This window comes from Budorcas taxicolor, chromosome 24 (assembly GCF_023091745.1).
Source record: "Budorcas taxicolor isolate Tak-1 chromosome 24, Takin1.1, whole genome shotgun sequence".
Taxonomy (NCBI): Eukaryota; Metazoa; Chordata; class Mammalia; order Artiodactyla; family Bovidae; genus Budorcas; species Budorcas taxicolor.
Window position 1 is genome coordinate 15,190,218 of NC_068933.1, and position 144,179 is coordinate 15,334,396.

General features: G+C 38.7%; 1 protein-coding gene and 1 long non-coding RNA gene across 2 annotated transcripts; one reads left to right on the forward strand and one right to left on the reverse strand.

Annotated features, from left to right (window-relative positions):
- Positions 1–14,177: 14,177 nt before the first annotated feature.
- On the reverse strand, positions 14,178–108,594 carry SORBS2 (sorbin and SH3 domain containing 2). The gene is made up of 23 exons (XM_052661278.1): positions 108,520–108,594; positions 105,370–105,396; positions 105,012–105,067; positions 92,413–92,551; positions 88,580–88,752; positions 82,852–82,918; positions 81,903–81,947; positions 79,186–79,375; positions 76,943–77,057; positions 69,364–69,522; positions 68,591–68,674; positions 66,537–66,593; positions 62,120–62,169; positions 58,951–59,138; positions 55,015–56,595; positions 52,724–52,812; positions 51,304–51,350; positions 39,610–39,724; positions 38,693–38,821; positions 36,856–37,059; positions 21,007–21,056; positions 16,850–16,956; positions 14,178–14,496 (listed from the first exon to the last, which is right to left on the reverse strand). The coding sequence occupies exons 1-23, from the start codon at positions 108,578–108,580 to the stop codon at positions 14,435–14,437; spliced, it is 3,795 nt and encodes a 1,264-aa protein (XP_052517238.1). The 5' UTR covers positions 108,581–108,594; the 3' UTR covers positions 14,178–14,434.
- Positions 14,606–16,718, forward strand: LOC128068187 (uncharacterized). The gene is made up of 3 exons (XR_008201468.1): positions 14,606–14,928; positions 15,526–15,572; positions 15,672–16,718. It is a non-coding gene; the product is annotated as an uncharacterized LOC128068187 (long non-coding RNA).
- Positions 108,595–144,179: the final 35,585 nt, after the last annotated feature.

Sequence of the window (144,179 nt, forward strand, 5' to 3'; positions counted from 1 at the left end):
AACATCCAGCATCCTCCAAGACTCAGTCCATCCTTTCCTGGCATCTCTCTGTTTTAATCTAGGTATGTAGTAATATTTAGGCTGACTCTTTTTGTTAAATAGCTTTATTATGGAGATGAAGTTTTAAAATATTTAATTTTTTGCTTTCTTCGGTCAAAAACCTTTGCTTCTTCTGATCTCAGTATTCATTTAAATATAATTTCTATAGGAGAAATACCAAGAGAAAGACCAAGGTAATATTCATTATTAATATGATTGAAAAACAGAATGATATAAACTACTGTCTTGCAAGCAGTTTCTTGAGAAAGGCTTCCTACATTCCCATCAGATTAATAACTGAGCATAGAGGCATCAGATTAATAACTGAGCATAGAGGCTTCAGTTCAGAGAGATTTTTAATAGTGCAGAGAAGAGGGCTCAGTTGCTTCAGTCATGTCCGACTCTTTGTGACCCCGTGGACTATAGCCTGCCAGGTTCTTCTGTCCATGGGGATTCTCCAGGCAAGAATACTGGAGTGGGTAGCCCTTTCCTTCTTCTGCAGAGAAGAGACCCCCGCATATTTAGCTGGAGTGGGTAGGGGAGAAGGGGCTGGGTATAAAGGAAGAGAAAGAAAAGCCAGGCCATAGACTGTCCTGGGAAATGAAATGAAAGAAAGATGAAGAAGGAGAGAAAGGATGAAGAAAGTGGGAGGTCTCTTGATTCCCTTCCCCCCGCCCTCCTCCGCCACTGGAGGCCTATGTTTTCAGGTGAATTAACTTAGCAATCTGGGCCTTGGGCACATCACAAGTAAGCTGGGCAAAGCAGTGTGGTCAGGCAGACAGGGGGCCCTGGGTTTGAGTTTTGCCATGCTACCATAATTCTTTATCTGATGGGGATGCAGAGTTGAGAAGGGAGAGGTCTACAGTGGTGCACACGATGGTTAGGTGAGGTGACCTCCGAGGCAGAGGCTGAAGGAAGGGCATGGCAATTGGTCAGTTAGCCTGCAGAAGCTAACACAAGCCTGAGTCAGCCAGGAGGTGGCCATTTGGAGCAAACCAAGGCAGATCAGATCGCTAGCCACACCATTCTCAGATTTCAGCCCTGGAGGCCAGGGGACACCCAGGGGACAAGGGATGCAGCCCTGGAGACCAGGAGAGGTAGAGGACATCCTTTCCCAGACCCTGGATCTTGCCCACCATCGTGAGGATGTTAAACGCTCCTTCTTCCCATTCACCTGGGAACTGTCTTGGGAAGGAAGCCTAGGAGGGGAGGCTAGCCTGAAGGTCCAAGCATTTTCATCCTGGTCGATGATTCTTTGGGGGAAAGGTTTTCCCTAAAGACTTCTGGACAGCTCAGAAATGAAAGGAACTCAATGATTCTGTTGATTTTCTTCATTTTATCAAGGAGGATATTGACCTTCCTGCCATTCCAGTAACTTTCAGTGTCACAGATCACATGAGGACAGAATTCAGGCTCCATAGTGCCCTTCTAGACGTCTAGTCTGGTTGTATGTCCATCACCCCGAGTCCCACTAGGGTTTCTGCAGATGGACTAGACCTCTGTGTTGGAACTGTCTGAATAACTCATGGTTGGTAGCACTTTATGCACATTCCCTGCTCTGTTATTTTTTTGTTTCTAGCTTTTAGCTCTGTTTTTATGTCATTTCCTTCTTAAGAACACTTAGCTTATATGAAAAATTATAATACCTGTTTTATATAAAATATGCTTTAAAATATTGATTTAAAATATTTTTTAGTGCTATATTCTGACTGTCCTCTTCAAACATCTAGGCTCTGAAATTTAGTCGTGTAGCCAAGAGGCGTATCTACAAGTAAATCCAAATATTCGCTGCTAATTAGAATCAGCCAAAATGGTAACTTCAAAAGGAAAAGAAGGCCAAGGAACTAGCCTTTATTTAGGGTCAACTGTGTGTTCAATTCTACTTGCATATTTTTATCTCATTTACTTCTCAGATAAGCTTTATGTGATTTTTAAAAATTGTATCCATTTACAAGCTAACTGAAGTTGTCACCAGTTCAGGGCAACTTCCTTAGAAACCTAAGCGAGTCTGAATTTGAACGATGTGCTTTTCATACTGCTTTACTGATTTGTGTTGGCAAAGTGAAAGTGAAAGTGAAGTCAAGTCGCTCAGTCGTGTCCGACTCTTTGTGACCCCATGGACTGTAGCCCACCAGGCTCCTCAGTCCATGGAATTTTCCAGGCAAGATTACTGGAGTGGGTTGCCATTTCCTTCTCCAGCACATCTTCCCAAACCAGGGATTGCACCCTGGTCTCCTGCACGGCAGGCAGACGCTTTACCATCTGAGCCACCAGGGAGATCCTGTGTTGGCAAAGCAAGGCATTCATTCTCTTATGATTTTTCTTTTGATTAATCTTGAATTCCAGAATGATCCTCAAAAAATATGTCATTATCAGCACCTGCAGAGTCAAAAAGTTGCCATGTTTGAATTTGAAGTTTACACCGTGTTCCTTGTTGCTTCTTTAAATCTTTTCTTGCTGGGCAGAAGAGCTCCTGAGGCAGGAAGATTATTCATGAGCCCAGTTAGAAAGCAGGTCATCTCATCTATGCATCATCAGTGTTGAGAAGTATGCTGTGGTTTTCAATACAGCTGTCTAGTGATTTATCTTTAATAGCGAAAGAAATACCAAGCCCATTAATCCAGGGGCAGATGTATGCTAAGCTTGTTGTCATATCATCTGACAGCTGACCAAAGGCTGTCTGTTGGGGGTGGTGGTGATGGTGGTGGTGGTGGTGGGAAGTCTAGATAGCAGTAGCTCAGAGTTCATAAGCATTTTGAGATTCCTCCATTAGAAGAAAGAAGGACGGGAAAGGGAGAGAAGACGATATTTTAGGGGCTTCATTGTAAATACTTTGGACAAATAGTACCAGTGTTTTTCTTAGGAAGTAGGTCAAAGATCAGCTTGCTAGTTCCAACTCATTTCTGTCCACCAGTAACTATCTTTCTTAGCTGATGAGTTGGGGGAAAATGCCAGTAATTCTAGGCAGAAGCCTATGCTATCAGCGAGTCTGATAAGCTATCTAACAACTGCCTGGTTTGTACAGGAGCAGACTTCCAAGGAGGGATTTTCTTACTAGCAAAGTAAGCCTACAGATGGTCAACAGACACATGAAAAGATGTTCAACATCACTCAACATCAGGGAAATGGAAATCAAAACCACAATGAGGTATCACATCACACCTGTCAGAATGGTTATCATCAAAAAGCCAGGAAATAACAAGCATTGATCAGGGTGTAGAGAAAAGGGAACTTTTGTGCACTGTTGGTGGGAATGTAAACCAGTGCAACCACTGTGGGAAATAGTATGGAAGTTCCTCAAAATTATTAAAAAATAAAATTACCATATGATCCAGCAATTCCATTTCTAGGTATTTACCTGAAGAAAATAACAGTAATTTGGAAAGATATCCACACCCCCATGTTCATTGCAGCATTATTTACAATAACCAAGACATGGAAGCAACCTAGGTGTTCACCGACAGACAAATGCATAAAGAAGATATGGTGTATATATGCAATGGAAGACTACTCAGCCATAGCAAGAATGAAATTTGTGCTATTTGTGACGACATGGATGGACCCAGAGGATATTATGCCAAGCGAAATTAGACAGGGGAAGAAGAATACCACAAGATCTCATTTACAATGTAGAATTTAAAAAACAAAACAAATGAACAAATGAAAACCAGGCTTATAGACACAGATGAAGTGTTGCTGATGGGGAGAAGGAGAGGGGACTGGGCGAAATAGGTAAAGGAGATTAATAGGTGCAAATTTTCAGTTACGTAAGTCACAAGGATGTAGTATATAGCAGACAGTAATACTGTAATACAGACAATAATGCCGTAATAATTTTGCAGGTGACAAGTAGTTCCTAAGCTTGTTGTGGTCATCTTGTAATAGGTTACTAGGTTGTACACCTGAAATGAACATAATACTGCCCATCAACTATGCTTCAGAAAAATTTTAAAAAGTAATCAAGCCTCATGTCCCAGGTCTGGTCTATGGTGACACACAGAGGTTCTGAATAGCTCTGCAACTAAGTATGTATTTGTTTTGTTTTGAGTTAAATGTCTTCTATTGGTATCGGTAATGAGTCCCAAAATGAGCCCAGTGGAATGATCAACAGCAGTCGTGTCTGGCCGTGTCAGAGCTCTGGGTCTCAGGCCCCAGGGGAGCTTAGTTGAGATACTGGCAGCTTGCAGTCAGGAATCTTCAAGCCAGGATGCCTTGAATGTGTGGTCTTGATATCCTATTCCTTGTATCAAAGCTCATCTGCAGAAAAAAATCCAGGGGCACAGGCTCAGACACAGACTAGTGATTTTGAGCAATGACGGTAGAAAGAGTGCTATGGGTTGACGTTCACTAGAGACCCAATAAAGCCAGTATTTATACCAATCTAATTTTGAGACCAGTTTTAGTTGACGTGGTTAAATAGTGAGTGAGTCTTTAGAAAAGGTATGTTGATTCCTTGCCATTTTGTCTAAGGGAATTTCTCTAGGATAAATATTATCTGTAAACTCTTGAGCTTATACCTCATCATGGCTTTATCAGTACTTACACCCTCAGGAGAAACATTGGTATTTCATATCCAGTCAACAACTTATGGAGCCAATAGCACCCCCGCTTGTGACAACCAAAAATGTCTTCAGACATTGCCTGATGTCCCCTGGGAGAGGGACAGAATTGCTCTCAGTGAGAAGCACTGTGCTAGTACATTATGAAAATGTTTTAGATCTAACTTTTCTGGAATATATCTACTTTCCAAATAAATTATTTTCCATTTTCTCAGTTTTGATTCAAAACTTGTGCACTCAGCTAACTCCCAGGACAGTTTGGATGTCATATCCAACTCCTCTGGAGTTCGTACATTTCTCATTTTAATCTCTCTCTTCCTTTAGCCACCCCCTTAGCTATAAAAATGCTTAATCCATGTGGTGGCTTATGGCAGGGTGATAAATATTATTTCCTCTCTCTCTTGATCTTTTCTTTCTTTCATCTAGCAGATTTTCTGGCCTAGGGGTAATTCTGTAGTTCTTGCCTCTTTGCTTTGTGTTCATTACCTTTTCATGAATCCTGGGGTTGACTTTGACTTTTTCTCACCGGTTTTGTAAACCTTGGTAATGTTGAATTGAAGCACTATTTATTTACTATTTCAGAGTCCTGTTCAATGTTAAATGTCAAGTAATATGTTCAGTATGATTCCATTTTTTTTCATACATACACACGTATGCACACACACACACACACAACAGGCTAATACACATGTGCAGAAAAACATTATGGAGGGATATATTCCAAATGATCATCTTTACCCTGAATGAGATCCTTCGTGATTCAGTGTTTTTCCTTTCTGCTCATTTATGTTTTCTAATTTTTCCTACAATACGTGTTTTGCTTGTAAATTACAAAAGACGAAAATGTTTGCAAAGTCATTCTCCAGCTTTCTGTCTGATCAGTGCAAGAGTTGACACTTGCCCATGGGTGTTGTTAATGGTAACCAGAGTTTTGTTTTCAGTGGCGCTTATTTTTGGAAGACACTAGGACAACTGAGTCACCCGTCGTATTTTAGGGAAAAGGATGAAACAAGAAACCCCAAAGGAACAGGTGAAGATTCGCTAGGCAGATTTCTGCCTTGTACTGAAAGTTTTTTGGGTCAAGATATATGTACGTGCATGAGCTCAGATGGAACTTTCCTGAGCCATGGCAGGGCTGAATTTAGCCGTGAGCTAAGGCTCTCAGTCACTCAGAGTGTCATCCAGCAGAGAATGGCTAGTGTATCCTGGGGCTTTGTTTATTGAAAAGAGGTCCAATAAGCACACCATGTTCTTAGAGCATGCTGGCCTTGCTCTTCTCCAAATGGCTCCACAATACTAAGCATCTCTCTGAGCACCATCAGCTGCTGACGTGACTCACCGTCAACAGCCTCCAGGACCTTCATGAATCACAGCTCATGGGCAGGCTCTTGCTCAGCCGAGACATGCCAGAAATCAAATTTATAACCTCGCTGGTTACTGTGTACTTTTAGAAACCCAAATTAGCTTTCCTCAGGGAAACACTATGGTGGTTGGCAAAAGCAGACACCTCTTTCTGTCATCTTGGGCACAGCTTGATGCTGCTATGAGTGGCTGGCCGTTGCTGACGGCAGAGTTTGCGAGAGGGAAGTGATAGGGAGGGAGCTGGGAGGATGTAGCTGTTTGACTCTGACTCTGACTTTGACTCAGACTTTGATCTGATCAAAGGTGTTTAGCACCAGGCTCAGCTGGCTTAGAAGAAGGAATACAAGCTTGGTGGATAGACCCCAGAGTCTGAATTCAGCTTCCATTGCATATTTTGTATTAACTTCTCATATTCCTCAGCGTCCTCATCTATAAAATGGGCATAGAGATTTCCTCTTAGATCTGTTGTAAGGATGAAAACACAGAATGCTTGTAAATGACAGTCTGGTATATAGCAGATATTCAGCTTTCCTTTCTCTCTAGTTGGTTTCCAGGTTTGTGACTGACAATTCAAATAGATGAGGGGTTCACAGGTTTTTTTTTTTTTTTCTATAAAGGGACAGAGAGCAAGTTTTGTGGGCCAGGAGGCAAGATTAAGGATATTATTTACATGGACGGAGGTTCGTGATGTTGTACAGGAGACAGGAATCAAGACCATCCTCAAGAAAAAAATGCAAAAAACAAAATGGCTGTCTGAGGAGGCCTTACAAATAGCTGTGAAAAGAAGAGAAGCGAAAAGCAAAGGAGAAAAGGAAAGATATACCCATTTGAATGCAGAGTTCCAAAGAATAGCAAGGAGAGATAAGAAAGCCTTCCTCAGTGATCAATGCAAAGAAGTAGAGGAAAACAATAGAATGGGAAAGACTAGCGATCTCTTCAAGAAAATTAGAGATACCAAGGGAACATTTCATGCAAAGATGGGCTCAATAAAGGACAGAAATGGTATGGACCTAACAGAAGCAGAAGATATTAAGAAGAGGTGGCAAGAATACACAGAAGAACTGTACAAAAAAGATCTTCAAGACCCAGATAATCACGATGGTGTGATCACTCACACTCACCTAGAGCCAGACATCCTGGAATGTGAAGTCAAGTGGGCCTTAGGAAGCATCACTATGAACAAAGCTAGTGGAGGTGATGGAATTCCAGTTGAGCTGTTTCAAATCCTAAAAGATGATGCTGTGAAAGTGCTGCATTCAATGTGTCAGCACATTTGGAAAACGCAGCAGTGGCCACAGGACTGGAAAAGGTCAGTTTTCATTCCAATCCCAAAGAAAGGCAATGCCAAAGAATGCTCAAACTACTGCACAACTGCACTCATCTCGTATGCTAGTAAAGTAATGCTCAAAATTCTCCAAGCCAGGCTTCAGCAATACGTGAACCGTGAACTCCCTGATGTTCAAGCTGGTTTTAGAAAAGGCAGAGGAACCAGAGATCAAACTGCCAACATCCACTGGATCATCGAAAAAGCAAGAGAGTTCCAGAAAAACATCTATTTATGCTTTATTGACTATGCCAAAGCCTTTGACTGTGTGGATCACAAGAAACTGTGGAAAATTCTGAAAGAGATGGGAATACCAGACCACCTAACCTGCCTCTTGAGAAATCTGTATGCGGGTCAGGAAGCAACAGTTAGAACTGGACATGGAACAACGGACTGGTTCTAAATAGGAAAAGGAGTACGTCAAGGCTGTATATTGTCACCCTGCTTATTTAACTTATATGCAGAGTACATCATGAGAAATGCTGGGCTGGATGAAGCACAAGCTGGAATCAAGATTGCCGGGAGAAATAACAATAACCTCAGATATGCAGATGACACCACCCTTATGCAGAAAATGAAGAACTAAAGAGCCTCTTGATGAAAGTGAAAGAGGAGAGTGAAAAAGTTGGCTTAAAGCTCAACATTCAGAAAACTAAGATCATGGAATCTGGTCCCGTCACTTCATGGCAAATAGATGGGGAAACAGTGGCAGGACTTTATTTTAGGGGCTCCAAAATCACTGCAGATGGTGACTACAGCCATGAAATTAAAAGACACTTACTCCTTGCAAGGAAAATTATGACGAAACTCAGTTCAGTTCAGTTCAGTTCAGTCGCTCAGTCGTGTCCAACTATTTGCGACCCCATGAATCGCAGCACGCCAGGCCTCCCTGTCCATCACCATCTCCCGGAGTTCACTCAGACTCACATCCATCGAGTCCATGATGCCATCTCATCCTTGGTCGTCCCCTTCTCCTCCTGCCCCCAATCCCTCCCAGCATCAGAGTCTTTTCCAATGAGTCAACTCTTCACATGAGGTGGCCAAAGTACTGGAGCTTCAGCTTTAGCATCATTCCTTCCAAAGAAATCCCAGGGTTGATCTCCTTCAGAATGGACTGGTTAGATCTCCTTGCAGTCCAGGTGACTCTCAAGAGTCTTCTCCAACACCACAGTTCAAACGCATCAATTCTTTGGCGCTCAGCCTTCTTCACAGTCCAACTCTCACATCCATACATGACCACAGGAAAAACCATAGCCTTGACTAGACGGACCTTAGTCGGCAAAGTAGTGTCTCTGCTTTTGAATATGCTGTCTAGGTTGGTCATAACTTTTCTTCCAAGGAGTAAGCGTCTTTTAATTTCATGGCTGCAGTCACCATCTGCAGTGATTTTGGAGCCCCCCAAAATAAAGTCTGACACTGTTTCCACTGTTTCCCCATCTATTTCCCATGAAGTGATGGGACTGGATGCCATGATCTTCGTTTTCTGAATGCTGAGCTTTAAGCCAACTTTTTCACTCTCCTCTTTCACTTCCATCAAGAGGCTTTTCAGCTCCTCTTCACTTTGTGCCGTAAGGGTTGTGTCATCTGCATATCTGAGGGTATTGATATTTCTCCCAGCAATCTTGATTCCAGCTTGTGTTTCTTCCAGTCCAGCGTTTCTCATGATATACTCTGCATATAAGTTAAATAAGCAGGGTGACAATATACAGCCTTGACGTACTCCTTTTCCTATTTGGAACCAGTCCGTTGTTCCATGTCCAGTTCTAACTGTTGCTTCCTGACCCGCATACAGATTTCTCAAGAGGCAGGTTAGGTGGTCTGGTATTCCCATCTCTTTCAGAATTTTCCACAGTTTCTTGTGATCCACACAGTCAAAGGCTTTGGCATAGTCAATAAAGCATAAATAGATGTTTTTCTGGAACTCTCTTGCTTTTTCGATGATCCAGTGGATGTTGGCAGTTTGATCTCTGGTTCCTCTGCCTTTTCTAAAACCAGCTTGAACATCAGGGAATTCACGGTTCACGTATTGCTGAAGCCTGGCTTGGAGAATTTTGAGCATTACTTTACTAGCATACGAGATGAGTGCAGTTGTGCAGTAGTTTGAGCATTCTTTTGCATTGCCTTTCTTTGGGATTGGAATGAAAACTGACCTTTTCCAGTCCTGTGGCCACTGCTGAGTTTTCCAAATGTGCTGACATATTGAGTGCAGCACTTTCACAGCATCATCTTTTAGGATTTGAAACAGCTCAACTGGAATTCCATCACCTCCACTAGCTTTGTTCATAGTGATGCTTTCTAAGGCCCACTTGACTTTGCATTCCAAGATGACCTAGATAGCATATTAGAAAGCAGAGACATTACTTTGCCAACAAAGGTCCGTCTAGTCAAGGCTATGGTTTTTCCAGTAGTCACCTATGGATGTGAGAGTTGGACTATAAAGAAAGCTGAGCCCTGAAGAATTGATGCTTTTGAACTGTGGTGTTGGAGAAGACTCTTGAGAGTCTCTTGGACTGCAAGGAGATCCAGCCAGTCCATCCTAAAGGAGATCAGTCCTGGGTGTTCACTGAAAGGACTGATGTTGAAGCTGAAACTCCAATACTTTGGCCACGTTATGCAAAGAGCTGACTCGTTGGAAAAGACCCTGATGCTGGGAAAGATTGAGGGCAGGAGAAGGGGCAACAGAGGATGAGATGGTTGGATGGCATCACTAACTCAATGGACATGAGTTTGAGTGGACTCTGGGAGTTGGTGATAGACAGGGAGGCCTGGCGTGCTGCGGTTCATGGGATTGCAAAGCATTGGACACCACTGAGCAACTGAACTGAACTTACATTACAGAGAGAAAACTAATTTCTACCAATTTTGAATTTATGAAATCCAAATATAATAACAGGATAACGTTTCTCTAATATAGACCTACCAGTGAGAAGAAAGGGATTCTTTTTCTGGGGAGAAATGTTTGAGTTAATTGGGGCTCAAAGTCAGTGCTCCTTATCATCAGATCGATTGCCCATGTTCATCTGTACAAACCATTCTTAACTTGCCGACCAAATAAACACAGGCAGCGGCTGCATTTGGTCCACAGGCCATAGTTTACAGTTTCTTGTTGTATTCTCTCTACAGCTAACACCAGTCTCTGCTTGTGCTCTAACCCAATCATCCATGATGAGTAAATCATTTGAAATCATAATTGCTACATAAACAACAATTGGAGGGCTACAATCTGGAAAGGAAGGTGAAATAATTCAATCTGTAAATAGGCTTTTGGAAGCTGACAAAGTGCTTATTCTATCTGATCCATTTGTGGCTGAAATCAGGAAAACAGTAGCAAGAAATGATCAGGCAACACAAACTGACCACCTACACACAGAGATCAAGCCATGGATCATCATGGCAACAGACAGTTACTCTATCAGGTTCTCTCTGCTTCTTATCAAATAAGAAGTAGACACGCATATGTGTATTCATTCCCACCCCCTCCGTGCAAAGGAGGGATTAAAATTTGGCACAGAAAATGTCAGAGGGTCCCTTCCCGCTGCCCCTCCCCTGACCCGGCTGGCTGGTTGGTGCACGGGTGTGAGTCTGCAGCCCACTGAGGCCGACGAGTAGAGACAGTGCTCTACCGGGCTTGTTGTGTTGGTTTCACAACAAAATGGACCCTATTCTACCTAGCAAGGCAACCGTTAATGGCGTAAATGAGGAATTTCATTGATGATCGTGCATTGACATAAAATCAAGCAAAATAGGTCACTAAGCATCAATTTTGGAGCAAAAAAAATAATTCAGCATTCAACCCAGAGTTCTGGCATCCACAGTGAGGAAGCACGGCAGGAGGGCTGAACGCTGGTTATGGCTAGAGTGTATCATACAGCAGTGCTGGGATGGCTGAGTCAGAAGTCTGGGCAAAATGCAAAGCTGTTTAGGAATTCTTTGTACTATTTTCATTCTTTTTTTTTTTTTTTTACCTGTGCCATGTGGCATACAGGATCCCCGACCAGGGATCAAACCCATGCCTCCTGCACTGAGAGCACGGATATCTATCACTGGTTAAGAAGCACTGGACCAGCAGGGAAGTCCCTGTTTAGGCATTCTTGAGCTTGGGCTTTGACAGAGTTGCTGCTGCGTCTCAACAGATTCTGCAGAGGAGCACAGATGATAAAATTCTCCAGTGAGACAAGGAAGTCCAGATCTTGATGCACGTGGTTTATAAAATCCCAGATTTACATATTTAGAGTGCCAATCATTTGGCAGATTCTCTTGCAGAAAGTTCACCAACAGCATCCTGCATTTGATCAGATTCACCTGGTTAAATGACCCATAACTGTTCTCACAAAACCAGGGACTGGAAGAATAATACAGGGCGTATTCTTCATACAATGGGAACATACCTTTGTGGAAAGCTAATACATGGTGGAAAGTACCCAGTGGAATAGAGGGGATCAGGGTGGATGTTTGGGTGAAGATACATGATAACTAAATTGCCAACAGAGGAACGATGGTGTTTCTGAGTATGTGAGTGATAGATATGGAAGAGGGCTGAAGCACATAGAGTCAGAAAGGACTCCAGTTTATTAGAAAGGATCCAAGTGGGAGAGCTAGCTGCTTACTATCTGTTGAGATAAAGGAATGACACCCAATGGCAACACATAATTTGAGATTCATTGAGTGCTTGTGAGTATTAACAGTTTGCCATGCCAATGGTGATAAAGCTTTTTGGGGCAGGGATGTTGAACTGAAGATTGTTGAATTTGTAAAGAGCTTACAATTTCTTATAATTAACTTCTCACTAGAAAAATAGCTATTTTTGAGGCAGAAATATTTTCAAATGTGTTGTTTTAGCTGAAGAACAATCTTTAGCCAAAGCGTATTTAGCAAAGGAGCTTTGGTGATGGTTTTAAAAAATATTTCTTATCTGAGCTGATCCAAATGCATCTTTTCTCCATTTGTGTGTCAAGAGAACATAGAGCAAATGCATGTTATCTGAGTTTATCTAACAGGTTGGAATAAAATACACAATTCACGTAAGGATAAATGTCAAGAAGAAAAGCTGAAGTATATGTCCAAGCAAAATTTATTAGATGTCTATTCAAGAAAAACACAATGACCTTTGCTTGTAAGAATTTGAAGTCAATTACCTAAAAGCTTGGTATGAATATTTTTCCTTTTAAAATCAGATACAGAGAGTAGAAACATTAATTTTTCTTAGGTATGACAGGCAACAGATATTGAAGTCTTCTCTCATAAATGGCATCAAAGGTAATTATTCATTTATCAGCAAAGCCGCATGCAGTTGACCTAATTTCAAACCCAAAGCCTTTAAAATATAAAGCTGGCTGTGAACTTGACAATAATCAAGGTAGGCTACTCAAAGATGTTTCTTTACCTTCTTCCTAGTGAAATTCCTCTATAATCAGTATTTATATACATTTTAGTTTGGCTGCTAAAATCTTACATTCATAAACTTTTGCATTAGTGCTATCTTACAGAATCGCACTGTCGAGTCATAATAATGATTTGTGGGAGATATAAAGGATGCTCTGTTGAAGGTGTTTTAGTTTAGTTTAAATGAAGGATAAAGACCAAATTAGGAAATTCCCCTGTCTTCTCAACAACTAAATAGTCTGTACAAAAAAAAGAGCAAATGTATGTACAAAATTCTAGAGTCTACGTACATTGTGAAAAGATCAATCACTGTCCACAGAAGAAATGCTGTAAAAAGTTTTATCTATAAGGTGCTAAAGATCCAAATATGAATAGTTCTTATGCAAAGTCATAAGAAATACAAAGCTAGTTCTCGGGGTATGCGTAATTCAGGCACTGTTAACCACATTAAATCTTTCAGGTCCCAATATCATCTCGTAGGTTTCTACTTCAGGGCAGAAAATATAACCTGAATGATTTAACATTGTCTCTAAAAAGTGCCTAATGTATTCCGAGGAAATAGTTTACACACACCAGGAAAATCAGGCTCAACATATTCCTGTCCTCAAATGTAGCCAGGATTCTGAGTTCCAGAGAAGAAAAATAACTGTCATAGTAAAAATAATTGTATTGATCATAATCCTTACTAAAACCAGCCTTAATACTTGTGATGGTTCCAAAGTACTCTATTTCTATAAAATAATGTGTGAGATTCTTCTACATTTCCATAAAACGTACAACATAGCATATGGATTGTCTGTTCTCATACAATCTCAGATGTGTACGTGTACACACAGTGAAATCTTACCTATGAATATTGCTTACACATACTTTCAAGTGTCTATGTTAGAATAATTCATTGCCCCTGTCACTAACACTGCTTTTATTTAACTTTTATCAGATAAATAAAACACTAAGAGCTCATTGTTCATTATGCTGATTATTACATTTTAATATAAAATAGCAATGCAACTTTACAACACAATAGTTATTTTTTTTTGTAGTCTAGCTAAACCTCTTATATTCTCATGAGTATTACCAAAGGCTCTTATTCACTTATTGTTTGCACTTCTAAAAAGTACCAAAAAAAAAAAAAAAAAAAACCTGCAGGAAAAGACTCCTACTGGAAACTCACATTCAATTCAACAAAATCACACTCATTCGAATTAACTTTCCTACTCTTACTTTAGATTTTGTAATCACTGTGCATATTACAACAGATAAGTGCAGGCAAACAATAGTTGAAGTACAGTTGTCATATCGTGTAAACCAGGACACTAGGCAAACTCGTGAAAGGAAAATATACTGCCAAGCTAAGAAGGTGAAAATGTGAACCACAGCAAGTATCAAGAAACAATCTGGTTGCCTGAAGGGAGAACAGCTTTCAAAGTGGACCGGGGAGCCTCCTTGAGACACTTATTTTTTTGCCTCAACTGCTCAACCCTTATTAAGCATAGGGTTTTCTTTCTGATGCCACAGATCCACTTTTCCAAGTTTAGAGCAGAAAGCTCTAAAGCAGGAATATGCACGTTCACATGGAGGCTAATCCGCCCATCTCCCCAAGGCGTGGCAGTTCAGTTGCTGGTGGTTTGGTGGCAGGTGGAGACGGTGACGGTGGGTGACTTCTGTTGGAAATGGAAGGCATTACAGCAGGAGGCCTGCGGGATCTCTCAGGCAAGGTTATGCAGATGCGCTGCTGAAATGCGGCATAAATAACCAGGAGAGTGATTCACAGCCTCTTGACATAGTTTCCGGGAAAAGTACCAAAGAATTTGGTTCTTCTAGAGGTTCCTGAAAATAGAAATGATAAATGAAACTGGGGGGAGGTAACAACCGTGAGATATCAGTTCATCAGTTCAAGTGGGCTTGAAACTCACTAACAGAGCAAGCCCTCAGAGTTTGGAAAAGAACTGAGACCCACTGAAGGGATGGGATGACAGAGTCAGCAGTCTAATCTCTACTGCCCGATGCCTTCATCACTTCTTAAGCTTAAAGGCTGTGCTCCCATCAGTTCAGCTGAGTTCAGTTCAGTTGCTCAGTCGTGTCCGACTCTCTGCGATCCCATGGACTGCAGCATGCTGGGCTTCCCTGTCCATCACCATCTCCTGGAGAGCTTGCTCAAACTCATGTCCATCAAGTCGGTGATGCCATCCAACTGCTCCCATCACACCAGGCTAAAGAGAAAAGCTCAGGTCTGAGGGAAGAGACAATCTCGCCGAGGAGGTGGGTTTTTAAGAATAAGGATACTTGAGTATCATGGGGCTCCATCACTTAGGCTGCTAGACAGGAGTGAGGAGCGGAAGAGGAGATGCATGTGGGTACAATCTTCTCAAAAAAGACGGGGCTGGCCGTGGGATAGGATGGACTGGAAAAGGCCCACACCAAGGCTTGATTCTCTGAGCAGGAGGTCTGTCACGGCTCCTTAGCACAGTGTAACACGAAAGCTTTATCAGGAATGCCATCACCACCCAGGTCTGTTATCTCATAGACGATCATGCTGAATGCCACAGCATTCATTTACAAATAGCCCTGCCAGGGTCCTTCATAAAATGTAGAAAATTTGAACAACTTACCAAATCACTAAAGAAAAAAAGGCAGACCACCGTTAGCAGGTGAGGGTTCTATCATTGGGGAAGTTTCTAATATGAGGAGTAAAACCAAATGCATAAAGGACCATCATGATGATCGCCTTTGGATTCAAATATTGTAATTCCTTTGAAGCTTTTTGGAAAAGCAAGTGTACCAAATTCTTCCTTAGGTTTTCCAGCTCATGTAGAATGAACACAGTCTCTGTACTTCCCTTTCTCATTTACCCTCTAGAGCTTACTGTCTTGGTTTGATGACTAATCTTCTTTATCCCTATGCAGGTAAGTCATTTTACTCTTCTTCTCAGTGGGGAATTAATATAAACAGAGGCAGAGGCTTGTGGCTGCTAATGTGGCCTTTGTTCCTTTATTTCCCCACAGCTGGCCTGTCTACAGAAAGCCTTCGTACCTCCATCAGCTGTCTCCATCTTCCTACATCTGTTTCCTTTTTATCCCTTTCCTCTGTGACTCTTGTCTACAAAAATTTTCTCAGAAAACCTCTAGTTTTCTTTCAAGATGGTAAGAATGGGGCTGTTTTGTATGTGGTAAGAATGGAACCTCTCTCTACTTGGACCACATATTGAAGCTAAAGTGGGTCAGTGGATTCTTAAGAAAAGCTATGACAAACCTAGATAGTGTATTCAAAAGGAGAGACCTCACTTTGCCAACAAAGGTTCCTCTAGTCAAAGTTAAGGTTTTTCCAGTAGATGTGAGAGTTGGACCATAAAGAAGGCTGAGTGCCTAAGAACTGATGCTTTTGAACTGTGATGCTAGAGAAGTCTCCTGAGAATCCCTTGGACAACAAGAAGATCAAACCAGTCAATCCTAAAGGAAATCAACCCTGAGTCTTCATCGGAAAGACTGATGCTGAAGCTGAAGCTCTAATACTTTGGCCACTTGATGTGAAGAGCCGGCTCGCTGGAAAAGACCCTGATGCTGGGAAAGATTGAGGGCAGGAGGAGAAGGGGGCAACAGAGGATGAGATGGTTGGATGGCATCACTGACTCAATAACATGAGTTTGAGCCAGCTCTGGGAGATACTGAAGGACAGGGAAGCCTGGCGTGCTGTAGTCCACGGGGTCACAAAGAGTGGGACACAACTGAGTGACTGAACAACAACAAAGGGCACCTCCAGCAGACCTAGTCAAGCACGAGTTGTTCATTTCATCTGTTTTCTCTGATGTTTTTCATCTGATGAGATCCTCACTGCTGATGACCAGCATTCTGTGCTGAACAGAATATTCATGTTTCTCATTTAGGGGACAGCTCATTATTATTCTAAGATCTCAGTCTTTACTGGTTGGTGCTATTTAGAGAAATTTTCTTCTTTCAGTTGACTTGGAAATAAAACCAGCAGGAAACCACATATATCTGAAGCAGTAATACTAAACTCTATTCAAAATGCAGTTGCCCTAGGATTACATAATGCATACGGATGTGTGAAAGATAAAGGCATTATGAAATCAAAGAAAGCTTGACTATCACATCCAGCCATGCATGGGAGCAAACATAAGCAAATTATAAAATGGCCAGATGCCTGAAAGGAAATGTACACATACCCACAAACCATCCATCATCACATTTTTCCATCACATCAATGACATCACTTTCTCTGAGCTCCAGCTCATCTTCATTCCTAGGAGTATAGTTATACAGAGCCTGAAACCTTAAACAAGACAAATGCATGTGTTAAAAAAAATTTTTGCGCTTCTATGAAACTACTGAAAGAATATAATATTTATTTTACTTTGAACCGATCCTTAACATATTAATTAGGTAGTATAAGTCTTTGGTTAGGTTGTAAAGTAACTAGAGGTAGTTAAGCTTTCATAAGAATTAGACCACTAGAACAGCATTTCAGAACTCACAATGAGGAAAATTTATGGAAGATTCTAATATTCATGAGTTGTATTAAAACATTTTAACATTTATAAATTCGACCTGCACTTCAATTGTATAGTCATAGATAGCTATCATTTGGACATTAAATGATAATACAGAATATAAGAGAAGTGGTATGTATACTTTTCAGCTATGCAATGTGAAGTCGCTCAGTCGTGTCCGACTCTTTGCGACCCCATGGACTGTAGCCTACCAGGCTCCTCTGTCCATGGGATTTTCCAGGCAATAGTACTGGAGTGCATTGCCATTTCCTTCTCCAAGGAATCTTCCCAACCCAGGGATCGAACCCGAGTCTCCCACATCGTAGACAGACGCTTTACTGTCTGCAATCTCAGCCAAAAGGCCGAGAAAAACAAGAAGGAATCATGGTTTTAACTAGCCATATTCAGAAGCAAGGAACTGCAACTTGCAAGTGGAATTTTCAAATGATTCTAAACTGAGATGTACAAAATATCTCAGATAAAGCTTTTATATTGCTGTGTGGAAATTACTATAAAAGAGAAGTTTATATTTTTTTTTACTGGGAGGAAGTCTTTAAAATAGTTTAATTTTGTAGTTTGCATCCGTGTAAGTGGTGATCTCAAGCAGTAGAGTTAGGACATTAATTCGTTTTTAAAAGGTCCTGGAAAAATTGTGCTTAATGTAAAAACTCTCTCTTGAAATAATTGTATGTAAAAGTATTACTGATAGAATGCTGCCACTTTTCTTTCTTTCTTTGAATTCTTTGAGAGCATATATTTTGGTGGCATCAGTCAGTAATAAACTCAGAGAATTTGGGGTAATAAAATAGCAGGCATATTAATATGGATTGGCATTTTGGAAGGACACTGATTCTAGAAGTTTAGAGGGTCAGGAAGCATTTGATATGCAGTTAACATGAAAATGTCATATTACTACTAAAATATTACCAGTATTGTGAGGGGGATTTTTTTTTTTAAGTTAATGAATTTGTTTCTGCTGTTCTTCTTAACAGTTAATGTAATTTTGCCAAAGGAGGAAATAAGAACCACATTTCAGGGCACTTTGGATTTTTTCAAGCCAACTTTAAAAGGTTGGTAATATTGGATATTGCTCAGGAATAAGAATGATTTGTTTTGATTACGTCATTCAGTCAAGAGAATCCTGCTCTGGTAGAACAAAACTGTTCCCTCACCTGAACTCAAATGTCATGTGACAGATCAGAGACAGGCTGCACTGGCTTCTCTACACTTTTAGATTGTGGGAGGAGGGAGTCTGGATAGAGCTGGACTGGAGGAAGGTGTACTGGGGAAAGACCTGATAAGATGTGGTGTCTAACAGCCTCAGCTAGAAAACACCATCTTCTCTGGCCTGAGAGCAAAGCCTGGAATTTCAGTGTTAGGGATTTCTTCCCCTGTTAACACTGTTTTCTCTGGGTCAACCTTTTTAGCCACTTGGGGTTTTGAGGTCTTCTACGGAGAAAGGATTCTGGTTGTGGGGAAGGGCTAAGAAAGATAGCCTAAATCCTAGAGCAGTGGCAAAATAGACAGGGAGGTCTTGAGTACCAACATTCCTTAATTTGGATATTTGCATGGGGCCAGCCCCGGTTGGAGGAGTCAGATTATTTTCTTGTTTGATTTGAAGATGGTCAGGTGGAGGAATGGTATCTTTTGTCCATCCCTGGGGGAAGTTAGTTTCACCACCGTTCCTTTTCTGGTCTCACATTTGAGGGAGATAGGCATTCCTGGGCTGCTAAGTCTATGGATATACACTGCATCTCTCACTTTGGGAAATACTGGATCTCTTCAGGCTTCAGCCTTGACCCAGGCCCATCTCCAACCACTCCCAGAAATAGGCCTATTTAAGGCCATAAATCCCAGCTGCTTGAAGAATCTCAAGGTCCCAAGAGCGAAAAAAAAAAAAAAAAAAAAGAATTGGCATGAACTCCTACTTCTCTTTAACATGATGAAAACCAGTGTGCTTGTCAAAGTTTACTTACCATTCTGGTTTAATTAGACCACCAAAAAAAAAAAAAGAAATTGGAAGTTTCATGGAAACATAAACAAATCTTTCAGAAATCCTCCTGCCTCTGTTGGCTTTCTTTCTTTTTTTTTTTTTCTCTGTTGGCTTTCAAAATCAGTGTTGCACGACAGGAAATGCAGTCAAATTACAATTAAAAAAAAACGCTGTTTTGAAGGATGTATTGGTGAGATGAATGATGGTGGTGGGGTCAGGATGCCTCAGAAAGAAATTTGTCTTTAAAACAGGAAATGCTCGGCCAATCATGAAACTCTGTCTATAACTTGCAGCTTTTTCTGTAACATATTTTACCATACTTCTGAATTGGAGTGACATGATAACATTTTGTTCCTATTTTCAATCAAAACCTATTTCTTGAATGAAAGAGATTAAGTGATACCCTGCAGTCCATGGAGTCACAAACAGTCGGACATGACTGAGCGACTGAACAACAACAAGCTATACTTGGCATTGTAATCAAATAGAAACTTAATAAAGAATTTTTCTAATGTTCAAAGCAAGGCATTGAAAATGTGCATTCTCCCGCCTGTGAGCTCATAAACACATGTGAGTATTAACTCCATATGACATGAAACAGAGTAACATCACCTATATCCTAATCCATAAATTGATTAAAAGCTGCTAATATAATACATTGATGATGCAGTGCAGTAAACTTAATCAGTCTTGGATTTATTCTCTATGATTCATCTCATAGTCAGTTGTGTAAAAAAGAACCCAAGTCAACCTTTAGACTTAAGGGTTGTACTTAAACTTTTTTTCCCCAACTAAATGAAAATTTAAATGATTTGTTCCTCCAAACCTTTTCTTTTCATTAACAAAAATTTCTCTAGTTGTACCCAGTGAGAGCTAGTTTGGTGTTAGAGATGGTTTCTGAGGCCTGTGCTTTTAGCTAAGCACCAGGTATGTGAGCAGTGAGGAGGGACTAATGGCTGGGAGATCGCCAGGCCCTGTTGGATTGCTCTGCTCCAGCCTGGCGTGCTGAAGTCCACGGGGTCGCAAAGAGTCGGACTGAGCGACTGAACTGAACTGAACTGAGGGGAGTGGAACTTGGCCAGCCAGCAGGGGGCGCACTATGTATCCTCAGCTCAGCCCGACAAGGTTTAGCCCTGTAACTGCGCCTTCCCCGGGGCTCGCTCCTGACTGAGAGAGGCAACAGCCAACAGGAAGTGGATAACCTCAGAATGTCTCCCTTGGGCAAAATGGAACAGAAAGACAACCTTAAAGACAGTATGTGACACGTTCAGGGTTGGTTTGACTTAGTATCAGGAGGTGGGGATTTGAAAGGTGTGAAAGGCATTTATTTTCCTGGTCCTTTGTGTAAACATCACATAACTGAATAACAATGCATGTTTTAAGACTGACATTTCCAACATTCTGGAACTTCGGAATTATGTCACTAACTTATCACTGTAGGTCTACTTTGACAATCTCTTGCTTTTCAAATATGTATAAAAACAATGTTAGAACATTTTCAGTGTCTTTAAGGCTGCAGTTACTAAAATCTACATGCTGAGTAGAACAGGGAGAGAGACAGATTCATAAATCTTAGGAATCACTACAGCGTTGGAAGGTTTTCCTAGTGCATAAATCAATCTTTGCAAAATCATGGATTTTTTTCAAAAGTAGCTTCTGTTCTCTGTTGTGAAAGATGGAAGTTATTGCAATTACTCTTAATCTGGGAAGTCTTATCTCGTGTTAGTTACTCTGGTCTCTTTCATGTGCAAAGTTGTATCATCCTCGTTCATGGTACATCAATGGTCCATTTTGCGGGTAAAGGTTAGTCTCAAGTTTATAAGATAAGAAGAATACTTACGGTTCCCCCCCACCTTGAATGTTTTCATGAGTAAACACAGGACGCTGTGGCTGAAATGAAATGATTTTCAATGTAATCAATGCTTAAACTGGTACTAATTAAAAGATAATTTGGATAATGGCATGGCACTTTTCTTGACATTTAATACTTCCTGTTGTAAAAAACCAAGAGGAAGAAAAGAAAAACCAAATAAAGGGTTTCTACAGGATTCATAATTAAAATATTTTGAAGGGTGCTTTAAATTAAGTTGAAATAACCAAAGTTCAAATGTTTGAAACGTATCTGCAATCTCGTCTGCTCAAGCTTTAAGGAAGACTCAGTCCCATTGATTTTTCAAAGGCCAGGAACAATGGCAAGAACATAAGACACCAAATAACTAGACTGGGGAGTTTGGACATCTTCATTCAACCTTATTCTTCTGCATTTTCTCAAACAAGCAAAAAATAAACCACATGTAGTCTTAACAGCAAAGTATCCACATTCATTCTAATATACTTTTCCTTCACAGACAACATTTTCACATACGGTACAGAGGAACATGTCAAGAGGCAGACATGCCATGCTACATTTGAATTAACACTCTCTGTTCTCAATGTGGAGGAAACACATGCATTTTTAAAAACAGAAAACAGAGAGTTTTAAATTGCATGTAACAAACAATATCCAGGTAACACGTAACATTTTACCTGAGAAGAGAAATATTGGTAGAAATTCCCAGTGCACTGAACTCTCAAAAGAGTTTCCTTTCTTTTTAAACTAAGCATCAAGACCAGTATCTGTAATAGATACTTATAATATTGGAAATGACAAGCCTTTGAATCCCATATATCCACATAAATACTTCAATGAGTGAAAGTTAACATGTTTCTTGAATATGTAAACTCAATGTCATTTATACCAACTGTCTAAATGTTACCTTTTAGAGGGGGAAAAAAGCATCACAGTTCATTCACAACACACTTCAAAACCATTCTCTAATAAATGATGGCTATGTGGTAAAAATGAGATAAATCAGAATCTGAATGACAAATTGCATGGCAATTATAAAAGTGATTCCTTATTGATGATTAGATTTTAGATCCCTGACATGAGACTTCAGGGTCAGTTCCTGGATCCTGGAGTTATAAATGGATAACTGAGAGACTGGGAATTCCCCCCTGCAAACTGTCCATCGAAACCCCACTGGTTCAAGGATGGAGGGTGACTCTGGGGTTTCTTTCAGTCTACAAGTCTATAACCTGCTCCCTTCCTGCATTCTTCATCCATTCCCTTCCCACCCAAGCTGTCTGTCTTACATAGAAGACTAGGTGCTTGTTACTATACTACTAACTCAATGGATGTGAGTCTGAGTGAACTCCAGGGGTTGGTGATGGACAGGGAGGCCTGGTGTGCTGCGATTCATGGGGTCGCGAAGAGTCAGACACGACTGAGCGACTGAACTGAACTACACTACTAAAACGTCAAGCTTTCAGTTAACTGGAACCTAATATTTACCAGCAATATTCTTAGAAATTTCACTCAACAGTCTATGCATGGAATATGTAAGTGTAAGATTAAAGAGTGGATAAAAATTGTTGGACACATGTATGGCTTAAGAGTATAATACTTAGCCTGTACATAAATATAAAATAACTAACAATGTATTTATTATTAAAATTATAAAATATACTATTTAAAGATTGATTAAGACTAAATCAAATAAACGAAGAGGTAAAGTTAAGTCATTCTTAAGCCTACATTTCTTCAAGTTTTTGTTCAATCATATATATATGATATATTACATATATATCTTATATAATTTTGTGCAGAAATAAGATTTGTATTTATCAGTTGCTATTTATGTTTTATAATAATTTCCACTCTCCTTTTCTCAGTCTTCTTTTTCATTTTAAATCACTGCAGAATAATGTTCCCATATGTATATATATATATATCTTTTTTGATTGTCTTAGTCATCTCTCTCTCTTTTTTGCTTTTGAAATTAAGATTGATCTTGCCTTTTTCACTATCATAAATATCAAAGCTATAAACATTTTTATACAAGAGTATTTTCTTCTTTTGAGCTATTCCTTAGAACACATTTCCAGGAGTAAGATTTCAGGCCAAAGATGATGCATTCAAGCCACATGATATTGCAAATGCTGGTGTTAGTTTCTCAAAAATACTACATTTAAAAATGCAACTTAAGAACATCTAAAATGCCATGTTTCAAATCTCATACCAAGATAGCTACTAATTCTCTCACACACAAAAAGTCACAGCGCCATTTACAGTGCATAACAAAGTTATAAGAAGATAGTATATGTTCTTGCTTTAAGAGAAAATGTTTTGTAAAATATATTTCATTGTGCTCTAAAAATGGCATGCCTATTTTCACACTTTTAAATCATTCTGATATTTTTGAGTTGAGTAAAAGTTTCACTTCTACATCATGGCATCAGTGCTTGGTTAAACTGGTTGGTCTAATTTCATTGCTGCCTCTGTTAAAATGTGAATACAACTTGAAAATCAGATTGTTAACATTAAAAACATTTACTTATTACAACCCATATAGCACTTTTCCAGTGTTGTCATTATAGTTCTACTAGTTTAATTTCTTTAATTCAACTCATCTCCTAAATCATTTAAATGAACCATCTCTTTGCTAATTATGAAAGTCAGGCTTTTGCCAGAATCATGTGGCTACCTTAATTCCAGGGGCCTCTGTGTCTTAATAATTCACATTCCTGGGTTTGTCAGCCAGTAACATCCTTGTTTTTTAACCAATCTTTCCCAATACTTCCTTCATATCCTTTAAAGGACCCACCCCCACTTTTTTTTTTTTCCTGAATCACTAGTTTTCTATACTGTTCACATACTCAGGCCAGGATTTATCACAGCTTTTATTAGCAGAGAAGTTCTGTATCTATTATAATAGAGAGTTTTAGAACTTTTCTGAGGTTACCTTTGATAGGACTCATCTCTATGTGAATGTGGATACCTGGGAACCAGTTTGGATACCTAGGAACCAGTTACACCAACTGAAATAATTTATTTTAAAAGTATTTGGTCAACAGAGGAGAGAGCAGTATAGGTACTTGTGAGGGCACGCTTGTGTCTTTCTGGCGTTGGCAGTGACTAACTGTGTGACCTTGGATACGCACCTCAGTTTCTTTATTGCTGAAATCCAGGAGTCAGACACAATGATGGTTTAGGTCATGTCCCCCTTAGGGAATCCATAAAGGAATCCCATTTCCACAGATGTCTTTCCCTGTTACCCGTTCAGTTGTCAGAGAGCTGTGACAACGGACATTGGTTAATTTCCAAGTGTCTCCATCACATAAAAGCAATTAATTTTAAAACAATAATTATACTTCATTTTTCAGGTCAGTAAACTAAAGCCCAAAGAAAATTTCTTAATACCACAAGCAGGTAAGAAGAAGGAACTGAATTATAATTTTGACTATAGTCATCTTTAATCCAATATAGAGAGTCAAAATTATAATTCAGTTCCTTCTTCTTACCTGTTTGTGGTATTAAGAAATTTTCTTTGGGCTTTAGTTTACTGACCTGAAAAATGAAGTTTAATTATTGTTTTAAAATTAATTGCTATTATATGATGGAGACACTTGGAAATTAACCAACGTCCGTTGTCACAGCTCTCTGACAACTGAACGGGTAACAAGGGAAAGACATCTGTGGAAATGGGATTCCTTTATGATGGAATAGATAGTGTGGGCTTATTAAAGTCACATCTTAATTTCTTCCTTTAGGCAAGTGTTTATGTTCTGTGTGGATACTCAACTGAACTGTTGTGGGAGGCTGTCTTTTGCTTTCCCCCTCCTAATGTTGAAACTGGGCACAAAGCTTGAGGCAAAGACCTGTGTCTGCACTCTATTGCCACCTAATGGTGAGTAACGGCAGCAACATGTTAAAAAGTGTTAATGCCTTTGGACAGCTCTCGCCAAGTTCCTTCAGCCTGGAGTCATTTTGAAAGGCTATTTTAAAGACCACAGAGCGATGTGGAATAGATATTCATTTCTGTTTCTGACCTGTCTCAGATTTTAAATTCTGAGAAAGGATCGGGCTTTAGCCACCAGTATTTTTGGTCTGTGTTCATTTGTATTTTCACTATCTGCTCAGGCATTTCTATTACTCATAACTTCTTAGCGGTTTTGTGATAAATATAGAACCAGATACATTAGTGACATTCAAGGCTTCCCTGGTGGCTCAATAGGTAAAGAGTCCGTCTGCAAAGCAGGAGACCTGGGTTCGATCCCTGGGTCAGAAGATCCCCTGGAGAAGGAAATTGCAACCCACTCCAGTATTCTTGCCTGGAGAATTCCATGGACAGAGGAGCCTGGTGGGCTACAGTGCATGGGGTCACAAAGAGTTGGCCGTGACTAAATGACTTTCACTTCACAATGAGTCTTAAGAGCACAATAAAAATTAGAAAATTCAATGAAACGATATTTTTGTAGAATCCTAAATATTAGCTTTTTCCTTGACAATGTAGCAATCTTTTTTTCCCCTCCTAGTGTAGCCATTTTTTAGTGATGTCAAAAGCAGATACAAGAGAGACAGGTTTTAAACACATGCTAATTTCGAAGCCAGAACCAACCACAAACCACTGCGCATAAGAAAGCTGGTCTGAAATATCCTAGAATCTCTGGTATCAGTAAAATATATACTTTTCTAGTTCAGATAATAAATCTGTCCTAAAATTAGATAATTCTTACATAAATATTGACCTTTACTTTAAATACTAATGTGGAAAAATCTTGGAAAGAGCTATAAGCAGTTCTAGAGTTCATCCCCCCCCTCCCCCCACCCCCCGCCGGAAAATGTTAGGTGTGGTACTTTCCAAGCAGAATTAAAAAAAAAAAGAAATTCTCTTAATAACAGTACCATGTTTATAGATATATTTTTCTTTCTTACATTATACAATTGTTTTAATATTTAAATTATTTTTAAATTGCAAAAATACAACTTTTCATAAATCTAAAGAATATAGAATATTTGTGTTTCATACAAACATGTATAATAGAACATATAAGCACATAATGTAAAAATCTGGCAAAGAAAAAACTTAAGGTGACCCAAAGCATACCATCTCACTGACCCAAGGAGGTTTATGGATGGGCCATATTAATTTTGGAAAATGCTTTCTTTTTGTTTTGGCTCTGGAAAGCCCTTCCATGAGACTTTTTTTCCTAGTCAACATTCCTCATTCGCTATGGCAACAAAAGAAGCAAAATCAGGTCTTATTATGCAAAGCAAAAAGCACAAAAATGGCCTAAACACGGAGAAGTATCTACACTTCTAAAAAACAGAAAAGGAAATCTTTGCCATCAAGCCCTTAAAAGCCCGCAGAACCACAACTTCATCATGTGATGAAACATGTGAGATTGGACCAGCATCCATTAAAATAGAAATGGGAGAGGAGTGACTTATGCAGAGATGAAAATTCTCAAACTCCTCCACTGTCATTCTCAGAACTGATGGCACCAGTTAGAATCAATTTATTTTCAAGGGCTGTTGATGCTACAGAACTAAGTAGTCAAAGGGAATGTAATCTGACCTTTAAGTTCATTAAAAGCTCTCAAGAGACTGGGAGACCCTGGAACCCAGAGAAGTAGCATTGGCTTAAAAGGGTCATGGAGCGAATGCAGCACATGCCAGCAAAGCAAGAAGATATTTTACAACAAGGGTCATGGATTAAAGGAAATCCAAATAAACTGAACCACCCAGAAGCAGACATGCCCCGAAGGGTGTAAGTTCAGTATGTGATTGGCAGCAGCTTTATTCTTTGCACTAAAAATAGCGGTGGGAGAGCGGTGATTCACACGAGATGGGGGGATTGAAGACAACATGTGCCACGCCCTTTTGTGTACCGAGGAGAATTGGGACATGTCTTTTTGGCTTTTGGCAGGCTTGCACACATGCATAAAGGAGAAGCACACTGCTCACAGACGCAGGATAGGATTTCCGTGTTGATCTGACTTCATAGCTTTTCATCATCAGTAGATCATCTCCTTTCAAGGGTACGTCCAGTCCTACTTCCCTGGCAAAGTATGGCAATGACCACTAAGGAAGAGCCAGCCTGCCGAGGGCGGAGGGGTGGCCAGGAGCCTGGCTCAAGGCGGGGCGTTCTGACCCTACCCTGTGGGAACCGCCGAGCCCTCTGACAGGGGAGCCGGAGGTCCTCCTGGACATCACTGGGCTACGCGGAGGCTTACCCAGGACAAATACCTCGCTTTTAAAATCAGCCTGGAAAAGCCATAAGAAGTTGATTAGTTCTCGTATTCATTATCCAGCCTTCAGAGGAGCTTTCTGGTTTCTTTTTTGTTCCCCCCATGCACACACAGCATGCCAAACTCCCGAATAATAGAGCCAGAAGGTTAACGGTCCGCAGACAGCTCGCCTGGTGGCCCAGAGTTTTCACTACACAAGCATCAGTTGCTGCCTTAATAAGGAACTCACGGGCAGAGCAGAGAGACATTTATGGAGGGAAATTGGTATAGGGAAGATGTCTGAATGCAATATTGCATGGCATGCAATATGCACCTGCAAGAAGTTTATGTCTGTTGAAATGGTTAACGATTGGTTTCTAGAGACTCTCAGATCTGACCTGTTTTCTTTGTGTTTGTTTGAATAGATTCAAGGTAAGATCCAGGGACATTTCACTTAATATCCATCAGATTTCATAGATGGTGTCAATCATTTGTCAAAGGCAAACTTTCTAGTAAGACACATACGAACAAAATATGGCTTTTCTGGAGGAAATGGTGAAATATAATTCAGAATGCTGTTCTAACTCCCAACACATTGTGACTGTTTTGATGTTCCTTCAAAGTAACATTTTTTAATACAACAGTGAAAAAGCTAACCTTTCCTGTGTGCCTGTCTGATTTTCTGTCCATTCATGGACTGAACCCAGCAGTGTATTGTCTAGTATTTGATTTGGCTTATGGGAACCTTGGGCTTCCCTGTTGGCTCAGATGGTAAAGAATCTGCCCACAATGCAGGAGACCAGGGTTTGATCCCTGAGTCGGAAAGATCCCCTGGAGATCTTCCCTGGAGAAGGGAATGGCAACCCACTCAAGTATTCTTTCCTGGAGAATTCCATAGACAGAGGAGCCTGAAGGGCTGCAGTCCACGGGGTCACAAAGAGTTAGACATGACTGAGTGATTACCACTGTACTGTACTATGGGAACTTTAGCAGGACTAAAGGACTTTTAAATAAAAGCATGTGGTTTTCTCAAATCTCATAATAGTTAGTAATGATTGACCTCCTATCTTCAGTCTCTGGGGATGAAATGCATCAGGCACTTTTCTTTTAAGTCTTGGGGCAGAGAAAGCTTCACATTATCCAATATCCATTCTCTTCTTTGTCATCCCAGTAATGGAATCCTGAATGTCGGGTAGGCACACGGCCATTCTGAATAAAGTTTATTTTCCAGCCTTCCTTGTATCTAGATGTGCTCATGTGATAAGTTTTGACAGATGGGATATGTGCAATTACTAGCAAATGTCCTTCAAGAAAGAAAGCATAAACTCCCCTCCTCTTTTCTTCTTCCTGCTAGCTGGTTTGAGGAAGGGACTGTTGGAGCTGCTGCAGCCACTTTGGACCACCAGCTGGAAGGTTTTCATTGAGCATGGTGATTTGCCAAAATAAAATGGAGTCTCCTGATAAATATAGAGCAACATACCAATCCTGGATGCCCTACATTTATGCATAAGAAATATATACTTCTACCTAATTATTTTGAGTTTTTTGGCACTGCAGCTGCCCCAATCTTGACTAATATGAGGTTTCTATAAACATCAAGAGTCATAGAAAAAAAAAGTAGCACTGGAGTGATGTGGATAAATAGCTGGAAAGATCATTTGAACATATTAGGAAGAATCAGGATTTAATTTCACGTTGGAAACTGTGTTCAAGGGGATCACCTTCTGCTGGGATGGCTTTAAGGTGAGGAGACTTCCTTATGGTACCATAATAACTGAGTTTCTTGGGGGAAAAAAAAAAACGAAGAGTTTTTCTATCTCTTTACAAAGCACCTCCACTGCTGTTTGAATCCATGGGCTACACGGATTTTTACAAAAGAGTTTTACATAGAATTGGAAGTTCAACTTACATCCAAGCTGAGGATTATAATAATTCCTTTTTGCAAAACATTATTTTCAAAAAGATGCTCAAAGACTAGAAAAAATATTGGATTCTGATTTATGTATCAAATTATTATTTTATATGTACATTTCAGTCTTCTATAATCTATAAAGTAGTGGCAACTTTTACAAATGATTTTGCATTGCATGTGACAGACTTATATTATCTCAGAAAATACTTTAGAAGAATAAAACTGCATTAAATTAATATGGGTTAGGTAAAATAGTGGTTGACAAGTATTGATAAAAATGTTATAATGGTTTCATACATACTATACTATGCCTACTAAAACATTATTGCCATTTTATTTTCTCTTTGTTTTTAGTGCTAGGTTACTTTTCTTCTTTGTAACGAGCATAATTTTTAACATTCTTGAAACAAGAGAACTAGGAAGCCTTCTTAAAGGATTCACGTCAATTTTTACTGTGTCAGATGTGGATTAAACCATAATGCTGCTGCTGCTGCTGCTAAGTAGCTTCAGTCGTGTCTGACTCTGTGCGACCCTATAGACGGCAGCCCACCAGGCTCCCCCATCCCTGGGATTCTCCAGGCAAGAATAGTGGAGTGGGTTGCCATTTCCTTCTCTGTAATAATGGCCTAAGATTTGTAGTTGATTCAATTTGTATCTACACTTACAAGCATAAATTCAGTTGACTTGTATTCTTTCTATGAATAAAAAAATTGACTTATAAGAGTCTCAAAAAACTCAATAGGGGATTAAAATTAACATTTGCTCTCAAATATGAGATCAAAGGAGAAAAGTAACTTAATTTTTTCTGGAATTAATTATCTAAGTATTCTTTGAAAACATAGTTACTGTGAATATCTCCATGGTCTCATGAACTGAGACATAGAGAATGTATGAGATGAGCTTGGTTCTTGCAGGAGAATATACCTGTTTAAATTCTGGTTTTGTCCTTGACACTACAATGGTGAGTGTTCCATCTCTCTAAATTAGAGAACTCTGATTCTCAAGTTACTTGCCCACTTATTGGCTAACCAATTGGCTGAAGAACAGGTAGGGAAAGGCAAGGAATAAATATTTTGGCTCTAAAAGAAAACCACACACACACACATAGAGAAGGCAAATTCTTAGTCTTAGACCTTATCTAAAGAATTATTATTATTTTAAAAATTTCCTAATTATTTCCTGCCAGCTAAGATAAAACCTCAAAGGGCAAAGAACAATTAGTCTTTAAAATATATTACATTCCCCACCCCCCCCGCCCCACCTTCCAAAGATTCCTTTTCTAAGTAAGATAAAATTCACATAGATGGACTATTTTGGCAGATAGATTTGGTGATTGGGGTTTGGAAGATTGCATAAATGGCATTTCTTAGGTGTTGGTGCTTTCTATTAATAGTTCAAAAACATGACCCTACCAGAGCCTTCGTTTTGCTTCATTTTTTTCCTTATCTGAAGAGGCTCTCATTCCAAGTGGAGAAGATTGCATGCGAGGATGAGTCATTATCTGAAGTCCTTTTGTGTAAAGGAAAAGGTTTTGAGGATCGTTCTGAACACAGAAGTAAAACTTTTCTGTGATGGATTGATTTCATGCTGTGGTTCTCATTAAATGTCTTTCCAAGGTCAGTTATTAATTGTGTTAAAAATCTTTTATCACGGTATCCTAAGAGGGAGTTAAACACCAGCAGAGCCACCCGCCGGCCTGCAAGTCTCCGAGATGGGTGCTTTGTTAACTGCTACAAAAGAAACCTCCTTCCCACATCCTCATTAGTTTCCTGCAATTTTGTGGAAGAACAAGGCTCAAGACAGTCAGTGTCGAAGATCATCCAACCCTCAGGCTCTGCTGAACCTGCTGATTAGTTGGGAAACTTGGGAGGCAACGAGCCCACTAAGATGTGACAGAAGATGACAGGCATATAGCTGATGCCTTTAAACGGGGATGGTTCTCCTGCTGATCCTCAACTTAAAAAAAGAAAAACCCTAACAATCACATTTTATTACTATACAACGTTTAGCTTGTTTTTCTCCTCACTCTTAAGTACAGCTGCTGTGCAAATATATCTTTCAAATTTTCAGACAGAGGCCATGCTAATGATGTTAAAAGTTAGCAACCAAAATTGAATGACTTTTTAGATCTTGTAAGACAACATGACTCTAAAGACATACATTTAATTAATGAAGTTCATTGAAAGACATGCAATAAACCACACTCAAGATGCAGTTACCTTTAATTGTGGTGAACTTATCTCCTGTTGGTAAGAGTATTTAGGGAGGAGCGGAGATGAGTAGGGCTGGGTAGGCTGAGAGAATGTGGGGACCAGGTCAGAGACAGTGGCGAAGGAGGAATGAAAGGGAGGGGAGGAAAGCAGACAGCTGGGAAAAGACGTAGACGTCTGATGTCCCGAAGAGAATGAAGATGGCTTAAATATTGAGGAGAGACAAGATGCAATTATGCTTGTGTCCAGAATGAGGCGGTTACATGCTTTTCAGAGAATACTGCCCCCCAACACACCTAAATATTTTTAAAGTTACTACATACCCTGGGTGTGTGACATTTATGACAACTTCTTGCTTTGAAAGCACTAACTTCTGAATTTGATTCAAAATTCCCAGTGGGTTTGATCAGTTTTCTGATATGAGGGGCTGGAGATCAGCATTCCCATAGCCTACAATTTTATAAGGTATTTGTGAGGTGGGGCCTTCTAACCATGAAGGGAGAAAAGTGTAAAACCCTGCAATGACTGTCTGTAACTTGCTTGTGAAGTAGATTGCAATTTATGAAGAGTAGGTTTGTTACAAAGCTAGTCAAGTTAGGACCTCTGTGCCTGTGTGTACTTGTTGGGAACTGGCTGTGAAACCCAGCACCCGCTTCCTGAACACCATACCAGTGGTGCTGCTTGCAGCCTGCAGTAGCAGTTCCTAGGAACCAAGCCACATATCTAATCCCATCTTAAAACTGATTAAATTGAAGGGAAAATAAGTTATTTAAGTAAGTGACTTAGAAATATTTTTGATATACTGCAATGAATGATCTCTATTGCTAAAAAGTGTGTTTATTTTATACAAATGCAGGCATGGCTGGGTTCTTTGTCCAGTTGACATTTCCTCACCTGGCTGGGGAACTGCCAAGACTCAGGGTTTTGTGGCTGTCCAGTGACCTAATGGACACTTAACATCGTTTAATCCCAAGAATACCCCATATAGACCAAATACCTCTACATTTGTTATTGGTAAGGTCTTAATAGGAAATTACGAGGTTTTAAAAGTGATTTTCATGATGGAAAAATGTTTCAAATAAATGAAATGCACAAGAAAAAAATTGTCATTTTAAAAGATTTCTAAGTTGAGGAGCTATGGGAGAAAGTGACTTGCTTAGCAGCAGAATATGATTCATTGATTTAGTTTCATAATTTTAATATTTGCCAGTAGTCACATTTGCTTTTCTAATTCACAGATTAAATATATGGTATATCAAGTTTTTTGTTTTTGTCTTTTTTAGAAGAGAGAAGCTTACAAGAAGCTTAAATATTTAGAGCACTTCTCTCTTTATTGATTAAAATCATTGCCCAAGGCTCTTTGTTGGTAAGGTGAATATGCAGGACCCAATTCTTAAGTAGTTACCAACTTAAAAAATTACGTCTTCAGAGAGAATTGAAAGGGAACTGGCATGTATATTTATATTTTTCTTTTCTTTCTCTTTTTTTCCTTCCTTCTTTTTCAGACTGCTGTTATATCAAAGAAATGGTATTTAATTTTTACACTCTGGAGGTGAACTAATCTCTCTCTCTGTGTATCAATTTCCTCATCTGTATAGTGGGGATGAAAATAATATTACCCTCCCTATTGAGTTTTGAAAAGTAAAGATGTATTGTTCTTAGAAAACTATTTGAAACTCAATAAGACCTCAAATATTAACTATTAATATTAATATTAAAATTAGACTTTATAAAAACGTTTAAATATGTATTTATAGTAATGAATAACAGAATAACAATACATATGTATATCATCTTATTAAAATTTGATGTGTTTTTCATCCGTCCTTCCACCTTGCCCTTATACTACATGGTGCTGTGTTTATTGTGTGAAAACCATCTAAGACAATGTCAGAATTGATGTTTATTAATATGATTAACTGTCCTAGCTAATTGAAGTAAGACTGGTTCGTTCTTCAGGAATTAGGCAACATGAAAATACCTCATCTCTGGTTTTCGCTGCATTGCTGTCTTCTTTAGGGGCCCTAGGGCCTGTGAGGGTGGCTATCGGATATCTTGGGCAGTCATCTTTTCTCTCCTCATCCTCCTCTTCAATGTGCAGGTGTGACATCACCTCTGTGCCATCACGGCCACAGCACAAGGCATCTGGATCTTGAGATTCCAGCCCTCTTCGGTTGCCTGCCCTGACCCCCTCATAGACTTCCTCATCTTCCTCTCCAATGACAGGGAGGGTTTGGGGCAAGGGACCCAGGCCAGGGTGTGCGGAGGTCACAAACTTATCACCTAGGACCACCAGTACCTTCTCTGGGCCTGCGGAGCCCTCTCTCATTTTGGTCACATCTGCAGACTTGTTCGGAGGTGTCTTTCTAGAATCCGGGAGCATCGTGGCCTCCTGAGGCCGCACTGCAGCTGAGGTCGTAGCCGAATGGAGCAAAGGCAGCTGAGAGGAGTGGGCTTTGGCAGGTGTGGGTGCTCGCGGCCATGGGGGGAGAGTGGAGGGGTCCTCCTTAATCTCAAGGCTGATCTCCTCTGGGGTATCTGGTTTGGCTGGGTCAGCTGGTAAAGCTAAAGCACCAAGCTTCTCTAATTCATCCAAGAACTTGTCCAGAAAATGAGGCGGCGTTGGGGCTGAAGGATTTACCAGTGCACCGTTGGCTGGCAGGGACAGCCACCCCAGGGTGGTTCCCTGGAGAGTGTCGCTATCTGGGTCATGTGAAGCTTTGTGCAAGAGAGGGGGGCGTGGTTCACTGGAAGCCAGCTTAGAGATGAGCAGGGATTATGACGTTAAAGAAAACGTGAAAGTGAAAATGATGCATCAAGACACAGAGACAGAAATGCAGAAAGACATGGTGGTGAATATAAAAAATACGTTATGCTATGGTATAGATTGGCCGATAGCTTTTGAATTTAAATACATAAAATCCTTAGCATATTAATTAAAGATTGATCTGAGCTATGCTAGCATTTGGAAAGGGCCCATTAAATGTCAAATGACAAGGTAAAACTGTCATAGAGATGATAAAACCAGGAAAATTATTTGGAGATTTAATAGACTACTTCTTTGAAAATAGGTTTCTAGATATTGATTTAATATAAACAACTCTGGAATAATGTTAATATAGGATGAAAACCAACAATTAAGCCTTTTTTATTCCCAGAATTTGTTTAGTGTTCTTCCTGTGCCAAATCTTTTGAACTTACATCATTTTCTCACTTACGGTTGCGAGGTGATTATAAGATATAGCATAAAATATTTTTACATCATTATACGCTAACACATTTCTAAACGAATAAGTTCTGAGAAAGATTTTTTTAAGAAGAGAAACTTATGATCAAAATGACACTGAACTTACATAACTACTACTTCAGAGTTTAAAAAAATTCAAAGTAAATGTTTACACAGAAAGGGAGCATAAGATGTGAACAGGAGTAAATTTCTGGTAGGACTTCCATTCTCTTTTTCGAAAGCTTGACATTTTATGTAAACTAGTGGAGGTCTAATTTATGAAACTTAATCTCCTGAAGTACAAAAAAATACTTCTGTATATCTTAATATTACCACTGCATTTTGGATGTACTGAACAAAACATAATTTTTATTCATTAAAAGTTGTTCTTGACATGTGCTTAGGAACATTCTAATACATTTATATATTGCTTTTGGAGTAGGAAGAATGTTATATGCTACACACGTGAAGTATTTGAGAGGCTGGCGAAAGACATTTTACTTTGGCTCTTTCCAAGTAGATGATTGGGGTTTGGAAAGAAAAAAATCTTTAGGAGAGATTGCCCTTTCTGGCTGACTGTTTTGAATGACACGTCACTGGTGCACTCAGCACTCTTGGTCCTTGGGCCTTAGTATGGATCAGCGCCCAGTGCATTCTGCACTTAATTTTAACTTCTATCCTATAAAAGGAATGGGGTTTAATGAATTCATCTAGATTTTTTTAAAAAAAGGAAATGTGATGTCACGTCACTGTGGGGTGGGATAAATGAGACAAAGCGTCACAAAACATTTATGAGCATCCTTATAGAAGATTCAAGACTAAAGGCTACATAGCACCTTTTAGTGCCAGGAATATGGCATGGCTGAGGAAGAAAGGTCTTTAAATTCCATTATTGTCATGACTACCAACTACACCATTACTACCACCATTACCACCTGTTACTACTACCACTCCAATGCCATTACCACCACAGGCACTAATATACTTGTTAATGGGTTCAAAGTGCTTAGCCTTACCATGGGCTTGCTTCAAGTTAAATCGAGTACCCTGAGATACCTATATCACAAAAAATATACCTGTAGTACAAGTATCATATAATTATCTTATCTTCTAAAAGTATTAAATTGGATTCTACTCTACTAAAAGCAGAAATATCAGAAATAATACCAACTTACATTTGAACCTCTCCTAAATAAAGATAGTATGTCTAAAGAAATGTGATTGGAGTGATTCATAAATCACAATGAATTCCCTTCTCTATTTACCAAGATCAGTTAGAAAATAGGATATTTAACATTTAGTTTATTTTGGGTGTCATGGTTTAGAAGTACATTAGTTTTTTGTTTTTTTTTTTCTGAAAATGATTCGGTTCAAAACTATTAAGGATTTTCCTTCATTTAGCCAGTGACATCATAGTATAGACTCCAGTTGGTGAACTGTTAAATATTTTTTGAAATTTATGGACATAAGCTTTTTAATGTGTTTTTCCCCAGCAGTGAGAATAAAAGACTAATTAGTTATTAGTGAAATTTGTACATATCTCTACTTATAAAATGTAGAATATGATATCCTAAGAAAAACCTAGGAAATTGAAAATACATTTAAATCATATTCACAACAAAGATCAAAACGTGGTGATCTAAACTACTACATTGCCAATATTTATTAAGACTTCATGGAAAAATTTCTTCTGATCCTTTCTTATAACCTTTTATTTGAAAGGACGGTCACTTTGAAATCTACCCAGGAGTTCTTTTAAGATGACTGAATGCTAGATAAGACAGATACTTAATACAGAGATGAAGATTTTTTTCTTTAGTAGGAACTACCAAAGGAAGGATATTGCTATCTAAATGCTGAGCTCTGCTAGCGGAGTATACATACTAAAGAAGATTGTGGAAAATTTTGTTACTAGTCAAAATTAGCAAGTATTAAACTGTTTTCACTCTCCAATGCTAAAGGATTGAGAGTAATTGCTCATAAACCCAGTCTTCAAAGAAAAGTAGAATAAATAAAATGCACAGCCTTAGCCCTCTAAAAGAAAATTCTTCTCTTAAGATAGTAGATTCTTTATGTCATTTCCCTTTGTGTAGCTTAAACCATTATGCTAGCACCCATAAGGAAAACTAAATTACACTGACTTGACCTGGCACTCACACTTAGAAATGCAACATGTAAATCTTTCATTTTGCCATAGATACGATGTTGTAGTCTAATCCCCTAATATGTACCAATTATCTTACTCTGAGTTCCCAAGTATTATACTAATATGCTAGAATGTCTTCTTACCTTATTTGAACTTAAGCTGTGGATCCTATCACTGGAATAGCTGTGGGGTATTGGAAGTTCGGGATAGTCCTCAGCACCTTTGGTTGTATTCTTCTTGACAACTTCTACGTAGGAAACAGGGAAGATGCCTTGTCTGTTGGTTCCTGGAATTTTACCTTCATACCAGTTTTGATCAACTCTTTTAAGAAGAATAATTCTATCTCCCTGTAATGAATAATAGGAAAATGCGTTAGAAATAGACATGCAATAACATAAAAAGTTATAATTGTCAGTGTTTTTTAATAACAGTTTTCTGCCTGGGAAAGTCTTATACTTTGAGTGTTTTGTTTTTGTTAGGAGAATGCAACTAAAGCCTCCAGAGCTCACTCCTAAATTATAGGTCATCAACATATATACAGTGTAATCATCCATTTATTAGAATCTTTCCTAAGGATACTTGGGCTTTACACATGTTCAGATTGGCCCTGTGGGAAATGTCATGTGTGAGTTATTTCAGAAAGTGCAGTAGTTTAACCTGCAGTGTGTCGGTGACAAGACCATCCTCTGATCACTGACAGACTCAAGGGGATGAGCTGCAGTGGGCAGAACTTCAGAATGTGCACCAGAGATTGCGGTGATGGTGTGTCTGAAAAGGGTTACAGAAAGCAACCTCTGGAAGGGATGAAGTTGGACAGTGCACCATTTTTCTTCTTTATCTAATGCGCTGCATAGTAACGAAAGAGTAAAAGCTAACAGGATGGGGCATAGCTAGCATCCTAAATAATGCATGGCTGTGGCCAGGACTCACGTCCACTTGGTCTGCATCAAGACGGTGTAATACCAGCATCCATTCTGACTGGTGGGTGGCCAAGCCATAGTGGTCAGTAATGTTTTTCATAAAACCCCTGGCTTTGGCATTGCTAGGACCTTCTACAGGAGAAGGCAATGGCGACCCACTCCAGTACTCTTGCCTGGAAAACCCCACGGACGGAGGAGCCTGGTGGGCTGCAGTCCATGGGGTCGCGAAGAGTCGGACACGACTGAACAACTTCACTTTCACTTTTCACTTTCATGCATTGGAGAAGGAAATGGCAACCTGCTCCAGTGTTCTTGCCTGGAGAATCCCAGGGACGGGGCAGCCTGGTGGGCTGCCATCTATGGGGTCGCACAGAGTCGGACATGACTGAAGCGACTTAGCAGTAGCAGCAGCAGGACTTTCTACAGTCACTATTTCTGTGACTTGAAGGATCAAGCCAATGCTACAAAACTCAGTTTGATATAACCTTTGAATAACAAGGCAGCAGAAGAACAGTATTTTGAAGTGTGCTGCTGCTGCTGCTGCTGGTGCTAAGTCGCTTCAGTCGTGTCCGACTCTGTGCGGCCCCATGGACGGCAGCCCACTATGCTCCCCCGTCCCTGGGATTCTCCAGGCAAGAACACTGGAGTGGGTTGCCATTTCCTTCTCCAGTGCATGAAAGTGAAAAGTGAAAGTGAAGTCGCTCAGTTGTGTCCAACTCTTCGCGACCCCATAGACTGTAGCCTACCAGGCTCCTCCGTCCATGGTGCTATTTTCTTTTGATGTTTTTACTTGTACAGCTCTTGATATTTAGCCCAAGGCATCCCTGGGAGACAATTTGGAGCTCTCCCAGAGGAAAAGTCTCTCTGCAAAGCTTTGCATCTCACAACGACCTCATCAGGAAGCGCACAGGAGAGGTAGGTAGCAGTGACTCAGGGCAGCCTTACAGGGTCCTTTGCAGAAAATGAGGAAGATGCAAAAATTGTCGAAGGAAGAAGATGACCTGTCTTAGTTTTGAAACTATGCAGCCTTTCAAATGCACCAAGGAAGAAAGCCGGTTACCTTTCTCAGCGATAGCTCCACATTGGTGTCAGCACTGAAATTATATTTGGCGATAGCTTCTCCGATTTCACCAGGCTGGGCTGGGGGAGGTGGTCTTGCAGGCTGTGCTTTTTCAGGAGGTGTGAGTTTCTACAAAGGAGAACAGTTCTCTTTATTCTTTGTTTTCTTTTCAAAATTTTATTGGTGTATAGTTGCTTTACAATGTTGTGTTAGTTTCTGCCGTACAGCAAAATGAATCAGCTGTATGTATACGTATATCCCCTCTCTTTTGGACTTCCTTACCAATCAGGGCACCAAAGAGCTCAAAGTAGCGTTCCCTCTGCTGTACAGTAAGGTCTCATTAGTTATCTATTTTATACATAGTATCAATAGTATATGTGTGTCTATCCCAATTTCCCAATTCCTCCCACGCCATTCCCCACCCCTCGCTGGTGGGAGTGTAAATTGATACAGCCACTATGGAAAACAGTATGGAGGTTCCTTCAAAAATGAAAAATAGAGCCAGCATATGACCCAGCAATCCCAGTCCTGGTGATATACCCAGAGAAAACCATAATTCAAAAGGATACGTGCACCCTAATATTCATAGCAATACTATTTACAATAGCCAGGACATGGAAACAACTTAAATGTCCATCAGCAGAGGAATGGATAAAGAACATGTGGTGCATGTATAATGGAATATTACTCAGCCACAAAAATGAATGAAACTGGTCATTTGTGGAGACGTGGATGGTCCTAGAGATGGTCATATAGAGTGAGGTAAGAAAGAGAAAAACAGATATTGTATATTAACTCATAACTGTGGAGTCTAGAACAACGGTACAGATGAACTTATTTGCAAAGCAGTTATCTATTCTTGACCCATGGTGACTCTAGAAACAATAATCACGTAGTGGGGAAGGGGAAGGGCTTACCTCTACATATGAGATTGGGAAAATGCCCACTCTCCCGTGATGCTCTCCCTCATACCAGTTTTGGTCAATTTTCCTGAGGATGTAGACAGTATCTCCTTTCTTAAATGACAGCTCCCTGGAAGAGATACATTTAAATGTTTTTGTTTTTTTTTTTTCTGTGATGTACAGCAGTTATTCTTCAGATCAGCATTCTCACTGGATCTGCATTTGGCTGGTTAATGTACTTCGAGTATTAAAAAAAAAAATCTGTTGAGCCCAGTTAGCTAAGGATGCTCCTTGAAAGATTTTTAGAATTCATTTGAAACATTATCACTTTAGAAATGATTGAAAAAGAGCAAATATAAACATCATGACTGATTTAAATCACAGGCAGATTAATATGAATTTCAAAGGTGGGGACAGACGATTGCCATCTTGTCTTTGGTTTATGGGAGAAGAGTTGTGACACTTGCCATAATGCTGGGTTCATTCTGCACTGATTTTTATTTGTCCTGAAGTTAGTTAGCTAGTTAGTTACTTCTCTCTCTCTCTCTTTGTCTCCTCCTGTAAGCTCAAGCTTACAATGAGGAGTCCAATATCATTTCGCCTTAGCACACAAGTGCCGACATGAGAGAAAATTTTATTTGTGGTTCCTTGAAGCTGGTTGACAGGCATTTAAGTAGAGTATCTTGATAATGATTTTATCTTGTGAAGCAGAAAAGATTTTATACTTTGATTTTTCAATGAGGCACAATGAGAAACATTTTTAAAAAGTGGAATATAATTGATGTGGAACATTATGTTCGTTTTGGATGTACAACATAATATTTGTATATATTTCAAAATGACCATCACAATAAGTTAACAGTCACCCGTATAGTTATCAGTTTTTTTCTCATGATGAGAACTTTTAAGATTTATTAGAAACTTTCAAATATGCAGTAAAGTGTTATGAACTATGGTCACAAAGATAAACTTGTTTCAAGTGCAAAGACAAGCACAGATTGCTTGTACCCTCCTTTATATTTTTTGTTTTCTAAATATAAAAATAATTTCAAGAAACTAAGTATGCTTTTCCATTTTGGCTGTTTCTAACGAGACAGTAGGTAGACTGGGGTGTTTAATTTTAAGTTATAAAGACATTACTCATCATGAATAATTCATGCCTAAAGTCTCACCCTCACTGCTTTAGTTTTCATGGCTTCATCTCCCAGGTGATTGTGTCTCTGTGTTATTTTGCCTCCACAATTATCTCTCGTTGAAGGGTACTTATTTCAGATCTTTTGTCAAGAGCCCCACAGTCCCACACATCTGCCTTCCCACTCCCAAATCTTCTGTGTTGTTTTGTTCAGGATCTTGAGTTGGAGCATTTATGTGTGCAGAGTATATAATGCAGAGAGGTTTATAGTAAATGTAGAATATTTCACATTGATTAAAAGAATTAACTGAAAAAAGTTGCATAGTAAAAAGAATTATCACATATTTAGAAGTGCTAAAACCTTCACAATGCAAGTGTGTTAAACTTTCAGTAACCCTAAAAGCAAAGAAGATTCACAGAGCCTTACATTCAAGCACAGTACTTCTTCCCTCATTATGCATGTGGCTAATATAGAAAACAAAAACCTAAGTATTTTCATGTTTATAATCCAACAGTTTTATTTATACTAAGTACATTTTGTATCTGGAAATGAGATCAGAAAGCTTAGCTTTAAAAAAAGAGTAATTAAGAGACAGCTAATCATTTTTTTTTTAATATGAAAAGATATCTTTTCTATGTGTGAAGACTTGTACTTAAATTTTTCAAGTCATCTGGGAAAAAAGGACACTGGTCTCACTTTTCAGTTTTCAAAATTACGTTCACCTCATCTCAGAGCTAGAATTTCTAGAAGTCTCATTTTTTAATTTTTTTCTTGAAGGATAATTGCTTTACAGAATTTCGTTGTTTTCTGTCAAACCTCAACATGAATCATCCATAGTTATACATATTCCCTTCCCTTTTGAACCTCCCTCCCATCTCCCCCCGCCATATCCCACCCCTCTAGGTTGACACAGAGCCCCTGTTCGAGTTTCCTGAGCCATACAGCAAATTCCCATTGGCTACTATTTTACATACGGTAATGTAAGTTTCCATGTTACTCCTTCCATACATCTCACCCTCTCCTCCCCTCTCCCCATGTCCATAAGTCTATTCTCTATGTCTGTTTCTCCACTGCTGCACTGTAAATAAGTTTTTCAGTACCATTTTTCTAGATTCCATATATATGTGTTGCTGCTGCTGCTGCTGCTGCTAAGTCACTTCAGTCGTGTCTGACTCTGTGCGACTTCATAGACGGCAGCCCACCAGGCTCCCCCGTCCCTGGGATTCTCCAGGCAAGAACACTGGAGTGGGTTGCCATTTCCTTCTCCAGTGCATGAAAGTGAAAAGGGAAAGTGAAGTCGCTCAGTCGTGTCTGACTCTTAGCGACCCCATGGACTGCAGCCTACCAGTCTATGTGTGTTAGAATACAATATTTATCTTTCTTTTTCTGACTCACTTCACTCTGTATAATAGGTTCTAGGTTCATCTACCTCATCAGAACTGACTCAAATGTGTTCCTTTTTATGGCTGAGTAATATTCCATTGTGTATATGTACCATCACTTCTTTATCCATTCATCTGTTGATGGACATCTAGGTTGCTTCCATGTTCTAGCTATTGTAAATCGTACTGCAATGAACAACGGGATACATGTGTTTTTTTCAATTTTGTTTTCCTCAGGGTATATGCCTAGGAGTAGAATTTCTGGGTCATATGGTGGCTTTATTCCTAGTTTTTAAAGGAATCTCCATACAGTCTTCTATAGTGGCTGTATCAGTTTACATTCCCAGCAACAGTGCAAGAGCATTCTCTTTCCTCCACACCCTCTCCAGCATCTATTGTTTGTATACTTTTTGATGATGGCCGTTCTGACCAGTGTGAGGTGATATCTCATTGTAGCTTTGATTTGCATTTCTCTAATAATGAGCAACGTTGAGCATCTTTTCATGTGTTTGCTAGCCATCTGTATGTCTTCTTTGGAGAAATGTCTGTTTAGGTCTTTTTTCCACTTTTTGATTGGGTTGTTTGTTTTTCTGCCATTGAGTTGTATTAGCTGCTTGTATATTTACAAAATTAATGCTTTGTCAGTTGTTTCATTTGCTATTATTTTCTCCCATTCTGAGGGTTGTCTTTTCACCTTGCTTATCGTTTCCTTTGTGGTGCAACAGCTTTTAAGTTTAATCAGGTCTCACTTGTTTGTTTTTATTTCCGTTACTCTAAGAGGTGGATCATAGAGGATCTTGCTTTGATTTATGTCATCAAATGTTCTGCCTATGTTTTCCTCTAAGAGCTTTATAGTTTCTGGTCTTACATTTAGGTCTTTGATCTATTTTGAGTTTATCTTTGTGTATGGTGTTAGGAAGTGTTCTAATTTCATTCGTTTACATGTAGCTGTCCTGTTTTTCCAGCACTGTTTATTGAAGACGCTGTCTTTGCCCCTTTGTATATTCTTGCCTCCTTTGTGAAAAATAAGGTACCCATAGGCACATGGGTTTATTTCTGGGCTTTCTATCTTGTTCCATTGGTCTACATTTCTGTTTTTTTTTTTTTTGCCAGTAGCATACTGTCTTAATGACTGTAGCTTTGTAGTATAATATGAAGTCAAGAGGGTTGATTCCTTCAGCTCCATTCTTCTTTCTCAAGACTGCTTTGGCTATTTGGGGTCTTTTGTGTTTCCATATGAATTGTGAAATTTTTTTGTTCTAGTTCTGTGAAAAATGCCATTGGTAATTTGATAGGGATAGCATTGAATCTATAGATTGCATTTGGTAGTATAGTCATTTTCACAATATTGATTCTTCCTACCCAGGAACATGGAATACCTCTTCACCTGTTTATGTTGTCTTTGATTTCTTTCATTAGCATCTTATAATTTTCTGTGTACAGTTCTTTTGTCTCCTTAGGTAAGTTTATTCCTAGATGCTTAATTATTTTTGTTGCAGTAGTGAATGGGATTGATCTCTTAATTTCTTTTTGATTTTTCATTGTTAGTATATAGAAATACAAGTGATTTCTGTGTATTGATTTTATATCTTGCAACTTTGCTAAATTCACTAATAGTAATTTTCTGATACTATCTTTAGGGTTTTCTATGTACAATATCATGTCATCTGCAAACAGTGAGAGCTTTACTTCTTTTCTAATCTGGACTCCTTTTTATTTCTTTTTCTTCTCTGATTGCTGTAGCTAGGACCTCCAGAACTATGTTGAATAATAGTGGTGAAAGTGGACACCCTTGTCTTGTTCCTGATCTTAGGAGGAGTGCTTTCAGTTTTTTGCCATTGAGAATAATGTTTGCTGTAGGCCTATGGTCTTTACTATGTTGAGGTAGGTTCCTTCTATGCCCATTTTTTGAACAGTTTTAATCATAAATGGGTGCTAAATTTCATCAAAGTCTTTTCTGCATCTATTGAGATGATCATATGATTTTTATTTTTCAGTTTAATATAGTATATCATATTGATTTGTTTGTGTATATTGAAGAATCTTTTCATTCCTGGAATAAACCCAACTAGATCATGGAGTATGAGCTTTTTGATATGTTGCTGAATTCTGTTCGCTAAAATTTTGCTGAGGATTTTCGCATCTGTGTTCATCAGTGATATTGGCCTGTAGTTTTCTTTTTCTGTGTTGTCTTTGTCTGGTTTTGTTATCAGGGTGATGGTGGCCTCATGGAATGAATTTGGAAGTGTTCCTTCCTCTACAATTTTTTGAAAGAGTTTTAGAAGGATAAGCATTAGCTCTTCTCTAAAGGTTTGATAGACTTCTCCTGTGAAGCCATCTGGTCCTGGGCTTTTGTTTTTTGGGAGATTTTTGATCACAGCCTCAATTTCAGAGCTTGTAATTGGGTTGTTCATAATTCTATTTCTTCTTGGTTCAGTCTTGGAACATTGAACTTTTATAACAATCTGTACATTCCTTCCAGGTTATCCATTTTATTGCCATATACTTGTTCATAATAGTCTCTTAAAGTCCTTTGTATTTCTGCATTGTCTGTTGTAACCTCTCCTTTTTCATTTCTAATTCTGTTGATTTGATTCTTCTCTCTTTTTTTCTTGATGAGTCTGGCTAAAGTTTTGTCAATTTTGTTTATCTTCTCAAAGAACCAGCTTTTAGTTTTATTAATCTTTACTATTGTTTCTTTCATTTATTTTTTATTTATTTCTGCTCAGATCTTTATGATTTCTTTCCTTTTGCTAATTTTGGGGATTTTTTATTCTCCTTTTCCAGTTGTTTTAGGTGTAAAGTGAGGTTGTTTTTCTTGTGTCTTGAGGTAGGATCATATTGCTATAAACTTCCCTCTTATAACGCTTTTGGGACATCCCATAGGTTTTGAGTTGTGTTTCCATTGTCATTTGTTTCTAGAAATTTTTTGATTTTCCTTTTGATTTCTTCAGTAACCTATTGGTTATGTAGAAACGTGTTGTTTAATCTCCATGTGTTTGTGTTTCTTACAGGTTTTTTCTTGTAATTGATATCTAGTCTCATAGCATTGTGGTTAGAGAAGATTCTTGATATGATTTCAATTTTCTTAAATTTACTGAGGTTTGATTTGTGACCCAAGATGTGGTCTATCCTGGAGAATATTCCATGTGCACTTGAGAAGAAGGTATATTCTTCTGCATTTGGATGGAATGTCCTGAAGATATCAATGAGATCCATCTCATCTAATGTATCATTTAAGACTTGTGTTTCTTTATTACTTTTCTGTTTTGATGATCTGTCCATTGGTGTGAGTGGGGCGTTAAAGTCTCCTACTATTATTGTGTTACTGTCAACTTCTCCTTTTATGTCTGTTAGTGTTTGTCTTATGTATTAAGGTGCTCCTATGTAGGTTGCATAGATATTTACAATTGTTATGTCTTCCTCTTGGATTGATCCCTTGATCATTATGTAGTGTCCTTCCTTATCTCTTGTAATATTCTTTAAGGTCTATTTTGTCTGATATGAGGATTGCTACTCCAGCTTTCTTTTGCTTCCCATTTGTATGGAATATACTTTCCCATCCTCTCATTTTCAGTCTATACGTGTCTTTAAGTCTGAAGTGGGTTTCTCATAGACAGCATATATATGGATCTCGTTTTTGTATCCATTCAACCAGTTTGTGTCTTTTGGTTGGAGCATTTAATCCATTTACATTTAAAGTAATTATTGATATATATGTTCCTACTGTCATTTTCTTAATTGTTTGGGGTTGATTTTTGTAGATATTTTTTCATCTGTTGTATTTCTTGACTATGTAAGTCTCTTTAACATTTGTTGTAAAGCTGGTTTGGTGGTACTGAATTCTCTTAACTTTTGCTGGTCGGAAAAGCTTTTTATTTCTCCATCAATTTTGAATGAGATCCTTGCCAGGTACAATATTCTTGGTTGTAGATTTTTCCCTTTCAGTACTTTAAATATATCCTGCCATTCCCTTCTGGCCTGCAGAGTTTCTGCTGAAAGATCAGCTGTTAAGTGTATGGCGTTTCCCTTGTATGTTACTTGTTGCTTCTCCTTTGCTGCTTTTAATATTCTTTCTTTGTGTTTACTCTTTGTTAATTTGATTAGTATGTGTCTTGGTGTGTTTCTCCTTGGGTTTATCCTGTATGAGAATCTTTGTGCCTCTTGGAGTTGATTGACTATTGCCTTTTCCATGTTGGGGAAATTTTCAACTATAATCCCTTCAAAAATTTTCTCATACCCTTTCTTTTTCTCTTCTTCTTCTGGGACCCATATAATTCGAATGTTGGTGCATTTGATATTATCCCGAGGTCTCTGAGACTATCCTCAGTTCTTTTTATTCTTTTTACTTTATTCTGCTCTTCAGAAGTTACTTCTACCATTTTATCTTCCAGCTCACTGATTTGTTCTTTTGCTTCAGATATTCTGCTATTGATTCCTTTTACAGTATTTTTTAATTTCAGTAATTGTGTTGTTTGTCTCTGTATGTTTATTCTTTAATTCTTCTAGGTCTTTGTTAATTGATTCTTGCATTTCCTACATTTTGTTCTCAAGGTTTTTGATCATCTTTACTGTCATTATTCTGAATTCATTTTCAGGTAGTTTGCCTATTTCCTCTTCATTTATTTAGACTTGTGTTTCTAGTTTGTTCCTTCATTTGTGTAGTATTTCTCTGCCTTTTCATTATTTTTTTAAACTTACTGCATTTGAGGTCTCCTTTTCCCAGGCTTCACGGTTGAATTCTTTCTTCCTTTTGGTTTCTACCCTCCTAAGTTTTGTCCAGTGGTTTGTGTAAGTATCTCACTCTTCCTATAGGGTGAGATTTGTGCTGAGTTTTTGTTTGTTTTTCCTCTGATGGGCAACACTGAGTGAGGTAGTAATCTTGTCTGCTGATGATTGGGTTTGTATTTTTGTTTGTTGTTTAGATGAGGTGTCCTGCACAGAGTGCTACTGGTGTTTGGGTGATGCCGGGTCTTGTATCCAAGTGGTTTCCTTTGCGTGAGTTCTCACTATTTGATATTCCCTATGGTTAGTTCTCTGGTAGTCTAGGGTCTTGGAATCAGTGCTCCTGCTCCAAAGGCTCAGGGCTTGTTCTCATGGCATAGGAGGCTCATCTTCCTAGAAGTCTCATTTTGATAAGTTTATTCCACCCCCAACCCCCACCACCTTTGAATAGTGGCCATTGACAACCTTTGGGAATAGCATTTTATCTCTTTTTTCTAGTTAACAATCTAGACATTATGTATTCAGTAAAAAAAAAAAAAAAAAGCATTTAAAACAGATAATTATTTCAAACAAATATCTGTCTCTTGTTTGTTGTTAGGCACAAGAAGTACTCACATTTCTTGCAGGACATTTTATCCTGCCCAGAATGTCTGTAAGACATTTGGTTTCTGCCAAAAGGTCCTTGATACGTGCTCCTGTCCAAAACCATTTGGCATGGACAAACACACTCATGGATAGTTTGGATAGGACTAGATTTCAAGGACCTCTGGGCCAGATGTCTGCTAATCCTCACATCTAGCTCATGGTTGAAATGACTTCACAATGTGGCCAGTCCTCCTGAAACTTTCAGAGCTGTCTGGATGTGTGAGCCTTTTTTTTCAAGCTGTATGAGTCATCCACGACCATAATTTTGGTGTCAGGTATGTAACTACATTGGGGGTGATGCATAACCACTCTTTTACATTTCCTGAGTATAGAAAGAGAGGAAGGTGATTAAGCTGCAATCAGGTAAATTTATTGATACTATGAGGGAAACAATTTTTTTTTCTTACTAAAGAATGGGAAAGTCTAAGGATCTCTTCAAGAAAATTAGAGATACCAAGGGAACATTTCATGCAGAGATGGGCTCAATAAAGGACAGAAATGGTATGGACCTAACAGAAGCAGAAGATATGGTGAAGATATGCCACCTTAAGAAGAGGTGGCAAGAATATACAGAAGAACTATACAAAAAAGATCTTTACAACCCAGAGAATCACGATGGTGAGATCCAGACATTCTGGAATGTGAAGTCAAGTGGGCCTTAGGAAGCATCACTACAAACAAAGTTAGTGGAGGTGATGGAATTCTAGTTGAGCTATTTCAAATCCTAAAAGATGATGCTGTGAAAGTGCTACACTTAACATGCCAGCAAATTTAGAACACTCAGCAGTGGCCACAGGACTGAAAAAGGTCAGTTTTCATTTCCATTCAAAAGAAAGGCAATGCCAAGGAATGCTCAAACTACTGCACAGTTGCACTTATCTCACACACTAGTAAAGCAATGCTCAAAATTCTCCAAGCCAGGCTTCAACAGTATGTGAATCATGAACTTCCAGATGTTCAAGCTGGATTTAGAAAAGGCAGAGGAACCAGAGATCAACTTGCCAACATCCATTGGATCATTGAAAAAGCAATCGAATTCCAGAAAAATATCTACTTCTGCTTTATTGACTATGCCAAAGCCTTTGATTGTGTGGACCACAACAAACTGTGGAAAATTTTTAAAGAGATGGGAATACCAGACCACTTGACCTGCTTCGTATGCAGGTCAAGAAGCAACAGTTAGAACTGGATATGGAACAACAGACTGGTTCCAAATAGGAAAAGGAGTATGTCAGTGCTGTATATTGTCACCCTGCTTATTTAACTTCTATGCAGAGTACATCATGAGAAACGCTGGACTGGAAGAAACACAAGCTGGAATCAAGATTGCCAGGAGAAATATCAATAACCTCAGATATGCAGATGACACCACCCTTATGGCAGAAAGCGAAGGAGAACTAAAGAGCCTCTTGATGAAAGTGACAGAGGAGAGTGAAAAAAGTTGACTTAAAACTCAACATTCAGAAAACTAAGATCATGGCATCTGGTCCCATCACGTCATGGGACCAGATGGGGACATAGATGGGGAACAGTGGAAACAGTGAAAGGCTTTATTTTCTTGGGCTCCAAAATCACGGCAGATGATGACTGCAGCCATGAAATTAAAAGAGGCTTACTCCTTGGAAGGAAAGTTATGACCAACCTAGACAGCATATTAAAAAGCAGAAACATTACTTTGCCAACAAAGGTACATCTAGTCAAGGCTATGATTTTTCCAGTAGTCATGTATGGATGTGAGAGTTGGACTATAAAGAAAGCTGAGTGCTGAAGAATTGATGCTTTTGAGCTGTGGTGTTGGAGAAGACTCTTGAGAGTCCTTTGGACTGCAAGGAGATACAACCAGTCCATTCTAAAGGAAATCAGTCCTGAATATTCACTGGAAGGACTGATGTTGAAGCTGAAACTCCAACACTTTGGCCACCTGATGTGAAGAACTGACTCATTTGAAAAGACCCTGATGCTGGGAAAGATTGAAGGCAGGAGGAGAAGGGGACAACAGAGGATGAGATGGTTGGTTGGCATCACCAACTCAATAGATGTGAGTTTCAGTAACCTCCGAGTTGGTGATGGACAGGGAGGCCTGGAGTGCTGCAGTGCATGGGATTGCAAAGAGTCAGACACGACTGAAAGACTGAACTGAACTGAAAGTTATGGGATGGCTTCCATGGGCGATTACTCACTCCACTTCTCTAAAGGCGTATAATACAATTAGATTTCGTTGGTTGAGGAAGACCTTGTGAAAGTGGGGGTAGTGCAGGTGCCCTTGAGAACAACTGTGTCATATACACTCCCGTGGGCAGTGTGTGGGAGAGTGGGTTTCTCCGAACCTTTGCCACGCTCACACATTCATGAGGACATGGCCATGGAGGAGGGTGAGGGGCTTGGCACCTGGAGCAGGTGAAATCCACTGACACAATCGACACCACAAACGCCTTTCCTCTGCATTGCACCTCATCTATCTTTCGATGCTTGTTTCTAGTGAAGATTTCTCAAAAAGCTTCTGAGCCCTTAGCATATGTTATACATCCTGTCATTCCTCAGGGCTTCACACATCTAAGGACACATTTGGTTGTCATAAATAAGCAATGAAACTTACACGTTTTAAATCATTATTTTATAAAACTGACATGCCTTGTATGAGTGATCACACTACATCCGAAGAATAGCAGTGGAAACAGGGCAGATGTTACTTCTCTCATCAAAAAAAAGGTTGTAAGCTTTCTTTTGGAATTTTTTTTAACCCCAGATTTAAGTCATGTTCAACATTTTCACCTCTAAATAGCATTTTCTTATTCATTCCCAAATTTTGAGTGGTTTTATTGTTTATATGTCTTCTGCCAGAGATGGATTCTTTAACTATTAATTCATATAATATGCATTTCTATGAACAAATGCTTTGGCTATTATATATATTCCATCTAAATGACATAGTGTAATTTAATGCCAGTATCTTGAATTCTATTGGAGACCAAAGTTTCTTAAGTTAGGCATGTGACATGGACCCTAACAGAGCTGGAAATCTTGCTCCTATTTAAACCTCCTCATGTGCTTACTATTAGCTTTCCCTAACCATGTGCAGATCTGATGAACAAGTTCCTAAAAAAAAAAAAAAAGTGAAAAATTCCAACACAATTTGTGTTGTGAAAATACCAACATTAAAGACCACAGAATAGGGAATTCCCTGGGAGTCCAGTGGTTAAGACTCCATCTCCATGCTTCCACTGTGGAGGGTGAAAGTTTGGATCCTTGGTTGAGGAACTAAGATCCCACATGACCCTCACTGTGGCCAAATAAATAGGTAAAATGTTAACCTCTTGAAAAAAAAAAAATGGCACAGGATAAAAATGTACTCAGAGTCTTTAAGCTCTGAGTATTGAGAAATGGAGATTTTTACTATTGGAGTCTTTGTACACAGTTATAGTCTTTAACCACAAACTATCCTTGATATAGTTGGATAAATAAATGTTATCAAATTCTCTAAGTGTTAATTACTCCCCAACACTTTATTTTTACTTCATTCTTGACATGAAAATTCTAGAAACAAAGATCCTAATTTCATTTTGTTTTTCGTATCCTTTTGAACTCATTGTGCTCGAACATATTTAGTGTAATTTAAAACTCAATGTTTCTCAATGAAACTCAATATGAAAATAAAATTACGCCCACATCCCAATTAATTCAAAAGGAACCATTTAATTAGAGTTGATTGCTGAATTGGGAACTAGGTCTTATTTGTAAAACATCACAGTGCAATATTTGTCTTTTAAAGTATTATTTATGTATGTAAAGTCAACTTAAATCATATGATGAATGCTTATACTTACTTGGATGTCTGAGCCTTAAAATCGTAAACAGCTTTTGCAGGCAGTTTCTGAAAAGGAAGGAAATGGTTGATGCTAACTTAAAATTTTGGATTTCCTATTAAAAAATCAGTTTCAAATGAATTAAAGAGAAATGAAACTTGAAGGATTGATTAAACATATACAATGTAAATCATATATGCAATTTATAAGCAAATCAATTGGTTCTTTTTAGATAGTTAAACTATAACAGATGACCTATTCACCATAATTATTGAATATCACATTTCATCTTAGGGACTAAGGTAAATGTATGCCATGAAAGGGGAATAAAATGCCTGCAGAGGATTTGGTCCTATGTATAATTTTGGCTTTTCCTGGGATAACTGTGGAAGATCAATTGTTCTGTGTCCTAAGTATTGACACAGCTTCTGAGCCATAATTAAAGGACTGGAAAAAGTCACGAAGGAAGTCATTACTCCTTTTACCAAACACTTGTTAACATAGTAGCAAAGAAATATAGCCTAGTTATCATGGAGAGGCTAGTTAGTGGCCAAAAGCATGGACTTGGTCATTTTGTATTCCCTGGGGAGTTCAGGAACGCTTCAGCACCCAGTAAACCAGCTGCTCGTCTTTGAGTCCTGACCAGATTCGACACGAGCCCACACTCGAGCTCTGGGGCCCACAGATCTGCCTGGCGCACCTGTAGCTACATACCTGAGCTCTTCCTTTCTGGTGCCAACCATCCTCTCACCGCTCTTTCCCTGAGACTCTGGTGGACTTTGGGCATCCTGGATCATTCCTGGCTTTGGATCCTGGATCCACAGGCACTGGACTGTGTTAGACACTGGTAGAGAACTTTCTGGAGTGGCTGACAGTCCAGGACTAGCCTTCTGTTTTTATCAAACCTTCACGGCTCCAAGATAGTACAAGCCAGACCATCAGTCCTGGCTCAGGACCACGGACAAGAGCCAGCAGGCTGGGGGTTCCCAGAAACAGCGGGGTTTTTTTCAGGGATCCTCCCCAATAAAAGCAGGGCAGCAAAAATTATTTCCATGGAATTTGTACTGATTTGCAGCACAGCTGATAGGACCGTCCCCTTCATCGCTGGGCCAGAAATCTCGATAGGGAAAGCTTTCTTCCTCCAAGGGGTGGCCCAGCTCAAGACTGTTTCAGACAAAGCTATTAATCTATAGGTCAGGTCAAGACTCAGAGAGTCACTCTCAAAACTGGACTACAACTGGGGGAGACGTGCTGCTCAGGTTAGAATGCCGTGGCTTCAAATCTTTTGCTTGGGCTCCAGGGAAAACTAATTTCTAGTTTCTCCATCAACACTTTAATGTTTTTAATCAGGGCTCTTAACTGGTTTTACACTAACTTCAGCTGGCAAATGCTTTCTCAAGTATATTGTTGAAAAAGACTCAAGTGCCACTAAGCAGACTACCTCTTTTTCTGGAGTTCCTCTTCTTTCCCTGGGTGCGGTCCTTCCAAGATCAGTCAGTGTGGCCGAGTAACTCCTAGGGGACTCATGGTCTGTTGGAAAGGACAGGGCCAGAGTGAGTATCCACATAATCAAAAGCAGACTTGATTAGCCATTTTCCCTGGTGGCAACTATATTCCCCTTCAAATGTGGAAAGACACCACAATGGAAAACACAGGCCTAAAACTCATAGGTAATTACAAAGATGTGATATAAGACACAAAAGAGAGCACTTTTAGAGGAAAAGAATCCAAGATTTCAGAAGTATTATAAATATAAAGGTTTAATTGTTACACTGCTGATATAATTATGCTGCAGCACCAACTATAGGTAATTCAAAGTTACAGGGATTTTTCATCTCAAAGATGTAATACTTGCTGTTCTTTTTGCCACCAGTTTATAATTACTATGATAGAGCCTATAGAAGATGAAGATGGGAGCAACCGTTTATAAAAACTGAAGCGTGTTATGGAACAATTTAAGGATGTAGTAATGAAAAACAAAAAAATATGATGGCAGAACTACATCGTGACCATTTTCTTCTCTCTCTCTGTGTTTAATGACTTACTGAGTCTGAAGATGACATCTTAAGGCTTAAGGCTTAATAGGCCATCATCTATTTGCTTCCTTTGTGTTCCAACTATCTGATTAGAAAGTGAATATTTATCCCAAGAAACAAAAGGATAAAAGTTTTCTAAACAGAAAGTGTCGTGCTGGTGGCCAATGGCTTATGAACTGTTGCATTGTTTTTGTTTGCCTTAAAACAAAATATACACAGTTAATTGCATTATAAAATAAAGATGCAAGTATCTATCTTATGCTTTTATATGTGGACATGTAAATGATATTGAATAACTGGGAAAGGTAGATAATTTATGAAAACATTCCATTGTGACAAGTCTCAATCAGTGAAAATTTCAAGCTGTTGACTTTGATTTTAAAAATGTAAATTTACTGTTTTTGAAGCATGTCATATGGTATAAATGAAAACAAACAAATACTAATAAGATAAGAAAATTTGTGCAATAGTTACTAACAGTTGGGTTATACATTCTGTGCTCAAATTCTGAATTGCATGAATTTGAATCTTGTTTCTGCTACCTACTCATTGTGTGACTTTGGTCAGATTTCTTGTCCTCTTTGTGTATTAATTTCCTCATCTGTAAAACAGTGCTTACAATAATATCTATCATCTAGGTTTATGCCGTGTTACATAGAAAATGTGTGTAAAGCACTTTGGAATGTCTAGTGCATAAAAAATTCTGTGAACAATCCAAGTTTCAGCCTGGAAAATTCATTCCAGCTTTTTAAAGTTTACACAGTAAACAAATGCACTTTAAGCATTAATGAAAAGGATTGGATAAAAATATCAAACATCCTGTGTTTTCCAGTAATGTATACCTGAAAAGATGTCCTCTGTATTTGTCCTTGTGTTCCACTTTAAGAAATCTATGAAAATGAAGTTGAGAGTCACTTTTATCCTAAATAATCTAATTCAAATGTCAGTACAGGATTGTTTTAGCAGAAATAGAAAATAAGTTAAATAATGGAGAGGAAGAGAAAATGAATAAATGACTGATGGAAATATGACTTTTACATATACAGCTTAAAGATATATTCACAAAAATTTTATCAGTTGTATCTTTTAAAAGAAGAAAGTTATTAAACAAGTCCTATTTAATCTGTTTATTGCCCATCAATTACTACATTACATATTTTGGTTTTGCTTCCTAAGTGTGCTAATTTTTTATCTTCTATATAGAATGTAAGCAAATTTATTTATTGGGCGAATGACTAGAAAGTTAATAGAATCAAGGAAAAGATGTTAAACTAGTGATTTTGATTCATTTTACACAACAAAAAAGAGTTAATGCAAAGTTGTCAGTTTCTTAAGGATACTGATATTCAATTATGATTTGTCTTGAAATTCTTATAAACTGGTAAAATAAGTTTAATTTGTCATTTCTATGTAACAGTTATCTCAACCCCAACAACAAGCTGCAAAACTGTTTATCCCTTTTGATTCTGAATGAGTAAATTTTTGTGATCACTTTAAGCCACACATCAAGTCCACATATCCCAGGAACAAATGAGAACTATTTGGTAAGATGTTTGTACAACAAGCATTTGCTTCACAACACATAATGAATTCAGGTGGTCACCGCTCAAGAATGATGAGATGTAGGGATGAAGCATGAAAGAACTGGAGGGTGTGTATGTGAACCACAAGGAAAAGGAAAGAAAAGTTGGTCCACCTTGGAGGTGCAGTGCACTGGTGTGATCTTGGTGGTGGTAGTTGTTGTTGGTGTCGTCTTGGAAGGAGGCACTGTGAGGCATTCTCCCACAATCGTTCTGGTACGACGGACAATGAATAGCACCTTCTTGAGGCAGTGGGTGAAAAGGCTGGTGCATGGGGCTCCTTTTTAGGGCTTTGAGCGATGAATTCCTTTCAGGAATATCTGGCAGCAGTTCACTGATAAGACGGTGCAATATACTGTTATCTGGCAAACTTCCCCTTCTCTTTTCAGCCTTAATTTGGTCACAAATGTCTTTAAGGGCAGAGTCCAGAGCCTCAAACACAGACGTCTTACATTTTGCCTTTTCCATCTGTTTTTTGGGAGTTGAATTTTTTTTCCTCCGGAAAGGCACAGGACTGACTAGAAATGCCAATTTAGAAAGGCCAGGGTCCATTTCTTGTCTTCTGGGCTCATCAATGTTTTCATGTTTGGCTCTTTCGTGTTTTAACATCGTGGTAAATCGAGTGTAGGAGGCAGGGCATCTGCCTTTGCAGGAGCTGATGAGGTGCCGGTGATGGTGGTGGTGATGGTGGTGATGATGGTGGCTGGATCCATAGAAACTCTCAGAAGATGTGAAAGAGAAGTGATCAAAATCACTCTCGCTGCAAAAGGACGATCCTTCAACGTGAATGTAATCACTGTGGTCAGACACAACTCCGTCCTGGTCACTATCAGAAAACTCCACGTGGGTTCTCGGTTGATCGTCACTGGTGACTTCAATGTGGATGGGCACCAGGGCTTTAGACTTGTAGCTTCGCGGTACCTGAGAAGGGTGTCTACCTTGATTCTCTTCCTCCAGCAAAGACTCAATGGAAAACCGCCTTTGGGGACATAAACCATTCTGTTGCGGCTCTAGGGTTACCGGAGATAACATTTCATCTCCCAAATTTGGCATGGACTTCGACTTCTGAATCAGCTTTTCAAATTCAGAAATGCGGGTGGGGACCATGTCCCTGGGCACCTCCTCCGTGGAGGACTGGCTCCATCCGTGGAGCAGCCCTTTGTGTTGCTGTTCCTTCTCATACTGCATTATTCTCGACTTGACGGAGCAGATGACCTCGGAGTTCATCAGATCCTTGCGGTTGATGCGGTGCATTTTCTTGTACATCTTTAGGAAGCCCGGGGCGTCGTGGGCCGACCTGTGTCGGAGCCTTGACCTGCCGTTACTGCGGCCCTCCTGGATGTAGGGGGAAGCCCACGTCACGGGGCAGCTCTCCTTGGGGTCCTCCTCGCATAACAGAGAACCCATACTTTCCGACTTGGTTTTCGGGTCAGGCAAGCTGTCGCAGTCATCATTTAAAAGGTCGTCGCAACTACGGGATTTGATTTTGGGGGAGACGGTTTCTTCAGTGCTGCTCCAGACCTCTGCATTTTGCCGGGCCATCTGCCAGCCGTTTTTGAAAGTAATGGCCCTCTGCGAGTCTTGTGGGACATCCAGATGCTGTCTGTATGTATTACAGTAATCTAACTCGTGGGAGCGGTGGCCATTGAGCCCTGAGAAACTGCAAAGGGATGGACACGTTTGGCTATCGTCCCCACCTTTTAGTCCAAGGCAGCGTGGTGGAAGAGAGACGTTGGAGAAGTTAAAAGGCTCGTAAAGAGGACAGCATGTCAGTTAGCATCAGACAGCACAGCAAAGAGAAAGCAGTTAGTGGGGTTCAATCCAGACACCGAACGTCATAGATGTAGCTTTAACTTACAGAAAAAAGTCTAATTCTAAAGCAATAAGCATAGCTTTGCAGACAATAGTTAACCAAACCGTGTATGAAAAGTAACTGGTATTGCTAAATATATTTATTTCCATTGCGTACTTCATCCATCTTTCTGTGAATATGGTATGTCAAAAATCTAATAGTACCTTGTAAGCCAATAGCATGACCTGGTAGTGATTTAAAGGTTTTGTAATTAATACCAAAAATGTTATAGATTTAATCATCTTAATAGGATCAGAATTTGAGTCTTATTTGATTTATAATAATACGGACATAAAGAGTAACTTATACGTTTACATTTAATTAATACACCAGTAATGATATCAAATAATTTTTCATGGGCATTATATAGAAAAAGCTATAAGACAGAATATTTTCCAGAATTGCAAAATTAAGTTCAGTTGCTGTGAACTACTGCTGTTAATATTTTTCTAAGAAATAAACCAACTAGCACCTTTTTAAACAAACAAATTTACCTCTTTGATTTCTCTACCTTCAACCTCTTATTAGCAGGTTCCCAAAAGGATAACTGGATGTATTATGAAACTTTGATCAGAGATAAATGCATTTGCTTTTTTCCAGGAAAGGTCTTTTTAAAAAATCATTTGCAGTATAATAATGTAGAGCTAACCCTGATGGAAATAGTACTTATGGAAATAGTCTTTTCTTTTGTGTTGCTGATCTAATTAATAAATGACAGACCACATTACATCTGATGTTCTTAAAAATAAGCCTAGTGGAAGAAAATACCTCTGTTGACAGCTCCTGCCTTCCCCAAATTATTCAAAAGTACATAAACACATTAAGTAGCTATGTAGTATTTGGGAAAGGAAGTTAACAGCCCCCCTAGGATAAAAGCAAAGATCTAAAGTAATCAGAAAGAATCCTTTTAACTTTTTGGAGGGATCCAAGCATAGTGAGTCAATGGCATTTCATGACCTATTGGTCTCTTTAGGATATTTGTTTGTATAAATCAGTAGAATCTGGTAAGCTTCTGATAATTGAGGAATGGTGTATTGAAAGGGACTTCTGATAATTGAGGAATGGTGTATTGAAAGGGACTTCTGATAATTGAGGAATGGTGTATTGAAAGGGACTTCCTCCCTCTGAATGCTGGAATCTGAATCTTCCAGCAAGTACAGCTTTACTAGGTCATGGACAAGAGCTAGCACCTCCTGCCTCTCCAGAGCCCAATCATCAGAACCAAAAATCCTTTCTCACAAACCAGCTAACTCTTAGCTTTACTTTTATGTGGCAGCACTTTCAGTGCCTGCCTTTGGTATGTGTAGCTGAATCTCTGCTACTTTATGGAAACTTCATTTACAGCTCACTTTCTTCCACACTTCAAATTGCTTCTGTCTTCTGTTTCAACCCTAGAGGGTTGGAAAAGACCTTGGGTCCCCAAATCGTAGGTACCTATGGATGCTGGTTCAGTCCTGGGTTTCTGTTTTGGGACTATTCTTGTTACAGCTGCAGCAATATGTAACTAAACAGAGATTTGAAGTAGTGACTGCTCCCTTTCAACACAACTCACTAAACTTCCAGAGAGGAGACAGGCCATATAGAAAAATGGCTTGTTGATAAACAAACTTCACAATAATGGACTGTTGTGAATTGAACACTATGTTACATACGGAACATGGATATTCTACTGTATGTATGAATACTGACTAAAATATAAACCAAGTGATTAAAGAACCAACTTTCATAGGTTAGAAAAACTTTTGTCTAGAATTAAATAATTTAAAAAAAAAACCAACCCGATTTATGTTTTAGGCAACAATGCTGTCTGTTGCTTACTACTAATTTCTATTCTATAACTCTGATTAATTTTACTAGTTGTAGTAACATTAGAAAATTTTGACAGTATACAAATGTTTGTAAATATAATCTTTTAATAGCCTGACCATACATTTTTTGATACTTTAAATTTGTTCCAAATAACACACGTGATATATTTGGAGACAAGAAAGCATTAACAGATGAGAGTCAGAGTCCTTTAAGCCATTCAGAAGGTTCATCGTCCTGATTTAGTCTACGTATAAAGAAAGCTATGGTTTTGAAACTATATTTTATTAAAATACTAACCCTAACCATCTCTGGGTGGTCATCATTGGACCAGGTCTCCCAAGGTTAAAACTTGAACTAGTAAATTATTTACACGCCATTTATCGCTGCTTACCTTTTGCTCTTGACGGAGAAGAAGGAGAAGAACTAATGAAGGACTTTGTCAGGGTGGTGCTTGATCCCGGGAGGTCTGCTCGGCCTGGGCTAGTGCTCCTTGCACTTGGGTCCCCCAGGCCCCTGGGCTGCCCTACCGCAGGCTCGCTCCTCCGCCTTTTCCTAAAGTCGCTGGCCATGCTTGCAGAACTGCAAGAAGGAATCGGCTTCAGTTTGGCTGGTGTTGCAGGGATTCAAATGTGAACCAGAAAGACTAGTGGAAGGTGCTGGAGGTGGCCACAGAATGACTCTCACCCTTCATCCCCCAAATTGCATTTTTAGGAATTCATTCCTTAATATAAAAAACTATTTCTTTACAGTCACCTCTTTGAAAATTAACAGGCTCATCTGCAAAGAGTGACAGATTCATTTCTTCCTTTACCATTTGGATATCTTTTCTTTTTTTTGTTTTGTTTTGTTTTGTTTGATTGCTGTGGTTAGGACTTCCTAGACTTTATTTTTCAGAGCAGTTTTATGTTTATAGAAAAATTGATTGGAAAGTACAGAGAGTTCCCATGTACTCCCTTTCTCTTGCACACGGTTTCGCCTGTTATTATCATCTTTTGTTTCTTGCAGTTGATGAATCATATCAGTATCTTATTATTAAATGTAATTAAAGCCCATAGTTTACATTAGGGTCCATGTTTTCTGTTGAACAGCCTATGGGTTTGACAAACGTATGACGACATACACACATACATACATCCCTCACTTTTGTATCATATAAAGTAGTGTCATTACCATAAAAATCCCCTGGGCTCAACCCCTTCATCCCTGCCTCCCTATGACACCTGGTGGCCACTGATCTTTTTATTGTTTCTAGTTTTCCCTTTCCCAGAATGTCATGTAGCTGGAATCAAAAGTATATAATGTTTTCAGATTAGCTTGTTTCATTTAGCAGTGTGCTCTTAAGGTACCTCCATGTCCTTTCATTGCTGGATAGCTCATTTCTTCATATCATTGAATAATATTCCATTATATGGATGTACCATTGTTTATCCATTCTCCTATTGAAGGACACCTTGGTCGCTTCCACATTTTGGCAATTATGAATAAAGCTACTGTAAAATCCATGTACAGGTTTTTGTATGAACATAAGTTTATAATCACCATTTAAAGTAAAAATTATCCTATTAGAGTAGTTTTTTGTTACTGACAATTCAGTGCTATGATTTGTACCATACATCTTTTCTCTATATAGAGGAGTTGCACCAATATGAATACATCCAGAGGAGGGATGCCAAAATGGAAGAGATGATTGGAAAGGAAGAAATCTGATGAGACCAATTTCTCTTACTTCAAGCTTTCCATAAGGCTTTTCCTAATCATCTTAGCTTTAAAAATCTTACACTGCAATTCCAACATTTAATTAATGAATAACCAATAATCTGGTCATCAAATAAACTATTTAGAGTCCTTTCACTTAGTTGGGTTAAAAGATGTGGATAGTCTGTAAGGGCAGGGGAATTTTTTTATCATGGTTCTGAGTATAGCATCATTTAAAACAAACATTAATGAATGAATATATACATCATGTAGCATGCTGTCTGTCAAATCATTAGATGAAATTCCACCACCACCAGCAGCAACAGTACAACAGGTTCTATGACCAAAGTATGCGATTTACTTTATTGACATTATTGTCTTACACAGCATGCAGGCACAGTAACCTATGAAGTATTTCAGTGTTTTACAAATAAATGGAACCTACAGACTATGCACGCATAGAGGTGGAGCCAGACCTCAGAATTTGTCTGCATTCTTCCAAAGAGGATGCCCATCTTCTGTTATTATTCTGTCAGGGTCCGTGTGTCTTTATCGAAGTTAGAACTCTAAAATTCAAATATTCCAGGTGCATACATAGTCGCACAAGATGTAAAAGGAGGGGTTTGGTGGGCTCTTTCCTTAGTGACCTTAATGCTGTTAAATGGCACTCATGAAACCAATGGACAAAGGATCCAGTTTACCAAGTTTTTCATTTATGTTGATAGAAATTTGCAGAAGGGCAAATTATTGTTAACTATTTGTTGCTGATGATATGATAGGGCTGGGAGTCTGCATTTTTCAGTATTGTCACTGAACTGTGTCTGAAGTTCTGCAGCACTTTAAGGTAAGTGAGATATTGAAGGCCTACAAACAGAACTTGCCTTGGTGGTCTCTTAGGGCAGTTAGGACCTACAGGTAATTTGGGTTCAGTTATACTTTGTCCCTTGCTGACTGTGTAAACCTGGCATGTTATGAAGCCTAAGTTTCCATTTGCTAGAGATAAAACGTAGATAACAGTACTTAATTCATAATTAAGGCTTGAGTATATTTTATGTACTTAGAATGCCTGGTATATGGTAAGTCCTCATTTATCAGTTGTAACAGTATTTCTAGGCCTCCCCTGGTGGCTCAGTGGCAAAGAACACGCCTGACAATGTAGTAGACACAGGAGATGCGCGTTCGATCTTTGGGTTGGAAAGATCCCCTGGAGAAGGAAATGGCAACCTGCTCCAGTGCTCTTGCCTGGGAAATCCCATGGACAAGGGAGCCTGGTAGGCTACAGTCCATGGAGTCACACGCAACGACTCCATGGTATTTTGAAATGTGTGGTCAGAGTATAATGAACAAATATATGCAGAACATAATTTATAAAATCGTTTATAATTTACTACAGTTTTAAAAAATGTATCATCATCATATCATCTAACAGTATTAAAAATTAGACGTTTATAATCCTTATCTAAGGAGAAGACAACTTGAGTATGGAGGAGACAGGAAAGGCAAGAGTTTCTCGGCCTGTAAAGTGACCTAGAATTATTTCACTTAAATTTTATACATTCTTGAATATTTCCTCATATAAAATGATGCAGAAACAAAACAATTTCATGAATTATGGTGCTTAAAATAAAGATGAAGGATAAAAAAATTATTATTACTATTTCACTGAAAAAGAAACCACTGGCATAAAATATTCTGGTTGCATAATGTAAGAAGATTTAAAAAATTTTTCATTTGGAAAATAATTGCTGTACAATGTTATGTTGGTTTCTGCTGTACAACAATGTGAATCAGCTTCAAGTATACACATATGTCCTCCCTTTTGAGCCTCCCTCCCACCCCCTCACCACCTGTAAAGAGATTCTTACCTAGTGGGTCTTTCCAGGCTTCTGTCTATAGAGGATTGATACAATGAGGCCTGTTAAGACAGAAGGATAGTTAACGTGAAAATTTTTACCTTGGCAAAATTCTATGTGTCCCTGGACATTAAATTAGGTATCCTAAAAAGAATATTGTCAAAATTGACATTAAAAATACCATTTATTATGGGCATAAAAATGTTTTCCCAAAAAGAAGTCATGCAGCCTAATTTCTACTTTCCTCTTATCTACTTTTTCATCTAATATATAATTTGAGGGGAGTTGGTTCCAGGAGCTCCCCAGGGATACCAAAAATCTGAAGATCTCAAGTCCCTTATGTACAATGGTGTACTATTTGCATATAACTTACCCACATATTTTGTATACTTTAAATCATCTCTAGATTACTTATAATACCTAATGCAATGTAAATGCTATAGAAATAGCTGCTAGCATGACAAATTCAAGTTTTGCTTTTTGGAACTTTCTGGAATTTGTGTGTGTTTGTGTGGGAAATATTTTTGTCCCTAAGTTGGTTGAATCCATGAATGTGGAACCTGCAGATATGGAGAGCCAAGTGTACAACACTACTTTTCTCTGTGTAACTAAAAATATTCATAAACGTTGCCTAGGGTGAGAAAAAGAAAAATTACCCCTTCATGTAGAAACAGCCTATAAATAGAAACTTCTCACATAAAGAAATGGTTGATGTTTAAAGAAGTATTTGTAGCCATCATTCAATCCTTATAAAGCATAAACCTTTATAAATTTTTGTCATAGTGCCATGTGTAATTTTTATGTAGACATAAAATTTAAGCAGAACTTCTTTCATCTGTCAACATAAACATGACTTTTTAAATAAAAAAACCACAGAATTTGGTTTGAAATTAAACTACCTGGTCCTTGAATCAGGTACAGATTTGTATCTTTGAAATTATTTACATTCAGGGTTAGGTTAAAATAGAAGATTTAATGAATCAAAGTATCAACTTTTCTTTAAAAGTGGACTTTTAATCTTTTAGTCAGAAAATCAGCTTTCAGTTGTCCATGGACATAGGAACAAAGAAAAATAGATACTATAAATTTGATAAATAATTCCAAATGCTTATTGTACACACCATTTTCATACTCCTTTATTCTGAACAATACAATGAAATAGATATTAATATTTTTGTTAGACATGGATTTGAGAGGCAAGTAGTTGTGGTATGATGTATGATGTGTAGGATGTCTAGGAAAATGCCTACCAAGTATGTGTAGATATATACTGACAAGCCCCATTACACACAACTCTAAAATATCTTCTATTAACTATTATTTTCATTTAATTCTCTTTTACTGAATGAGAATGGAATTGCCCCAAAACAAACAAAGCATGCCTATGCAAGAGAATACTACTCCCTCTTTTTAGACAGAGAAAAAGCATATTAGAATACTTTTAGTTCTTATAAAATATTTAGATTCTGAGGTTCTCAACAAATAAAAAGATAGAAAAAAATTGGTCTGCTAATTGGGTAAGTTTAATGACTGTTTTAACTTGCTACTCTAAATTGGATACTGGAAGGGTGGAAAGATAAACACAAATAAGAAGGATTGAAAACAAGTAAATAAATAAAACCAGATAATTATATTCTGATTTATAAATATTAGTTCTTCATGTTTGCAGAAGAGCAGCACCAAAGAGCCTCAGAACATCTGTGTGGTTCACAGCTTTCATGGGACACCCAACCACAGTGCCCAGTTGGCCAAAAAAGTGTCCATTTGTAGACACTCTTAGAATACGCTTAAAGTGATCAGAAATTTTGAATCACTAGCTTGAGATGAGCATAAACACTACTGTAATATGAAAGAAAACATAGTGTAAGGAGTGAAGACTCCATACTGTTAAATTGTGTTTTAGACTTAACGCTAAGAAGCTAAAATTATTCCTCCATGTGCTGGTTTCCACAAGGTAAAATAAACTGAAACCAGTATTGTGATGTATGCTGAAAGGAAATGGTTCAGTATTAAATTATAAGGAAGCAATAAGAAGTTTAGATAGATGACTAAGAGAAAACTTTGTATATGATTGGTCATTCTGAAATGGAAATTGTCTTCAGAGAGGAGGTACCTGTTTTACCTATTATAATGTACTGAGTATTTACATGTTACCATTATTTTAATACACCCAAATGAAGGGCATTTAATAAAGTACAGACATTGAGTCTAAGTAATCATGCGGTTAAACATTGCTTAAAAACGCTTAGTTGTTCCTTATTAATGTCAGTTTCTCACTTATGAATTAAAAATGTGTTATTCATGGCATATAATAGGCACTGAATAAAAAATGGTAGCTAGGTTGATGTCCAATCAATTACAAATTTTACCAGAAATGTTTTACATGAGGTTATTAGAGACAGAATTCAGTACCTTATCAGAGTATTTTTTAACACTGAAAAACTAGGATGTGAAATTAATAATATAGTTAATATGCTATCAGAACAAATAACACCCTCTTCTCAGTCCCAAAGAGAAGATGAAAATCAGTTTAAGTATCCAAGTGCGTCTATATGTGATATTTTCATCACTATCGTTAACATTACAGAATGCATAGAATTAATTTTCTACTATTTTTACACCAAGTATTATTATGTAATATTAATTACAGAAATGTATTTTATAAAAATCTATTATTATTAAGGAATAGTATAACTTGTATAATAGTATAAACAAATAAAACAAATAATTTGTATCTAAAAGGTTTTAGTTCTTCGTACATCTCTTGGAAGTGCTAAGAAGTATGGTATAAAGGAAGTTTAGGAGATGTTTTTTATCTTTAATTTGCCATATATTATCATCTGGTTTTGGATGTATTTCTTAAAATAGTTGGACTCTACCTTTCTTGACTGAAAAATGTGTGGGTTAGACATGGTGATCTCTGAATTCCATCTCAGTTCTCAATGAACTGTCTTAATAATATCCTGGAAATATTTGGCCAGGATATCTAAGAGAAATACGTGACCTTATCGAATTCTGAAGTAAATTGTTTGACTGCTCCTATGTTGAAATGATACTCTTTCTTCAGACTCTATATTACTTTTTATTTAATATATAAATATTTATACACTTTTAACATACACTCTGATGCATACCTCAGGGAAAGTCATTTGGAATTGCAGATTGCTCTAGCTAGTTGGGTATTTTCTCCTGCAGCTGTGCCTGGAATTCCAGTTATCACCTTCGTGTATCAGTAGTATATCCCGCAGCATAGGTGTCCTACTAGCTTTATTTTCTAGTTGAATATATTTAACTGAATTAAGACTTTTTTGATGAAAATATTTATTGCTTTTTTCATTTATTTAGGATCACAGAGAAACTACTATGTAAAAACTACTGCAAAAGCCAGTTTATTCACTTTGCTCTCATCCTAGCTGCATCTGTGAATTCCCATGGGGGGTTTTTTGTTTCTTATTAGCTAATGTTTAAACAACCATCACTTTTGCTTATGTCTATTAATGGTCCTAAATCTGCTTTCCAAAATAATTTCATTCTTCTTTGCAGAGAAAAAGCTTTTGGCTCTGTATAATTTCTTAGGTTCTTTTTGACTAATTCAAATAATACTTTACATTGCCAGGCATAATATGTTTTATGTATCAGATTGTCATGAACATCATATACAGAGATGGAAAATACATTTCATCTCATGTGCCAGTGATAATCTACTCTATTATAGTGGCTGCCTGGATCATGGCATTGAGAAGGATCCGTAATGTTTGCCAAGGGCGTAGTAATGTTTGCCTAGGAAGTTGTAACATGTGTGCCAGTTATTTGTCAGTCCTATTCTTGATTTTATCTGATGTTAAAATCTAGAAATTGTATCTGTGAAAAAGAAAGAATTGAAATAAATTTTAGGAATATATGAGACATAAAAAAGTCTGATTATGGGACTTCCCCAGTGGTCCAGTGGTTAAGATTACATGTTTACACCATAGGGGATGTGATTTTGATCCCTGATTAGGGAATTTCCTTGTGCCACATGGTATGGCCAAAAAAAAAAAAAAAAATCTGATCATCTAAGAATCCAAACTGTCATTCTGTACCTCCAAGCATGATGATAAAGTGGCTCTGAGGAGATTTCCAGCAGTATTTTATTCAGTATAATCAGATATAAGCAATAATGCTTTGTGATTATCACACTCAGATACCAGGATGCATTGAATAGTTCACCTGAAAGTAATGATTGGCATGACTGTTCACCTAAGAGCCAACAACTGTGATGTAACTAATGTCCAAGCAGTGATGATACTGGATACAACACAATGGTACAAAGACAGATTTTAAAAAACAGGTTATAGATACTTCAGTGACTCGTAAAACATGGATGTTCAGAATCACAGTAACAGCTCCCAAGAAAGAAATCTGAAAAAGAAAGTAATTTGTTTTTTACCTCATTGGAAACACCAGGAGAGTGATCTTGAACATAGTCCAGAGCCTTTTTGGGAGGCTGGGTGGAGATGCACCACATAAGCAGAAGTGCAGAGATGGAATGGAGGAGAACCAATGGCAGCAAGGAATGACCATGTGGGAAAGGTGACAACAGTTAGACACCGACCGACAGCATCAGATACACACAAAAGAGCGACGTGAACGGAGCAAAACGGCGAGGCGGGGCCCGGTAGCCCGGGAGGAGGAGTGCAATGCTCGTAACTATTTCCAAGCACTGGGCAAAATCACTGGTGATTGGATTAGTATAAACTCATTTCAGCAAATCAAAATCAGCACTCCTAGTCTCTAGCCGCGGAGGAATGCAAGGTACATTAAAGAAACACCGAAGGAGCAGGTGGATAGCATGCTGGTGAGTTTCCATGTGTAGCTGAAAATGATGTTAGAAAAATGGTGATAATTTAGGCTCAGAACAGAAATTGGTTCTAGCCCCTGTGAACTGTCTAATCAACAGTAACAACAACACATCTAAAGCTGGGACATTTTTTTCTCTAAAGTAAAATGCATTTATGTGAATTGTTGCTGTTTTAGTCCCTATGTTGTATTCCAATCTTTCGTGACCCCATGGACTGGAGCCCGCCAGGTTCCTCTGTCCATGGAATTTCCCAGGCAAGAATACTGGAGTGGGTCACCATTTCCTTCTCCAGGGGATCTTCCCAACTCAGGGATCGAACCCAGGTCTCCTACATTGGCAGGCGGATTCTTTTACCACTGAGCCACCTGGGAAGCCCGATTTATGTGAATACTTGGATACAAATTAGGGAAAATATTCTTCCTATTACTTATAGAAATTCTAAAAAATTAGTTGGTTTATATTCATTTACAGTCACTTTTGATCCAGTTCAATAAGATATAATGAATCTAATCAAGTCTCCTTTGCATTTTAATGGATAAAAGGGACTAACCACTATAACCACTTAGTATATAATACATGGTCAGTATATGAGTGTATAAATCAGTACATGATATGACAAAAGAAAGATTTACTATAACTTCTGTGCAGTGCATTCAGTATGTTCTTCAGGCATTTAAAATTCAGAAACACCAATGAAAGTATAAAAACTGTGACATTGACAGACTTCAAATGCACTGCTGTTGGCATCTGCACTTCCCCAATAAAATTTGAGTTGATAGAGGAAATTGTTATTCGAAGCTTGGGTCAACTCTTTATCTCAAACAGACTAAGCTATTCTTATTGGTGGGGTTTTGGGGACCAGAGATGTTGTGATTTTCAGTAGCAGGAGGGGAAATCAAGGTCCACAGGGTTTCCTTGTTTTTCCCTTTCTTTTCATGCCTAAAAGCACAAAGAGCAAATGAGACATTTTATGGTGGTGATATTCTAGCAGTATATTATAGTAGGGCTTTCCCAGGATGTTTGTTTTTTGTTTGTTTTTTGATAGGTCTGGCATTAACTTCTGACTCTGCCAGTTGCTATCTTGGGCAAATTAATTAACCCCTCTGTCCTCTGGCTTTTTCTTACAGGAGGGATGCTGTGAGGTCTCTCTGAGATCACACAGAACAGGCCCTCTGCAGGTGCTTGGTGATTCCAAACCAAACAGGAGCTATCATCACAGTAATTTTTATTATTGTAAATTTCACAGGGTACTCTTCTGATTGAATTAGACCTAAATGGACTGTAAACAAATACAAATCTTCTATCAAGAATTGTCTGTCTATGGGAAGACAGATACTGGTTCAACATTTTGAATTTGCAATTAGATATAAAGTAATCCTAATGTATGATTTGGTGGGGGAAAAAAGAACTATATAGGCAGTGTCTGAACATGTTTAATTTAACCATTTGGTAGAGAAGTGAGTGTGAGCTAAGCTGTACCAAATTTGTGTATATAGAATATACTTTTTTCAGTGGTTTTTGGTGTCTATAGAATTCAGCTCTTATTCTCTAAATGACACCTATCTCTTCTGATAACGATTATGTTTTAAAAATCAAACAACATTCTCCTAATTGTTTTAGATTAACAGTCTAGCCTCACTTACCGGGCGTCCAAACTCCAGTTCTGAAAAGAATTTATACCAGGGCTCATTTTCTAAATCTATGTCATCTGGATTTATGCGATCAGTCTGGAGCAGATGTGAAGGAAAAGGGAAGGAAAAGTCACACTGAGCTAAGTGAGGGCAACGCTGTGAGGCATGAAAAACACACACGTTCGCACACAAACATGCATCAACTTTCATCCAACAGATCTCAGCCAGAGAGAACAGAGGTGGTAAAGTAAAATGAGTCACATTAGGATATGAAGGCTTAGCTTGGAGGGCGTCACTTAGGCCCTAGTTGTTTTCTCTGCCATCATTTCTGGTTTTCTCCTTAGCTGGATGCATAAACTATGACAGACTCTCTGTGACAGTGAGGTTGAGCACTGATATAGCCCAGCAAGGTATTAAAACAGGCTCAACTCCCTCCCCAGGTAGCTCTTCTGGGCGAGTGCCTGCGGCGCCCTGCCCTCAGGGGTCCCAGTGAGTGAGCCTGCCTTCTGCTCACAGTTGACTCGGGTGCAGGCACTTGGAGAGCCTCGGGGAGGAAAGGGGGGACGTGGAAGAGATACAAGGTCGGGGGAGGAGTGAGCAGTGCTGGGAGACTGTGAGCGGGTCCCTGGACAAGAGGAACCCGGAAGTCTCGGTGAGAGAGAAAAGGGCAGCAAGGAGGGGGGTGACGGTGAGTAGCCAGCCTCTGATTATCTTCTCAGCTTCTGGGGAACAAGGGCTACACCTGAACTTCCTGACGGCGTGAGTTAAAGAAGGAAGGAGCTCACCCGGATCGGGGAGAGAGCCGGGGCGCACGGGCTTGGTGCGGGGATACTGGTCCTGGGCGGAGGGGAGGGGCTACCAGTTACTTCTCCGCAGGGTGACATAGAAATAGGCTTCCGGCCAGGGTCCCTTGGAACAGGTGTCGGAGTGGTTGGGAGAGGGGGCTGCAAGAAAAAGGGGTGAAGGACAAACTGATTCATTAGATAGAGGTTCTTGGGGGAGCCAACAGGACACCAGCTAGCAGTGCGTTGTGCCCTACCTTAAGTCAGGCAGAAGAAAACATTCCAGGAAAGTACATTGCCCCAGGGGCCCCCAGATAATTTAGGACTGATCCGAACACTGAAAACAGTGTGAAGAGCCTTCACAAAGCGAAGAAAGGTCTCATTTTATGATACCCCAAGTACCACCTACCTGTCCACCTTGAGCTAGAGGCATGGATGTGGGTGGGGAGGGGTTTTTCATATGGTTAGCCAAGGGTTGGGGAAGAGAGAAAATCCAACCCTGGTTAACATTCTAGAGAAAAACTAAAAAAAAATTTTTATAATTGACTTTCACCTCTCCAGTGGTTTCTGAATGTCATATTTAAGGTGCAAAACCTAGGACTGTTAATATCAGCAGGTTGAGAAAATATATACAATTGTTTTGATAATAGAAAAAAAAAGAGCATTGACTTTACCCAGCAATATCCTTAATGCTTTTAAATAATACATGCCTGACCAGACTGATTCAGGCTACTGATTTTACATTCAAAAGGGATGCTTAGAGTACTACGTATGGGTTATAACTTTTTTGAGAATTCACTGTTTAGTTGCTAAGTTGTGTCCGGCTCTTTTGTGACACCATGAACCATAATCGGCCAGGATCCTCTGTCTGTGGCAGGCAACAGCGCTGGAGTGGGCTGGCATTCCCTGCTCCATTACATGACATTAATTAAATGTGGAGCAGCTGGACGGTAGTATTTTAAGTCAGGGGGGAAAAAAAAGCTCCTGTTTTCTAAAAGCCATTCACCTGGTCCAGGAGAGGACATAGTCCAAGAGGTCTGTGATGTGCTCACGGCCTCAAAGTGGATCCTTATATTCTCTTCCAATCCCTAAAGCTCTCAAGGACCTGCACTGAGTAACTGAATGTCAGCTCCAGAAGAAACGCTCTAACAACCTCTGAGGTACGCCATATTCGAACAGAAGCCATTGTTTGACCCTAGCTTGTCCAAGTGTTTTGTTGGCCTGTTGCATTCCCAATAGTTTTGTTAATAACACACGGTCTGTATTTAATAATCAATTATATCCAAAGTCTTTTAACAGATGTGCTTTTTATTTCAGTATTTTCTGAGATTGTGATAGTAGTTACAGGCAGTGATAGAAAAAGTCTGAGACATCATAACAGAAGGCTGAAATGGCCTACAATACCCGATATATTGTGGTGAACAAAGTGATAAAGCCCATGTAGTAACCTTGTAACACATTTATGATGGGGTGCTGAGTGAGTCAAAACAGACTGTGATACTAGTGATGGCGGTGTCACAAAGCTTGTGCCTGGACAAACACAGTGCTGAGACTTCTTTCTTTTCAAATATTATTATCCTTGACTATCATAACCTTATGGAAAACATTGTATGATTACTATGAAAAATGCTGCAGAAATCTTGAGATGTATTCTCCATTTAGTAAGCATTATGTTTGGTTTACATTTCAGAAGTAATGAAATGGATAGAAAATATTCTGGTAACTAATTTACCATTTCCTTAATTAAAAAACATTTCAATTTATTTCTGTGTTGATAGTGCAAAAGTAGTCATTGAGATTTTGATTGTACTAAAATATTATTTTTCTCCAATTATCGTTTAGATTATAGCTGCAGCATGTAGGCATTTTGTGGAATAGTTTGGCTGGAGCTGATTTGTAGGGTAAATGATATTAGAATTTTCCAGCAATTTTGTTCTGTGTGTAAGAGGCCCAGTACTGGTTCCAGAGGAGAATAATCTTTAACTTTTTCAAATCTCACTGTTTCTCATGCTACACCTTTAATAATATTGCTAATTCTTGATTTTATAATCTCTGTTTTCATGTACGATACTTTATTTTTGTTAAGGGGAGACAGAAACTTCTCTTAAGAGGAAACATTTGTTTTAAAAACGTTTTGAACAGTAGAGGGCAGCAAATTTACCAAACAAATAAGTATATTTTCCAGTGGTTACAACTTCACTCTGTTTTCACCTTAAAAGTGTATATATACAGCAAACAAATATACTAAGTTCTGATTTATAGAAATCTATTTCACTGATAGACTAGGGAAAAGGGAGAATACTGTCTACCCTCCCGCATCCCACCTTAGAGCAGCAACTTCCCATGACTTATAATTTTGTAGAATAAAACTTCAATTTACTGTTTCAATTAGAAGAGAACCCCTCCCCCCATCCAACCCCCCAGCCCACAACAATGATCATTAGCAGTTATCCATAACTTTGGGGCGTAATGAAAGGCACAGGCTTGAGCAGAGCCTGCCTGGTAAAGAAATGCTAAGTGGCAGAACTGGAATTTTCTCTTTGCTGCGGTTGGGTTGACCTTTTGAATCCCTTTAGTCAGGCAACAATTAAATGTATTATGTAGCAACCTAGAGTCACCCTAAGGTACACAGGGGCCTCATGGAAGTCAGTGATACACATTCGGATGGTCAGCCCACAGAGAGACAGACATACTCATGATCTCACAAAACAACGCTTTCATGAGTGACTCAAGTGTTTTCAATTGTTCAACACAAAGGTTAACAACACAAAGGAAACATTTAGGAGGCACAACCATGCTCAAAAAAGACAACAGAAGACCAGCGGTTCTGCTGCACCTCTTTCTACCCTCCTTGGGTCTCCTCTCATTTTGAAAAACTCGGCACACCTGTGCTCACAGTGAACGCTGGGTCATCAGCGCGAGAGGAAGGTGTGTGAGAAAACCGAAAACTATGAATCACATACGATTCTTAAAGGTAACCTATTTTTCAAGGTTTGTTTTCTACAGTTGAAATGAATTGAGTTGCTTTTCAGATTATAAAAATTCTCCTGTTCTCAGTATTATTGCAGGCATGGGGTTTCTATTTGCAGTTCTGCACAAAAAGAAATTGCCACTGTCATATGGTCATTAGATTTTTAAGCTTTAAGGATGTTGGCAACTATGTTTTATATTTACTGAGATTCCACAGTAAATGCTCTACAATTGTTAGGACAAATTTTTATGATTTAAACCAACAGATGAAACTCTCAGTTTTTATAGCTTAAGCTTCTAGTGACAATCTTCACTGAGGATTTAAGTTGCATTTCAACTCTGCACTGTATTTTCAGTGGTTGTTTGCTCACTTTTATGATGTGTGGGTTTAGTTATCGCAGAGAAAGATTACATCTCCACGTTATTTTCTATTTTCAAGCATAAAGGTGTTCTAAACCAGAGCTTAATTGAATTTAACGTGGTTCACCTGTAAATATATCCAAGCCAGAGAGGATGTAGAATTTTTATCAATATAATCCCAGGAGAAAGTTTATCTGATTGTCTTGTGGAATAAATTGTTGTTCAAGTCAGTTTAAGATAAATTCCTGGTGATTGCAGAGTACTTTTCTAGATCAAACATTAGGGCCATTTAATCATCATTCCTGAATTTATAGTCAAAAGAGTATGCAGGCACTTCCAAAAAACTGTATTCATTTTTACTTTCCTGTTAAAGAATATGAATGTACATTATAAGGAAGATTTCTAAGGAAGAGGAGGATCCCTTTGGCCAGGGTCTTGGGGAGGACTTCTGTTCAGATAGCACTGTCTCCTCTCTCCACTTCATGTGCCAGGGAATCAGGGAACCACAGTTACTAACAGCAGTGTGTGGGAACCCTTGTGTGTGCTTTGATGGGAGACCGGGGGTGCCTTTTGTCCCTAGAAACATACAGACTTCACAGATAAGCAACATAACAAGGATTCCATCCCACCAACTTGACCACTTACTCCAAGGGGAAAACCTATCCCCATTCTCTTATTATTAATTTAGTGTGTGTTCACTGAGCACCTACCCTGTGCCAGGCATTGCTCTAGGTGCTAGGGATTCAGCTGGTGCACCAGATATGGTCTATGCCTTCAAGGAGCTTAAAGTCTAATGAGGGACACAGACAAGTCAGCAGGCCGTTAACAATTCAGGGTGGTAAGGGGCAGTGCAGTGTGCTTTAGGGGGGCTTCTCACAGCAGGGGAAGCAGGCATCTGTTGTCTAGAAGATAGGGTGGTGCCCTGGGGGAAGTGAGCTAGGCTGAGCAGGAGATATGGGACTTTCCATGGGAGGAAAGAGGTGGTGGAGAGAGCATTCCTGGCCGAGGGACAGCTGGACAGAGGTTCAGGGAGGAGGGCATGCAGAGCTCTGTAGAGCTGTAATGTGGTGAGACAGGAAGGGCAGGGAGATACTCAGGGCTGCAGTGGTCAGTGGGGCCAGACCACGAGGCTTTTTGTGTATTATGTTAAGGAACTTGGTTTTGCTCTAAGGACTCTTGAGAGCCAGGAGAAAGTTTTGAGCAGGAGGCTTTCTAAGGTTGTCGTAGCTATGGTGTGGAGACGAGATTGGAGAATTAGGGAAATGAGTTAGTGGCTGACATTCTAATCCAGGTGTGGACAGCGGTGGGCCAGATGGACAGAGAAGGGCAGTGGCCCTTCTCCCACGAGGCAGGACTTTGAGATGGTTGGGGAGAGGGGAATCCAAGATGACAACTTGGGAAGACTGGGCAGATGATGGCATCATCTCGGAATTCAAAAGAGAAGCAGAGAGTACCCTAGCTGTGGTGTATACTTTACAGAAATTAAAGATGAAAAGAGCAAAGGAATGTTCACAAACTGTCTTGGAGTAAAGACATGAGAGTGCTGTTCATTTGCTGTCCCATCCCTCTTATTTAGCAGACCTGCTCCCTATCCTCTATCTCTTCTGTCTAAGACAGTCTCAAATCTTATGTAAACTCTATCAAAATATCAAGACATAGCCAGTCTCTGCAACCATGCCCTGTGGCACCACCACCGCCCTTTTTTTTTTCTGGTTTAGAGAGGCAATTGGAATGGATTCAGGGTTGATGAAAAGAAGAAGATCCTAGACCAGCTGAGCCCTATAATAAAAAGCCTGGCCAAAATGATACAGATGACTGGCTGAGATCATCTTGCATAAGGCTGGCCCTCAGCAAAATTGTTTAGGAGGCATAAACATTTTGGTTCTTTCTGTTTCTTCATGAGATATCCATTCTCACTTTTTTCCAAGTTTCTAGGTTTCTTTCACTGCCTTTTTCCTGTGGCAGTAGAGAGCTATCGATATCCGAATCTTCAACCACACCCACCCTCCAGATCTTTCCATTCCTTTTAGAACTAGTTCAGTATACTGGGTATATTGGTTTTGTGTCTTAACTATAATACTCAGGGCCCAGGTTGCTGGTCAAATAAATCCAGTACACTATTACAAATGAACAAATTAACTTATACTATAAAATAATTAAAAAATCATCTAATTAAGGTGATAATGACTACTAGCTAAATGTGTTTGCAGTTTAGCATTGTGCAGGTGATGAAATGCACCAGGTATGAGTCTGCCTGGGCTCAGCTCCCAGGTTCAGTGCTAACCGGCCATGGGAAGCTGGGCAAGGTTGCTTAACAAGTGTTCAGTCTCTCTATCTGTAAAATGGGAATTCCATACATTTACTTCATGGAATTGTTGGGATCATTATATGGTAATGAGGCATGAATTACAAGGCCTGACATCTTAAGTAAGTGCTCAATAAGGAGCTACAACTATTGCTATTGCTTTTGTCGTTGCTGTTTTTAAACTTCGAGTCTTCAAGGCATTAACCCAAAGACATGACTAAAGTGGACATTTCATTCACAATGACAGGGCCTGTGAATAGCTCTTGAGGGGGGCAAGTTCATTCTGCGTGTCTCCATTTTAACTGCACTGGAGATGGTCTGCTTCTTACAAATGTGGGTCTACTCTGCATATTGGTTAAATGATAGACTCCAGGTTCCTTGAGGTAAAGACTATGTCTTGCTCATTGCCATGCCCCTGCACCTAATCTAATGTCTGGCACATAGGTTGTGCTTCATAAATTTTGTTGCATGAGTAAATACTAGAAATATCCTGATGGACAGCTTCCAAAATCAGTCCTGTTTCCTGACACCAAAGCTGCAAAAGCATTCCAGGACAGTAACAACCCCCATCATCCTAAGGGTCTCAGACATTGTTAGAATGATCATTAATGTTTTGGTAACTACATTTAACTCGGAGACTCATACTGAAAGATGATTTCGATCTTTTCCATTTTATGCAATGGTGAATTCACGGTTCTCATCCTAAAAATTTCAAAGATCATGATATTAAATGATATTAAAACTTAGTGAATGAGTTATATGTTTGCAGTGGAACCTGCAGTTCAGTGGTGGTCATTTTTTTTTTCTTTCAGTTTTTCTGGTAAAGTCATGTTACTCTAAAAGATACAAGTTAATTTGAAGAAAGGCAAAGAAGGTTTAGAAAAATATCCTGTATGAATTATGTGATTATAAAGTTTTGGAACATGTTTCTCAAGAACATAACCATAAATACAGGGTTTGAAAACTAAATCAAGGACACTCATATTGGGTGTGTTGCGCAACAGTTTCTAATCAAATTTTAGGGCTGACCTTATATATAATGATGTGGCTTCCTGGGTACTCTTAAAGACACTAACAAAGAAAACTCTATTTCCTGTTCACTGACACCTAACATTCTTTCAAGGCAAGGACAAGAGTAAACCGCACAATTGTTTCCCTAGAAGCAGGTTTTGATAGAAATGACGCAGAGGAATTTCAGAATTTCAAAGAGACCCTGAAGACATTGGTCTAGGAGAGAAAGCAGAGGACTCAGAAAGGAGGATTAGGGGAATTAAGAGGGCCAAGAAGAGCCTGTTTGTTAAACTTAGAGGAGACATGCGGTTATTTTCAACTTTATAGATCTTTTCCTTTGCAGATAATTAAAACATATAATTGGAAAAAATGCTGCAAAGTTAAATATAATCTTGATCCATTAGATTGACAATCAGTCAGGAGACTTGAGGCTTGGTAACCTGAGAGAGATGTAATAAGAATCAATTAAAACAACTTTTATCAAAAAGGGCATTTGGAAAATTTCCCTTGAAGTCAAAGAAATACTAAGAAACCAATAATGGAAATGAAGGGATGGAACGGCCTGATCGCTTTGTATCAGAGAGGTCCAAGAATGATTTTTCTCACTGGCAATGTAGATGGGCAATTTAGTGCAGCATTTGAGTGTTCTTTTACTTTTAAAACAACATTAGATTCAGGATCATGATTAGGCATAGTTATAGTTCCATGCCAATGAGTCCTATATTTGGTGGGCAGGGACAGTATATTAGTGAGTGTATCTTTGATTCTAAGATAAGATGCACAAGTCATGATGTGCAACAAACAAGATTTTTAAAATAATGCCAACTAAATAAATTACCTTGGTGATAAAAATTGCTAAACAATATGAAGTTCAGGTTTATTTGGGAACCCATGAAGCCTAGAGAACTGGCATTCTGTTTAATGACAAGCGCTTACTGGTCTCTCATGCTGCAGAATGGAGGACTTCCCAGGTTCATATTCAAAAATACTCCTCGGCTCAGAACGAAATTTCCTTGTGTCTACTTTTCTGTCTGGAGGATCCCAGTCATGCCTAGAAATCAACAACAAGTTACATATTAAAATCATTCTCTGTGCTTAAAGCCATTGTATAAAACCACTGTTTTGAAAACAGTATCTGTTTTTAAAGTTAATTCTGATATAGACTGTTTAAAAGTATCTCAGGATAAAATGTTACCCTGGAAAAAAAAAGTCACATTTATGTTCTGTTTTACATAAATGATTTAAAGAAAGCCATTTCTTTCTTTTCATGCTGTATGTTCCCTGTTTTTTTCATACAAGGATGTGCCTCCTGCTGGTTCAGTAAGTCACAAGAGGGGTCTGTGCAATAGATATGCAGTCAGTGATGTGCTAGTGAACCCTGGGGTCACAAATGGCAGCTGTGTATGTTTGTGTTTAGAGTAAGTGGTGGCTACCCGCCATTAAGTCCTGTGAGTTTATCCGATCACTCTGTGACCTGGCGTCCTTGATCTGAAGTGACAGGGAGTAATGTACACGTCGTGTTTGATCTTGTTTATCTTGCAAATGGCATCGCAGTTTGTCTGCAAAGTGTGCAAAAGTTTTACTTGGGTTGCTGTCCGTAGGAGCAAGTTGTGTGACAGGCTAGCCCCTCCATGGTTTTACCCTTGAGAAACCAGAGCCTGGCATCTATTCTGTGCATAGGAGACCTTGGAGTCAGCTCTTTTTCCTGAACTAACATCCTTCAAGAGGCAGTCAAAGGGGGACTTCAAAAGTAAAACTCTTCTAGGTAGCTGAGGCTGAAAAAGGCTTCCTTTGGGAGATCACTTTTGAGGAAGAAGAATTTTCTGCCTATAGATGGGGGCAGTTCTTGTCTATCGAACAGGATGAAATTCTGACTGAGAGGTTGGAGACACTCATATTCTACAAGACAGGAGAGCTAGGGGAAAGCAGGTCCTGGCTTTCTAGTAAATTGATGAGCACTATTCGGCAGAGAAGAGAGCATTCTAGAAAATGTTAAGGGATTATCATGTTTCTTAAGGAAAGATTAATTTTTACTAGACATATAGGACAAATAATACATTTAAGTCTGAGTTCATCTTGGTTCTTTATGGCAGAGATACTGTTTTGTGTCTAGACTATTATTTCTCAAATTTAAGATACCATACCTGTAAACATATAATAATCATGAAGATATGGCATTAAAATAGAATCTCTTCACATATAATGTATGTCCTGTCTTTGTGCTGTCTTATAACCTATCTGATCGTCAGTTACTCTTCATGGTACAGCAGGGTGTTGAATATAATTTCTGGGATGGGTCAGATAGATGGATGCTTAATAACCATATTAATACTAAATAATCCTTACATTTTTATTTATTATTGCTAGTATGGAATAAGCTGTGGCTTTAGTCAGAGACAAGTGTGAGTCTGGCTTGGACATACTAGCTGCATGAGTTGAGCAACTTACTTTGGTTTTTGAAACTACAGTTTTTTCCTCTCTAAAATAGCTTCAGAATAGAGCTTGTCTCATTGGGTTGTGTTCAGGATTAAGTGATATTATACAGGAAAAGTACTTAGATGAGTGTTCGTAGGGAGGTCTCAATGAAGGTTACCTATAAGTAGGGCTATTAGTCATCATCCTAATAAAAATGGCACAATAAAAGTATGTTTATAAATTTTTTATTTTTGTTTGAATAGTTTCTATAAATGTATTTCAATGGGGAAATTAAAATTAGTGTGTGAAATGAGTCATAGGTGGACACCTGTTAACTAATGCCTTACTTATGAATAACCTTTTCTGTACTTTTGGATATCAGAGGGGAGTTTTTAAATCATTAATAGTCCTAACAGTTTGAATCTGAGGAACCTGAAATTTAACTGCATAGTCTCTGACCTGCTACGCCAAAGGGAGTGGGTGTCCATTATTTCTGTTTGTCATATGCATTTATTGATCAAAGAGTGGAGATGGCGCTCAGTTACTTCAAGTCTGACTAAGGTGACTAGGGTATTATGAGGCAAGAGTATGAAAGTGTTTGCTGCACTCTTGATAGAGGAGGTCAGCATGGCTGATAAGATGATAGGTATAAGGTTATGCACACACTATCTCGTAAGGTAAGCACCGATTCTTCTGCTGAATGCCGTGTGGAATTAGTTTTATCCTAAACTTACTGTTGGGCACTTTGAGGGGGAAAGCCTTACTTTTCTGTTGAAGACCGATCTCTTGCTCGAAATGGTGGAACCGGAGGAGGAACAGGCGGGGGAGGGACGGGGGACGAAGCATCCTTAAACGCGTTGGTGCCGTTGTCGGAGTGGCTCTTGGAGAGCGGTCTGTAGGTCTGGGTCTTGGCAGCAGGATGTGACTGAGTACTGTAGGGCGAGTTGTATAGGCCTGTCAGGAAGCACAGCACAGCAGAACAAAAAAAGAACAGAGACAAGTAACGTTTTTAAAGTGCATTACACTATTTGTAATAAATAAAAATCCTTTTACTTATTTACAAAATAGCCCATGATTTTACCAAGATTATAGTCGGTAAACATATTCATAATGCATGCATTGAATGATATGCTCTTGATTAATGTTGTTAATCATTGTAAATTCATTAATGTACTGTAGGCACAAGCATTGGTTACAGTGAATCTTCATCAATTATTATGGAATTAGTAATAATTCAGACTGGTACTAGAAACAGACTTACAGATACTTAGCAAATTTGCTCCTGGATAATGTAAACTAATAACATGTTTCCAATTATCTTCTGTTACTTTAGAAGCTTTGATTTGTATATAGTAATTGACATGTTAATTACAATCATATAAAATATTGAGCAAGTTCTCTACATGCTGTGCAAGGCATAAGGAAACTTAAACCCTCAATAAGCTCATAGGACATCTCTGGAAAAGAGACATGATTAGAATTATGATTGAAAATAATTGGTAACATATGATAAAGGCCACATGCAGAAACTTATATTAGGAAGTAAGATTTTAGAAGATTGTTGATAGGTTGGAGAAGATATAAAAAACCGAGGGCACGAGTGTGAGCCCTGAAGGATCGTTTGGGCAGGTAGGGGAAGAGGTTGTGGAGTCAGCAGAGGAGAAAAAGAGGCTCAAAGTGCAATGCATAGAACAGCATCATGCAAGGTTAGTAAATGGGGAAGAGACTGATTAGAGTTGCTTTGTCTGCTGATTAAATGGTAAAGCTCTCTAAAGGGCTCTGTGAGTTGATAGGTAACTGCTCTTCAATTTGTTAATTATGCATGGATACAAACCTCAGTATGAACAATAATTATAAAAATTCTGAATTTCCTGCCACCTCAGTCTTTTGAGCTATTACTAATTTCACTCCTCTCCTTCTCTTGGAAGCCCATGTACAATTGGCTATGACAAATAAGATACAGTCTCTACACTTTGTTTTGCCTCAGTTCCACAGTTAGACTTCAACTGTAGTGCTTTTTAAGAACAAAACAACAGACCCAAAATGGAGTCACTCATGCTAAGCCCCACGTCATGAAACCGAGACTTAAACTTAGTCACAGTTTTGACTCTCCCAGAAACAGAATCTTAAACCAGTCCATCAGAAACTGCCTGGTCAGCATGAGTTAAACACTCTGCCTGACAGACCTCTACCCTCCCCTCAAGGAGAGTGACCTTGAGGCAACGTGCTGGCTTTTCTCCTTGGTATGACTTCCTTGTTCCCGCTTCCCTCTGCCTATTTAAATTCTTTCCTTGAGTTCAGCTCCTAGGAGGTCCTTTCTGTCTGCTGGATTGAATGCCACCTGATTCATGAATTGTCATATAAAGTCAATAAGATCTTTGAAATTTTCTCAATTGCGTTTTGCATTTTAACAGGCTAAACCCAAGAGGGGAGTTGGGAGGACCTGTGACCAGAATATAAAAGTTGAGGGACTCTTAGGTGACCGCCTGCTATCATCGAGAGGAGTGAGGGCTGAAAGCCAGATTCTTGAAGCTTGTTGAGCTTGTTCTGCTTGTATTTTTTTTTTTTTTTTTTTCTCTATTTGTCCTTGGAGGCTAGTAGCAAAATCCTCAACAGTTAAAAAGGCCAAAGTGCTGGCCTTCAAGTGTCACGGAGAGGGCAACCTCATCTAGTTCAGGGGCCAGGCTGACCCAGGGGACCCTGACAGGAGGCCACAGCTGCCAAAGGGGACATAGGCCCCCAAGCCTGCTCTAAGAAGGGAATACAGACACAGAGCTGTAGTCCTGAGCCCGGAACTGGCAAGTGACCGGAGGCCCTGTGCAGGATCCCCCGATGTGATATTTAGAAGACAGCTGTAATCAGAGACATTTTTTAGGGGCCCCTCATTCTAGCCTGCAGCCATTCCCAAGACACCAGCTCACAGAAACACTAGTGGAAACGCCTGGGGCTGAAGCCGTTCCATCATGACCACTGGCAACTCTGAGTCAGAAGAGTGGTCTGGCAAACTGGGATTTTTGAAAAGCTTTCTATGAATGGTTGCATTTGGAGCAAAAGCATGGACAGGGTCACAAAATACTTTGCTTGACTTGTTTTATTGTGAAGTGTAATCCGAAAGATCTTAACGCAATTGTAATGATTCTTTACTGATAAAAGGAGACCTTTATCTTACTTTGTACCCCCATTACAGTGTGTTCTTCCCTGCTGTCCTTCATATTTTGGTTAAACGTTCCAGAAGCCGAGAATAAACTAACAGTGGGGGTGAAGCAGATAAAATGGTATTCATTCTCATTTGCATGAGAAAAGATGCACATTTTTTTGTTACACATGCTGAGAAAAGAAAGAGACACACACACACACAAAAGCATCTTCCTAATTGTAGAAACCGAAATCGTGCACTCAGAGTGGTTAAAAAAAAAGTGGGAAGTTCTTCCACGCATGGCAAGGCACAGTGTATTCATGGCAAGCAAGGAAACCAGCCTACCTGCATTATATGTATAAGGAGTATTATACATGTCTGTGTCATCATCTAGAAAACGAAACATAAATATTATGGTAATACAGATTCGGTCACCACATCCTATCGAGATGGCAGAAACAACAGATCTGTTAGAAAGCTAACATGGTTTGCCGAGTTCATAATACCATTTAAAAAATTTCAAATATTACATTTTGGTTTGTTTTGCTGGGCCTCTGCAAATTGACTTCTCTGGGCTGTAACAGCGTTTCTCTGCTGCCCACTTCACAGCATAAGGACGTCAGTCCTTTTCCCCCCTTTCCACCTGTTCTGGATCGTGAATTTCCTTTGGTAAATGCTTTAAAGATCTCTTATCAGCTTGGTGAGACCCAGCTATGGCCCACTCTCTTGACACGGGGTGGATCTGTGTGGACAGAGGAATCCTGAGTCTGTTTAAGCAGACAATAGCCAGGCTTGTTTATACTGTGAACAGGGAAGAATGAATGGATAAGGCCAGAGCCTCTGGTACTCCTCGAGGGTCATCTTCTAAGAGGCTTTCTGGCAGCTCAGGGGTGAAGAAGAAGCACAGGTGTTTGGGAATTGAGGGGTGATCTAAGAATAAGGGCTTCCCTGGTGGCTCAGACGGTAAGGAATCTGCTTGCAATGCAGGAGACCCTGTGTTTGATCCCTGGGCCGGGAAGATCCTCCGGAGAAGGAGATGGTAAGCCACTCCAGTATTCTTGCCTGGAGAATTCCATAGACAGAGGAACACGGCAGGCTACAGTCAATGGGGTCACAAAGAATCGGACAGGACTGAGTGACTAACATTTAATACTAAGAGTAAGGAGGAGTGTTGAAAAGAAGGGAGGGACATGAAGTTTGCTAGAGTCTCGACATTTTGTGTGAAACAAAACTACACAGAAGAGTACTTATTCTTCCACCCACAAGGACCTGATCAGAAAACAGAGCTACATACCTGGCTTGTGTACCATGTGGATTTGCTTAAACATGGTCTTGTACCAGTCCTTCGGTCTGTCAACTGTCTGTAAAAGAAAATGTCCAAAAGTTACAAAACTGGTCAAAAATAGACGTTGTTCTGCTTTCTATATTTTATCTTTTTTCATAGCAGAGTCTGTTCTGTAATACAATTTTCTCTTTATTATTTCATGATGACAATATCACACTATTGACCAGGGGATTTTTGTAGAAATCAACACCTGTGGCTGGTGATTTGTTATGTAAGTAAATATTGAAACACTCAGGTCAATACTGTTTGGGTAACAAAAGATGTACTAATACATCTCTGGTCAATAAGCTGATATCACTAGACAGCATATTAAAAAGCAGAGACATTACTTTGCCAACAAAGGTCCATCTAGTCAAGGCTATGGTTTTTCCAATGGTCATGTATGGATATGAGAGTTGGACTATAAAGAAAGCTGAGTGCGAAAGAACTGATGCTTTTGAACTGTGGTGTTGGAGAAGACTCTTGAGAGTCCCTTGGACTGCAAGGAGATCCAACAAGTCCATCCTAAAGGAGATCAGTCCTGGGTGTTCATTGGAAGGACTGATGTTGAAGCTGAAACTCCAATACTTTGGCCACCTGATGCAAAGAGCTGACTCACTGGAAAAGACCCTGATGCTGGGAAATATTGAGTGTAGGAGAAGAAGGGGACGACAGAGGATGAGATGGTTGGATGGCATCACCGACTCAATGGACATGGGTTTGGGTGGACTCCGGGAGTTGGTGATGGACAGGGAGGCCTGGCATGCTGCGGTTCATGGGGTTGCAAAGAGTTGGACATGACTGAGCGACTGAACTGAACTGACCCACAGTTTGTAAACATATTACCCCTTGTTTGAGTTTAGGATGAGCTGGAATATTATATGCTGTGGTTTTTTTTCCAGATCACAGCTGTGCCCAACCCGGGGTAGTTGATATTTTTGCAAGCTTATTTATATAAAATTAGCTAAGCTGAGAAAATTCTGAGAGACAGTGAAGGACAGGGAAGCCTGGTGTGCTGCATTTCATGGGGTTACAAAGAGTTGGACCCAACTTAGTGACTGAACAACAACAAGTTGAATCAAAGCTATAGTTTTGTAATTATAGTTCGTAGTTATAGTTTTTTGTTTCACTCCTTTTGGTGATAATTATCATTATCCATAAAAACTTGTTAGTATACTATTCAATACATTATTTTAAAAATTAACTAGGCAATATTTTGGATGCAAACTGTATTCTGATCATTGGCTTAGAATTAGAGCAATAAAAATTTGATATTTACTAGTCTAAGTAAATAAAATACTGAATATAGTAAATAATTTAGTGTCCTGGAGCGAGTCCAAAAATTTAGCTATTGCTTCAAAACTCCTTTAACATAATAATAAAATGTTGGCAGTACTTGCTGTGCTAAACTGTAAGTTCCTTAAAAGCAGAAGCTTCTTATCCACTCTGCTTTTGACATAATATAAACAGTAGGCTACAGTGGAAAGCTGAGATTAATGTCAGATCAACCTAGATTCAATTCTTGGTTCCTTTAATTACTGTTTAATATTTCCCCAGCAATGTGAATTTGGGCAAGTGAGGTAAACTTTTAGGGCCTCAGTTTTCTCTAAGATGAAATAATTATATCCACATCATAGAATTGTTATGGAAAATGAAAGAGACAGTGTATGCAAAAAGATCTAAAACAGTGGCTAGAATATAAGAAATGTTCCATAAGTCATATCAGTAGAAAACCTCAAATATTTACAGAATAAAAAAATGAATGACCCAGGTTTTTGGATGGAAGTCTGCCTGATAGTATACCTGTAAATGGGTACATATGCCTTATAATCATAATCAAGATTTTGCTTGGCAAACTGTTCACCTCAGCTTTTCCAGGGTTATTCTGGTAAGAAACATGACTGTTCTGTATATAGTAACTAAATATACCATTTTTTTAGATAGTTCTCTTCATATAAAATAATCTGTTAGGACAGCCATAAAAGTAGTCATGTGTTACACTGAGCTTTGGTGTACATTTTGTATCCTGATTCTTCTCTCCAGTGTGGTCATTGTGTTTTTCTTCTGGAAACTGAGAGTTTGTCATATATCTAAATTTCTTTTGCTAAGAATATCTGATTCTGATAATCCCGACAAATACAGAGTACCATCAAGGGCTACCTGACTTTGTTGGAAATCGCTTCTTCATTCATTTTAGGCTCTTTTTACAGTGGAAATATTGGGTGGATTTATACTCAAATGGTGGAAGCTGGTGGGGGAGGTAATGATAAAGCAAAGTCTAGCTGTCATTTGCTGGTTTAAACAAAGTAGCTGAACTTGTATTTTTAAGGGACATTTAGTTTCATAAAAGATGGGTTTCTTTTTTTTTTAAATTAAGCTTTGATTCCTTTGTAGTCTTTAGCAATAAAAAATAAGACATAACACTGTGTAAACATGTTTCCCAGCCATACCTGAGCACCACTGATGGCAACGGGGAAGCTGAATAAGTGAGTTATATCACTGTATATGGCAAGGTATCCTGACAGACGGGATTTTTTTTCCCTTCACTTGCCGGAGGGCACATATCAGGCAGGATCTTCGTTGTGCCATCTGCTAGCTTTATATGGTGAGCACCGAGATGCCAGGAAATGCCCAAGTTGGTTGACAAAGAGGACTATGAACCTGGTAAATGGGAACACTTAACCTCTCCATCTCTTTCTCAAAGAAGTCCTCTAAGCATTTAAAGTTCCTTTTATATATGTCCTCATGTAGGTTGTTATGGCAAATAGTGAGATTAAGTAAACAGAAGTCTACTTGAATTTGAGAAAGTTCACTGTCTTATGTGTTCTTCAAAATGGTTTTGCATGGATCGTAGCTATTAATAAATCATTCTTTGGTTGTTTTCTCTAACTTGGCTGAATAAACCTGAAAATTTACATTCCTGTAGTTTACAAAACATCAGAACTCTACATTGGTTTATCAGGCAGAGATTTCCAAAAAGGGGAAAGACACGTATTTTCTACCCACCAGTGTTCATTGTTCTGTTCTGTTTTTGCCTTTCCAGCTTTGAAAAGGCTCTACCGGAGTTATATTTGAGGTAGAAGAAAAGGATCTTGTATTTCACGTAACTAGTTGGCCTTAATTACACAGTCTCGTGGGAGCTGGAGCCCCGCGGGTTTTGTTGTTGTCGTTAAGGATGGCAGCAAAAGGCTGGCATAGACGTCCCAGGTCACTTGAGAGAGGGCAGTCTGGGGAGCTGCTCCTCTTCCTGCAAATAGCTCAAAGGTGCGTTTGTTTACCTCTTGGCTTTCTAGAGCTTCTAGGTGACTTTACAAAATTCTGTGTCCTTGGTCTATGGAAATTGAGAGAAACAATGTATATAAAGAGACCTAGCACAACACCTCGGAGAAGGCAATGGCTACCCCCTCCAGTGTCCTTGCCTGGAGAATCCCAGAGACGGGGGAGCCTGGTGGGCTGCTGTCTATGGGCTCACACAGAGTCGGACACGACTGAAGCGACTTAGCAGCAGCAGCAGCAGCAGCACAACATCTAGAATATGTCTAAAATGAGCCTACAGTCTAAAATGTCTAACTGAGACCATGAGACTATAAAATGGTACATTGACACAGCACTGCCTTTGGTGTGCACCCTGAGTGGAAAGCCCATGTGAAGTAATGTAAGTCAGATAATCATTCCTTTCTATGCAGATGAGAATGGAAAACAGCCTTGGAGATTCTTGGCCTGCTGTGGCTCCGAGATGGCTTGACTCCACATTTATAAACACAGCTATACTTGGGGATGTGCTGTGCGGGGCTGACAAATAAGAAATGTGAATGAGTCTTCAGACCTGTACCTTTTTTGTAAACCTTGAAATGTCTACAGAGGAGCCTGGCTGTACATAAAAATGCTGGTTCCTTATAAGGAACTTCTGAGTTGCTTATATTTTATTTTCTGTTTTATAGAAGGGAAGCTTGCATTGAATGTCTAGTATATGCATTTGTTTATGCACATCTAAACATGCTTTTCATTTGGCAGTAGATAAAACAAAATATAAAAATTTTAATATTTTTTGATTTTTCATTAACCATCTCTAACATCTCAGTTTTTTCCTTTTAAAATGTGAAAAGCAAGGCCTTGTTATTTAAGAAAATTATATCTAATGGATAAAAACAGTTCTAACTTTGCAGTGTACTGACTTAAAAACACACCTAGAGGTCTCAAATAAGAGTCTATAACTACGCAGAATCAGGAATCTCTAATTTGTGTAACTGTTATGTTTCAAGGGTCAATTTAACAAAACCAGTGACACTGTACCTGTCTGACACTGTATCCCTACTCTATTAGGAAAAAAAAAAATCTAATTAAAGCATCTGGGGTCAGAAATCTTAAAAAAGAAACATTCAAGGAAGCGCCACCACCAGAAACATGCAGTCACTGTTAAGATTAAAAATGTTAGTCCCGATCACAAACTTTTCCTGTCACTTAAATATGACAACCATTAGTGCCAACATAGATTGTTTTTAGGTCTTTATAATTAGCCACGTTCAACATTCCCTGAATCTCATGAGTCTAAAGCCCTAGCAATGACTCTACAGACTTACCTTCTGGCTTCCCTTTCTAATACAGATGCTTGGAATAATCAGTTTTTAACTCTTCTCTCAGATCGTGGGATCCATGTAATAAATGCAAATTCAAGGAGAGAAGAATCCCACCCCCCGCCCCCCAACTCTCTCGTTCTTTTTGAGCAGATTCCAATTGCCCCCGATCTCTTTTTCTGATCTAATGCCCTGTCTTTTCCTCTCTGCACTCTCATCTTTGGCCCTGCAGGTTTGCATTCCAAGCCAGTAGCCCTCGGCAACCTCCCAGCCAGGTATGCGGACCCTGTGTATGCAGTTGGCCCTGCGGTGCCTCCCCGCCCCCCCAGTTTCACCTGCAGAGGTGCTGCGGCTCTCATCCTGGCGCCCTGTCTTCTTCCCCGCAGGCTAGCACAAACCTCCTCTCCAAGTGGACTGGCTCAGCAAGCAGCTGCCTGCCCGAGCTCGGACTCTGACGCTGCTGAACTTTGCCAGAAGGGGCTGCCCTGACACACTGAGCAATGGTCTGGCAGAGTTTACAGACTGGAGGGAAAAAAAAAAAAACCAACCCAAACACTTCCACTGATCGCCCCGGAGAGCTCTCGGCAGGCACAGCCGAGGAGGGACACTCAAATGTGCTGTGTATTTTCCTCGGACAGCTTTTCCTTTCTCTGACATAAACTCCCTTCCCTCCAATCATCAGGCTTCTCAACTCCCAATCCAGGACTCCCAATCTCCTGGCGGTAAGGCACATCCATCTCCAGACACAAATCACTGGCTTATTCTCTGTGCACGTGGGAATTCAGTGCAGCCAAAGAATTCACATTTAATTCTCCCTTCTCTCTTCTCTCTCTGTTGCCCTAACACTCCTTGGTAAAAGGTGAAGGCAAACAAAGCTTACTTCTATCATCTCACAGAATCACAATTTTCCTGCTTTTTTAATTGAAATAAACAGATTGGGTCATTATCTTCAATGGACAGTTCCTTTTCTCTACCACACACAGCATAATATTCATGAGAACTCAGATGGCACAGAGGGCAATCCTCATTATATAAGAGTGTAGGAATGCACAAAGCCATCAACAATCCATCCTTTGTGGAGATTTGCACAGCCCCAGAGCAAAGCGGGTGCTGGCATTTCCTACCGTTCTGATTGCCGTGGGGATTCCGGATTCATCCACCGGCCCGATCCCTGGGTAGTGGGGCGCCTTGATGACTGTCACTCTCTTCTCCTCCTCAGAGGACCTGTACAGTGGTATCGAGCTGCCCATGCTGCCATCCAGAGACTGGGCATGCTGGGGGTATGCCTCCGAGGAATCTGCAGAGAAGATGTGAAATATATTTGATGCACAGGGTATCAGATAAATGAAGCCTCATATTCATGCCTACTATAATACAGTATAATTATGTGTAATTACAGTTATATGTGATTAATTATGCATAAATATGTAATACTATGGGCTTCCCTGCTGGCTCAGACAGTAAAGAATCTGCCTGTAATGCAGGAGGCCCAGGTTTGATCCCTGGGTTAGGAAAATCCCCTGGAGAAGGGAATGACAACCCACTACACTATTCTTGCCTGGAAAATCCTAGCCCATGGGCTTGCAAAGAGTCGGGCATGACTGAGCGAATAACACACATGTAATACTACATTTATAAATAAATATAGAGTGTATTTGCATCAGTATATCTTTTAGCTCATTTATCTTAAATTTGAGTCACTCATTGTTAACATGTAGGTATATATTGAACCAGGCTCCTCTGTCCATGAGGATTCTTCAGGCAAGAATACTAGAGTAGGTTGCCATGCATTCCTCCAGGGGAATCTTCTGAACCCAGGAATCGAACCCAGGTTTCCTGCTTTGCAGGCAGATTCATTAGCATCTGAGCCACCAGGGAAGCCCAAGAATTCTGGAGTGGATACCCTATCCCTTTTCCAGGGGATCTTCCTGACCCAGGAATAGAGCTGAGGTCTCCTGCATTACAGGCAATTCTTTACTAACTGAGCTACCAGGGAAGCCCCATATTATATTTATAAATAAATATAGAGTGTATTTCCATCACTATTTCTTTTAACTCATTTATCTTAAATTTGAGCCACTCTTTGTTAACATGTAGGTATATACTGCTTGGACCTCTGAAAACAAGATCTTCATCATTCAGTGACAGGGGTTAAGGGAAGAATAGTATTTGTTGAAAGACCATGTGGCCGTGTAGCCACCACTGTGTTAAGAAAGTGCTTTCAAGATTTTCCTGGTGGGTCCAGTGATGATGACTTCCTAATCACATCAGAAAATCTTCACATCCAAACATATACTTGGATGATAAGGCATATGGGTAAAGAAATGATCATAAGCTATTAGTATTATTTTTATCTAAGACTCTGTGATGGCCATAATAGCTTTGGATTTACTTTAAAGAAGCAAAAACCATGACTTCCCACCCCTGGGATGTGAAAGTTGCCATAAGCATACAGTTTGGCTAAGATTTATCACATTCTTATTTTCAAGCCATCTTTGTTAACTTTTGGTGTACTTCTGTAAGAAACAAAGAGGACACAGGTGTACTATTTATTCCACTTATAGTATATAGGTATTTATACATTATTATAATTTATTTAGTACAATTGATGATATGACTTTCTGTTTTTCTACAGTAAATTTCAAAATTTTGCTGACCAAGTATGACTCTCAGCCATGGTTTGCCAGGTCTGTTGCTCATGTAACTTGGGTCTTTTTTTCTATATGGATAAGGAAGTCTTTATGTCAGGGTAGCAGTCATTGATTACATATAAGTATAGATACAGATATAGCAGATCTTAAAAAAATCTAAAAAGATATGACTGTGTTTTGTAGCAGAACTTCATAAGATATTTTAAAAATTTGACTCATCATTATAAGGATAAAGATAAGTCCTCTTCAAACTAAAATCCATTGTAACATTTATAACTTCTATACTCTGATTATGTTTTAGTCTGCAACAGAAAGGCTTTTTCAGTCCATTTCAATTCAGGATGAAGGATAAATAAGGCTAAGAATAAAACTGCTTTATGCGCTATTGTATATAAAAGTATTATCGTTCCCAAGCAACTCCAAATTAAGATGCAGTCATATTTGCCTCTGATTTTCCATTTAATTATGGAAAGGATTTGAGTGGACACCACGATGCTAGTATTTCTATCAAATATTTTTTGAGCACTGAGTATGTGCAAAGTCCCAGTGTAAACGGTGTTAACTCTGTCTCAATGTGTGATTCCTAGGATTCTATGAACTAATAGCTTACATAATATGTTAGCCTTTTATTTTATTATGCTTCTATATGGTTTACTAACTCTCATTTTCAGTCTTTTTGTCCTCAACTCTATAAAGTTCCTTTAGGGCAGAATAGTTCCTCTAGGCAGAATTTGTTCAATATTTATCTACAGAATTTCTTTCTGTGTAGCATAGTTTTTATGTAAAATTGACCCATCGATATGTTCTAATATAAAAATCTGTCCATTCTCAAGTATTTATATATTTTATTTGTTGGAGTGGGAGGGACAAAACTGTGTTCATTAAGAGAGACAAAGAGGAGAGTCTAATTTTGATAATTATTTGGAAAAATATTATGGCAAGGGTGGGTATGCTCATGCATAGCTCCATAAAGAATCTAAATATGTCAGACTTCTATTATAATACTACACCACAGAGTGCTTACAGTGTTTTGGCACAAAGACGTTCTACTTTCTTATACTCTAAAAGGACATTATTATAAGATTCACAGATGATCCCAGTAGCAGCCTTAGAGAAGGAGCAAGTATATTTAGACTTCTGCTTAATGAGTCTCATGGCTCCATATAAGTCTTATAATTAGAGAGCTTTTGTTGGCCGCAGAAGTTTGAGTTGCATAATCCATAGGCTGGTGTTCCTGGGTAAATTAATACCCTTATTTTCTTTCAATACAGTTTCAGGGCTGAGAAGATACTGTCTACTGTCAATGAAGACATGGGAGTTAGAGCCCTGTCTAGTTCCATTCTCTTTGCTGCTTGGTGGTTTCCAGAGGACTGGTCTCCTGCTTTTCTGAGAGGTAGGTTGAGGTCATGTGGCCCTCCGCTGGGTTCCCTGTTTCCGGCTGTCCTGTAGGCCTTCCGGTTGCTAATTATGGAACCTTTTTCAACTTCAATTCAGATGATGATTTGATTTGGTCAGTTTCCCAATGTTTGGGGTTTTTTCTTTACCCTTTTCAAAGCCAATAAATACTTATTACATTATCTTCTAAATTGTCCTAACATAGTTTGCCGCATAAAAATGTTTCTAGAATTACATAGCATAGCTTCTTTTCCAGGAGGCTCTAAAGAGTTCATTAGCCCCATGAAATTATGTCTTAAAATTTATGTGGCTGTTCTAACGTTCATTTCTTTTTCTGGAGGAGAGCTCTATCTTTGACTTAATTCCCCAAAGATTTAGAAATAACTTCCTATAAAATTCTGGAATCATTTAAAGGAACTCACACCCCTGTCTGATGGTCTTCTGGTCTTGGTTCCAACAGCAGTTTACTACTTTGTGAGGTGCCTGTCCCCTTGTTAGGCTGCTTTAATTGCTAAACAGTTCTATATTGAAAGCTTTTCCATGAAAGAAAGGGCTGTCTCGAACACATGGTATTTGTCCCTCATGGAATGTTCTCCTGGTATATGTGCACTCACTTCTCCCTAAATGGCCATCTCTTTCTTTCTATGCCATCACCCCAAATATCTAATAGCCCTCTCCACACACAGACATAGATGCAGTCATCGTCTTGGAATAGTTGGGTGTCTATTTTCTCCAGTGTTGAATCCTCTGCCTTTAATTCCTCTCCTAGGATAGGATCATTAAAAAAATGGAGTGTTGCATGTTGCTTCTTCCTTTTCCAAAAATTATTTGGATGCTTTATATATTTCTCATGTGGTTTGTACCTGCTATATTGAAATTGTCATGAAAATCATGACTATCAGATGACTTACCAAGTGACCGGCCATGCTGCATGATCAAGCTTGAATTGAGTGAGCCTGGTAGCGAGTAAGCAGAAGGGGAAAACGGCCTTTGATAGTAACTCATTGGACTCACAGTGCCTCCAGAGTTTCCGTTCACTGTTATCTGGCTCTGAGAAAAGTGCAAAGACATCCTGTTAAAGCACACATTCCCCTATACACCACACTCCTTTAGATGGCAATAAAGACTTCCACTCACATGACGGTAATCAGCTGTCAAGTGTTTATTTACTTTGAAACTGATGTCGAGAAGGGCACGGCACGTTCTTTTCAGTGTCTTTTCTATTTTCTTTTACTTTGAAAATCACTTTCTTTTTATGTCAGAGACCATAGGAGGTGATGAGGGAATGCAAGCAGCTGACCACTGGGCACAGCACTGCCAACAGTGATGTCCAAAAATCTCACAGGAGTCAGTTACAATAAACACGAGGGTGAATCTGTTCTTATGCTCAGGACTTAAGTAGTCAGAACACTGTCATACTGCTCTGCGTGTGGGATTTGAAATGAATGTTCTTTGACAAGAAGAAAGGGATTGGCTCTCACGTTTAATCATGGATGTATATCCTCTTGTGAATCAGTGTCTCCAGGGCAAGGTGACTAACAGACTAATTGTTTGGATTTATATGTCCTGAAGCAATCTATTCTGGAAGAATCAAATACCTCGCAAAGCATAAGAAAGATGTGTTAAATCTCTGGCTACTTCCTGCTCTCATTTCACTTTTTAGCCCTTTATAGTAATACTAATTTGTTGTTTTGATAGCTTTTTATCTGAGTATTTTCATATCCCCATTGGTATTTTTTTTTCCCTGTATAACATGCAACCTGGTGCTAATAGCATAGTAGATATTCAGTAGATACATATTAAAATTGAATTGAATCAGCTCAGTTCAGAGAGGTTGAACTCACTGCTATTAAGCTTGCCTGTCTGTCCACAATGCAGCGCTGGGCACTGTGCAGATGATATAATGCATGCAAATAAGATAAAACGTAAGCAAGAGCACTTAGTTAAAATACAGCTGAATATAGTATACGCACAACACACATATGCATACAGATAAAGAACCATAATTTGTGAACTTAATCTACTTATTTTAAAACAATTAAACTTTTGTTGTACAGGCCTGAAACATAGGTAGTCAATTAATTTCACATTTCCGTGATTTCTCACTTTAAAGCAGATGTTTTCAAATCATGTAGAATTAATCTAATTTTGTTACTTTCTAGCCGTGCCACATCTGTCTAAAGTCAGTAAACATTTCATTACAATGATTGTGCTTAACGATGAAGTACTTCTCTGAGCTGTTACAGAAATTACTCTCATATTATAAGCAACTCTGTCTTGAGGGTCTTCTAACTTAGAGCACTGGCCATTCAAATAAGTGTGATGCACAGATCTCCCCAAATGCTTCAGAATGCTTATATACCTTTGATAAATTATTCAAGAATATTTTTGCCTTGTGGCCCAAATCCAGTTTGGTTGATCTTTGTAAATACATTTTTAATATTAGTGTTATTATGTGTTTGAATTAACATTAAAGGTCAGAGAATTAAAAACTATCATGTTTTGTAACTAAACTTAGGAAAGCTGCCCTTCCTTCTACATTGATGGTTTCAATAACAATGGCTATGGGTTAAGAAAAAATAAACACTGAAAATAGATTTAGTCTTTCATCATGTTAAATCAATTAGGATTTTACTAATTGAATACTACTAGTAGAACTTTAGAATATATTTTATTGTTATATGAAATGATTATTAGGAAAGCCATCTCATGGAGAAGGTATATGCAATTTAAAGTAAGTTCGTATAGTGTTGGTTTTTGTATCAGTTAGCTATTGCTGCTTAACAAGCCACCTAAAACTCAGAATCTAAAACAATAAACGTTTATTATTGCACTGCAAAAAAAAAAAGGTAAGTTCAGTTACAACTAGCTCCACGAGGATATATGTATCCCTTCCAGGCATATATGCAGTATACATAATTGAAAATCTGCACCATAAAATTTTGAAGCACTTCAGTCATTCATAAATCATTTATTAGGGGCTGCTTGTCAAATAGACATATGTAAATGACATAAATATGTATGGAAAATATTTATATTTAATCTAAATGGAAGACAAATCATTTCTATATAAAACAATAAATATTCATAAATTTCTATACTGGAATGGCTTGGGAAAATGGTTCCAAAAAATTCATAGGGCTAAATTCCTGCAGTGTAGATTATTTACATTATTTACTCCTGTTGGATAAATGGGTTCAAAAGATGTAGCTGCTAATGAAGGAGCAACAAGAATTAACATCATATGTGATCCTGTATGTGATGAATAAGGAGATGTGAACTGCTCACACAGGGCACATTCATATGAGTCTCTGAAGTAAACTATTATCTACCAGGATTTAGACTTTATAATCTAATCATAATATTATATGGATATCTAAATTTTTGAGAAACCTTCTTATTAAGGCACATCACTACACAACTCACTAGAGCAACACAGTGTTAACATAAGTGACTCTAAAATGAATTAAGAGAATATAATTGACTTTTTCAGCCCAAAATAGGCTTATGAGGATGATTCTAATGGAATTTTCCCTAATAGATGGTACAGGATTGGTTTAGATGAAATCAACACCTATGCAAGTAAAAATGCTCAGGTGCAAAATCAGGTGGCAGACAAGAAACTGGTCCTTTTGGCTTTTGGAGATCTGTTTTAAAAAATGATGGCGCAAAGGAAAGAGGAGTAATTCCATGCATGATAGCAGGGGTGGTTAAGGTGATGCCATCTGTCATGGCAGACTGCTGATCCAAGGTTGGGGAAAGTAATTCAGAACGGTCAGTGGTGTCGGAGTCAGCTATCTGCGGTTCATCTGGGGTGGCTGAGGAGGACTCCCTGGAGGAGCAGGAGGAGTGCTCGCCCTGGGAGATGTGGGTTATAAAAACAGCATGAAAAGGTTGGGGGGTATTTGCAGGTGTGAAGACCCCAAATCAGCAGGTGGTGGCAGGGTAAGTGAGGCTGGGCTGGAGCCACTGTCTTGTGAAAAAGGGTTATGAGGTACCCCAGAAGGTGGGCATGGAGCAGAGGCTTCTGATCAGATTTGTCTGTGAAGCATTTACCTCCAACACATTGGCAGTTAAGTTCTGGTTTCCAAGCTGAGTTTGAGGAAAAAATAATGAGAAGAGAGATAAATTATCCAATTAATAAAAACATCTCTTTTTTTGCAATGTGACAGAGAAGGCAAAGCACAGATTTATTTGCAAGCACTTTAAGGAAATATATTTAGAAGGATTAGGTGCCAACCACACAGTAGAGGAAAAGCATGAAAACATGCAGAAAATGAATCCAGTGCTTTTTGGAAATAAGAAAGACCAGTTTTCACACAGCTTTCATTTGGGGTAGGGGCTTAAGAGTGTTGGCATAATGGAATTTTTTTCTCCTAAGTTTTAGTTTTTGTACTGGTGACAGCAAGTTAATACCTGGTTATCCATCAGTTGGCAGAATTAGTTTCCCTTCACCAGAAAAATAGCAATTTTCTCCTACTGCCTCCTTCTTGGAAAGTGTCCCCCAACAATAAATGGGGGAGGAGTTTGCCTCGTGTTATGCTGATTTACAGATATAGAGACTGATCAAACTGAACACAACTAAGTGGAAAGGGAATTTTGTTTCCTTTCCACTCATTGAATCTCTATTTTGATTTCACTGTAAGATGCTAAATGAATTGAACTTTAAGGTATCCTAGCAGTGAAAATAGTGGCATCTTTGTGTGAAAATGGAAAAAAAAAAAACAACAACAAAACAAAAACCAGACATTGATGATGTTAGAGTATATCCTCGTTGGTTAGAACTACTGTTGGCTTTAAATCTTAGGTAAAGGAGAAAGAAACTGAAGACAAAAGAGAAGGTTTAATACCTCCAAGGCTATACAACCCAAGAGGCTAAACATGGTGGGAAGGGTGGTCTGTAAAAGGAAGAGAGTGGATGGCTCATTACAGATAACTATTTGTCCTAACCTTCTGTTATCTGACCACACAGGTCAAATATGATGATAAATGTATTCACTCAACATGAGTAAATGGAACTCTGAACCAAAATATTTTTTCTTACTCCTCACTCTGAAACCCCTACCTCCAGAATAGAGGCTTTTTGAGTGTTTGGTATGGTGTCAGTTGTAACGTAGATAGCCAAAGTATTATATTAATACAAGGATGGGGAATACAGTAAACAGAACTATATAAACTTAAAAATCTTGCCTAGTAAAGATTTAAGTGGTTCTTGGCTAGTTGTCATGTTCATAACAGTTGATCTCATGTAGACTGCTGATCTCATAAAAAGTTAAAATTAATTTTTTCCTCAGATGTTTCATTGAAGAATTTTTTTAAAACCCACTATATAAAATGATGTTTTGGTCATAGATGCCTTGAAAATCTGAGAGCTATTGATCCTTCTCAGGAAAAATGCACAAATTCATAAAATTTCATGTCAACTTTAGGAGTTCATGAATACTCAAAAGCATATCTTTAACAGGTTAAGAAACTCCAGCCCTGAATAAAAGTCAGATTTCTCTATTCTATTCTTACCTAGTAAGCTTGTGTTGTTGTTGTTGTTTAAAGACACTCATTTTAGCTTCTTTTCCCATTTAGGTTGTTACATAGTATTAAGCAGAGTTCCCTGTATATACAGTAGGTGTCTGTTGGTTATCCGTTTTAAATACAGCAGTGTGTACATGTCCATCTCAATTTGAAAAAGATTAGATATGTATGTGCATAACTGAATCGCTTTGCTATGTGCCTGAAACTAACACAACATTGTTAATCAATTATAAGCCAAAATAAAATTAAACATTTATAAAGTAAAAAAACCCCACTCATTTTAAATGATACTTTTATACTTGTATAGTTTTCAGATTTTATAATTAACTTATAGAAACCTTAAAATAACCCAGAACTTGAAATGTTTTAGAAGGACTGCACCCTTTTTACTAGTAAGTTTTTGATCATAAGTTTAGATTTTAATGGAAGTAAAACTGTAACATTATGAAACTATAATAATTACAATCTAATAGGTTAGAATTTTACTACAAGTCTGAATGGAATTCAGTATAGAACAGTCTTGGGTTGGATAATGTCAATGAAATTCCTCATAACCATGCAGTTTCATTTAAGACATTTTCATATAATGTAAATTTCTTTAGTTCTGTTTATGCTAAATAAAAATTTTTAATTAAATCATTCAAAAAGATTTGAGTAATCTGCATAAAGCAAGTTTTTTTTTTCCTTTAAAATAAAAAGAAAAATTTAATGATTGTACCCCTCTTGGGACTGGCTTGCCCATTTTCTTTGGATGTGAAACATGTCAAAAGCTGAAGAATATCATCTCTAAAACCACCATACTTATGGGGAATATGATCAGTTGGTTTGTAGAGCGTGGTATCTAAGAAAGGTCCTTATTCATTGTTTTTCTGAAGAGAGTGTCTACAGAAAAACAGAGCTATCTCACTTTCCGAATTTCTCTCAAGCAGCTGATATGCTTACAATTTTCACGTGTATGTGTGTGTAAATAACAGTAAAATGCCTCTTGTTGACTCACATCACCGTTAAATTTCCAGGGATAAAACTGAAAAGTTTAACAGTCAATTGGGCACCCACACATAAACTCTGAAATATCTTGGGATAAAGCTGTAACTTTTCTCTTAGACTAGCTGGAGCTTCTTGAACATAACCCTGATACCTGCGTTAATGAAATACCCTCTTAGACACAGAGGGAGAAAGAATCACAATACAAATGTTTCCCTGAAGAGAACGTAAGAGGAGGAAGATGAAAGTATGAAAAGGGGAGGGAAGTATTTTCTCATTCTGAACTACTCTGAAGTAGGAAAAACTAGTTTAAAACAAGAGCAGAGTTTTTCCCCCTGCGGAGTTGGTGGCAGATAGATGACTGGAGAAAAGCATCATTGTTTTGTATCTCTGTCTTTTCATGACCTAATAGAACACATGAGTGACTGGGGCTGGCGTTGATGGGATTGGTCCAGAAAGTATAATCCGTAGTCTCTACCTTTTCTGGCATCCCACTTTGCTGGCATTTATCCGTTATCAGCCTTCCTTCACATTCTACATCTTGACCCCGTGGAGCCACAGAGATGAGTTCTCTCCCTCTTCTATATGACACTGAGATAAAGTCCCCTCTGAGTCCCTAACATTTGTGCATCAGCAGCTGTGAAATAAAACTTTGGCAAGTGATTGATAACTTTATTTCATAATAGATTTGTTATATATTATATATATCATAAAGTTTATTCTCCTGAAGCAAAGGACACAGCGGTAAAAAATGCCAGAGAAAATGTATGAGGTGTAGATTTTGCTGTCTTTCAAAGCTTCTAATTTAGACTTGCACTTATCTGACATTGGGAACAATGCAACATTTTTAGCAACAGGGTATCTGTTCACATAGTGACAGAGGGTAACATACCTCATTTTGTGTTCTCTCTATACATAAATGTGTAGGAGGTAAATTATAACATATGCAGCTTATAAAGCAATGTGTTATATTATCAAATATGGAGAGAATGAAAATTCCTAATGGTAGGCTATAGTTTTTTTCTTACACTAATGGTCAGACTTTAATAAAAACAGGAGAAGTATATAAATGAAACTTCTGGAGCACTAAAGTTTCCTTTTTACTCTCAATAGGGCATTTTTGTCAGAGAAGGCAATGGCACCCACTCCAGTACTCTTGCCTGGAAAATCCCATGGATGGAGGAGTCTGGTAGGCTGCAGTCCATGGGGTTGCTAAGAGTTGGACACGACTGAGCGACTTCACTTTCACTTTTCACTTTCATGCATTGGAGAAGGAAATGGCAACCCACTCCAGTATTCTTGCCTGGAGAATCCCAGGGACGGGGGAGGCTGGTGGGCTGCCGTCTATGGGGTCGCACAGAGTCGGACATAACTGAAGCGACTTAGCAGCAGCAGCAGCAGCAGCAGCAGAGCATTTTTGTTTCTTGGGACTGCTATTTTCTTGGGAGGATGATTCTTTATAATAGAGAATATATTTGGCTGATTTACGATATGTAGCTGATAGCTCTTGGCATTTACTGAGACTTTCTTACCAGAATATGGAATGTGGGTATTTAAAACAAAAGGTCACTGCTGTGAAAGGCCATTCCATGGCAAATGAGACTTAAAGTATATCACAATAGGCAAGATGTGGAAACGTGTCTAGATCCTCATCAGTGGATGAATGAATAAAGAAAATGCAGTATATACAGGCAAGGGAAGATTATTCAGCCTGAAAAAAAGGAAATCCTGTCCCATGAGATAACACAGATGATATCCAAAGGCATTATTCTAAATGAAGTAAACCAGTCACAGAAGGAGAAATATTGCATGGCTCCATTTTTATGAGGGATCTAAAACAGTCAGACTCATAGAAGCAGACAGTAGAACGGTAGTTGCCAGGAACGGGGGAGACAGGGAAATGGGAGCTGCTGTTCACAGGAGGAGTTTCAGTTATGCGAGATGGTGACGTGCTTACAGTCTAGAGATCTGTTGTACAAAACCATGCCTGTAGTCAATGATACTATATTGTATACTTTAAAATGTGTTAAGTGGGTGGATCTCAGTTCAGTATTCTTACACAATTAAAACAAGTCAGAACTGCAACAGTTTTATACCACTTTTTGACAAAGTGTTATAAAACAAACTTTAATCCACCCATTCAGAAAATGTATTGTTGAGAATAATATATTTCCTTTTCCCAATCAGATGCACAGGAAAAAGGATATTTAAAAATAACCACAGTTACTCCATACTGAGGGATTATCATGGCAGTCACTGTACCCAGCTCCTTATAGGCTGTGAAACCTCCCAGCAATAGTATGCGATGAATGCTACATTATTATCCCCATTTTATAGATGAAGTAAGGTTTTTATAGATGAAGTAAGATGAGGCTCAGGGAAGGATAATCATTCACTGAAAGGTCTAACATTAATAACTCCTTAAGGAGCTGACTTTCCAACTTTTCTCCTCCCAGTCTCTCTCAAGCTCACGAGAGAGCTTGGGAAAGCCCCCTTCCCCACTTCTAAGTCAGCGACAGGTTAGCAGGTCTCATCTTACACATACCAGCAGCATCAGTTGTGCAGTTAACCATCTCTTCTTAATGAACTTTCCCCACTTGGTTTTCAGGAGGCCACATTTTCTGGGTTTTCTCCTTCCTTAGTAGACACTGCCTTTAGTCTCCTGAGTTGGTTCCTCCTTACTGTCGGGAGGCCCTTGGGCTCAGTCCTTGGGCCTGCTCCTCTCTTTGCAGCCATGCTCTGGTCACCTCATTCAGTTTCATGGCTGCAAAAGCATCTCTAAGCTGATGGCTTATATCTCCAACCCGGGCCTTTCACCGGATCTCTAGACTCCTATATCCAGTTGCATCCTGGACCTCTGCACATGGATGTCTAAAACCCACCTCAAACTTATCCAGTCCCAGATGGAACTTCTGATCTTTCCCCAAACCTGCTCTACCCATGGTTATCCAGTCTCAGGGTACAACGGGTGGCAAATTCCATCGTTTTCCTGTTGCAAAGATGCAAAACTTTGAAGGCAGCCTTGCCTCTTTTCTTTCCCTTACCTCCCACGTGCAATCTGTCAGGAAGTCCTATGTACTGTATTTTCAAAATACATTCAGAATCCGATTTCTCACCACCTCCCCTGCTTCCACCCTGCTCAGAGCCACCGCCGTTTCTCACTTAAGCTGTTGCCATTGCCACCTGCTTGGCTTGCCTACTCTCCGTCTTGCCTTCCTGTAGTTTGCTCTCCACAGAGCTGCCGGAATGATTCTGTTAGACTGTAAATCAAATAATGACAGTCATAGCCTTAAATTCCCCCACTGACTCCCATTTTCATTGAGAGTAAAAGTTGAAATCCTTACAGTAGCTTCTTAGAACTTCTGCCATCTGGCCTCTGTTACCTCGGTCTTGACTTCCTCTTACTCTGAGCCTCACTTGATTCCTTCCTTCCCACTGGCTTCCCTGATGGTCTTTGAGCAGCCCCAGCGTGCTTCAGCCTGAACGCCTTTACACTACTAAATATTCCCTCTGCCTGGAAAGTTCTTCCCCCTTCAAAGCCGCTCTGTCTGCTGCATGAGGGCTCTTTGACTACCCTATTTAATACACACTCTGCTCTCCTCACTCCTGGCCAGTGCTGTTTAGTTTATTGACATAACCTCCTTCTAATGTATGCAATCTACTTATCTAAGTTTTTATTAATATTTGTTCCCTCTGCCGTCAACAAGACTTTAATCATCAATGGTTTCAAATGCAACTCTGTGGCTAGAATAGATAACACACACCCAATAAATATTTGTTGAATGAATTAAGTGTGTGCTAAGTTGCTTCAGTTACGTCCAACTCTTTGTGACACTCTCCAGACAAGAAGTCTGGAGTGGGTTGCCATGCCCTTCTCCAGGGGATCCTCCTGACCCAGGGATCAAACTGGCATCTCTTGTGACTCCTGCATTGGCAAGCAGGTTCTTTACCAGTAGCCTCGGAAGCCCTAAGTGAATCAAAGTGACAGCATCTCAAATCCTGATTTGTGGATCATGCTGATTCCCTGGGGACTGTATAATGAAACCAACTGTCTCTGGCCAGCCTGGATGGTGACAAAACCATAGGGAAGAAAGTTCTCAAATTAAGTTTCTAAGCATAATAAAACAAGTTTTAAAAGCCAGACTATGTCAGATGAGTGAACTGAGTTGTGAACGTGGTGGTGTCTGCTCTGACTTCTACATCTGCTCCCAGGGACACGTTCTTGGACACAAATAAGCCTGCTCTCTGACACTAGCCCATCCCTGTCTGTGGTGTCTCTGCTTGATTTTGCTCCCTACTTCATGGGATTGTGGAAGTAGTTAATAAATGTGAGTGGTTTGGAACAGTACCTGCATATAGTGAACTCTTGGTATTTGTTAGCTGCTCTTGTCATTTTTACTGTTTTTATTTTTATTTCATAGGGGCTCTCAGAAGATATTACCCTAATTCTAAGAATTTGCACTGATGAAGGAGGTATTTTGGTAGGAACACCCACTTGTCTTTTTAATCATCTAAGCTTAAGGTTTCTGCTTTATGGGTGGGTGGGTGTGTGTGGGAAGGATGTTGATGTCAATCAGATGTCTGTTGAAGACTTTCTATAAAGACAAAAAATACCTTGCTTCAAGGATATGTCTTGGATGACTTTTAATAGTCCAGCTATAGTAGATACCATTCTTCAAATTATTTACTCAAGTATGAGTTTTTCTGGACTCACGCTACTGCCGCAGTTGCCAGTATGTCCTTATAAATGGCTACCATTTAAGCAGAACTTGCTGAATCCCAAGTAATGTACCTCTACTGACTTCCTACTCTTATCATAGCCTATGAATTAAGGGTTAACTAATACTCTCATTTCTTTGTTCAGACTCACAGAGAAGTTAGGATGGTTGTCTTATCCCATAGCCAGCGATGGAGTTTGGCTTGGAATCTACAGTTTAGCCTTAAAGCTTATGCTCTTCACATTACATTATTTTGTGAAAAAGCCAAGAAAAGGAACACATTTCTCTGCTAACTATATTCATAAATGTCAGCAGAATGACACTATGGGAGAATTTAACATATGCGGAAATATAGATTTACTTCTGAATAGTCTGAGTACTAAAGATTTATTTATATACTTTCTGAAATAATAAACTTAAACACATAGAAATTTATCGAGTTTCAATGAAAATGAATTTTGAACTACAAGAAAATAAATTCTGCTAGAATTAAGATAACTGTTTCTTTCAAAGTGAATTATAATGGACAATTATTTTAAGAGATTTTACCCATGTAAATAAAGTAAAATCTAAGTACTCAGAAATCTGGCATGAACAATATTTCTTTAAAACTTAAAAGTACTTTTCAGTTTTAATTGTTAACCAATTATCAATGATTTCTAATAAATACCTAGAAGGAAGATGCTTATAAAACATTATTTCTGGGTAAAAGATCTGTAGATTTTTTAAATTAAAAGATCCCTAGAAATTTACTGATGAATTTGATGGGGTTTTAAATAGGAAGATGGTTTCTTTCTCCTTTCCTGATTGCAAACTAACAAAGCATCGGGTTATATAAGAAGCCCAAACCAAAGGAGTTAGGGTCTCTACAGAAGGCTGTAAGAAGAGATCGGAAGGTGTAAGGTACCACTTGGCAGTCTGAGGACTGAGAGGCCGCAGCAACTGCAGGTCTTTGTCTCTCTGGCTGAAGAGGTATCTTTGCAGTCTCTGGAGAAAGCTCAGGTGGCTGTTTGTGGCTTTCAGGATCGTGTCCCGAAAGGGGAGCTATCTGGATGGAAAGAGATGCTGTGTGTTTCTCAGGCACTGGGTTAGCGGGTGGTGAGCAAGGCCTTTTGAGCAAGGATGGTACTTCAACAGATTTGGGAAACTGCGGAGGACTAAAGGTGATGCTGCTCCCTGGATCCTGGTTATGGATTAGTTTCAATGTGGAAATTCTCCGAGTTTGAGAATCTTGGGTGTAGTCCTCTTGGAGAAATGGGGTACTCATATCAGCTTTTGGTGGGGGACCTGTGCTGGAAGGTGGTGGTAGTGGATTAGTGATTTTTTGTGTATATGACACGGTTGTGTTAGATTCTTCAGAATATACAATTGTCTGGCTAGAATCATCATTAGAATACATAGTTCCCTGGAGAGGTGTTTTGTTAGTAAAGAACTCTGTACAAGATGGAATTTGTGTGTTAGTTACTGATTGGTCTAAAATGTCACCCTTTGTATGATTGGTTATCAAGGAGCTACAAAAGCTCTCTTTTCTGGGTGGTGGAAGGGGTGCCTGGGTTACCAAAAGCATCCAGAGAAAGAAATAATGTTGAAGGAAAAACAGAGAGAAAGTCAAAGTTAATCATTAAAGAAACCAGTGTTAACTCTACCCTTAAAGAAAGTAAAGCAATGTCACACCTTCTTATTATGCTATACGTTTTGTTGGCCAGGTTGAATGATCATGTTTATTTCATTTAGAATGCATTTTAATTTATTGTCAATAGTTGCCTTCTGGGGGAAAATAGTTTTATGGAGAATATATTATCAAGTTTGTCTCCATCTACTTTCTGGGAAATTAGGTTAAAAGTGAAAATATTTTTTCTTGGTATATTTTTAGACCTTGAGATACATATACAGTATTTACTCACATTGTTTTGGTAACACGTTTCATGCCTGTGACAGTTTTACTAATAACTCATATTTATTCAGTAAATATATTGCTGGCCTCATAACTTTGAAATCCAAATCATCAACTAGCTGTTTTTCTAAGAATTAGAAAATATCCTGAAAATTATATGCTCTATCAGAAACTGATGTGCTTTTATCAGCTGAATCAGAAAAAAAGAAAAATCAATAACCTGTTTTGAACTTAAGACTTGTCTTCCATGTTTTAAATACAAGTCAATACAAATATAAAAGCAACATATTAAGAATAAAACATATCAAAATATGCATGTTACTAGAAAAGAGACCCTAGAGCAGTGGTTTAAATTAACACAGTGGACAGCAGCGTGCAGGATTACCTGAGTTGGTGATTTTTTTTCTTGTAGATTTGGTCGAACGCTTCTAAAACCTTTTGCTGCAAGAGAGGAACATGTAGCATCTCCATTCAGTGTCTCTTGATTTCGATCATTGTAACATCTCCAAGCTTTTATTAAGAGAAAACAAATCGGATACAAAAATATCTACATTCACTTTTAACATATTTTTAAAATAAAATTTATTTTCATTTCCAAAATTGAAATTTCCTTTTTAGACGTTAAAAATGCGTAACTGTGTATGCAATTTAAGTTTACTATAAGAGTAACAATGTGGCTATGAATATGTTTTTTAAAAAACTCACAACAAATGTAGTAGTCATTCAGAATAGTGTTTTGGTACCTGAGTCTGGTGACTGCGAATCACGCCCTAAAAGAAAAAGAAATGTCAAAATTAGTTCTCTGGTAAAATGAACAATGCAGTAAAGATCATTTAGCAAAAAACCACGTACATTTTGGTTTTTGGGCAAACATTATCTCAGTTCTAAAACTCTGGGTATATAAAATATACTAATGGAAATTTGTGCATTTGTTTTTACTTCAATTAGATTAGAATTAATTAAATATGATATATAATTAAAACATATATCAAACACTTATCTTCCCCTCAGTATTACTGCAAGAATTCAATTTTATCTTATTACTGCTTAAGGTGAATATATGAGTTTTTAAATATCAGTTTGAAGGATCAAAAGTTTGGTAAACAATGAATGGTTCTCCTAACAATGAATCAAACCACCAGATCCTTAGATTTCAATGCCATCAATTTTTTGTAGCTTTAATTCTTCTTTACTTTAAGAAAGTGTAAAATACACTGCCATATTATGTGATATTTTCAAATCACTCTTAGACTTTGAATTTTCTTCTTATTGCCATTTAAGAGTGATTTTATATTCAACAATGAAAAAGCTGTTTCAAGTATTCCACTGTCTTGCAGTAAGCATTTCAGTACTAATAAATTGCTTTTGATAATACAGCTAGAAAGCAGCCTGATGACATATTTACTCTCAGTTTTATTTGGAATTATACTTTCAAGAATCTCCTATAAATTATGCATAATTTTAGGTACTCAGTTTGTATTGCTTGGTTCTATGATACCATGGGGCCAACTTTACCTGGAATCATAAAGCCTTAATTTTGGAAAGGATCTTAGAGATCATTCAGCCTAATCTTCTGTCCAGGTCCTGGACGTTAATGATTCAGATTTCCTTTTAAGTGGGTGGTCCTTTAGGATTCCTTAGGTGTACAAATATTTCAGTTTCTTTAACATAAACCTAATTTTAGATATATAAAACACCGAGTACCAATTTGCTACTTTACTAATATTATAGTTCTTCAGAGGAACTGAAAGTCATACAGCATCCCACATGGACACTGTTCACCATAGCTCTGTTTTTATTTCACCCCTGCCAGGAAAGCTTAGGAAAGGGAGGGCAGGTGTGATTTGGAGTGGATAAGAAGAAGCATCCTAGACACATGTCAAGTAAAGAGAATAGAGCTTTTTGGTTATTTTTTAAAGAATTGGCCAGGTAAATAACTTGGCAGATGCTTGGAGAAAATGGTTTTGTCTAATATTTTGAACACTATGACCATTCACTTGTGAAAAAAAAAAACCCAGCTAGAATTCTAGGGATCAGAGCCTTTAATTTTTACTATTCTTTAGTGGGTGGTCATTGCTTCTTTGAAAATTTAAGAATGAGTAAATGGGATGGATTTAATGTTCCCTGGCTGTTCTGTGCGTGAAAATAGTCTTTGAGAACCAAGAACTTTAACTGCTCTTCCCTCTTACAACAAGCACTCCCCGTATGCCACAGAAGGTAGCAAACACGTCAGAGAAGTAGTCAGGGCCTCCCTGGCTTGGTGTCGGGGACTGGACTTCATGTCCTTAAGCGGCCCTTTCCACCCTTATGATTCAAACATTATGATTTTTATGTAGCTGCGTTTGCAGTACCCCTACCTCATGGTCTCTGTTCTTGGGTTCTACTTAAATTTCTTTATGATATGCTATATTAGAAACTTCTCTTTAAAGCTATGTTGATTTTAATTCTTATAGCCCCTTTCTTTAGAGGGTTCAAGTGGCTTGCAAGAATTTAATGTATTAATCACATTCAAGTTAACGTACTGAATGGCTACTGTCTTTGTCAGTACTCTGATAAGCCTGTCCATTTATTTTCTTCATTTACCCTCATTTACTTCTGACAAATCCTTATGAGTTTGGGAAATGATTGTTTTTCTAACATTTTCTATGCTCACATCCACGTGAACAAACAGGTACAATATATATATATATATATATATATATATATATATATATATATGTATATGTATATATATATATAAAGATATTTTTTTCAAACCAAAATGAGATCATTACTACATCCACTGCAATGCAATTTATATTTTTTAATAAAGGTTATGTATTATGGAACCACCTGGCTTTGTATTTAAACTTAGACATTGAAATCTATTTATTGATTGAAGGTGGTAAGCAGGAGTAGGATTCTCCACATGGAAGCTTGATTTTTCCTCAACAAAACTGGATAGTTTAGAGTCAAGTGGCTTCAAAGTCAAGGACATCCTGAATAACTGACTAATAAATGCATGTGTATGAAAGACACTAATACGCACAGTGAGAATTAGAATTCTTTAAATATCCTTCATCCCTTTCCCACTTCTGTTCCAAAACCCATGAATATTATTTAAAAAACCAAAGGAAACCCCAACTAACCAAGGAAAAATAAAATTGACCAACCAACTAACCAGTTACCTAGTGATATGGGTATATTTCAGGGTCTAGGGAGACTGGGGTTGAAGTCATGAGAGATTATTTATTATAAAAAGACGCACTTCAGTGGATGCTGAAATATCACACTCCCAGTTACTTTCTAGAGTATATTTATACTTGCGAGTTCATGTTAATTTTAATTGGACCAAGATGTTTAAAAATATATATTAGAAAGCTCTTTGTTGATTGGATTAAAGGAAGATTTAAAATCTCTTTCAAAGTTAATATTCTCTCATTTTATTTGCAACCTTTGACAGAGAAGCAAATTAATAAAGATTCAATTTCCTGCAAATCCCACTTCTGACACTCTGTGCCTCCACCCTCAACAGTTTTTAGGTAAAAAACAAGAAAAATACCTATGAGTTGTCATAATTAAATATTATGTTACTTTAGTTCATGCAGTACAAAAACTTAGTTGTTAAAACTTGCAGCTACTTAACACATTTTTGGCAAGTGACTGTTGTTTTTAATTAGGTTTTTAAAATATTTTCTACAAGATATCAGTTCCCTTTGACATTTTTTTATTTTTAGAGCAAAACAGTCATAAGGGATAGGAGCTATTCTTGCGACAAGAAAAATAAGAACTTGTGGGGCATTAGAAAGGTATTTACAGCCACTTTTGTCATCCAAACAGGATAATTCTGGAAAGAGAGAAAGGTCAGAGAGAGCCATTCAAATGTGACATTCTGTGAGTTAGTGATATTATACCTGCAGCCAACAGGTTTGGAGAACTCTGAACTCTCTTCACAGATGTTAATGTAACAGACATGGCGGCACGTTTGCGAGCACACCCACCGATATCTGGAAGCAAAAAAATGACATAGCAGAGGCCGCAGCAAAGGAGAAAGCACGTGCGTATCATGCATCTCAGTGAAATGTGACAGACATCCACGAGAGAGATGAACAGTCAGCGCTGGTAACCATGGAGGACGTCTGCAAACTTTACACCCACCCCAGACTAAACCGAAGCAAGACAGAAGGAACACGCCAAGGCTATGGCTTAGAAATAGATGCCAATGATTTAGTAAAAAAAAAAAAAAAAAAAAAAATCAGATTTTATACTTAATGTTTTATGGTTTTTCTTTGAGGAACACCACATATAGAACTGAACTTTGTGTATCCCATTTGAATTCAACGATTAAATTTACAAGCACTGTAACTAGTTTTTTTAGTTATGAATATCCTGTATTTCAGGATTAAGAGCTATGGTATAACATACTTTCATATCCATCATTTTAGATTTTACTGTATTCGAGCTATTATGATTCCTGAAGGACCTCTTGAAATAAAAGTTGTCACCTGTTATAGGCATAATACATTTGATATGTAAGATTCATAAAGAAAAACATTCTATGTCTTCCCATAGTTATTATTAGTTATGGGAAATTTTGCCTAATGGAGATAAAACAATATTGATATATACAGTACTGAAATGACCATGTTTAAAAAATTAGTTTTTGTACTTTTGAACAAGAAGTATATGATTTATGTATTTACACTTGATGCAAATCACAACATGAAGCAAAAGAAGTGAAAATGCATCAGCTATTTTAATATGATTTGAGAAGCTTAGCATAACAAGACTTCTAAAATTGGAAGGTTAATGTTCTATTTAGGAACAGATTCCAATTCCATTCCCACATTCCTTTGTAGCTGGAATGTGCAATAAATAGTTTTGCTCATTCCCCTGGAACCAAAAGAACTTAAATTTAATTCTTTTTGAAAGCTATAACAAAAAGATAAATTCTATAACCACCAACATTATAATTATTATATTTTGCCACATGCTAGTCTTGCATATTGCTTTCCTTTATTCCTTAAGGATTGTATCCACTTCATTTATTGGACATGAGGGAATCGAGTGCTAAAAAGTATGATTTGAATTAATTGTTGGTAAAATCACAAGTAGTAAGGTCAACAGACCTTTAAATTGACAGAATGATTCTCATGTCAAAATATGTTTTTAAATATATACTTAAAATAACAATTTTGTAATGCAAATAATAATTAATACAGAGAAATGGGACAACAAAAGAAAGCAAATCAAATAAACCAAATACCAAATATAGAAAGACATAAATGGTAAAAACACAACCAAATGTATCTTCAGGAGAGGCACCAACAAGATTTTAGCAAACTCTGCAAACTGAAAATAGCCATGGGGGATGAGTGTTTCTGATAAAATAGACGCAATATTATTGAATACGCAATATACAGCAGCTATCAATGTCTCAAAGGGTTAAGTATTCCAGGGTGTTGACAGTGTGAATGGAAAGCTCTCATTTACTAGAGATTACATTTTCTAGTTCTTTTAGTTCTGAACATCTGAAGACCAAGCAGAGATGCAAAGGGAAAAATTCAGAATGAGGAGACCCAAGGTCACTGGTCAAACCTTTGGTTTCCAGATCTCTGTATTAAGCACCCACCACAGTGGATTCACAAGGGTTTGGGAACATAGTTCACATTTTTGAGGAAAACACAGTGACGTGTATCAGACAGACACTGCATCCACCACTAGCCTGAGGCAGTTCCCAGTTTCAACATCAGAGATCCTGTTATCTTCCTTTAGGTGACGTCACATCTTTTGTAAATCTGGGTTTTTCGTGATTGTTATGGTGGAGCGCAAGTGCCCTGTGAAAGTAATCCGGGCCAGTAATTGAGAGAAGCGAAATACAATCTAATTCTGAGTCTGAGAAATTTTATAGCGCCCAGTACACACAGGCATCCCAGTAACGAGTAACTGTGATTATAGGGAATTGGGTAAATGATTATTTTTCAGTTGAAGTATATGAAATGAAGTGAAGTGTTAGTCGCTCAGTTGTGTCCGATGTGCTGTGAGTCCATGGACTGGGGCTCACAAGGCTCTTCTCGCCATGGGATTCTTCAGGCAAGAATACTGGAACGGGTTGCCATTTCCTCCTCCAGGAGATCTTCCCAACCCAGGGATCGAACCTGGGTCTCCTGCATTGCAGGCAGACTCTTTACCATTTGAGCCACCAGGGAAGCTCTAAAATAACCTCGGCTATTTGGAGATGCCAGGGAAGTATATGATTTTGTTCAGTTTGCTTCTGAGTTGATAGAATATGAGCACTTACTAACCTGTCTGCACCTAAGTGCTTACTAAGCACAACTATCAGGTATTTCTTTTGGCCTGAGGGTGTGTGAAAAATTACTGAGCTCTCTTGGCCCCGTCAACCAAGCAAGTGTGGGAACCTCTGGGTTAAATAATTTTTGTATTCCACGTAACTCTAAGAACTCGGTAAAATGATTGGAGAATTTTTCCTTATTAACAGTTTAATAAAGAGCTTAATTTGAAAAGTTGAGGCATTGGTGAAAGTGCTGGAATGAAGAAATCTATGATATCCTGTTTCTTCTTACTTATGTGTTGATACCTCCTGCAATTTCTTGAAGATATTCTTTTAGATCTCAAAATGAGGATGCTATCTTACATGCTTAGGTCATCCGAAAGAACACTAATGCTGCCCTCGCCTTCACACTCACTCATAACCTGCTCACGCTTCCAGGTAGTGGCAAGACCCTCGGGAGCTGCTGCTACTGCTGGAAAACACTCACAGGAGTAAACCGTATACAATGGAGCATTTGATGTCTTTCTCTCTCTCGTCCCCGGCAAAGATTTTCCTTCGAAAATAGTGGACCAAAAATTCTAAGAGTACAAATACAGCATGTTTTGTATATTTTATACATTATTTAGATACTTTAGTATGAGAAATGTGTCACAGTTCCCTGGGCAGGTTTATTATGTATTGGGCTAAAAACAAAGAGCTGCTTTGAAAGAATCTTTTTTTTTTTTTTTATAAAAACTTTAGTGACTGACAAATGAACCTTGAAATAGTAATATCTGTCTTTAATGATTGATAGGTAGATAATGGAGACCTGTTTTATTTATTGGATATTTGGGAACTAATTTCTACTTTGTTTTGAGATACAGTGACAACACTTTCTTCAGCTTACTACAGTGTTGAAAAACTGTGTGTGTGTGTGTGTGTGTGTGTGTGTGTGCATGTAGTTCTCTGTGTCCATGTGCTCAGTCACTTCAGTCGTATCCAGCTCTTTGTGACTCTATGGACTGTAGCCTTTCAGGCTCCTCTGACGAGCTCAGTGATGGGCTCTCTGTTCTATTTGCTTTCTTCAGTTTCCTTTGCCTAATAAGATTTATCCTTTCATTTCCCATGTATAATTCTCACATCTCCAATTGTCCAAATGACTTTACTTGGTTCATTTCCAGGATTACAATTTCTGTTGATTTCTAACCCTTCCCTGTACTTGTTGACTGTCTCCAACATCCTCATCTTGCCTGCACGCCTGTGAGCTGACTGCATCCCCAAGGGGCCAGCTGACTTCAAACTCTCAGAGGTCGGTTGCAGCCAGTTTCTGCTAAGGGGCTGCCGCAGAATCACGTTCAGAGTGCATGTCTCTACACTTGATCTAGGGATTAGATATTGGTTCTCACCAGTGGTTGTTAATCCTCCCTCGAGGCATTTTGATAACAAGAGACAGCAAAAAAGCAACTGGCTTAATGGGAGCAAAATATCTTCCACTATGCTTTCTCCTCTGCTCTGGAGTGATCACTTATGGGTAGGAAGTGGTATTTTCGAAATAAGTTGAAAATTACAAAATTTCAACTTGCTTTCCAGAATTATTCAATACTGAATATAAGAATTTCAGAAGGAGAAGGTGAAAATGTAAGCTAAAATAATTATGGGGAAAAATCATATGTATCTAGCAAGTATTACAAAATTTTTTTACAATTTATCTGTATACAGTCTGGGGTTCTGAGCACCAATGTTAAGCTATTTGGAGATACTGTTCTCACATCTAAGAATATAATACTTAGGACTCTAAGTGTATTGTTTCTGTGGATTAATTAAGCTGATTTCCTGTGAAGTTTTGGCACTCTATCTACTCTCGATGTCAATGTAAAATGTTTATAGAATGGAGAACTTTAAATGTTCTCTCACTAGAGCAACCTGCCTATGAATTTAGCCTATTTTAAGTGAGAGTTTTCAAATGTATGCATCGGATGATATACTACCTTTTCTTAGGGTTTATAGGAGTTAATGTCATGATACAATTACAGAAAAACAGGAGTAAAAGACAGCAAAACAGAAAATTCTACTTTTGATGGCTGTAAGATTGAAGTACAAAAACAAAGAAATCAAATAATGAATTTGACTATCTCAGAAACTCAGTATCACATTTAGGATCAGCCAGGTGCTAAACTAATGATTTAGGGCCAAGATGATTTTTAAAGAGTGAGGCTGAAGAGTTTAAAACTAACAGAGACAGCATACCTGCGTTCATTTTGACCTTGGAGGGTTTGTTATTTAAGTCTTCAGTTTTCCTGTAGAAAGAAAATGATGTATTAATTTGTTCACTAGCGTGGGGAGCAAAATATCAAGAAAGTGTTTTTCTTTGGTTTTGGTGTACCTGTGAGCTAATATCACATTATCATTAGTCTTATTTAAATGAGAGTTTAATAAAGTGGGCAGAATTTATAATTCTATTCAAGTTAAACTTCAATTATTATTGGTCTTATTATCGTAAACATAAACTCATGATTTTGTTTAATGGTGATCATTAATGGATGAAAATGGAGTAGGGTTTCCATGGTTAAAAATTAAATTGCTCTCTCAAACATTTATAGTAACAGTTCTTGTTCTCTAAGCCAGAAAGGATCATTGATGGTTAAGTGCCCTCTACCAGAATTTTAAAAAACACTCTGATACTTTGAAATCATTAACTTTACATTATTCAGTTTACTGCATTATTTATTTTATTTGAGATTATTACTTTACATTATTTAATTATATTCAATTTATTATTGAGTTAATTTATTGCCAGGAAATATTTAATGTATTTAAGCAATGTACTTGTATTTTTGAGCAAGTATTCAAAGGTAAGATTCATCTATTTTTACTAAAGTGCAAGAAATGAATGATGACCACTAAACCCAGTTCTGTTTCAGTATCAGATGTGGTGGTTTTCCCCATTGGAGTGCTTGCTGTATGACAGTTGAGATTAATTTATTGGAAATGATTTGGAAAAATGGTACTTGTTGTAGAAAACAAGTTTCCAAATATTTATAGTATTTCTTGATGTGTAACATGACTTAGTTCTTTTCCTGGCATATTCTCTGTGCTCATTTTTAGAGTTTCTTACTTCTCTATACCCTGTAACCAAAGTGAAAGGATAGGCTCTTCAGGAAGCAATGCTTCTAAGAGGAAGAGCTCTCTGATAGTTGTTTAACCCTGGTCACTTTGCCTTAGCTCCTGAGTAGGGCCTATTGTCAATGAACATGAACTTCCCCTACACCACACATTCAGTTTCCATGTGCATTAGCACTTTAATATCTGATAGGTTAAAAAAAAATTATCTATACCTCATGGTCAGTAAATCATAATAAATTAAAATGTCCAATTGGGAAGACTGGACAGCTACATTAAAAGAATCAGACTGGACTACTTTCTCACATCATGAGTAACAATAGATTCAAAATGGATTAAAGACGTAAATATACAACTTGAAACCATAAAACTTCTATAAGAAAATAGAGGCAATACTCTCTTTGACATTGGCCTTAGTAATGTTATTTTTGGATATGTCTCCTTAGGCGAGGGAAACAAAAGCAAAAATAAGCAAGCAGGGCTACATCAAACTAAAAAGCTTTTGCACAGCAAAAGAAACTGTCGACAAAACAAAAAGACCACCTACTAAATGGAAAAAGATATTTGCAAATAATTTATCAGATAAAGGATTAATATCCAAAATATATGAAGAACTCATACAACTCAGCATCAAAAAGTCAAACAACCCATGTAAGAATGGGCAGAGGATTTGAAAAGCCTTTTCCCCCTAGAAGACATACAGATGGCCGACAAGCACGTGAAAAGACACACACCATCACTAATCCTCAAGAAAATGCAATATGGGGTGGGAAGTGGGAGCGGGGTTCAGGATGGGGAACTCGTACACCCGTGGCGGATTCATGTCAATGTATGGCAAAACCAATACAGTATTGTAAAGTAAAATAAAGTAAAAAAAAAAAAAAGAAAATGCAAATCAAAACCACAATGAGATATCACCTCACACCCATCAGAATAGCTGTTATCAAAAAGACAACAAATAACAAGTGCTGGCAAGGATATCAAGGAAAGGGTACCTTGTGCACTACTGGTGAGAATATAAATTGTTGCAGCCACTATGGAAAAGACTATGGAGATTCCTCAGAAAATTAAAAATAGAACTACCATAAGTTCCAGCAATTTCACTCCTGGGTATTTATCCAAAGAAAACAAAAATACTAATTAGTAAAGACATATGCACCCCTATGTTTGTTGCAGTGTTATTTACAACAGCCAGGATATGGAAGCCACCCAAGCACCCATCCATAGATTAATAAAGAAGATGTGGCTTATATGTGCAATGGAATATCACTCAGCCGTAAAAAGAATGAAGTCTTGCCATTTGTGACAATGTGGGTGGACCTAGAGAATATAAGTGAATAAGTCAGGCAGAGAAAGACAAATAGTGTATGATTTCACTTATATGTGAAATCGAAAAAACAAGATAGGGAATTCTCTGGTGGTCCAGAGGTCCACATTTTCACTGCTGAGGGCATAGGGCTAATCCCTGGTCAGGGAACTAAGATCCCACAAACCCACATGGCAAAGCAAAAAAAATTTTTTTTAATAAAAAAGCAAAGCAAATGAACAAAGATAACAAAACAGAAACAGAGTCACAGATAGAGAGAACAAACCGGTGGTTGCCAAAGGGGAGAGGGTGGGTGGAACAGAGAAATAGGTGAGGGCCATGAAGAGGCATAGACTTCCAAGCAGCAAAATCAAGCTGTCAGGGTATGAAACGCGCAGTGTGCGGGATGTAGTCAATAATTATGTAATATCTTTATATGGGGATAGATTCATAACTAGACTTAATGTAGTGATTATTTTGAATTGTATAGAAATATCGAATCACTATGTGGTGTAACAGAAGCTAACATACTATGCTGTAAGTCAGTTGTACCTCAACAAATAAACTAACAAACTCATAGGAAAAGAGATCAGATTTGAGGTTGCCACTGGTAGGAGTAAGGGGAATTGGATGAAGGCTGCTAGAAAGTACAAACTTCCACTTATAAGAGAAGTAAGTACCAGGTATGTAATGTACATGATAAATATAATTAACACTGCTGTAGTTATCTATGAAAGTTGTTGAGAGAAAGTCCGAAGAGTTCTCAGCACATTGAAAAATACATATTTTTTCTATTTCTTTAATTTTGTATCTATATGAGATGATGGATGTTCACTAAACTTACTGTGGTCATCATTTCATGATGTATGTAAGTCAAATCATTTTGTTGTTTACCTTAAACTTATACAGTACTGTATGTCAGTTATATCTCAATAAACTGGATTATTTAAACCTGCAAAAAAATTTTAAAATGTGGATACTGGCTAAATAAAATGATACCTTCTCCCCCACGGTAGAGGGAGAATTTGAGAAATAAACCGGCACGAAATCAATACACTCAAATGATATGAGATGTACGTATGAAGCAAGAAGAGAAGGATTTTATCTTTTTATGCCTACACTTGAATTACTAATATCCTGGTACTTGTACTAAGTCGCTTCAGTTGTGTCCGAATTGTTGCGACTCATGGACTATAGCCCATCAGGCTCCTCTGTTCATGGGATTCTCCTGGCAAGAATACTGGAGTGGGTTGCCATTTCCTTCTCCAAGGTCCTGGTACTCAATGAATACTACAGCAGTGAATATATAGAATAGATAAAATGATAGTACTGATGTTCACCCCAATTTATTTTTTAGAGCTATACACTGAAAGCAACACAGATGACATCTTCATTACGTACTGTTTAGTGTTACATTCTTGCCCATCCACCCTGAAGGACGCTGCAGCTGCCACAGCCAGGACCGAGAGTCACAACATTACACTGAATTTCACCATAAAATTTCATGCCAATCGACTTTAAATAGTGATTGCAGGACACTTTATTATGATGAGTTGTAACTCTTTTTTTTCAGCTAGTATAAATAAAGAGGCAAGGTTCTATTTTCTTTTTCCGAATACAAAAATAAACATGGTACATAGCTAAGGAGCTGTACTCTGTAGCCTTAATACCGCCTGGATTGAGGGGATGCCAGTGAAGTCAGGGAAGAAGGCAGTGGTCAGTGCAGGAGCCTTGAGAAAGCCCCAGATGTATTTATTTTAATGTCTCAGTAGCAAAACTCCTAATATGTTAACCTTAAATGGGCAAAATAAATAGAAAAGAGAAGCCTCAGGGGATGTCTGTGACCAAGGCTGAAGCAACTGCTAAAACAAGAAGGAATAAACAAGCCTCCAGAAAAATGAGGACTGGAAAGACATTTCCCCAGTTCTATTGATCACTCCTTTTCAAAACACTTGATTTTTAAAACTGTTTGAAGTTTTTCAGGTGGGAGGGGGCATAGGTAAACCTGCGGCTGATTAATGTTGATGTTTGGTGGGAACCAACACAATACTGCAAAGTGGTTACCCTTCAAATAAATAAATTAAAAAAAATGTTTTAAGTTTTAAAACTGAATCGCAAAGACAGTGTTTGACCTGGGATAGTAATAATTGCTACAGAAAACATGAAACTGAAGGAAGGTTAGTTCTCAAAACATGAAACCTGCTACTATAATAATGTTTTGATACCAAGTTTGAGGAACTAATTATCAGCATTTATTGTCTGAATTCAAATGCCGATATTTACAAAGTATCTGACACTCAAAAAAGTAGAATAGGATTATTAGGAACAAAGAAAGGCATCACAAATCCTTGAACTTGTCATCTTTAAAGTGATGTATCTTGTTACTTATAAATGTAATTTGTGAAGTTTTTTTTTTTTTTTAACTTTGCATTGTTTTATGTAGAAACGTGAAATGACTAACTTCCTAATCAGGAAAGACATTTTCCAAGTTGTTAAAAGAAGTGTCACAGTGATTGAGCTCTGCAGAAGAACCCGAAACCCAAGGCTTCTTTGGTGACTAATAAAAATGCGTGATTTGATTTCCATTATTTGTGCTAAAGCCATTAACAAGTCTACAGCTGAGAAGTCTCTTTAGACAGTTAGAACTAAGGCGAATCTAATCTCTTTTGTTCTGTTTTGAAAAAGTGCCTTTGATGGTACTTACATAACAAGCACAGATTATTCTGGAAAGCATCGAATTCCTGGAGTGTTTACTTGCTACTAGGAGAGACAGTATTTCAAGTATTCTCTTGAACTGGAATTATACTAGGGCCGAGACTATGAAAACTGACCATAAAATGCAGGCTACCTTGAACCTCAGCAGATAATCCACAGGGCAAAGAACTATCTGTGCATTCAAGTGTCAGAAGGATATTCAACAGGTGGTGTGGAGCTATATTTCCTTAAGGTCAGTTCTTGCTGAAGTTTTTATATAAAAGGCAACATAAAGGCTTCCTTCGTGGCTCAGATGATAAAGAATCTGCCTGCAAATGTGGGAGACCTGACTTCAGTCCCTGGATTGGGAAGATCCCCTGGAGAAGGAACCCACTCCAGTATTCTTGCCTGGGAAATCCCCTGGACAGAGGAGCCTGGCAGGCTACAGTCCATGGGGTCACAAAAGAGTCCAACACGACTTAGCACTAAACAACAGCAACAATTTGTATATAGCAGTGGGTTTGTTTTTCTCATAGGTCAGAGGGCAACAACATGATTTGTGGCTATGGTCTCTTAATTTCCCTTGAGTTACTTTCAATGATCAGATCTCTCTTTTTTAATGGATCAGAGTAGTCTTTATTTCCAACATGACAGCAGATTGGGTCATTTAAGTTTTGAATGAGGATCTTAAGATGTTTGATTGCTCATTCATGGGCACCAACATGACTTTGTGCCCATAATCTTATAGTTCTGCTTGAATTCTTTTGATTATCGGGCATTCCATTCTGAAGAGGAGCAGGGTCAATGCCTCTCCTCAATTTTGTCCAAGAATTCTGTGTTAGTTATGATATTTTTGTAGACTTGAATTTAAGCACCAAGGCCAGCTATACAACTATAGGACTACATTTTAGCTCAGTTAATATGAGGATTTTAAGACTGGAGCCTGAAAGATTTTCCATGGAATAATTTTAATCCAGTAAATTGCTAGGTCATTTTAAAATTATTCTATTCAGAGTTCATATATAATTCAGAAGATAGGACACACAGAGTGGTGGGAAAATATTGAGGAATGTTAGATTTTTTTAAAGAGATATATTCTAAACACAAGAATAAAAATATGGTGCATATTAATTTTATGCACCAGAGTTTAGCCTGAATTTACTTTGAAATGGGGTCATATGTACCATTCTTTCTGCATAAACTACCCTGAGTGGTCAATGCATTTCTCTCTCTCTCTGGTAGGATTAGCAGTATTCATGAATGCCAAATGATTTCACTTTTCAATTATAGCCAAATGACATAATTTAAGTTGTTGACATGTATCCTTTCTACTGTGTTAATAGGCTGCTTTGAAATGTTCACAGAAAATACCCCAAGTTGTTTATTATGTTCTTTACAATCCCTGAGCTTAGATAAATGAGAATCCATGTCAACCCCTTTTCTGAATGGTTTCTCTGAGCTGACAGTCAGTCTATGATGCCAGCTCGGGGGCTCCTTTGCCTCTGAGTGGGTGGCACAGATCATCTCAGTCAATAATGAGGGCACAGTTGTCCCTGCTCAGCCTCCATATAAGAACTTAAATCCCTCTGAACATTCCTGAATGAATGCTGCCTAAAGATGGGTCCTTAATATGCAGAAGTCAAATTACCCATAGCATTCACACATGAATGATGGGGTCAGAACACATTTAGCGTCATTTCATAGGAATAAGACAAAATCATTACTGTGAATAGTGATGAACAAAAGGACATGAGGTCATTGACTATTTTCATAAAAGTACAGTGTTCTTTTTCATTATACCAAATATCATTATACCTGGAAAAATTTCCTGAAGACTATAGAAACACATGTTATAGGGGAACTGAATAGTGTTGGTTCAAGAATAGGTCTTGAAGTCAAGTGGACCTGTATTCAAACCCAGTTTTGCCCATATATTTTTCAAGGAAACTAGCAATTTTATTTCTGAGACTTTATAATGCAAGCTAGTCCAAATATGTACAGATTTTCCTTACAAAGAATACTAGTCGATGCTGGTAGATAATTTTCTTTCTGATGCTATTCCAAAGTTCCAGAGTCTGTAATTTACTCTCTTATTTAATGATAAAAGAATATTGGTTTCTTTTTGCACTAAATGATCAAGTGATTTCATATTGCTCTAGTATCCTACATTCATTAAATCTTTTACTTTCATAGTACTTAAGACTGATTATAGAATACATCTAAGTACTTACAAATGCATTTATTTCTAAGTCAAAGCTATTGATCAACTTAATAGTATAGTACTAGGAAATTTCTGTTGGTTTCTATTCTGTAAATCAAAAGCCAAATATATTCCTAATGAAAATAAGCCAGAACTTTAATGTGGACCTGGTAAGTCAGACACATCATCAAAGAGACATGTAAAGAATTAGACTGTAGAAACACAGGTTACAGGTGAACTGAATAGTGTTGGAACTACAGGTCTTGAGGTCAAGTGGACCTGGATTCAAACACAGTTGTGCCCATTTGCAGCCATCTAAATAATTTATTCACTCAGTGGTATCCAACTCTTGTGACCCCATGGACTATAGCCCACCAGACTTCTTTGTCCATGGAACTCTCCAGGCAAGAATACTGGTGTGGGTTGCCATTTCCTTCTCCGGGGGATCTTCCCAATTCAGGGATTGAACCTAGGTCAGTCTCTTGGATTTCAGGCAGATTCTTTACTGTCTGAGCCATCAGGGAAGCCCTTAAAAATGATTTATAGCAACATTATTGTCATCTTCAGCAGCAGCAGCAGGAGCAGGATGAAACACCCTCCCCAACTGTTGTGAACCATCCCCAGATTGGCTAACTGGCATCATTCCCATTCACCAACATTTTGAATATTTTGAGACAGACCTTTACCTTTGATTGAGTCATTTGAATGTAATCAACACTTTCCTGAAAGTACACAGACTTTATTTTATTGCTTTAGATTGAACTAAGCCACCACAGTCTATAAAGTTAATTTGTGTGTATTTTCCCATTACTCAATTATTCCATGCTCAACTTAGTGACATATTGGAATTGAAAAGGAATTCTGCTTTCCAGGCAGCTTTTCTTTCTTCCTTAAACAGAGCCTTCTTTTAGCTGCGATTCTCCCCATGCCCTCTGCCCACTGCAGTGAATAAGAGGAGACAGACCCAAAGAAATAGTTGAATCAAACGCTAGCCTCTTGCCCCAGTGAAGTTCTTACTACTGAACCTAAGGGGAAGGGACACTTTAAAGGTTGTGACAATTAGCTTTAAAAAAAAGACTTTCCATTACCTTTGACAGCTTGTAACCTAAGGTGATGGTTGGAGGAAAGAGATGTCTATTAAATGTCACATAAAGAATTGTGTGGCAGATTGCAGAGTGATAACATCCTGGTGACAGCCATCCTTGTTTATTTCACTAAGTGAATGTGTCTCCCCTGCCGTCCACCATTGCAGAGAGTACCATAAATTTCTACTTTGAGAAGAAAATCTATGATCTTTTAAAAGAAATGCTTTCTTTCTGATTTGAAAGAAATAAAACTGTCTCTATTTGCAGATGACTTGATATCACATATGGAAACCCTAAAGATTCTACCACAAAAACTGTTAGAACTAATCAATTAACTTAGTAAAGATGCAGGATACAAAATCAATGTGCAAAAATTAGTTGCGTTTCTATCCACTAATCACTAATATCACTAATCACAAAATATCAGAAAGAAAGATTAAGAAAATAATCCTGCTTACAATTGTGTAAAAAATAGCAAACTACTTGGAATCAATGAAACCAAGGAGATGAAACACTTGTACACTAAAAACTGTAAGACATCAGTGGAAGAAAAGGAAGAAGCTATAAATAATGGAAAGATGTTTCATGCTCACGGCTTGGAAGAATATTGGTAAAATGTCTGTACTACCCAAGACAATCTATAGGTTCAAAGCAGTCCCTACCAAAATTTAAATGCCATTTTTCACAAATAGAAAAGACAATTCTAAAACCTGTATGAAATCACAGAAGATCATGACTAGCCAAGGTGATCTTGAGAAAGAAGGACAACACTGGAGACATCACACTTCCTCATTTCAAACTCTATTACAAAGCTATAAAATAAAAAAATATGGTATTGGCCTTAAAAACAGACACACAGACCAATGGAACATAATATAGAGCCCAGAAATAAACCCATGCAAATATGCTCAGTTTATTTATGACAGAAGAGCCAAGAATATATGATGGGGAAAGGACTGTCCCAAACGGCATGCCTATCTTACCCCATACACAAAAATCAACTCAAAATCCATAAAAGATCTGAATATAAGGTCTAAAACCATAAAAGTCCCAGAAGAAAATACAAGGCATAAGCTTGATTAGCTAAGTCGCTTCAGTCGTGTCCGACTCTGTGTGACCCCATAGATGGCAGCCCACCAGGCTCCCCCGCCCCTGGGATTCTCCAGGCAGGAACACTGGAGTGGGTTGCCATTTCCTTCTCCAATGCATGAAAGTAAAAAGTGAAAGTGAAGTCACTCAGTCGTGCCCGACTCTTAGCGACCCCATGGACTGCAGCCCACCAGGCTCCTTCGTCCATGGGATTTTCCAGGCAAGAGTACTGGAGTGGGTGCCATTGCCTTCTCCGACTTAGGTCTTTGCAATATATATATATATATATATATATTTTTTTTTTTTGTACTTGACAACAAAAGTAAAGCAACAAAAGCACAAATACACAAGTAAGAGTATATCAAACTAAAAACTTCTGCAAGGCAAAAGAAATCATCACAGAAGGAAAAAACAGCCTACAGAATGGGAGAAAATATCTCCTAGTCATATAGCCGATAAAGGGCTGATATACAAAATATATAAAGAACTCCTATAAATCAACTGCAAAAAGCCAAAACTCAAAAAAGACCAATTTGATTAAAAAATGGACAGAGGAACTGAAGAGACGTTTTTCAAAGAAGGACATACAATGGCCAACAGGTACATAAGAAAGTGTTTACCATGACTAATCATCACGGAAATGCAAATGAGAACTACAATGAGATTTTACTTCACACCTGTTAGGACAGCTACTATCAAAAAGGCAAGAGATAACAAGTGTGCTGGTGAAATGTGGGGATAAGGAAACCCTTGTGCGCTGTTTGTTGGTGGGAATACACTGGTGCCGGTACTGCAGGGGAAAATACAGAGCCCCCTCAAAAAGTTAAAAACAGAACTACCATATGATCCTGGAATCCCACTTGAGGGAATATATCCAAAGGAAATGAAGACAGAATATTGAAGGGCTACCTACACTCCCGTGTTCACTGCAGCGTTAGTCACAGCAGTCAAAACATGGAAGCAACTTAAGTGTCTGCCAACTGATGAATGAATAAAGATGTGGTGTATTTACACAATAAAACATTATTCAAGTGTGAGAAAGAAGGAAGTATTGTCATTTGTGACAACATGGATGGACCTTGAGGGCATTATGCTAAGCAAAATAAGTAAGACAAATACTGCATGGTGTCGCTTATATGTGGAATCTAAAACAGAAAAAAAAAGAAAAACCCCATCAAACTCATAGAAACAGCGAGTAAGAAAGTGGTTGCCAGGGGCTGCGGTGGGAGCAGGGATATAGGAAGAGGTTGGTAAAATGGTACAAACTTTGAGCTGTCAGAGGAATAAGGTCTGAGGATGTAATGTATGACATGGTGACCGCAGTTGATAACACTGTATTGCAGAATTGAAATTTGCTGAAAGTAGAGGGCTTCCCTCGTGGCTCAGTGGTAAAGAACCTGCCTGCCAATGCAGGAGGTCCTTGGGTTGGGAAGGTGCCCTGGAAAAGGACATGGGAACCCACTCCAGTATCCTTGCCTGGGAAATCCCATGGACAGAGGAGTCTGGAGGACTATAGTCCATGGGGTTGCAAAAGAGTCAGACAGACTTCATGCCTAAACAACAACAACTGAGAGAATAGAATTTAAATATTCTCAACAAAAAAAAGAAAGGATTATTAATATATGAAATGATGGATGTGTTAACGAATGGAGAGAATCCTTTCACAGTGTACATGTGTCATCTCTATGTACACTTGCAACATCTTACAATTGTGTATGTCAGTTATAGCTTCCATAAAGTTGAAATTTAAAAATGTTAATTATAGTTATGTTCGGGATTTCCCTGGTGGTTCAGATGGTAAAGCATCTGTCTACAATTCAGGAGACCCGGGTTTGATCCTTGGGTTGGGAAGATCCCCTGGAGAAGGAAATGGCAATCCACTCCAGGACTATTGCCTGCAAAATCCCATGGACAGAGGAACCTGGTAGGCTACAGTCCATGGGGTCGGAAAGAGTTGGACACGACTGAGCAACTTCACTTCACAGTTATGTTCAATGTAAAAAAACAAAAGAACCATATTTTTAAAAAATTTGAACTCTGAAAAATTTTCTCCATTTTCAAAATTAAAAAAACATTATTTATCAAAGTATAACTGATTTACAATATTGTGCTAATTTCTGCTGTACAGCAATATGACTGAGTTATATACATATATACATTCTTTTTAATATTGTTTTCTATTATGGTTTATCCTGGGGTATTAAATATAATTCCCTCTGCTATCAAGTAGGATCTTGTTGTTTATTCATAAATTGCCTCCTATTTTTATTTTTAAACCTTTCATTTTAATTTTTATACACTGATATCACAAGTTGGCTGATATAAAAGGAAATTAAATAATCTAGTTTAATTTTGTATATACCATATGTAGACTTTACGTGGAAGCAAACATTAAATGCTGTGGTAGTAGTAAAGAAGTATGATTTTATGTGTATTTTATTTTTTAAATTTCAACTTCTGAAAAGGACCTGGGATCAGTCATTTCAATTTTTGAGATTAGGCTTTTGGGGATAAGAGAAATGACTGCTCCAAGATCAAATAGTAACAAGTTGACACTCAAAACTGACTTAGCTCTCCTGACAGTGAAGAAAAGGCATCTCCTTTTAAGACATCTTCAAATGTAACTGAAATCAAGCTGCTTCCCCTCAACACATTACAAGTAATTATAATACAGTATATTAGGCATAGTGCCTAACTGGGTGCTGAATCCTACCTACACGGCAGGGGCTACCAGACAGACATACATGTACCTCCTACACCTGAGGAGGTGTGATAGATTCTGTAGGTAAAACACAGACCTGGTTGATGAATAAGTAAGGACTGTTAACAGTGGACCATAGATTTAGTCTTCTAGAACTAACATGGAGATAATGGTTGCTTATAACAAGGATTTCTTTTGCCCAACTACTACACAAGCCTAAATAGACAGCTTTATTTAGGCGTAAGCCTAAATCAATAACTACTGCTTTTTTATTTTTTTTAAGAAAACCTCAGAATTTTAAGTTAATATTTATTTGGACGTATTTCCATGGCAATGTTATTTTATGAAATAACTACCTTTAAATAATCTGCTTATTGTTAATTGACTATTAAAGAGTCACATTTTTTCTTTTGATTGAACACACCTGCTTCCTGAACACCTGAAATAATGTTTGCATAACTTAGCAAGGGCAAAAAGCCTGCTGTATACCGCCAGCAGTAGTACAAACCTGTGTTGTCTGACACGACTGAAGTGACTTAGCAGCAGCAGATATGACATGGTAAAACTCTATTTGCTACTCTATCTGGGATTTGAATTTGGGGGGTGCTGGTGGTGGTAAGAACTTTGCTCTAATTTGGTCACTTAACATTTAAATAATATTTCTCTCACAAAGTTTATTTAGAATGAAAATGTATCTCAAATCAGTTCACAAATATCTTAAGATAATTGGACTAATTTGCGAAAATCCAAGGAAGAAAATAAAGAGGCCACTGAAGGAAAATACTGCCTCTGAAGAAATCCTGAACTTATTAAAAGTTGAAACTTGGTGTTTTTGCTGAAGAGTGGGTAGTTTATGACACTATTCATTGGAGCCAAAGAAAACAGATAAGAAAGACAGATATCTTCTATTTTCATTGTTAAAATTATTGACTTCTTATATCCAAATGTAATATTCAGAGTGCAAAAGTAGTTCACTAGATCTTTAGCAAGAAATCTGGCAAAATGCTTCATGACATCTCTATGTACTAATGTGAAAGTGTTAGATGGAATTACAGATGAATTAAAAATCATTTTCAGGAGCACCCTTCCCCAGCTGTGTGTGTTCAACATTTTTATTTTTTGGGAAAATAACTAGTATGTTTATCAGTTCCACAGAAGGCATATACCCAAGAGAGGACTAGGTAACAAGTAGAAAGACAGATTATCTTAACAGGCTGAGTTAAACTTTAACAGGGATAAATAAAAAGTCTTGTAACTCAGCTACACCAAATTATTTCATGATAAGGTTGAAAAGATTGATTTCTCAAAACTTTATCGGAAATATGTATGCAAGCTTTAGTGGGCTGCGAGCTCAGTGTGACACAGGGGTTTAAAAATGTGATTGTATCAATATAAAAATGAGCAGTGGTTGCAAAAATCAAGGAAGATTATGATCTCACTTTTACACTCACGTTGGCACCTCATGGCCTCAGTTTTTTTAAAAATGTCATTCTTTTGGTTTTGTCCATGAGCCAGCCTGCTGTGGATGTGAGTGTCTCCCCAGATTTTAGAGGCTAGCCCTGAATGCTGAAGGGAAGTGGAGAGGCCTCTGAGTGATTCGGTGGAAAGTGCTGTCATCTGAGTGTTAGCAGCCATAAGAAAATTATCGACAGTGCCCTGATTTGTTTGTTTTGTTTTTTCATCTCAGGGAAGTCATCTCAGTGGCTTTTAGGATTAATACTCTTAAATTATTCACACTGAGGCTTTGCACTGACAGGGAAAAGAATAACAGTTGTAACTCAAAGTTTCAGTATCCCTTAGGATGCACCTGAATTTAAGAAACATGATATCCAAGTGTTCCCCGGTGGCTCAGACTGTAAAGAATCCTCCTGCAGTGTAGGAGACCCGGGTTTGATCCCTGGGTTGGGAAGATCCCCTGGAGAAGGCAATGGCAACCCACTGCTGTATTATGTCCAAATGTAACTATTTCTCAGTGCTGGGTTTTTAACGGTTTGGTTTACAACTCTCATCAGAAAGGATATAAATAACCCCATCCTAGAACTAAGGGCTTTAATAATTCTGCATTATACAACAAAACTGGAGTTGATATCTGTTCCTCTTTTGCTCAACAAGATGCCAACTCAAATGACCTCACTTGTAGGTCTTAACCAAGTCACATGTTCCCAGCATTCTTCACTTTTTAATACCTAATATAGTCCTTCATACCCTGCCACTATTTAAAGCTAAAACTTTCACTCAACCTACCAAAAATAGGCAAAGAAAACAGCATACAAATTTATACTTAAATTAAACATTGGCAAACAGTGAAAATTATTTGAACAAAGATTGTGCCCTTTCATGACACCTTGGACACACTCGCTACATCAAGAAATGACTGGAATACTCTTTAAGATGATTGTTGAACGTATTTTAACATATACAGTTGAAGCCTTATTTGATCTGCTCCTTGTTAGTCTTCCCTCCCCGCTTTTATCTATGGGGAGAAGTTCTCTACTTTCTTCGTTTTGAGTTTTGGCTGCTCTTTGAAAAGCAGAAAAGACTTCATCTTGGCTTCCCAATGGCCTGAGGATTCAGGGCAGGCTGGGTTCCCCTCCAGGGTAAGCTGTGGCATGGGGTCATGATCTTAAAAACCCACCCTGGGCTTTTTGTGCCCATCATGTGGACTCTGCTGTGAACTCCATCAGGTTCACAGATAGTGACTGTATCTGCAGTGAACATCCCATGACCAAAACCTGACACTCCCTGACTTCAGCATCATTTCTTCTCTATTAATGGAGAGCAGAAGCATTCCCTCATTTCTCCTGCAACACTGGAGACCTAAAAACTGTGTTATGATCACATGCTGTCATAGTGATTCTAGCAAATGTAGTTGAGGAGAGCGATCACATTTCTGTTTTCTAATGCGAACTCATTCAGTTGGGATGTTGCCTGTCTGCCCTTCCTATGTCAGGGTGAGAAATGGAGCCCATCATATTATAATTCACGTCCTGTATGCGCTTGGGCAAATCTCTGCAGTTCTTGTTGCCTGAGTGTTTTAACTTATAAAATGAAAGGCTTGTTTTAAAATGCAAAAGCACATAAGGTCCTTCCGTGGTCTGAAATTTTCCTAAATCCAAAAAAGGTATAGTTAGTTAATTTATATGTATTGAATGGTACAATCCAGTATCCTTACTAACATGATTGTATATGATATAAAGCAGAATCTTCTTGGAAGTCAGTATTTTAATGACTCACTTACACATTAAAATTCAGAAAAAAAGATTTTGAAAGATCTGTATTTCTAGTAGCATCAGTATGTGACAGATACATATTAGTGCGAGTCTGAGCTTGCCCATGGCTGCTGTCCTCTAGCTGCCCCGTTTACGTAAGTCCAGGAATGAGGTCCATAGCACTCTTTCTATATGGCATGTCTTCCCATATTACCTCAAGTGCCTTTCAGTGGAGATGATCAATTTTAAGATTTCATGTGGCCTAAAACAATATCCATTTTATAAATGTACATCCAAAACAATTTGTATAAAAATAAAGTTCAGTCAATAAATTATCATCACCTTTTTAAAGCTTTTTCCATTACGGGTGGTGTGATGGTGTCAGGGACATTGGGAGTGACAAGGATCATTGATTTTGGGGGTTTTCTATTAGAGTTTGCAGTGGAAAAAACAGATAAGTCAAGAATGTGGTTTCAAATTTCAAATGTTACATTATTTTGCATATCTTGTATTTCCAAGAGTAAAGTCTGTTGACCTTTGAGGAAACAAAAGGCTGAAAGATCTCAGCACATTGTGTTCCAAACTAGTATTTTTATTACATTTTCTTAGTGGCTGAATCAGTCATGTCAGCGCTTGCTAAATTATAATAGCATGTGAAGTACAGTGTTATTTCACATGATTTTTCATGTGGATGATTGCTATTATATGCTTTGGTTACTGGAAGTTTGACATCAGGCTCACAAACAAATTACCAAAGTCTTATGACCCACAGAAATTTCAAATCAGCCTGTTCCTCTTTTCAGAAGCTTTGGAATTAGACTGTTTACTTAGCATAAGTTATGATTTTAGGATATTTGGTTATTTATATGGCAACTGTATGATACACGTGTTATTGAGTTACAGTTGACTAAGAAAGAAAATTAACTTAAGGAGAAGGATGAATTAGCAAATGTTTGTGAAGAAACAATTTATTTCCTTCAAAAACGTAGATTAACTTTAGGTCCAGGAAATAATTCCAAAAAATGGGTTCTTTATTTTAATAAACACATAAGAATGACTTGTGCATGTGACATCAATTAACATGTACCAAATGTTTCAAAAAAGGCTTATTTTATGTTGAGTAGGTATTTATGCTAGCATTTTCTTTAAGAACCTAGCTTTTAATATCATCAAAAGTAAATGGCAGCCTAGACCCTCATCCAATTATTCTCATTTGTAAATTGATACATCTAAGTTACATTTCAAATATACTTTATTTCCCACTTCATGCTGGGTTCATGATTATTTCCCTCTCCCCAAACCTCACCCCATTTTTTAGCATTTCTTAACTCAGAGAATGTCTCCATGCATTCATTATTCAATGCATTAATTCATTAATCAAAAAATTTGAAAGCAGGCATTGTATAAGCAGAACTTGGGGGGAACCTTGACCATTCCCTGTCTCTCAACTGTATGTGTTTGAAGTTAAAGAGGAGACATTTAGCCCTGGAAAGGACAGTATGCCTCTGTCACAGCCCCACAGGAAGAGATTTGGGTATGAGAGGATAAGCATTTTTAGCTCTCTGAACTTTCTGTGGGCCAAATACAGGTAAAGCGTATAAAAGCGCCTTTCTGACTTCAGCCTGTATGACACACTCCAGGCACATCCACACCTGCAGATTTCGATGCTGAAAGTATCACTGCTTGCCCCGCCAGCCCAGTGGTGGCAGCTCTCAGATGCACTTGTCACATCTCTCCACATCTTTGCATCGCTCTACACAGCAGTCAGAGGATACGCATCTTCCCAATCGCCTTGCTCATCTTCATCCGCCTTTAAGGGGCCCCTGTGCGCGTATGCTAAATCGCTTCAGTCGTGTCCAACTCTTTGCGACCCCATGGACTGTGGCCCGCCAGGCTCCTCTGTCCATGGAATTCTCTAGGCAGGAATACTGGAGTGGGTTGCCGTGCCCTCCTCCAGGGAATCTGCCTGACCCAGGGATCGAACCCGTGTCTCTTACATCTTCTGCATTGGCAGGTGGGTTCTTTACCATTAGCGCCACCTGGGAAGACCCCTTAAGATGCCCAGGCTTCCTCTATGCCTCGACACTAAGTGCACAGTCTGGGCACTTGGTGGCTCTCAGGGAATCAGATAATGATCTTAAGGGAGAGACAACTTGGATGCTCCCTTCCTAGAGAAGATGTTCCTACATGAAGAGCAAAATGCTCATGGACCAGTAACGCAGCATCCTCAGCAATGTATGGACATTCTGGCAAGCGACGTGTCGCATGTCTTCCTTTAAGTTTACATATGTCACTGCACAGCAACTCATAATAAATTTACTGGGTCAAGAAAGGCTATTGCCATAAATATACATAAAATATCAGAGACAGGAGGCACAAATAGCATTTGATTCCTTTGCCAGCACCAAAACCATCATCAGAGCCACCCTCCATGGCTCCATTAAACTCTAGTTCATCCTGATTCTGAAGGTTTATTATCAAGAGGAAGAATGAGCCATCAGATGGATGAGTCATATTTTAGTTATAATCACAGGAACATTCAAAAATGAAATCATTTTATTCAGCTGAACAAATCTTATAAAAAGTAAATTACTTCATTTACCTTTGGCAAAAAGACTAGTTTAGTTATTTTGAGTTCTCCCTGGAATTATCTCACCCATTCTTTCCACCCTGTGTGACACCTGCTTCCATCTCTCCCCTTTCCCAGTGCTTCCCTGGTCACACCAATAAAACAGGAAAAAAGCAGGAAATGTGGTGCTGAAAACCTTCACATCATCAAGGCAGGAGGGAAAAGGCCCCACAATCAGCAGTCTTTTAAAAGCGTGCATCTTTCAAAGAAGCAAATACTTTCAAGACAGTTTAATATTTTCATCTTTATTGTTGCTTTTTTATGCCATCTTTTAAAATCCGAACTGGAACATTATTTCTGGATTTCCAAGCTTCAGCTGTCTCTCTGTCTATCTCTACATGTGTTTGAGTATACATGCTTCTCCCCTCACTCCAAATTCTTCTTACTCCAAATTTTCAAGATGGAGTAAAAGTGTTTTCCCCTATATTTACTGTTTAAGTTCTTTCCCACACAATGGCATGATGCCTGTATTTTTTATTATGGCTGTTAGTTTCCAGCACTTGAGTTGTTTTTGTTTCAGTCTTTATTTTCTGTGCGAGGTACACAGCTGCTTCTGTGCCGTGGGAGCCCTTGTCTTACGAGTTATGGGCTTTGCGTTGTGTGTTAGCGATGAATGTTAATGGCAAAGTGAGCATCACCAGTCTGCTGCCCACACTGTGTGGGAGGCAAGAAGGTCTGGCAGTGGAGGTGCAGAGAGACCATGTACCTGATGGGGCCGGGAGAAACCAAGCTCTTCGGGTAAACGCTGAGGGACCATAACAGATGCAAAACTGAGTCACAGCTCTATTCGTAAATTGCACAGAAATCTATCCCAAACATAACAAGGATCCTACTAATTAGACATTTGGAACTATTTTAAAACCAATGTAATGCCTTCTACAACGAGATAGAATTATGTAACAGATCTCAACAACTTTTTATTACAGATATTTTGCTTCTCAAGTTCAGGTAGAGCAGTTCGCAGAAATATACAGGTCTGACCAGCGTTTCCGGGCACATGGTCTCTTGCTGTGCAGCCTTGTCCAGGTGAGCCCTAAAGGTCAAACACCTGCTAATGTGGCAGAGTGGGGCAGCACATCGCTGGTGTCCTTCCACCCTTGTTCCGTGTTTTTACTGCCATCGTCTTTTCGTATTATTTTTTTGTTTGTTTGTTAGTTTCATCACAGTTGGTTTTATACTGAGCCCAAGCAAAATTCCCAAACTTAATGTTGGGCTTTAGGCAGTCATCCTTGAAACAGTGGCAGAGTAAAACATGAATGTGTTTGAAAGAGAGACTGGGTAACTTAAAATTACAACTATTTGAAGATTCATAAATTGACTTCCCAAGCCCCTGCCTGTCCTCAGCGTGCCAGGCTTGGAACATCACCTGCCTGCTGGCCGTGTCCACCTGGATGTCCACCGGGCACGTCACCCACCCTCTCCTCCCTTCACTTCTCCGTAAACAGCATCACCATTTCGGTTGCTCAGACCAACAGCAGTGCTATGATATTTGACTTAGATTTTCTCTTATATCCCTGCCCCTCATTTATGAGCAGATTCTACTATCTCTGCCTTCAGAGTATGTCCAGAATCCAAATGCTTTCATTGCCTTCTCCACTACGGCCTTTCACTTTAGTCTAAGAACTATTTCAGGAGGCTTGCAACTGGTCTCCTTTCGTCTGCATTCTGCTGTCCCCAGAGTGTTCAGAATGATCTCTCTAAAAGAGAGCGCTATCACTCAGTCCCCTCGTGGAAACCCTTCAGGGCCTCTGGTCTCCCATGCTTACCGTAGTCTACAGGGTCCTCGGGGTCCTGGGCCCTCACTCGACCTCAGGCTTCATGCTGCCCCTCCCTCCCTGCTTGTTCTGCTCCAGGCTTGCAGACCTCCTCTCCGTGAATACATAGGCCAAGCTCACATGGTCCCAGGTCTTTGCCTTTGCCTGAAACACTCCCTTTGTATCTGCAGCTCTCTCCTTTAGCCCTTCGTGTCTAAGTTCAAACACCCCGTTGTCAGAGAGAGTTTTCCTAACCATCCGTTACAGAATTCCCCCTCCATGTTTCCTTTACCCTTTGCAAGCTTTTTTCATCAGAACCCTTCTTATCATCCCTCACCTTATGTTTGTTTATTATCTCTTTCCCACCCCAAGAACATAAGCTCAGAAGACCAGGGACTTTTCTCAGGAGAATGTGATTCAGAGGCAGGAAGTTCAGTCATGAGGTGGAGCCTCCCGGGCAGTTCCACCGACACACCGGCCTCCTGTGGCTCCACCCAGGGTAGTGCCGGGAAGTGATGAGTGCTACCGATTCCTGAAATCAATACCCCCCACCTCCCTTTATAGTTAATGCAGAGACAGTCAAATGTTACCACTTAGGCAGCAGCAGTGGGAACTTTTGCTGTTATGAACTGGAGTACAAGAAAAAGAGTGGATCAGATCAGTGTTTTATAATTGGATCAATAGAAACTCTAATCATTATTATTTGCTAATTGCTCCACTGTCATGCTGCAGCATTGAACACATCAATGCTGCCCTATGTTCATTCTGAGCACCATTATTTGCCTTTGTTGTCTTCTCATGTGAAACTAGACAAACAGTCACCAATCAAGTTTGGACTCTGATCACGGGCATTGGTTCCAAGCAATGCTGACGCAGTTCAGTGAAATTTGGAATCAGTACCACTACTTGTGATCGTAACTTTAAGTCTAAATGGGACAGGTAGCTACCACCTATCGTAAGTATAATGAAAAAATTACTTCCTTGGTGGGAAGAACCTTCATTATTTAATTGGCTGTATGGTGGATGTTCTATCTTACATTATCAAAACATCAAGTTTTGTTAAGATCTCGAGTGGTGAGGTTTTGACTTCTAAAAAGAACACATTAAAATTTTTAACAGGTTGTCTTTCATTTATTTCTAAAGGAGTATCCCGAATAATGGGAGGGGCCAACAGGCTAGACTGTAGTTTATTTTTGGGCAGTGTCTTACAAGTGAGCCTCCAAGAACCCCATAGCTAGACCACAGATTCTATACTTGGTCTAGACATGGTTCATATCAGGTCAGATTGGAGTTTCATGGATACGCTAAGCTGGTGTCATGTGGAATGATGGCAGATTGTACAAGCTTAGTGTTTATTTAAATTTGCTTTAGGTCTTTTCCTCATTTGCACACAGAATGTATCCTTAAATTTGACAGAGATATGTTTTATAACAGCAATAAGCAATACTATCTTGCTACCTGTGTATTTTGAATGATTTTAGGTTTTCACTTATGTCAGCTTCAGAACATATCTATGACAAGGTAAGGAGTTGTGTTTCTGGACTACAAGTTAAAGGCTTATAAGCCACTGTCAAAAAAAGAAAATCTACTTTACAGTGGCAGTTTTCAAGGAAGGTTTTAGGAAATAAGGTTTTCTGGTATGTATACATGAATTCTTGGAAATAAAAACAAATGTACTTAATCATTAGCTTTACTCTACTTTTGGAAAGCATGGCTGTATAATTTGTCTAAATAGAACAGTAGTAAAAGGAAGTGTCTTTAATATTTATGCTGACATAACAGGCATAAGTTGGAATTATCCCAGATAATAAGGCAAAAAAGGGACTTAACAAAATTCATCCTATTTTAATATTAACATAGTTAATATTATTCTCCAGCAATTTATAGAATTTAATATTATTCTCCAGCAGTTTATAGCTTTTTTCTCTAAGAAATATCCCTGCATTCTAAGAAAAAGATAACGAAGTTAAGAAAAGGCATATAACAAGGTCAAAGGGACAGATGTAAAACAAAATAAAATAACTTTTCAGATTAAATAAGAAAAATTATAATTTAGCCCCCCTCAAAAAATGGGACTGAAATGTTAAAATCAGGAAAAACATTGGTAAAGTTAATTCTACTTTTTCCATAGACCTAACTTAGCAGGATTAAAAGACACTCCTTATACTTCAAAAATCTTTTTGATAAATGTAGATGAGACACCATTTTATATAATGAGTAGAAAATTTCTGGGGATCAATAATTTGAACTATACAGACTGAAAATGTAGACAGAATTAGAATCCTCACAAGTATGCATGAGTGACAGTCCCATTCATGTTTCCCTCTTGACTTTAAATGGCTTGAAAGACAGAGATCATAAATAATAAATGAAAAATACCACATGCTCAACAGATACATAATAAATACTGACCACCCATTAAATGTTTTTAGAATCTCTAACAGAATATTTTAAAAAGAAGGCTGTTCATGCTCACTGCACAGTGTTCCATAATGTAACTCTACTGGAGGGCTTGGGACTAAAGTTGATTACGTATTTTTGTCTGGTCAGAACCGGAATACTTTTCTGTACAGAAAGCACAGCAAGAAACCTAAAAGATAACAGTCCTCTTCTTTTTTACCAAATAAAAATGGACATAATTTCTACCTCAGAGGATTTCATGGAAAAGGCTGGAAATAGACATAATTTCTGTATCAGAGGATTTCATGGAAAAGGCATGTTAGAACTAATGCTTATGATCCGAATTATGGGCATTTTCAAGAACTGTATCATCATTACCTTTTTCCCTTGGTTTCCAGACAGAGCTGGGATTGGCGAATGAGAATGCCTGCTGCTGGGGCGGCTGGTGCTGTGATCAAGAGTTTGGGGCCAAGCCAGCTGGGTTAAAAGCCCATTCTACCATATCCCTAGATAACTTCAGGAAACTTACTACTTCTCCTCTCCTTGCACCTAATGGAGCTTCCCACTCTATAAATAGGAGTAATGATAGTGCCAACCTTTTCGAGTTGTTTGAGGGTCCAATGATTAATATACATAAAGCCTGCAGACGTGGGTCTGGCATCCTGCCAGTAATGTTACTACTGACTACCCCTGCTGTGAAAAAGCGAGTGTTTCTCTGGTGTTGATTCCTGTGACTAGCGGCTGGCTGACCCCTTCCAGACGTGGGGCTCTTTCTTGCCAAGGTCATTCATTCAAACAAATTCTCTAGTCAGCTTTCCTCTTTTTATAAATTAAAAATTCTAAAGGAGCCCACTAACTCTTGGTTTGAAGAGCTCAAATGAATTCTCCAAGTCACAGTTGCTTCCTGGAGGCACAGATGGCTGAGTCAAATCTGCTCTGATGGCACCTTCGTTTGGCACACGATGGCTCCCTCAGACTAACGAGGAGCCGATGTTGACTGACTGGTCTCATCAGCACAGCAGACTGTGGGGGCAGAGAACGAAGCCCCCACTGGGAGGAAACACCCGGGAAGGCAAGGCTGCCATGACGCAGCCCAACCCTAGGCGACAGATGTCCCTTTATACAGGAGAGTCGGGGGACAGGTGTCAGCAAAAGGGGAACCTGGAGCCGCAAAATGATCTTGATGCCTAGTGACACTGCACTGCCATGAGATTTTTTTTAATGACAACAAAAAAGATTATAAAACTCTTTCAGTGTCTTTCACATAAAATTGCTCACGCTTGGGATATTTTAGTGCCTGTTCTTCCTGCAACATCATCAAAAATGAGTTCACTGTATTTGCAAGATACGGAGAAGAGTTAATGGCCAGGGAAGAAGCTCTGTTGGCTTCAAAGTTATATGCGCTCCAGCTCAGCCACACAAATTATTCCCTGGGAGTAATCTTCAGTGAGTTGCTAGGAGATGACCAGTTTATGTTTTCCTTTGATTACAGGGCATAACCACCCCACTGTCAGAATGCCAAAAGTTAAAAAAAAAAAAAAAAAAAAAAAGGCAGTGATTGCTTAAGGATCATTTTTTCCTGTTACTTGCAGTGAGGTATTGAAGCCCGGACCATTCTGCATAAGGACAGGAGGGTAAGGGAGCCACGGAAATGAATGTAGAATTTTAAGAATTGTTATCTGAGCAGGGCCAGTAACAGTTGGCATGTCCAGTGTGGTTGGCATGTCACCAATGTTTAATACATATTATTTGTTTAATCAAATGGAATCATAATTTTTAGTAATTTCTTCAAAACCAGTATCATGCATAGGTGCAGTGCGAGGCTTATGTCTTAAAAGCAGTGCTTATACATACATGCAGGAGCTAACAGGGGTCAAAAGAGATACACAAACAGAGGAGGACAATTAGCTCAAGCCTCTGGATTGAAATAAAATAAAAAGAGGAAAGACTGTAACCCTTCTGGCCCCAAGACTAGGGCTCATTTCATTATGCCACACCATCCTCGGTACATACTGTATATGTATAGCTACGTATGTTATGAACTCTAGAATTCTTTTTCTATGAGAGCTAATATGTTTTAGTGACTGAAACCGACGACTCAATTTAAACAATAACTCTTACTCTTATTTCCCTGGGGCTCAGACGGTAAAGCATCTACCTGCAGTGCAGACCCAGTTCCATCCCTGGGTTGGGAAGAGCCCCTGGCAAAGGGGATGACAGCCCACCCTGATGTTTTTGCCTGGAGAATCCCATGGACAGAGGAGCCTGGTGGGCTACAGTCCAAGGGGTCACAAAGTTGGACGTGACTGAATAACTAACATACACACTTATTAGCTGTGGGACTTGGGGTGAATTAGTTACATGCTCTGTACCTTGGTGTCCACAGTCATAAAATGGGAGAAATACTAGTACATACCTCACAAGATCCGTGTGAGGATGAAATGAAATAATATATGTAATATACTTAGAAAATAATGTGCTTAAGAAAGTCCCTGGCACTAAGAATGATTAAGGGAATATGAACTATCAAAGAGCCTCTTGATGAAAGTGAAAGAGGAGAGTGAAAAAGTTGGCTTAAAACTCAACATTCAAAAAACTAAGATCATGGCATCTGGTCCCATCACTTCATAGCAAATAGATGGGGTAACAATGGAAACAGTGACAGACTTTTTATTTTCTTAGGCTCCAAAATCACTGCAGATGGTGACTACAGCCACAAAATTAAAAGACCCTTGCTCCTTGAAAGAAAAACTATGAACAACCTAGAAAGCAAATTAAAAAGCAGAGATATTACTTTGTCAACAAAGGTTCGTCTAGTCAAAGCTATGTGGTTTTTCCAGTAGTCATGTATGGATGTGAGAGTTGGACCATAAAGAAAGATGAGTGCTGAAGAATTGATGCTTTTGAACTGTGGTGTTGAGAAGACTCTTGAGAGTCCCTTGGACTGCAAGGAGATCCAACCAGTCCCTCCTAAAGGAGATCAGTCCTGACTATTCATTGGAAGGACTGATGCTGAAGCTGAAACTCCAATACTTTGGCCACCTGATGCAAAGAACTGATTCATTGGAAAAGTCCCTGATGCTGGGAAAGATTGAAGGCAGGAGGAGAAGGGGACGACAGAGGATGAGATGGCATCACTGACTTGATGGACATGAGTTTGAGCAAGTTCCAGGAGTTGGTGATAGACAGAGAAGCCTGGCGTGCTGCAGTCCATGGGGTCACAAAGAGTCGGACACGACTGAGTGACTGAACTGAAGATATAATTTTCACTATGTTTATGAGCATTATTTTATTGTTTCTAGAATACAGCTCACCACCACCCAAAAGTTAGAGAATCGCAGGTGTATGAAACCTCAAAAGTTTGGAAAGCCACATGTTCTGATAAAAAGGGTAGACTCACCAAAGTAGGAAAGTATCAAGGAAGCAAAAAGAAAGCTAAAGTTTTCTTAAATTTCCCGTGTTGGTAGCTGCTGATTCTTACTGTCACAGTGACGTTACAAATTTAGTGTGTACGTGCTCCAGGCTGCCCAAGGTTAGCTATGTATTAGTTAGATTCTGTGCACAAGGACATCTGTGTTTATTCCACTTAAAAGTCATGTGGTCCTAGTACAATTCTGTGGGGTTTGGGAGAACCTGGGGTCCAGGTTCTGGTTGCTAATTGTGTGGAATCTTTGTGAATTTCTCTGTGTCCTCATTTGCTAATGCAAGTTGGACTTTTAGACAATGTTTCCTAGATCTCCACAACTCATAATTTTCTGATCCCTCTTCAGAAGAGCAGTCCTGTACAATAATTTCTTTCACAGGTTAACTCTAAGCAAACGTGTCCATGTGGAAACTCAGAGTTATAAATCAGGAACAGTCAGATGATTTATTTTTGCTCTACAAATGAGCAAATGCATGATCATATTCCATTACAGAGCATGTTGCCCAATGCCTTTAAAAGAGAATTGGGTTTTCAAAAAATCAGCTTGTCTGTTGTCTACTGCATCAAGAAAGGTGTGTCATAGAGTTGTTAAATGGTGCATTTTAAAAACTCCTCTGGCAAATCATTTTCTTAGAGAGAGGTTACCAAAAAAAGGAGAGGAGGAAAATTCAGTCTTTCTGATTTGGAGAAGCAGCAGGTGCAAGTCACAGCTCTGGTACTAAATCAAGACAGCTCCTTAGAGAATGACATATCCAGACTTGCCTGTAATATTTTTATAAAGGCTCTCAAACCAGTGTGAAAACCACTGTGATTAATTATTAAATGTGATCCAGGCTGGGAAGTCCCTGCTAACACAATTCAGATCTGTTTTGCTCTGCAGCCTTTGGTTATCAGTTGTGGGGATATATAGAGTAACAGTCATAAGGCTCAGTTTCTGCAACGCCATGCCTCAACCTACTTTTATTGTAAATAAACCAGACTGGGGGGCAGGGAAGGCAAAGGGAGAAAGTGCCATGTTTCAAGAACATTTGTCTTGATATTTTAGTGACAAGCTTAATCTAATTAATCATATTTGGCTCTGACTAGCTTAGCATAAGGTGTGAGCTTTCAGCTGCGAGAGGGCAGCTCTTGACAAGGTGAGAAATCCTCTTTTGATTGTTGAAATCGTCCAGGGTGCATCTCATCTGTTTTTGAAAATGAAAGCTCTAGTAATATGTGATTTTAAAAAAGATGCTTTTCTCATACATGACTCTCAGTTCTGCGGTAGGAGGTGGCAGAGACAACTAGCAGTCTTACCAATATCTCCTCCTTACCCTATAACTGAAGTTTTAGCTGGGCATATGGCTTAGGTCAGGTGAGGACTCCATTTCTCAGTTTTCTTTCCTTTGTGGCCAGAGTTTGGCTGGTAAGCATGAGACAAATCATATGTGCACCCTCTTACAGGGAAGGGGTGCTTTTGGCTTTCTGTCTGTCTGCTCTCAACAGACCTGGTGTTAGGATCTGGAGTGGCCATCTTGACCATGAAAGGGAAGCCGTAAGTGGAGTGTGCAAGAGGCTGGTTCCCTGATAACGATGCCAGTACCCATCTGCACTGATACACGAGTGGGCAACAAGCATCTCCTTTATTTAAGCCTCTATTATTTTGGATCTCCAGGAGCTCTGAGCTTTTATCCCAGTGAATGGACTACCACAGTTGGAATCCAGCAAATCATAATTTCTCATTCAACTTATATGTAGGAATAGTTATAAGGGGAAAATCTCCAACTTTATAGGAAACTTCATTTTCTTTCTGTCACTGGCTGAGTGAAATATTGGCTAGCAAACATATTCCTGGTGGCACTACAACCCTTGTGTCTCTTTTAAAGATCTTGTTTCCTTCCTCCCTCTGGTTCCCCTTCCACTCTTCCCTGAATGTCTTATCATCTCCATTGGATTATAGACTCCTTCAGGCCTAGACCTACATTCCACGTTCCAGGGTTTACTATCCCATTGTCTAAACACAACGTTTCGTACATAAAAAGTTCAGAGTGAGCCTTTGTTTAAAGAGATACTCCAAAGACATGCACAGAGCTGTGTTAATTTTTCACACACCATGCATGTAACTGAATTCCTAAAATGAATTTGAAAACAACTAAATTAAATACAAAATTAGATTTCTAGGTTTTAGACAGATATTATTAGTTGTTAGTGATAACATATTTAAAAAAAAAAATTCAGTGGCATTTTAAGTGATTCAGTGCCTCAAGAATCAGTCCTGGACACAACAAAGAGTAGCGTGACGTATTAAATAAGATGAAACTCTTAAAGCCTTTAAGTGTAAAGCACTTCCTGCCCAATATTTATTCCCTTATTATCACTTCCAGTAAAAGTTACTTAAAGGTTAAGGAGGCCAAAAACCATAAAAGGCAAAATATCTATGGAATGTCCTATAGGAAACAAAATGATTTATTCTGAAGTTTAGAAAATAAATTTTTTAAATGCCTCAAATTTCTCATATTGTCCCGAATTCTTCATGTTGCTTGAGTTGATGTTATGACCGTAGATTCTGATTATCCACATGTAATATAAACATTTGAGAGGATTGCTACTGCCAAAAGACGAATCAAGTTACATTTTACCTTGTGTGTGGACTGCATTAGGTACAGAATGTATTCTGTCTTTGCAGTATAGGAACAGGCCCAGAGTTAAGGTTTCTAGATGTCTGGATAAAATTTTCAGAATCATTTCTCAGCCAAGAAAGGCATCACCTTTGCAGTGGGGATGATGCTACAATTCCTGATCTGTCTCCCTCATGGGGAGACAGAGACTGGGGTTGCTCAGAGACTAAAGTGATACCATTTCGGACACCATACACTGGGGACCAAAGAACAACTATGATGAAAACTAACTTCCTAATAACTTCTCCTCCCTCAGCCCCTGCCCCAACTCTTTTAAGTGTGCTAGAAATGTTTGATCTCTAACCTATTTGTAGATAAAAATCACCACAGTAATTGAATTGGTGCCCTAACTTCCTTAAATAGCAACAGGTAGCGGCTCTTGGTGGAGAAGGCAATGGCAGCCCTCTCCAGTACTCTTGCCTGGAAAATCCCATGGACGGAGGAGCCTGGTGGGCTGCAGTCCATGGGGTCGCTAAGAGTCGGACACGACTGAGCAACTTCACTTTCACTCTCCACTTGCCTGCACTGGAGGAGGAAATGGCAACCCACTCCAGTGTTCTTGCCTGGAGAATCCTAGGGATGGGAGAGCCTGGTGGGCTGCCGTCTATGGGGTCGCACAAGAGTTGTACCCGACTGAAGCGACTTAGCAGCAGCAGCAGCAGCTCTTGGAAGCTAGTATAAGAAAACTTCCTGGAGCAGCCAGTGCAAATCTTGCTCTCGTCCCTGTTTTGTCACATTTAATGAGAATTTTGATCCAGATGTGACATGCAAACGGGGTTGAGAACCAAACAATTACGAGAAAGAATTCTGGGGTATAGCCAGAAGATGAACCCAAGACCACAGTTTCAAATAAGCCAAGTATTTTACCGTAAAGTGAAAGAGGAAAAAAAAAAAAACACCCAGATCTTTCTGTAAAATATAATGGTTTCTGTATTAATACACACTGAAAAAAATGGGGAAAAAGCAAGAACTTTCTTTAGGAGATGAAATCCGTCACTTGAGGAAAAGCCCTGTTCCAGAGAACTGAGGTCTTCCTCTTAATGATAGGCTTTTGTTCCTGTGTTGCTCAACTTCGAAATAATTTAGGGAAAACTACCATGTGAGATTATAATCTTTATCCAAAACAACCTTCTCAGTGGTAGTAAAGTGTAGTAAGGGAGAAAAATGAGAAGTTGTTCAAATTTTAGCCAGAACAACAGTTGAAATCTCAGGATATTATATAAATGGGCACCACTGATACCTGTTGAAAGGTCATGAGTTCTGTAACAGCTGTTAGAATAAATCGTACTTCAGAATAATCTGCAAAAAATAAATAGAAAGGAGATCGTGTTTTGTCACTGAGCCCAGACAGGGTGATGAAAAAGCCATGATCATGTATAAGCTTTATTTGCTTATCTGGAGAACGGTGTTAATGATGGATGTGTTACTTTTGTGTGTGTGTGTGTGTGTGTGTTACTTTTTGAGTTCTGTTTTTTTTTTTTTTTAATGAAAAACATCTATGAAAGTCTAGTCTAATGAGACAGAAAAGTTCCTAATTCTTTGAATCTCAAAATGACTCTTCAGTCCTAATAAGCTATGAACAATTAGATTTCAGTTATTATTATTATTCACATGGTTATTTAGTTAGAAAGTGGTGTTATTTGGGAAGGACTTCCCAGGTGGCACAGTGGTAAAGAATCCACCTGCCAATGCAGGAGAGGCAGGTTAGATCCCTGGGTTGAGAAGATCCCCTGGAGAAGGAAATGGCAATCCACTCCAGTATTCTTGCCTGGGAAATCCCATGGACAGAGGAACCTGGTGGGCTACAGTCCCTGGGGTTGCAAAGAGTTGGACACGACTAAGTGGCTGAGCATGCCCACACACACACATTATTTGGAAAACTGTTTCTACAATTTATTCTAATTGAATTTAACATGAAGCAGCTATGTTGCCTTTTTGAATATTTTTAGAGTTGTGAAAATGCTGAATATCACTTCATACTTTGAAGAGCAGAATGACATTCTGCTATGAGTCTGTTTGTGGCATGCAATTGGTGATAAAAAATAATCAGGAATGGGACCTCCCTGGTGGTCCAGTGGCTAAAGACTCCACGTTCCCAATGCAGGCAGCCTGGGTTCAATCCCTGGTCAAGGAACTAGATCCCACATGCTGCAACTAAGAGTTCAAATGTCAAAATGAAGACCCAGGGCAGCCAAATAAGTAAATGCGTTAAAAAAAATCATCAGGCATGGATCATAAGTTATTCTGGGACAGAATTCTGAGAGCTGTTGAAAACACGGGACTTGAAGAGACCATAAGGCTTCTTTTCCTTCATCCCTGTGTTAGGTTTAAGAACTTCATCTCCTTTTTCTAATGGCCAAAGCATTGAGAATAGTATTGATATCAAGTATCTACTAACCAGAAACACCTGAGCTCTTCTTAACACCCCTTTACTCTTACCCAAAACACTACCCAAAGTGGGCACCCAAAGTGCCAGGAAAATAGCCAGTTTTCTAAGACTCCATGTAATTTTATTTTGTGTAATAGCTGAAGAGGGCCAGAGATGAATTTCACATCGTCATGGAGGGAAGAAGGAAAACATCTGAGAAATTAATCAGTCTCAGAGCCATTTAAAGGTATATTGTATTTGGAGGCACGACTCTGGCCATAAAGGTGAGCACCTGAAATAACACAGGTGCCTTCTTGCTGGAGGGGAGCGGCAACTTCACCGAAAACACGAAGAAAGGGGACTCTCTTGCTCCATCTCCCTTAAGGAACTCTGAAAACAATTTTATGTTCTGGAGAATAAGACCCAATTTAGTAGAAATACAGATCGTATAGAACATATTGAGTATGCTCCAATAAGCTGAAAGCTAAGCAACAGATGCTAACAGAGCAATCTATTTCTATGAGGATCGTGAGAAAATAATTATGAAGCTTTGCGGGAAGCCAGGAGGCAAAAAAAAAAGATCCAGGGTACCAGTACCAGTGTGTTCAAATATCCAGAAGGAGAGATGCTGATTTGCTTTAAGAACTACCAAGTCTTAGTCCATTTC

Excerpts from the sequence above, each read along its gene's own strand:
- SORBS2 (XM_052661278.1), bottom strand. The coding sequence starts at position 108,580 with ATGTCTGTTACATTAACATCTGTGAAGAGAGTTCAGAGTTCTCCAAAC. Across the intron at positions 105,397-108,519 it reads TCCAAACCTGTTGGCTGCAG|GGCGTGATTCGCAGTCACCA; the intron begins GTATAATATCAC and ends TTTTTCTTTTAG. Across the intron at positions 62,170-66,536 it reads CTCCTGGTGTTTCCAATGAG|GCCTCATTGTATCAATCCTC; the intron begins GTAAAAAACAAA and ends CTGTCTTAACAG.